The 114,380-nt window shown below is 32.5% G+C and overlaps 2 protein-coding genes across 6 annotated transcripts; one reads left to right on the top strand and one right to left on the bottom strand.

Annotated features, from left to right (window-relative positions):
• Window positions 1-554: 554 nt before the first annotated feature.
• LOC134708046 (uncharacterized) lies at window positions 555-67,824 on the bottom strand. The gene is made up of 22 exons (XM_063568306.1): window positions 67,582-67,824; window positions 61,678-61,708; window positions 55,046-55,264; window positions 51,351-51,438; window positions 50,477-50,643; window positions 47,982-48,218; window positions 44,168-44,314; window positions 43,639-43,932; window positions 32,870-33,086; window positions 29,903-30,090; window positions 28,817-28,921; window positions 26,184-26,326; window positions 19,689-19,835; window positions 17,095-17,189; window positions 14,531-14,790; window positions 13,314-13,498; window positions 10,166-10,315; window positions 9,651-9,769; window positions 5,036-5,298; window positions 4,351-4,420; window positions 2,938-3,134; window positions 555-872 (listed from the first exon to the last, which is right to left on the bottom strand). Exons 2-22 carry the CDS (start codon window positions 61,706-61,708, stop codon window positions 574-576), a joined length of 3,621 nt encoding a protein of 1,206 aa, XP_063424376.1. The 5' UTR covers window positions 67,582-67,824; the 3' UTR covers window positions 555-573.
• Window positions 67,825-68,749: 925 nt separating this feature from the next.
• On the top strand, window positions 68,750-94,743 carry LOC134708047 (cytochrome P450 10-like). 5 transcript variants are annotated; one of them, XM_063568310.1, is made up of 12 exons: window positions 68,750-68,961; window positions 75,890-76,005; window positions 78,202-78,289; window positions 78,916-79,015; window positions 80,855-80,942; window positions 81,616-81,725; window positions 82,765-82,901; window positions 83,480-83,646; window positions 85,418-85,496; window positions 86,393-86,549; window positions 88,808-88,851; window positions 93,894-94,743. In XM_063568310.1, exons 3-12 carry the CDS (start codon window positions 78,248-78,250, stop codon window positions 94,011-94,013), a joined length of 1,044 nt encoding a protein of 347 aa, XP_063424380.1. In that variant the 5' UTR covers window positions 68,750-68,961; window positions 75,890-76,005; window positions 78,202-78,247; the 3' UTR covers window positions 94,014-94,743. The 5 variants fall into 5 exon arrangements, 4 of the variants coding, with proteins under 4 accessions (XP_063424380.1, XP_063424379.1, XP_063424378.1 ...); XM_063568309.1 differs by having other exon boundaries at window positions 75,858-76,005; XM_063568308.1 differs by lacking the exons at window positions 68,750-68,961; window positions 93,894-94,743 and adding an exon at window positions 89,914-90,332 and having other exon boundaries at window positions 75,195-76,005.
• The last annotated feature ends 19,637 nt before the right edge of the window (window positions 94,744-114,380 follow it).

Below are 114,380 nucleotides of genomic sequence, written 5' to 3'. Positions count from 1 at the left end.
CTGACAACGTAATTTTGTACTGTTATTGATAAACTGACAAAACTGAAACAATAAAACTTATGAGGTCTTTTTTTTTTAATGAAACCGGCCAGACAGATATGTACACCTTCCAATCATTATCAAACCATACGGCTTAGCTATATATTTAAAAAAAAAAACACCGTAATAATCAAAGTTCATTTACAAATCTAACTAAAAAACAAAAAGCATGTTTGGTTCATTAAAAATTTCTTTAAAATAAGATATTATACTATTTGGCCAATTGAAAGACAACAATATAGAAAAGGAATGTGTTTTAAAATATATACATTTGTATGCACAGAACAGGCATACATATATCCAATATCGAAACAAAAAACTTCTAAACGTTCAGTATAATAAAATATAAAAAAATACAAATTATGTAATTATATAGTACATTACGTTTTATAGCTTCATTCAAACTATAAACCAAAAAAGTAATTGTCTTTGGATTATGTGGTAGTTTTTTCTCAACGAAAATAAAAATCATGACATTCTGTTGTGTCTCAGATTAAATTATTTTCTTTTGCAAATGCCAGTTCGTTTATACTATTAAATACAACTACTAGTATTTTGATCTTCCCCACTAGACTTTGTATCGTCATTTGTACTGCTTGTTAAGATTCGATCTTTGCTTCTATTGCCGTCAGTATTAGTGTCGCTCTGCAAATATTTTTCTTTTGTTGTTCGTTTACAACAAAGTTTCTGCCAATTTTGACGAACTCTCTTTTCTCTTGCAGTGAAAAGAATGAAAATAATAAATCCTTGAAAGACATTCAAAATAGTAAAAATGTACTGGAAGACTATGCTTGCTTTCTCTATTGTAAAAAATCCAAAAATCCATGTTAATCCTGAAAAATAAGAAATATACATTTTACATACTACGCAATAGACCACTTTCGAGTTCATCCGTCACCGGCAAAAACTCGTCAATTATGCACGCCTTTATGACGTCATTTACCAGATAGAGGGGCTCGCCTGTATCCCTGCACTATTTACGTTCATCAAGCGTCTAAGTGATCGTTTTTGTGCAGGATAAACTGGAAATAATGGTTGCTCTGTAGGTACTTACTGACAATTCCCTAATGACAGCAGTGTTGATTGTCTATTTTCAGAATTCAATTTGCCGAATAATTCGTACAATATAGAATTATAATTTTCCAACCACTCGCTCAACCTTGTAAGGAAGTGACGACGCCCCTAAACGCACAGATGACTGCGATAAAGGCGCGTATAATTGACGAGTTTTTTCCGGAGTTTTCTACTAATTATTTATATTTTATTTTTCATGACACTAGGCAAAACATGGTAAACAATCATCGAATAATGGCGATAACTCCTTTATCTTTGTGCGAGGATTTGTTGGCTTATTTGTAGATCGTGTCTTGTTGATCATCTTATTTTCTCAATCTGTTAAAGTTTCGTTAAGATAAAAGGCAAAAACACCAAACAAATTAGTTAACATCATTTTAGGGCGATTTGAATCGAACAATTTCGGCAATATCGACTAACTATTAGATCTAATTTTGCCTATCACTTTTGTTATTCAAATTTTCAATATATCAGTTTGCAAGATAATTGTCAAACACACAGACAAGTAGAAAAATGTCGTCATTTAAAGGACATATAAAACACCTGTAAAAAAGTCAAATGATAATTCCGGCAATATTATCTTATTTTCTTATTTGTTGATTATGTCTTGCTGAACATTTTTGCTTTTATAGTTTTTATCTGTCTATCATAGTTTCAAGTACATACAAAAAAAAACTTTGAAAAACATCATCAATAGAGTGGACTGTCGATTTCGGCTGTCCTATTTATTAATATTGTCTTGCTGATAATGTTTGCTTTTTAAAGTCTGTATCTTATCTCTGATTGTATTCAAGATAAAAGCCAAACATGTAACAGGGTAAATTTCATCATCTCAGGACAACAACTCTTATTAGAAGTCGTCTGAGATGTTGATATGACTAGACAGGTGGTAGTTCTCAACAATCTGAAGTTTCGTCCATGTAGATTTTTTTCTGCATGTAGCTGTTTTCATGCGGATAAGAGAAAAATCTTTCATTTTACGGACGACGATGGACGAAGGGCATCAAGTGATAAGAAAAGCCCAAATACCAATATGAAAGAAATAAGTAAATCGGAAATTCGTTTGCAATTTTTCAAAAACAAACTCGGAAAATCATATAAACAATATATTTCGATAATTTCTATTGGACAATCTGTATCAAATTTAAGTAAGAATTGAATGCTTCTTTTATTAACTGAATTAGGGTGTAAAAGCGTTGACCGAAGTACATTTTGTATGAAGCGCAGAAATCTTCATTCTAAAATTGTGCGCACCTGTGCACTTTATTATGTGACCTCGTGTCATCATGAATGATGAATTTTCTTGTGTATTGAAGTTGCTTAAGGAATAACGCGAGATTGCAGAGTAGCCAATCAGAATCACGTATTATAATGAAACATACATCTGTATGCAGATTTCTACTTGTAAACACATCTGATAGATTTAGGGTTTCTGCACGCTAAATAAACAAAGACAAATGGTGTGACTGTATTTTCGTTGCCACTGCATGATAATACTATGATTACGAATCAATCAAATTGAGAGAATATTTACACATACAAATATATTAGAGTGAATGTGAGAATGACACGAAAGGATTGAAAGGATTGCAACCAGACAAATTACATTGATAGTTTTCAAATATGAGTTCCAAAAAGTAATCACAACACAATAAGTCGATATATAATCGACATCTGGATGTTTATCTAATGTAATTTTAGAGTTAAAAATCTGCGGACGATTTAAGAGATAAGATGTTTTGACTTTTTCTATTCCTCTTGATTTTACTGTTTTGTTTCTCCCTTCTGAAATTGCATAATAGAATAAATTACATTTGTTCTTACCTATAAGAACTAGTACTGTCAATGAGGCACGAAGATTCATCATTGCTCTCTTTTTCTCTGACTGGTTTGACTGAAGTCCTTTTGGTCGACCCCATAGGTTTTTCAGAATCATAATGAAGATAATAATATTGGCCAAAATTATAATTCCAACTGGTATTACAAATGCATAATAGAATGCAGAAAGTGACATCCAACACCTACAAAAATAAAATAAAAATAAGAAAAACTAATAGCATCCTACACAAATTGTCGCATAAAATAACTGAATATTTTCACATTAGTCTAACTACTTTTAAGTGTCAAAACATGTGCATAAACTGGATTTATATCTCATTGATAATTAACTTCTATGAAATATATTCTATATCTTGGTTTGATCATGTTCTTATCATTTAAAAAAAATATGTTTTGTGTGATTTTTAGGAAGACATTTAACTGTTCTTGAGTATGGTTCTGTATATGATCAACGGTCATGTCTTTACCGTTCAAAACAAATAATTTGCATAATGAAAAATAACCGAATATTTATATTTTTTGTTCAAAATTAATTTGAAAATTATAAAGTAATTTTCACCTGATGATGATGATTTGATGCTTAACACCCAGTGAAAAATAAATATACTATATTAGGTCAATGTCAGGGAAATGTCAAATGAGGCTGGGAAACTGGAGAAGAGCCAGCTTCTACCGAGCCATTCCCAAGATTTGCGCCGAATACACAAAAATATTTTTCTGACATTGACCTAATATTGTTTGTATACTGCAACTTAGATAAATAAATTCATGGCTATTTAAATTGTAACACAAATTTAAAACTTATTTTCATCCCTTAATGAACCACTGACTGTGGAAAAAATGTTCCATGATGAAATTGACATTGCACAAAATATAGCTGTGTTACTATATTTAGGAAATAAACACAACTAGTTGCAGTATAAAACATAAATATCTGGATCAGAACATGTTAATGTGCTATTGATATGAATTCTGTTTCTTTATCAGGCTGACACAGTTAGCTAGTTTTTAAACAGGAAAGATACAAGGGAACAGGCAACAAGTCATCATACCCGGTTGAAATATTCTGAATTCGAGCCGACCAGTGTTTATTTGTTCTTATTCCTAAAAAACATGTGTTTATTCTACGACTCCAGGGACTTACGGGATATAATAGAAGGGCTGATATCCATGACTTAACAGAAGCAACCATGACATTGACAATACAACGGATGCAGCAAGTAATGACTTATTCATTATTAGGTCTGTTTTCTATTTTCTGTGGTTTATTGATAATGATTCATGTACCGTGATGTATGTGACCTTTTTAGAACTCCTCTTTTTGTTTCTGCCCATTTATAATTGAGGATCATAAGCTTATACATGTCAACAGCAGACAATTATAAGATTTGTACTTACGCCTTGTTTCCACCAATATATAATTCATGATCATAAGCTAAAACTATGATCACAGGTATCAAAGGAATCCCTAAAAAAGATATAACATACGCTTAATTATCAAAATTTAAAAACAAAACAACAAAAATCCTTTATTTTTATTTTAAAGGGTAATGATTTTACGAAAAATTGTAACTGGAAATATGAAGATAAACAAATAAGCAGCCTTAACATTCAGGGTTATATATCAGTAGTTAGAAAGTCTGTACGTGGCATTAAACAGATCATCTTCAGAACACATCAATGTAAATTTCGTTTGCTATACACTTTGTTATTTATTCTGTCTTTTTAACTTTTTTTTCTTCGAGTGTATTAAATGAGTATTTTGTAAATGAAAATAGTGTCTGGCGTCTGGGGAACGCAATTCTAATCCTGATATCTTTGATTAGTTAAATTGAGCAGGTTAATAACCCACTCATTTATTTTGTTGTTTACAATTGAACATTAGCGGATTGAAAAGCGTTTTGTAAAGCTTCGCCATTGGTAATCAATAACACGTTTGCACTCATACTAGAGGAACCGTCCAGAAAATGCATCTGCTGTTCTACGATACGAAGAAAAAGATAGTTTTATTTGCATTTATATAACTAAATATAATGCAAATAAAACTAAGCACTACATTATCTATCATTCATTTTATACATACCCCATGCAGGAACAGCTGTTTTAAGAATAAAGTTTGGAATATAGGTTCCAAGAACCTTAACAAATCTCAAATATTGGAGGATCCCTTCCATCAACATCCACATAAATGCAACAAGAATGAAATAATGAAGCAACACAGCAACTGCTATACACCCTTTTAAGTCTTGCGTTTGTCCAATTCCAACTATAAATATTATCAAAAAACTGAGCAATGATAAAGCAAGGTTGAAAAGAGTTTGTTGTGCTCTGCCTTTACGAAGGTGTCTGAAAAAAGTAATAAAAAGCGTATAAGTAACAACTTGATGAATAATAAATTTCACAATGGGTCTCATTTAGTAAGTTAAAATGACAATATACTTATTTCAATGGGATAATGAAATACAATTGTCAATTTCTTGATTTTATAGTTGATGTGTTTCCATCAGTTTTCCAATGTAACCTAGATAAGTTTTCACTCAATCAATTTTCAACATTTGAACAGTGGTAAACTACTTTTGCCCACATTTATAAGGAGAATGTGTTAAACATTAAAAAAAAAAAAAAAAATGGGCTAAAGCTTGACACCTATTTGAGAAAAAAAATTGAAACGGAAAAGAAATAGTTCACCACTGTATACAATATAAAATGGACACGATATGAATTAAAAGTCTGCGAAAACATCTTGTCAAATTGTTGTATGTTTGGTATTGTAAATTTGTAAATGCAAAAACCCCCAAAGCAAATCTGTTTAAAAGTTTAAACTTTTGTTTAAAAAAAGTAATATAAGGTTTGATTAAAGTCAAATGCTTTTAAGGATCAGATTTTAATGGAAGTTAATTCTTTTAATGGACATTTGTTAATTTTCTATAATAATTGATTCCCAATCTAACAAATATTATTTTGGCTACTTGATTCTCCGTGGAACTAAATCCAAATGCGTTACATCTGAACACGTTTATTGGTCATTTTTATAAATTTCCTGTTTACAAAACTTTAGATTTTTCGAAAACTAAGGATTTTCTTATCCCAGGCATATATAACCTTAGCCGTATTTGGCACAACTTTTTGGGATTTTTGATCCTCAATGCTCTTAAACTTTATACTTATTTGGCTTTATAAATATTTTGATATGAGCGTCACTGATGAGTCTTATGTAGACGAAACGCGCGTCTAGCGTACTAAATTATAATCCTGGTACCTTTGATAACTATTTTTGCGGAGTCGGCTCCAATTCACAAACACATTTAACGAGAAAAATAAATAACAGATTTCATAACAAGGCAATTACTATATCCCAGTTTGTTGGAAACTAGATGGAGAAACAATGAACGAATTAAACACGAGTCCTTTAGATATCTCTTTGTTTACAGTCATTTCTGATCGGTACAAGTCAGAGAAGTGGACTACTAGTATAAAAGGGATGCCGGGTCGTGAAAAACAATGACGGATTCATTAGTAATAGTTTAATACTGTTTAAGCAGGAACAAATAGGCGACACCACAGTGAAGGCCAATACAAAGACGTGTACTTTAAAATATTAAAATATTTAAAAAAAATATCTTCAATATGCTAAAAGGCAAGATTAAAGTGAAAACACGACTTGTTAAAAATATGCAGCACTACATATATGTGAGAAAAAAAATCAATTCATTTGAAACTCATTGTCCGTACTATATATGGATATGTTGGAATTCCAATTTCTTTTACAAAAAACAACATGATATTAAGAAAAGAAAACTTGTGGATTTACCAACTCATCCCAATTAAAACCTGATAAAATCAAACGTGGTATTGTCCTCAACATTGTCGTATTTTAAACTAACGCAGCAAAACAAAAGTCACTACAAAATAGTATCACCTAAAAATCAATGGGAAGTTCGAAAATCTGTTTAGTCTACACTAAGCAACGTTGTGGTTTGAAAGCAAATATAACGTAGAAGGAAATCTGTTTAACCGTTTTAAACCCTTCACCACATTGCTAATATTCTAAATATGTCAGTACCAAATAGTCGGTTACAATTACATCGTTAGGCAACTAATAATTCTTGTTGTGCAATAGTATTTATCTTGTTACTGCAATATATTTACACGGAAATTGTTGTTAGTGGCTGTTTAAACAGAACTATTTTTATTTTATCATACTGTTTTAGGTTATTATATGCTTTTAATTATTCTAACTCAATACACTTATATTTTTTTCAGTTAACAATGAAATGATATTACTTTTATAACGTTTTCGTATTTCAAAAGTATGCCATGTGTTTGTTAAAACATCATTGTTAGTTCCTAAATGACCAGAAACACCGGAAGTTGTCTTCTCCTTCTATTTAAGTCATTGTTTAATATTATAATGATGTAGCAAATACGTTAGTGTTTTCGTTGATGGTATGCATAACTTGTTACAGCAATATCATAGGAAAAAAATGACAAGAATCATGATCATCGTTAAAAAGAACTGTTATACAATACACAGAACAAGACTTCGCAAATACGGAGTGTGATCATGAATATTTAAGAGCAATAGGTAGCACTCCACAGTTTGAAAATAAAATAAAAAATGAGCCACAAAATGTTTTATCATGTCCTATTCCTGAATTTCTAATACATTAACCTAACTGTTTGTGTTGTACATGTGCATATGTATGTAATCAGTATCTGCCATAGATTTGATTTTCAAGAGTTAAAAGGGTGAAAATTAATTCCTTTTATGTGCATCCATGGCAACATTCTGCATTTATTTACCATAAAATATTGCAAAAAGGGGGGTGACCATGTCACATATCCCCCCAAAGTTTCTCTTGGTTCGTTCTGTTTGTGTTACATTTCAGTGTTGTGTCGTTGTTCTCCTCTTATATTCAATGCGTTTCCCAGGTTTTAGTTTGTTACCCCGATTTTGTTTTTTATCCATGGATTAATGAGTTTTGAACAGCGGTATACTACTGTTGCATTCATTGGATCAAACTAGAATTTCAATGCCTTTGAGTGATACCTTTTTAGAAACTGTTTTCATAAACTTCCTAATGATCAAATGAAAAAAAGGTGTCTTTTGCCTTATTTTTCTCGTAAAATCCAATCACAAAGTTCGTGTGATAAAAAGTTTGAAAAAAAAATTACAATAATTACCGGACCATTGCATGGTAGGGACATGCAAATACGGACTGTCATACAGAAAACAGACTATATAACATACATAAAATAACCTTAATGTTAATATAGACCCAATACAAAGGCTATTTTAATACTCAGCTATCCAAAAATGAATTTTATGGCACACTAGCTCTCATATTTAAAAAATCCACAGGGGCCAAAATGCGAAACTACACACCTAACTGTGGAGTGTAACCTTAACTTATTTTCGTCTATCCACGAAAGATACCTTCCTGATTTTCGGATGGGACCAATGTTTTTGTTTAATTGGTAGTTAGTGTAGATTGGTGACGAATACAATTATATATTTGAATGCAATTTTCCCATCAAAAACAATGACTGCATATTTAACAAAAAATTTAAATACAGTTAAATTCTCTGAACTTATGTCAAGTACAAGAAAAACATTTTTGAAGAAGCTTTTTTGTTTTTGTTTTATTGTAACTAATGTAACCGATCTCAATTGTTTGTACATATTTTAAATATCAAATATCTGTATTTGTTGTCTCTGTACCGATGTAATGCATTAGCTTTATGGGAATAAAGATAAACTATTAACTGCAAAAACGTATGAGATTAAAAAAATCAAAAACAAAAAATCCTACACACACACACACACATCTTTGTATCTATTGATCTACCACAACAGGACAGAAAACTAAAACCACTTCAGTAAACTGATATGAGCAACTAAAAATTTAGTACTACAGTAAAAGTGGTGATCACTTATCGCTCCGTAACTACGTTCTTGGCCTTTATTATACCCCCACTTTAAAAAGGGGGTTTACTGTTTTACCTCTGCCTGTCCTTCCGTCAGTCCGTCCGTCCCATGAATATTTTTCGTCGAATTTTTCTCAGGAACTACAATACAAGGATTTTTGAAATTTGGTTTCAGTGTTTATCTAAGTCAGCTATACCGTGTGATGCGTTTTCAGATTGATCACTTGACAACGTCCTGTTTACCGAACACTTGTATGATTTTACACATGATAGCCAAGTTGAAAATTTTCGTCACATTTTTCTCAGAAACTACAATACAAGAATTTCTGAAATTTGGTTTCAGGATTTATATAAGTCATCTATACCGTGTGATGCGTTTTCAGATTCATCACTTGACAACTTCCTGTTTACCGCACACCTGCATATTTTTACACTATTGATATTACCCACTTGCGGCGGGGGTATCATCAGTGAGCAGTAGCTCGCAGTTTTCCTTGTTATAACTATTCCATAAATTTTACATTATAGTTTTAAATTCATAATATTATGAACGGATGAGGCTGATGTTAGCTGGTATTTTTGATGTTTTTTTTAAGACGAAAATCATAAATCGATTACTTAGGCATTATTGAAAATTGATATCATTGAATACAAATTACTTGCTAACATTCATTCAGCTATGAAAAAAGATTGAAAAACTCATTCATTCAGCTATGAAAAAAGATTGAAAAACTCTAATTACCGAAAATTTAAGATTGAAAAATTCTTACTTAAAAACAATGAATGAAACTATAGTAAGCGATAATCCAATTATGGAAAGTATCAGGCCAATCCAAGATATAATGTCCATGGCTAGAGATTCCACTAAATTATCTTGGCCACCAATATTCTGAAAATATAAAAGAACAGAGACATTATTTGTGACACTTCAAAATTATCATGAGTCAAATGACTTCAATATCATATATTCAGACAACTATATGGTCATACTGATTTAAAATACGTTTTTTTTTCTAATTCAGTTCTGTGAAATTCGTTTTTTAAAACAAACAATTTATCAATCACGCTAACTTATTATAAACGTGTAAAATTATCGATACTTCTTTTTTTGTCGAATAGGGAAGTTTTGAAGAAAAAAATGAAAACCTTATGAGGATATAAGTCAAAAGGAATGTAAAAGTTCTTTTAAGTACGAAACGCATTACATTAGTCGCTTAAATGTAAATAAGGGCAGAATATAAAGTACAATGATCGAAAACATATTTTATAATTCATCTTATATTACCACAATCACTGCAAAATTTGTCAAATGATCACAAACACAAACATATCGTCCATATTCTGTTTTATTCAACTGACAACCGTCGGTGGCCCATCCACCAGATGTATCATAGAGGTCGTAGTTCCAATATCCACATATGGAAGATTCGACGTCCTGCAAGCGAAGATTAATCATCATTTTTCAATCAATAAATAAAGCTAACGTTCTGGCCAAACGAGAACACACAACAGTCGTATACAATTTGTGATCACAGTTATTTAATTTTGTTTACATAACTATTGCTATAAAAGAATATGCAGCATACGGATTGTCATCATATATATGCATGCTTATGAAGAACAACAATTAAATGCAGAAGTATCACAAATGCGACCATTTTATTGTATTGTCACTATATGTTTCATCAGATAGTTTATTTTAAAACTTTTCCTAAATATAGATTTTATCATACATTTTTGAAAAATATATCAAAAAAATATTGGTGAGCGTCCCTTTTTTTTTAATGCTTCCAGATATGTCAAATTATTCAACAAGCGAGTTTAGAATTTCGAAAGAAATAAATTCTTTAGAAGCTTTATCTTGGTAAGGAAAATCACTTCTCGCAATCCATAAAAGGTTACAAATTTATTAAGGAAAAAGAGCTGTTTATATAATAGCAGTAAAAAAGATTATTTTTCAGAAAAGTACTGGAAATGAAAGAAATGAGTTCTTAATAGTTTGCTGCAGACACAATATAAATCATAAAATAGTTACATTAAAATTCTATGAAGGTTGGTCAAAATAATTTATGTGCAACAAACTTTAATCCAAGACTGTATTCAAATCTTTTCTCTGGATAGTATATATTTGGGATATTAACAAGCTTCTGTCCAAATTAAATAAAAATAATCCGTAAAGGTAAGGATAACTGAAAAACTTTAAATTGAGCCTAAATGTTAACTGTAAAACAAAACAAGTTCAATTATCAGTAAATTACGGAAAACTGAAAATATTTTTTTTCAATTTTTTACTTAAGAGACTGTCTTCAGTTTATTCTATGCGACTGCCATACAAGTGGAAGTTTTAGTTTGCTAAAAAAACCAAGTTTAATCCACAAAATTATGGACTTCTTATTGCGACGTCCTACCTAACACAATCACCGATCACCCCTAGTTTTTGGTGGGGTTCGTGTTGTTTATTCTTTAGTTTTCTATTGTGTACTATTTTTTTCTGTTTGTCTTTTTCATTTTTAGCCATGGCGTTGTCAGTTTGTTTTAGATTTATGAGTTTGACTGTCCTTTTGGTATCTTTCGTCCCTCTTTTACACAACATATGTGTCAAATTACAACACGCCCTATTTAGTTAGCTAAAAAAAACAAGTTTAATCCACAAAATTATGGACCTCCCATTGCGACGTCATACCTTGCACAACATATGTGTCAATTCACCACACGCCCTATTTAACAAAAAATGAAAACATTTTCACTGGGCTACTCATTGTCATTTTATTTTTCTATTAATTTAACGATGATGACGATATACTTTACAACTAACATTTTCAATTTTATAAAAACTTTCTTTGTGCGAGAACTCAAATGAACTTTATGAAATTTAGAATATTAAAGATAAACGTTTTAATCAATATTTATCCTTCTAATTACCCGAACCACACTTGTAAGGTCGGACCATATGAGTATAAACGATTATGAACATATGCGTATCATCCATATAGCTGTATTTTCCGAAACATTCATTCTTTTCTTTAAGCAGTATTGTTGCAAAATATAGGACTTACTAGCCTTTCGACACATGGCGGCCATTTTGGATTTTGGCAGCCAGTGTGAATTTTTGAAGATGACTCCATATCCAAAAATGGTTATCATCATCATAACTCACAATCTGCAAAGTTTCATACTTTTACCAGAAAGTGATCAATTTTGCCAAAATATTGGACTTAGCCCCTGAACAAGTGCAGATCGTAGACTTTTGTATATGGCCCGAGAACACAGTTATTTCGTAGTGCATTTCTTTTAGACAATAAATTCAAATTAAAAAAATCGCACCTGCTCTTTCTCAATAAGATTTTTACAGTGTAGTGTACTACCAGTGAGACAAATAATATCAAAATTATAGAAACTACCACCAGCTCTCACTCAAAATATTGACAATTCTGTGTTAAGGGGGTGTTAAATTCAGTTTGACAGCTTCAGACGTGATAAAACTTGACCTTTTTGAACTGGACCAAATCACTACTTAACATAAAGATTCAGCACCCAAATTTTTTAAACAAGTAATTACACCCCCTCCTTAATATTTCATGCATTTAATATCAAGAAATAAATTGGGAAAGTGTATCAAATAAAACATGCAAGTTATACACTGTTTACACTAGGGACTATATTCGTAGACAACGAAAACCAAAGGACGGTAACTGTGTCCTTGGACCATATATATTTTTTATGTGTTATGTTGTCATTTTCAGACAATCAGAGACCTAATAGATTTGAAGGATTGCTATTTTTAATATTCATAGTTTTTACATCAGTAAAGGTATTGCTTTCTTATATATAGTCGATTGAAAATTTTCAAGCCGGCATAATATTGTTTGTATAGCATTACTCATGCTATATAAAGACATGCATATGGTGTTGGTATGCAGTGTTTTTACTTATAAATAATAAATGGTCACAAACTTGTCAAACATTCGCACAACGTTTTGTTTAATATACAAGTGTTATCAAAGGTACCATAATTATAACCTGATACACCAGACGCGCGTTTCGTCTACATAAGACTTATCAATGACGCTCAGATCAAAGTAGCTTAAAAAGTCAAACAAGTATAAATTTGAAGACCTTTGAGGAACCAAATTCCCAAGCGTTGTGCCAAATACGGCGAAGGTAATCTATGCTTTGGATAAAACATCATTAGTTTTTCGAATTTACCCTACTTTTGCAAACAGTTAATTTATAAAAATGACCATATAATAATATTCATGTCAACACCGAAGTGCTGACTACTAGACTGGTGATATCCTCGGAGACGAAACGTTATATTAGAATTGAAAATAAATGAAAGCAGCATCAATTGAAATTAAATGGACTAAAATGAACAAATATTATCGACAAATCAGTGTCATTCTATAGTAACAGAACATGAAATTCTTACTTACCGCAGTCGGATAAAACAGAGTCTGAACTTCGTATTCACCGAGAGAACGAACAGGAAGTCCATCTATAAAAATACTTGATGCAATAACTCTGCTGTTTGGTAGGTACTGTCGGACATCTGATCGTACAGAAAACAAATTCCAATTTCTGTATACATTGAAAGATATTCTTGTGGCATTTGGAAATTCTGTAATTTAAGAAGAATATAATACGTTACACAATACATGTATAGATAAAGACGATGGATGATGCGCAATTTGCGTTTTTACCAAAAACAAACAAAAAAATAGGACTGCATGTCACAGTCCCAGTTTTTAGAGACAAATACTTCAAGACAAAAAAAGAAAACAAAGATTCATTTAATTAATCAAAAGAGCACAAAGAACAATAATGTCTTTAATTTTATTATATCAAATCAAGTATCAGTACCGAAATATTTCAAGGAGATAATGGTCAATAATCCAGGTTTGGTGCATCAAAAGCCAATTTTAACGACATGACATGACGTGATGCATATAGTTCAAAACAAATCTGCCAAGCAAGAACGAGAAGCAATTTGATTTGCTATAATCGGTATTTTCGAATGGATATCATTTTAAATTCAGTTTTTGCTCTTAGCTAGCAAAAGATGCATTAGAATACACATTTTTGACTTATAGTGACGCCCAGCTTGATAAATGATAAAGACACTTCAATTATTGGAAAACGTATGTCTACCGTTTAAATTGCCTCTATAATAATGGAGAAAAGATTTTTCAAAACAGATTCATTCAAATTCTTACTATGACTATACACAAAAGAAAAAAAACTTTTTTACGCAGTAAATCAAACTTTTGCCAAACTACTAAGTATAATTATAAGAAGACCAATGAAAGAAATCTACCAAGTTTGTCTACCTTATTATATAGTTTAAGGCCAACACATACACATCAAAGCATGTGACAATTGTAAAAGCCGTGGAAAAAACCGGATTGTGTGAAAGAGGGACAAAGAAAGGTACCAGAAGGACATTTATTCTTGAAAAACAGTATCGTGACGATTATAAAATATATATTGCAACATTTTTATAGAACAATTCCAGCTCAATCAATGTATGCGTAAATGTCTAATGCATTATTTCTTTCTCTACAAAATACAACGTTTATACCTTTACTGCTAATTGTTTGAATCTATTTCGGAAAATATTTTTGGAAAATTGTATTTCGATAAATAAACTCACTATTGATTAATTCAACTGGGAGAATAATAGCAGCGTCAACTGTTTCTAAGTTGATATTTGATCCGTTTATCAAGTTCTGTATGGTACTGTTGGTCAATGGTACTTTCGAACCTCCTCCCTCGATTTGTATACCAACGACTGTAGAAGATAGTGCAGATATATCGTACACCTCCATCATAATATTGTCCCTCACCCATCTAATTCCAGGCTGTCCTTGTAAATCAAGAAAACGGGGAATGGTGTCGATAACTTCTAATATTCTATTCAGATAAAAAAGAAATAAAGCAAATAATGATTATTTCACGATTCAAATTTATTTGCACCAGATGTGTATTTCGACAACAAAATTTGGGATTTTCCGTTTTGAATTTTCTCGGAGTTCAGCATTTTTGTGATTTTTGTGAAGAAAAGGACAAATATTGTTGTTCGTGGATGTCCATATAAAATGTATTCGGAGTCAGTGCCATGTGGTAAATTACTAAAGTATATTATTGTATTCTTGATTATTTCAGCAAAATTATCATCAACGTAATGACAATTGTTATGAATATCTTTGTAGCACAACGCAAAAGCAACAAAATTTTACGAATCCAATGAGACAACTTCAAATTATTTGAAAATTTTTATACAGTTCCAAAATATCCAAACGTACAACCAAAGTTTGAAAATAAATAATTAAATATGGTTATAAATATTTTATTGCAGTTATTATATGGCATGTGTATTGTGTTGATAAATCGAAACGATCTTTTCTTAAAATTGTACATAAAAGGGAAAAAAATTAATTAACAACCTACTCTGTAAAATTATTTATCTTTATTGATTTAACCTACACAATTTAAAATCGTTTGGATATGCATGAAATATTTGTCACTGGACGTTAAGCAACCAACCAACAATCAATCAATCAATCAATCAAATCGTTTGACATAATATTTCTTCTTTAAAAGACCATTCATAGCAGACAGGTTTGCTCGAAGACAAAGATGGGAAAAATATGTATATGTAGGTGTTGTTACATGATAAAGGCTATACGCAACACTCTGATAATTGGTCACATGAAAATATCTTCATATTTGTATTTGTTTAGGCAAAATTGACCTTACATGAAATTGAATTTCAAGGTTCATTTTGGTGATATAGCTAGCTCTTCGACTGTTTCGGTTCTTATACATCACAGGCTTTCAAGTACTGTATATAGTACTATTTGTATAACAAAAATGTAACCTTTTAAACAGTTTTCGATGATCATTGAAAACAGTTGATCTAAGCATTGTAAATCAATGATTATTTGATCAAGTCAGATTAAGTTATACTGACAAAATGTATACGTTCATGATATAGGCGAACGAGTAAACACTGACATTTTTTTAATGACACATCTTAAAATTGAATTTACAAACAAATAGGATGTCGTATTAATTAGTGTTGTAATTTATGGGGTACCTGTAGCTCAAGAAGAAGCGATATCCTTGATAATATATAAATGAAATCTTCAAGAATAAGAGAAGAAGCTCCTACATTTTACTCTTTCATATTTTGCAATGGTTAAATTTAGAGACGAACATAATTCAAAATATTATAATACTGAATTTTAAATCATTAAAGTTTTTTTTTGGAACTGAATGTTTTCTACTCAATGCTGTTCAACTTCGTAATTTATTTAATTTTTTTTTTTTTTTTTTTTTTTTTAAACTTTTTTGAATTCGATCGTTACTGATAAGTCTTTTGTAGACAAAACGCGAGTCTGGAGTAAATACAATATTTAATCCTGGTATCTATGATGAGTTTATTTACAGGGAAAACGGTAGTATTTAATTTTCCCAGCATTAGGTTGGCCTTTTGTGTACCCAAGACAGGTGAAGGAAGTCAAATTAGGAGCGCTGTGATTGGATGAAAGGGTACAATATTTTTTTTTTATCTTTGAATAACTAGTGTGTAAATTTATAATATAAATTTTAAAACCTATTGAAATGTTTTGTAGAGAATTATTCGAAAAGGCTTTCAAAATTTCATAAATTTGGTGCAAAATGACGGTGGGCATCGATAACATAAACAAGCTCCGTTGGAAATTGGTCATGATACTATTTGGCTTCAATTTTTAGAATACAATAATAATGTTCTAACACCACACATAACTGTTTTATCCAGGTTTTTATTATAAAAACTGGTAAATTTAGAAAATGTTAGTATTGTCGCCTATGGCAGAATAAATAGTATCGTTTTCCCTACAGGTGAAAACTGAAAAAATAATAATCTAGTCCAAAACAGGATGAAATTAAATAATCTGTCCCTCAAACTGCATTATGAAAATAAGTACAAGTTTGTTCATAACGGTCGAGTAATATTTCGAGTAATATTTTAAATAATATATCTCTAAGATAAACAGTTATGGTTAATGTGCATCACAGATAGTATGAACTTAAATTCTTGCTTTTGATAAAACTTGGATGCAATGTTTTTAAAATAAAATAATTGAATTATTAAATGCGATTACCCTAGATCGAAAGTCATACTAAAAGTTCTAAAACATAATTAATGTATTTTTTTTTTATAGATAATACCTGTTTGTTGCACTGCCATCTTCTTGCGCAAGTTTAATTGTTTCTGGTTCGACACTTAAAACACTATTGATTATATCAATGATGTCTGTCAAAGCCTAGAAAAAAGATAGCTCATCAATATCTATTTACTTTGGTACAAAAGTTCATTTAAAACCACAGAGAAATAATTTAATACTCAGTTATTTACTGCAAGTTTTCAACAAGAAAACTGCTTGAATTATGTACTGTTTTTAAGTTTTATCTATTAAAAATTCCTTTGACGATATCACAGCGCAATGTACATTTAATACGTTTGCATAGGCATGAGAATACTGATATTGTGTGTTAAAATTCGCTGTTACATAATGTTGGACACTATTATAAATTAAGGAATATATCTCCCTCCTAAAATACTCTGATTCCTTGCTAGGTTTAAGCTATACTAATTCTCCTTTTTGGTTTAATAACTCTTCAAGTTTTGGATTTTATCACATTCTGGCCTCATGCAAAAGTAAACAGACATTTATTATTGAAATGCACATCTGGTGCAGACAAATTGGCACTGTTGGTATCGGAATTCGGATGTTCAATCTAATAAGAATAAGGAAACTCTAATGCTGTTAATCCAAGAAACTTTACAGTTAAATACGAATCATATGGTTTCATTTTTAAATTACAGTTGTCGATAAGTGATGTACATGTATACCATATTTCTTTCTTTAAATATCTGTAAATTTGTGCGATGGGAAAGGTTTTTTTTAAATGAAGGACAATGAAAAAAGAGCGGTTCATTTGATTTTTTAATGGTGCTTGTAGGGAACTTGTCTATTAAAAAATATTTTTAACTAAATATTTATCCTGAATACCGTTTATATTTCACAGGTAAATTGATATCATTTTCACTATTTTTTTTTATAAATTATATCCTCTTTAAAAATAGACCGTTCTAAACTGTGTTAATAATAAATACTGAAATGATCCATTTTTGTAGCAATTGTAAATATTAGATTGCTTTGTTAAAATAATAATGCATCATCATTTTAGAGAACTAAATAGTGTGATGGCCACATGAAGAACTAATTGGTTTAATTTGTATATTGCAGTTTTGGAATTAAAACCAAACAGTAACTTTATATCTGTTTAAAAGACCTTTAAAATTATTTTTAAAACTATCTATAAATGACCTACTGTTTTTATATTTTTCTTTGTTTCCACCTTTAGCCCTGGGTTTTACATTTTTCTTCAACAGGTTTTGTGAAATTAGTCAAACTACGTTTACGTAAGATAATGATAATTTTAAAATATCAAATTAACAAATGATCTCTAGCTACTAAAGCCAAAGTCATAATGAATGTTATGTCTGTTTTTGCCTCCTACTTAAGAATAAAGAGACTGAGCAAATAATTTGTCACTCCTTTAACTGATTGAAAATCCCTAATTTTGTAATTTTTGTGGACTTCTGGACTTCCCCCTTTTGAATTTTCATTGTTTTTTTTATTATATTTTCTTAAAATGATAAAAAGTCAAGCATTATATGGAATAACTAACAATTAATTAAAATTCCGCAAATTGTAAACTGAAAACCTAGAATGGTCACATCATTCTATTACCAGATCTTGAGTTATCTTCGAAAAATCATAATCGACTTTTTTATTGAATTATACGGTTTTTGTTGACCCTCTTTATTTAGGTAATAATTGGGAGAAATTTATAAATTGGTTTCCAACAGAACTTCCATTTAATCGAAAACTGTACAAATAACCTAAACATAATTTAATTGCTTAAATCTTTGTGATTTGGTCTCTGGTGGATATTTTCTAATGTTCAAGCATACCACATCTTCTTTTTATATGAAATATTCCATATAAAAAAAAGATTCTCGAATGAATGGGCTAAATACTCAGCTATGGTATTTGTTTCATCTTTAATATAGCATCTTTAAAATTTGAAAAAATGCCTCATACAAAAAATTATCCAGGCACCAGGATTATAATTTAATACGCCAGACGCGCATTCCGTCTACATAAGACTCATCAGTGACGCTCAGATCACAATAGTTATAAAGCCAAACAAGTTCTAAGTTGAAGAGCATTGAGGACCCAAAATTCAGAAAAGTAAAATTTGTACACGTTTATCTTTTACTCTTCAAGAGCATTTATTTTGACCGCTTAAAGCTGGTTTAACTTTAGAAAATAATGACTCTTGATGTGTAACATTGGCATCATGTTTATTATCAGATGGGATAAATGTATGAACATTGTCTTAATAAAAAGCATATTTCCAAAAATATTAGTGAACTTTCTATCGAAACGACTAATTTGTATCATTCATATCTGTCATGTTTTTCTGGAAATTTTCAAATCAAAATCAATCAATGGCGTCAAACGTGGAAGCTAAACGGATAATAAAGGAGGAAGCAAGTGAAATATCATGTATATGGAACGGTTACAGAGTTTGTTTCCATGTTAATATTGATACGGAATAATAAGAAAAAAATACATAGACCACATTTATTGATCATATAAAAATATATGTGCACTGCAATATATCTAGAATAGAATGATCAATTATAATAAACGACAACAACACTCATTGTTAATTTAATCATACTTTACCTTTTCATTCAAATTTGAAACATTAGATGCCTTCACTAATATCTCAGCAGTGTTTATGATATCAATACTTGTAAGTGGAGTTGGGTCAGATGTCAAATTCTTTACAGTTTCTAGAACTTTGTTTACGGTGTTTTCATCAATATTACCCTGCGAAGAAAAAAAATAAATGGATTCAAAAACTAAAAGATCATAAATAAGAAGCACAAGTAGCCCATACACGTCGAAGAAATTCCTTTTAGCATTAATATGGGTCAAATGAAAACAGAATAAACTTGAAATTATGTATTTTTGTTTCACTCAAACATCGGTGTCAATATAATGGAATTATATGCGACTGTCAGTCATGTGAGATGTTGAGCTAGATATAAAACTATGTTAATCCACCAAATAAAAAACATAAGCAAACACCTGTATCCAGTCAGAAATAAGACTTCTTGGTGTGTTTGAGCTTTTCATTTTACCTCGTGTCAAAGGACTTTCCGTTTGAATATTTCTTGGAGTTCGGTATTTTTTGTTATTTTACCTTTTACTGTCGAATGAAGAAAGATCTAAAATACAAAAACAAAAAACACCGATATATACCAATTATAATAGTTGATTTTTTCTTAGAGCATACGAGATAAGGTCATAATCATGAAAACAAAACGTTAACCAATAAACCATGAAAATGAGTTCAATATCTGTGGAATCCTGCTGGAAGAAAATCAAATATTTCCATACTCTTGTAACACTGTAACAAACATAAACTTTTAGCTACCGCTTTACAAGCAAAACCAAATACAATGAAAGTCCCAACTGTGTATTGGCTTCCGAAGCTACACAAAACACCTTACACATATAGATTTATTTCGTCTTCAAGCCATTACCATTCCACTACTAAATTGTCTATTCTTCTTACCAGAACACTTGGTACAATTAAAAACCTAAGAAATAATAGGTTCAAATAAGGCCTTCGAAAATAGTGGAATTAATTACTTTTGGAGTGTCAAGAACTCGTTGGAAGTACTTGATTGCTTGCTTATATTGGTGATTTTGAATCTGTTTAAAGTTTTGATTTTTCTACCCTGTATACCACATTGCCTCACATTCTCATTAAGGAAAAATTCACACACCTAATTAAATGTGGCTATATATGTTCAAACTCTTTTTAGTAGCAATGAACAAAAAAACTATGTCAATTGAACATGCTTTGATACTATATATGCGCTTGAATTTTTACTATATAACATTTTTGTGCGCTTTGGAGATTCCGTATATCGTCAGGTTATCGTAATTCCAATGGGGACTAACTGTGCACCATTTGTTGCGGACCTGTTTTAGTATTGCTATGAGTTACAATTTATGACAAAAATCAGCACAGACCCATCGAAACAACATCTGATAAACAAATTTAATAATAATTTTAGATATTTGGATGATATTGTGGCTCTCAATAATGACGACTTCAGTATGTATACTAAAGAAATTTATCCTGTTGAACTTACTTTAAATAAAGCTAATACTAACAAGGACCGTTGCCCTTTCCTCGATCTTGATATCTATATTACTAACGGAAAGCTTAAGGTGGTACCTAACACTTTATCTAAAATTAATTTGGCTCGTTTAATTTTCTTAAAATTTTGACAAAGTATTAACTTTGACCCTTTGACAAAAATATAAAAATTTCAAAAAATTTGAACCAACCGTTTAATCGGAAAAATTACACTGGTTATATAGCAGTTCAACAAACACTTATTTTGATCATTGAGAAGTTTAATATTCCCTTATGAACACAACGTCATTAAAACGTTCTTCTGATTTTACAGAGTTATCTCCCTGTAGTGTTAGGTACCATCTTAATTCTAAAATTTCTGATAAAAGAGATGATCTTTCATTTCCTATCGTTAATCATCCATTTTCAGATGGTGACGTTCCCTTGTCACCATCTTACGGTGTTTATATATCTCAACTTGTACGATTCGCTCGTGTATGAAATAATGTTTGAGATTTTAACGAGAGAAATTTATGTATTACTGAAAAATTATTACACCAGGGTTTTCGATATCACAAACAAGTCAAAACATTTACTAAATTTTATCATCGGTATACGGACATCATTCGTAAATATAGCTCAACATGCAGACTCCTTATACGTTCATGTATTTCACGTTCAATTTTTTATGGAAATATTCTTTATAAAGCACAAAAATTTCAGTATTCACCACAGAAACTAACAAAACCTTTAAAAAAACTTATTAAGAAGGGATTTAGTTACGATACTGTTGTCAGGTCATTAAAGACTGCATATTTTGGTGTTAATATTGATTCACTTATAGGGTCTTTGCATCGGAACTAAACACATTTATTCAAAAACCAGTTGGCATGACACGGGTTATGCTCTTCTCATATATGTAATGATGGCATGATACTAAACCCCTAACGGGAAGGATTGTGCCTGATATTCGTATGATGAAATCATAATCTTTCAATCAGTTTAATTGAAGTCTGGAGCTGGCATGTCAGTTAACTGCTAGTAGTCTATTGTTATTTGTGTATTATTGTCATTTTGTTTTGTTACATCTTCTGACATCAGACTCGGACTTCTTTTGAACTGCATTTTAAATGTGCTTATTGTTATGCGTTTATTTTTCTACATTGGCTAGAGGTATAGGGGGTGGTTGAGATCTCATAAACATGTTTAACCCCGCTGCATTTTTTGCGCCTGTCCCAAGTCAGGAGCCTCTGGTCTTTAGTCTGATATTATTTTTATTTTAGTTTCTTGTGTACAATTTGGAAATTAGTATGGCGTTCACTATCACTGAACTAGTATATATTTGTTAAGGGGCCAGCTGAAGGACGCCTCCGGGTGCGGGAATTTCTCGCTACATTGAAGACCGGTGTTGTGACCTTCTGGTGGGTTTTTTTCTATGGTCGGGTTGTTGTCCCTTTGACACATTCCCCATTTCCATTCTCAATTTTTATCTTGACATAGATGACCTATTTCTAATAGTATATGGAATATTGACATGTTAAAGAAAACTTAATCTTGATCACGGGTTCCTTTAAATGACTATTCCTACCTAATATAAAGTAAAACTTAAAAAAAAAAAAATTGGCATATCAAATTACAAACATTTTGGCTTTTATTAGGTTTTTTCTTCTGACCAGCTGCTTAGTACTAAAAATGCGACAAACTAAATTGCAATCAACATGTGCTAACTTTTGATAACTATATTCAAACAATACAGGCTCATTTCAAAAGTTCTTGAAAAATTGCTAACTATCATCTACTGAATCTGCATGTGCAAGTAGTTAAAATTACTTTCCATCCCGCACCTTCAAACGGATGCCAAACTTCTACAGGGGTTTTACTGCCGGAAAGTGTTTTCCCCATTCACCCCTAGGGTGAAAATCATTCGTCTCTATATTTCAGCAGTCCCACAAAAGAAAGGACACCAAATGCATTGTTCTGTGAATGCTCAAATTATCGTTGATTGATTGATATATTTTTTTCTAGCAGAAACCTTACATGGTTTTTTTAACGTAAAGATGTAAATCTATGTTTTCATAATTTCGACATTTTATTTAGGGTCAGGTGGAGCCTGGGATCTAATGCGAGATTTTCTCGCTGCGTTGAACAACAATTTGTGGCTATCGTCTGTGTTCTGCTCTTTGGTCGGGTTGTTGTCTCTTTGACACATTCCCTATTTCCATTCTCAATTATAAATTCTAAATAAAACACCTGCGAATTTAACTATTATATCTGCCATCCACTTAATGAACTTCTACGAGGAAGCGGGAAGTCAGAGTAAAATTGTTTTTTCTCCAGACATTTGTTGGGTGAACAAAACGCTAAATGTTACTTTTACGTCGCCTATGATGGTCACGGCATTGCATTGTTTTCTTCTCTAAATATCTAATTACTTATTTTTATTCAGAAATTATATCAACCATCCCAACACTGTTAAGTAATTGTTAACAAAACTTGCAATAAAAAAACTGTAAGTGTTCCGCGGAACCCAGTGTCTCGTCTACTTTTGCTGTAAATTGCAGACTCAACAAAAATGAGGGAAAAAATCAATAAAAATATTTCGCTTTATACTATCTTTTGATTGTAAGAAGCTTCTGTCCAAGTTTTGAAAAAATCCAGGATAGCTTATGAATCTAATAAATGTTTTAAAAACTTTAAATAACTAAATGGATGTAATGTTAACCGGAAAAATAACTAAGTCCATTTATAAGTTAAATACAGATACACAGGTACAAAATATTCACAAAATTTCCTTCTAGATACTAGCTTTTGATCATAAACAAGCTTCTGTCCAAATTTGGTACATATTCAAAATAGTATAAGAAAGTTATCAAAAATTTTAAAAATTGAATGTGTTGTTTCCTGGCAGAAAATCTAAGTCCATTTAAAGTAAAATATGGAAAAATGGATTTACCGTTTTCCAAAATTTACTGCTGGATAATATCTAATGATCATAAACAAGCTTCTGTCCAAGTTTGGTACAAACCAAGGATTGTTTTAAGAAAGTTGTTAAAATTTTAAAAACTTTATCCCCAGAGTGAATGTTATGTTTTCCCACAGAAAAACTAAGCCCATTTATAAGTAAAATACGGAAAAACTGGAATTTTATTTTATAAAATTTACTTCTGGATATTATCTTATGATCATAAACAAGCCTCTGTCCAAGTTTGGTAGAAATCCAGGATAGTTTAAGAAAGTTATTAATTAAAAATACATTGGAATTGAAAAGGATTAAACATAGGTTATCTCATTTATAAAAGGTGCAACGGTTACTTTAAATTACTTTTGCAAGTGAGAAGGTAACTAGCTTTAAAACCAGGTCCCATCCACCATTTCCTACATCAACAAAAACCCTGTACAAATTCAGGAATATGACAGTTTTTACCCATTCGTTTAACGTGTGTTTTATGTTTTGATTTTGCCATTTGATAAGGGACTTTCCGATTTGAATTTTCCTCGGAGTTTGATATTTTTGTTATTTTTACTTTCGGCCAGGCATAAACATTTAGGTTTCTAAAACTATAATACCTTTGTTATATTTTCTCAATGTAATCACTTTATGCATATTTTAACTGGCTTCCAACTGTTTTGATTCGACCTCTAATGATCAGTCATTTGTAGTCGACAAGCATCTAATAAATGTTTTAAAAACTTTAAATAACTAAATGGATGTAAAGTTAACCGGAAAAATAACTAAGTCCATTTATAAGTTAAATACAGATACACAAGTACAAAATATTCACAAAGATTTCTTCTAGATACTAGCTTTTGATCATAAACAAACTTCTGTCCAAGTTTGGTACAAATTAAAAATAGTATAAGAAAGTTATCAAATTTTTTAAAAATTGAATGTGTTGTTTCCTGGCTGAAAATCTAAGTCCATTTAAAGTAAAATACGGAAAAATGGATTTACCGTTTTCCAAAATTTACTGCTGGATACTATCTAATGATCATAAACAAACTTCTGTCCAAGTTTGGTACAAACCAAGGATTGTTTTAAGAAAGTTACTAAAATTTTAAAAACTTTATCCCCAGAGTGAATGTAATGTTTTCCCACAGAAAAACTAAGCCCATTTATAACTAAGCTCACAAGGAAGCTATTAAACCAAGAGTTCCAAATGGTGAAGTTGAAATCATCCCTTCGTAAATTTTACGGACGCCATCACGAGTTGGTTGACCGTTATGGAATAACCGTTTCACAAATGATATCGGATATGTTCCTTACGTCGTAACTACTATCCCTTCCCTTTCATGAATTTGACCTACCGAATTAGACTATTTACCGGATTTGTAATCACATAAGCAACACGACGGGTGCCGCATGTGGAGCAGGATCTGATTACCCTTCCGGAGCACCTGAGATCACCCCTAGTTTTTGGTGGGGTTCGTGTTGTTTATTTTTTAGTTTTCTATGTTGTGTCATGTGTACTATTGTTTTTCTGTTTGTCTTTTTCATTTTTAGCCATGGCGTTGTCAGTTTGTTTTAGATTTATGAGTTTGACTGTCCCTTTGGTATCTTTCGTCCCTCTTTTATAAGTAAAATACGGAAAAAATGGAATTTTATTTTACAAAATTTACTTCTGGATACTATCTTATGATCATAAACAAGCCTCTGTCCAAGTTTGGTACAAATCCAGGATAGTTTAAGAAAGTTATTGATATTTTAAAAACTTGAACCACAGAGTGAATGTAATGTTTTCCCGCAGAGTCCATTTATAAGTAAAATACGGAAAAAAAGGGAATTTTATTTTTACAAAATTTACTTCTGGGTACTATCTTATGATCATAAACAAGCTTCTGTCCATGTTTGGTAGAAATCAAGTATAGTTTAAGAAAGTTATTAAAAATTTCAAAAACTTTAACCACAGAGTGAATATTTGTGGACACCGCCGCCGACACCGACGACGACGGAATGTAGGATCGCTTAGTCTTGCTTTTTCGACTAAAGTCGAAGGCTCGACAAAAACTATAACTAGTATAAATACCTCAGTCAAATTCCTGAGAGTATCTGTAACTGCAGACGTGGAAAGATCTCCAAATAAACATTTTTGGTTGACTTGTATATCAACAAATTTTGTAGTAATTCCAATACCACCAACACATCTGTATGTAGCAAGGGGTTGCTTATCTAAAACGATATATCAACATTGCCTATGTCATAAGTTCGAAAGCCATCTACCGTCTACGTCAGTTTTTGGAATGCAGCACGTTAAAACTTAAAACGAATGATTGAAAAGAATACCAAAATCTAAAGAATCTATGCTACTAAAGGAAGATACCGATATCATTGAACAGCATGTCCTCTGAATCCATACAAAGTCGGAAATATTTGTGGTATAATATGAGGTATAAATGTAGCGTTTTTTACTGTCTAAATTTGTCTTGGAAACAATCATTTTTCTACAGAAACCGCCAATTATTTGAAGATAACCTAATTCGAAGACCGTTATCAATTCGTGTCTTATACGCTTCCACAAATGCTTAGTTGACGTATTGGCCGCGAAATTTAAAAAACTATTTTTTTTAACACTTGCCCAATTGTACCGCGATTTCGAGCTCCTCTTCGAGTATGACATAAAATTAAGGAGATATAGTATGATAAACAAGGTGAGAAATATCCGTCAGAGACAAACAGATGAGGATATAACCAACATACAATGACATCAAAACCAGATTTTAACAAATAACTAAATAATTACGCTTTTACCAGTTGTAAAGGTCGATTGATGATTGTAACTTGCTTAACGCCAAGAAGCAAACATATCATATTTTTTCTCTGACTGTTTATTTACACTTAATTGGATGTTGGATATGTAGTGATTGATAATTAAATTTTAGTCTTAGATGCATGATTTATTTTATTAGATTTTATTGGCTTTGAACTAGCTGTCAGTAACTGCGAATACTCTCAGATCTGTACTTGGTGTCTTTTTATTGATGGGATGTACACAGTCAAGTCCACTCTATGATTTTGTAAGATGTTTTTCTATTTTTTACATCTTATTAGTTAGTTTTTGCGTTTGAATTGCTTTACATTGGTGATTTCGGGCCTAAGTGGTATGTGTTTTGCTTATTGTTGCACACGGTGAACTTTAGCTAGTAATTTTTGAGTTATTTGGTCTCTTGTGGAGAGGTGCCTGATTGGCAATCATAACAAATCTTCGTTTTTATATAGCATGCATACTCATCACAAGAACAATTTAACAATACAATAGGTACGTCCTGCCAGGTAGAGATCGACAACACGAAGAGCGGGTAATTTGATCTATCACTGGAATACTAGTTTCATTTATAGAAACAGATATTTTACCTTGCAACAAGTCTTGATTCAAGGGTTCGGTCGAGTGGCACTCTTTTTACACCAGGTATCGAAAGTAACGCCCCAATTCCGACCAGACTTAGCATTGTATTATACATCCCGCACAACTAAACAAAAGCCCAACTTTAGTAAGAGTTTTACTTTAGAACACCAGAAGACCAAGTGATGGTTAGTATGCTGTTCCGTAGGTAATCGGGGGTTTGGAATAAGGAGATACACATTTTTAATTCTCAAGTTTGAATGTTTTTATTTCTTTTTATGTTTTACTTAATTTCTTAGATTCATTCTTCAACTTCTAGCGTTATTGATCATTCTTGGAAAACTCGGAAACGTAAAAATCTAACACATCGAAAAGCACTCATTTCAGTAGATATAGATAATTCATCAAAGTTTCATTAAAAAATCTAAAAGCTTTTTTGGGTTAGTGTCTGAAAACTGGAATATTCCCGTTTTTTTTTAATTAACGGACTGACAACAGTTTACCGTAAACAGGAGTATAAAAATTAACAAAGTTTGAAATTTTAGAAACACTAAGAATTTTCTATTTCAGGAAAAGGTTTATTTTCTTTGGTTACATCTTCTGACATCAGACTCGGACTTCTTGAACTGCATTTTAAATGTACTTATTGTTATGCATTTACTTTTTTACATTGGCTAGAGGTATAGGGGGAGTGTTGAGATCTTATAAACATGTTTAACCCGCCGCATTTTTGCGCCTGTCCCAAGTCAGGAGCCTCTGGCCTTTGTTAGATTTGTATTATTTTAATTTTAGTTCCTTGTGTACAATTTGGAAATAAGTATGGCGTTCATTATCACTGAACTAGTATATATTTGTTTAGGGGTCAGCTGAAGGACGCCTCCGGGTGCGGTAATTTCTCGCTACAATGAAGACATGTTGGTGACCTTCAGCTGTTGTTTTTTCTATGGTCGGGTTGTTGTCTCTTTGACACATTTCCCATTTCCATTCTTAATTTTACCGTAGCTTTTGTAAAAAAAATCTTTCGGAATTTGGGACCTTGTTTGCATTTTGCTTGTTAAATTTTTTTTTAGGTCATTAATCAGACTTTTATAGACGATCGCTTGTCTGGATTACACATTTTTTATCCTGGTTTCTATGATGAGTCAACTAAGATTCAGGCTAACTTATATACCTTTGATAACTTTTTTTTTTATATGTTATGAATATTCATGTTGTCAATAAGTTTCTTCATATGCATTATAATGGTGTTTTATCGATAAAATTGACTAACATATTGTGGACACTAATCAGCATCATTCATTACTATAAAATATTCAAACCTGTTATGCAAATTTCTGAAGATATAGCTATTAATCCAAACTTAACTGGTAGAAATTCTACTGTAGTGCCCAAATCAGGTATAAATACCTTTCCACCGCAAATTTCTGTAATGAATAACAAAACAAAATAGTGAAATGTAGTCCAAAAAATACATTGGAATTGAAAAGGATTAAACATAGTTTATCTCATTTATAAAAGGTGCAACGGTTACTTTAAATTACTTTTGCAAGTGAGAAGGTTACCTAGCTTTAAAACCAGGTCCCATCCACCATTTCCTACATCAACAAAAACCCTGTACAAATTCAGGAATATGACAGTTGTTACCCATTCGTTTAACGTGTGTTTGATGTTTTGATTTGGCCATTTGATAAGGGACTTTCCGTTTTCAATTTTCCTCGGAGTTTGATATTTTTGTTATTTTTACTTTCGGCCAGGCATAAACATTTAGGTATCTAAAACTATAATACCTTTGTTATATTTTCTCTATGTAATCACTTTATGCATATTTTAACTGGCTTCCAACTGTTTTGATTCGACCTCTAATGATCAGTCATTTGTAGTCGACAAGCACGAATGGCATACCAAATTATATGTCTGGTATGTTTAGTGTTAAAGAAAAGTTTTTAAAATACTCTTCCAAAAATGGTCCAAAACACCTTTTTAGAAATATCTTTTAACAAACAATAACAAAGTAATGGTGGTCAAAAAAATGGAAAAGGCAAAAGAAGGACATTTTCAAAGATAGTGCGTAATGTCGATTCATCAAGTTATCAGTGAAAAAGAGATTCACATATAAAGGAGAATGTTTCAAAATCGAGTTTTCTGTGATAAATTTAAATAACCTGAATTTAACTTAGAAAGCAAGGTTTAACGAAACAAAATTGTCAAGAAAAGCATGCAATATATGATAATGCAAGGTTTATATTTTCTGTCTTGAATAAGGTTTTCATATGTCAGTCTAAATACATTATGGATAAATACCTCTACTTTTATTTGTTGCAGCGTTAAGTTAATTTTATAATCACTACCAAAGTTAAGCTACGATAGAATTGTCTCTCGGACAATATTTCAATTTACAGACTTACGTGTGCTCTGAATAATCAAAGAAGATGGAACAAAACCAAAATTTGAGACTTCTCTACGACGTCTTGTTAGCTGGAAATATTGCACGATTCTCTCTTTTAGATCGAAAATAATAACTTGTTCCAAAGCCATCGAATACGGTTTTAAAAGTCGAAGCATGATCTCAAAATTCATCGAATTTCCACTGTCACTACAAATATAAAGACTCTTTTTGAGGTTATACGTTTTATTCTTAACAGTACTCATATCATGAATACTAACTTAAGGTTGAAAGACACTAAAAATCATAAGATTGCTGTCGTGTCTCGCTCGATTTACTGATCACGATTGAATCGATATTGAATGTCTTTAACAAAAATATATTCAAGTATCATATAAAATTATATCGTATATACTTCAGGTTAACCCTCTTGTACGCCTACCATTCATTTCATACCATCATCAAAGAACCTCTGTGAGCACGCTCACATACCTCACGTCCCCACATTGTCAACAAACAAAATCTCACCAGATTCCTAACCTAAAGACTCATAACTTTACAAAAAAAACTGATACAAATTTTCTTGTGGATGCAGGACAATTGATTCACCCCTTGACAAGTAAAGATATTTCTGTTATGTCTACCAAATCCCTAAATCAGGTAACTCATAGTGGAGCTTTCAAAATTCAATTATTCAAATCATTCAAAGCTGTCGAACATTTACATGCAACATGTTTAGGTGATATGGTGTTTACTTTGCCCTATGGAACGGAAGCTTTGTCTTTAAGTGGCAAAAAAAAATTAGCTTACATACCCCTTTGGTGAAAGGGATAGAAAAACTTTCATATCAGGGACAGATAGCTTCAAAGATTGGAATTATGTCTGCATCGTATGTGCAACAAGCTTTAGGTACTCTATGAAAATCATTATCTCAGGACAATTGATTCACCACTTGAGAAGTGAGGAATTTTCTTGCTATGTCTACCAAATCCTTTAATCAGGTTACTCATAGTAAAGCTTTCAATATTAATCAAAGCTGTAATGGCAGACACTCGTTTAGAACCAATAAAAGAATAAAGTACTCTACTTACTTATTTACCATTATCTGGTGCGGATATGTTCGGTCAAAACCTTGAACAGACCTCGAAACAGAGCAAAACAATGAAAGATTGATACTTGAATTGTCTGTACTGCCCAGAAGAAACAAACTAACAAAAGATTTTTTCAGTCGTTAATCACAGTTCTAATAATACCTGAACTAAGAGAAATGAGAACCAGCTAGAGAACCGCTGAGTGGTTTTGAAATTACAAAAACAAATGGTGGTTACAAGAGCCTTATATTTACAAGGTCCGAATAAAACAAGACAAAATAACAAACTCATTTTCTCATACAAATCAAATGAGATTGCTCAAAGGTAAGCAACAGTCAGTTTTCAACAGAACAGACCAAGATAACAAACGATCAATGGGTTATAAACTTGATCAAGGAAGATTATAGTCTAGAATTTTAATCCAGACCTCATAAAACAGGGATATGAAAAAATATGCTCCTACAAAACTTTGGAATTTAAAACACACAAGTAAAAGAAATAATTCAAAAAGGCACTATAGAGGTTGTACCAAATGAAAGTATAATGAACGGTTATAACAGCACGCATATTCGTGTATCCAAAAAAACGGGGCAGTGATAAACATAAAACCCCTAAACAGGTATCTCCGCAAACAAAATTTCGATAAGGAAACACTCAAAACGGTGATTAGTTTAATAAAACAAGGAGATTGTGCAATTTCCCTTGATCTTAAAGATGTGGAGGTGCATATCTCAATTAAAAATCAGCACCGGAGTGTTTACAAAGTTGGTGTCTTTAGTAACATAATACCTCAGATTAATGAGCATTTGAATATTTGCATACTTTATAGACGATTGGTTTATTGTGCTAGTTTTAGATCGAGGGACAGTGAATAATCTTCTCATCAAACTAGAAAAAGAAGATGTGGTATGATTGCCAATGAGACAACTATCCACAAAAGACCAAAATGACACAAACATTAACAACTATAGGTCACCGTTCAACAATGAGCAAAACACAAACCGCATAGTCAGCTATAAAAGGCCCCGATAAGACAATGTAAAACAGTTCAAACGAGAAAACTAACGGCCTTATTTATGAAAAAAAAATAACGAAAAACACATATGTTACACATAAACAAACGACAACCACTGAATTACAGGCGCCTGACTTGGGACAGGCACATACATAAAAAGTGTAGGTTTGTCTTTTTATTTTTAGCCATGGCGTTGTCAGTTTTATTTCTTGATTAAGATATAGTAATGCCAACAGAATAGAGGAATAAAAAAATTAAAAAACAATGCACAAGTTACCGCTTCAGATTTTCTGATTTTTTTCCGAATACCCGTCTTTATATGAGGACAATTAAGTTACATTTGCTAAACGTTTGGACTCCTGTAACTCAGTCAATGAATGCAGTTATTCCCTTTACAATAGACTTAAAACATTTAGATTAAGAATAGGATTATGTACAACATAACAAAGGGCAGCTGTAGTCAATACTTAGGAAAGCCAGAAAAAACATAATAACAGACACTTCGTCACTCGTGTTTTTTCTGGGGAGAGGGTCATCTGGAATCCAAAATTGCTCAAGAGACTTGAACAAATGATGAACAACAATCACTCAGCAACTGCCTAGAAATACAGGCAGTTATACCAATTTGACAAAAGGAATGGTCTCTGAACTCAGTGAGCACATTCAATAATTTCATTATACATCTGAATTCATCGATGTTTGAATTAACTAGCATTTGCTACAGCCCGATTCCATACGTATATGCATATAACCGAAATGACCGAGTGGTCTATGCGGTGGGACAAACTGCAGGTGGTATTGCCCCGATGTTTAATCATTGGTTCAAAAAACATTCAGACCTTGTTTTGCTAAATTTCATACTGACTCATTAATGTATATATACCTGAACCCAACAACCCTTGTACTATAGTACCCTGTTGAGCTTTCTCCCAAAGACAGTACTATATTGATCCACTCTTGATTTAAATAGTCAGTAGGTGAGGTTAATTCCTTTTGTTGTCGAAGCTCAGGTTCTGTTGCTAAATTATACTTAACAATTTCAGTTGGTGGCATGGATGGTGAATAGTCTATTGATCCCATAAACCAAATTGACTTTGTCACTACAAAATAAAGATGCAAATTTCGAAGATTGATATCTTGCATATGCCTATTCTTTGTCGTTAAGGAATCAGACTATTTCTGATATTTACACTATTCTGGCAAACATACAAAATTAATACTAATAGAAAAAAAATAAATGGTCTATATTTGAGTAAAATCAACTTTAATAATTGCCACTTTTTTAAGAGGTAATAAATGTCAGACATAATTGTGTAAAGGGGCAGAATACAAATTCGTGCTCATTGGATTTTTTTTGCGAAGAATGCATTGATCACATGTCTAAGAATATATATCAAACATCAACAAACTTGTCCTTTGTATATTCAGACACTAAAACTATCACACTTATCCCAAGTTGCTGTTTCACTGATAGGTATACATGTATATCTATTTCTAGTATCTTAACTCTTATATATTTCAAGGAATATGATTGGTTAAAAGCAACCGCATGGAGACCGTATATATTCCATGTAAGGTTAGTAGGTGGGGCTTATTTCAATACACGATTAGCAGTGGTGTAACGTCCCTTTATAAAAACAACACAGTGTTGATGAATCATCTAAAAGGTTTCAATAGACGATTTAGTTGAGGATGAACGATTGAAATAAATTCCTAAGACACATTTAAAACTAACAATTTATTATAGTTGGCATTAGTTTCTGTCTAAACAAATTAAAGTAGGTTATTGATACTAACGGTATTGAGGACTTGATCACTTTTATACATGATACCTAATTTTTAGATCATCGGAAAGATAAATTAGTTACAGCTTCGTTCTCATCCCAAAATCTATATCAACCTTATGATGAACCTAATTCAAAGTCCTGTCATATCTTATTCAGTGTTGTAAATAAATTCGTGGAATGGAAAATTTCTGTGTAGTAATGCCAGTGGTACCCAGATATAAATGAAACATAAAAGATCACGAATGTAATAAACCTTTAATTTATATATATTCATGACTAATTTTGCCATTGTAAATCAGCTAAAATATTATATCTTTTGCTCCGTGCCTAAACCAAGAGCCTAGCAATGTGTGTACTAAAAAGAAGCATAGTAAAGGTTCCTGGCTTGACACCACATTAATCAAATTGGATCGAAAGATCCAAATAAATGTGGGAGACAATCATGTCATGAGGCTATCGTGTCCATGGGGCTATGAAGAAGGCTATAAAAAGGCGATAAGGACACCTATCAGTGTTGATGTTGAATTGATGTTGGAATGAGTTTGTATAAATTTAATAATTCATTCCCAGAATTTCTTTTTGGATGAGTGAAATCTTTAAAACAACTTTTAAACAGTCAGTGGTCTGTTGTAAACTGTGCTGATAATAAATCCCTTGTCATGGCAATATTTATGGTGCAATGTAGGGGTTGGTGGATGTCAAGTTTTAACTAATACACTAGTAGTATGTTGTTATTTATTTATTATTGTCATTTTGTTTACATTTTATTTTCTTTGGTTACATCTTCTGACATCAGACTCGGACTTCTCTTGAACTGAATTTTAATGTGCGTATTGTTATGCGTTTACTTTTCTACATTGGCTACAGGTATAGAGGGAGGGTTGAGATCTCATCAACATGTTTAACCCCGCAGCATGTTTGCGCCTGTCCCAAGGCAGGAGCCTCTGACCTTTGTTAGTCTTGTATTATTTTGAATTTTGGTTTCTTGTGTACAATTTGGAATTTATTATGGCGTTCATTATCACTGAACTAGTATATATATTTGTTTAGGGGCCAACTGAAGGACGCCTCCGGGTGTGGGAATTTCTCGCTGCATTGACGACCTGTTGGATTTGGAAAAAAATAAGGAATTTACCGCAACACTAAGTCTGCGGTAAACAATAATGCGTTTTTAATTCAAAATATACGTTAACTAACGTTAACCCAAATAATGAACTGGAGGTTACATATTTTAAAATGGCTGCTTAATTTGATGCCCTGTGGCAGTTACCATTATAAATTAAGGAATGTATCTCCCTCATGCAAAGCTCTTATTCCTTTCACGAATTTGGCTATACTTTTTGGACCTTTTGGATTATAGCTCTTCATCTTTTATATATGCTTTGGATTTCAAATATTTTGGCCACGAGCATCACTGAAGAGACATGTATTGTCGAAATGCGCATCTGGTGCAACAAAATTGGTACCGTTGATTTTATTACCAGGTGAAACAAGTTTTGTGTCAAATGCCGTATCATCTTAATTAAAATGCAAAAAGATCGAACACAATGGCAACTATGGTTTATCATCGGTATAAGGAAATCATTCGTAAATATAATTCAACATGCAGACATCTTAAACATTCAGGTATTTCACAACCAATCTTTTATGATAATATTCTTTACAAAGCACAAACATGTCAGTATTCACCTCAAAGCTAATAAAACCTTTAAACAGACGATAGATCATACAGAAGATTGCATATTTTGAATTTAATATTGATTCACTTATTGGGTCTTTGCATCGGAATTAAACACATTTATTTTAAAACCAGTTGTTGACATGACACGGGTTATGTTCTTCTCATATATCTCATGATGATATTGTGACAAATCTGGATTGTTAATTGTTATTATTTAACGTTTGATTTATTGAATATTACATATATTTATTTGAATATTGCCGGGTGGTCAACTTCTCAGGAGTGCACAAAAACGGATAAATGCATTGACTTTCATACTCATGATTTAAACTATTTGTACTTTGCAAACGATGAGGGCCAGTTTTATATGTATATCTTGATAATGTTTACCTATGAAATACTTTGATTATCCCGTCATACGGTGATTTATCTTGACAAATATCGTCGTGAGATTCAACTTGTTTACATCTGCCATGACACCGTTTTGTACTTTCACTTTGCGATCTCATATTATTATTTGTTTAAGTTAACACTTTATCAATGCAGATAAATTGCGTATTTATTATGTTTTTGCCTCCCATTTCATTAACATTGTTTTTATTTATGATAGAACAGGGATTTCATTGATTATATCTAATGCGTAAGGTTATGTAAATTACACCCAAGTTCATAAGCGGTATCGATAAAGGAATTTACTGTCCGTTTAAAAAAAGTAGTACGTAGAAACATGGGCGTCAAGGTTACCTATTCCCTATTCCCTATTCGTTACCTATTCCCTATTCGTTACCTATTCGTTACCTATTCCCTATTCCCTATTCGTTGCCTATTCGTTACCTATTCCCTATTCCCTATTCGTTACCTATTCGTTACTTATTTGATTTGTAATATCCTTCCCCCTTTTTAATTATGGCATGGAATAGTTTAATATGGCTGCCGTTACCATGGAAACGGCACAATTGTGAAAAAAAATCAGTTTTTGGTTTTTGGTGAACTGTTTGGATATGCTTCAACTCAGAATCATCATATTTTAAAACAATGTAGGTGCCCACTATGTACAGGTGTTGGATGATTTTGGCGATCATTGGAACTACTATGTTGCTATGGAAACTACACCAAAATTTTTAAAATTCTTCAAATGCTCAAAACTTCATGAAACTTCACAGTAATGATGAGCAACATTGGTAGATGTGGCATTTAGAGATGGAATTTCCAAAATTAGGCTTGTTACCATGGAAACAATGCAAAAAGGTCAAAAATTTCAAAAATAAGAATTTTCAGCAAACTGGATAAAACTTTACAGGAATGGTAACTGGCATAGGCAGAGTTGGATTTTGAAGTTGGAATTTTTAAAATGGCCGCCGTAACCATGGAAACAGGAAAAATATCAAAAAATTAAAAATTTTCGATTGTGTCCGTGTCTCTGGTGGTAAAAATGTGTTCTTAGAAATGAAAATACCCTATTAGAGCGCATGTACCCGTTCCAGCGCTCGGTTAATACCCTGTTACCCATTCGTTACCTATTCGTTACGTATTCACTTAAATAAAACGTTTGTTGTAAGTTGCACCTTTTAGAAAGGATTTCAATTTCGTCCGTGTCTCTGGTGGTAAAAATGTGTTCTTAGAGATGAAAATACCCTATTAGCACGCATGTACCCGTTCCAGCGCTCGGTTAATACCCTGTTACCTATTCGTTACCTATTCGTTACCTATTCACTTATGATACGTTTGTTGTACGTTGCACCTTTTAGAAAAGGATTTTCAATTAAATTCATATCTCTAGTGGTAATAATGTGTTCTTATAGATGAAATACCCCTATTATGGCGTATGTACCCATTCCAGCGCTCAGTAAATACCCTGTTACCTATTCGTTACCTATTCGTTACCTATTTACTTATAATACGTTTGTTGTACGTTGCACCTTTTAGAAAAGGTTTTTCAATTGTGTCCGTGTCTCTGGTGGTAAAAATGCGTTCTTAGAGATGAAATTCCTTATTGGCACGCATGTACCCGTCCCAGCGCTCGGTTAATACCCTGTTACCTATTCGTTACCTATTCGTTACTTATTCACTTATAGTACGTTTGTTGTACGTTGCACCTTTTAGAAAAGGATTTTTTAATTGTGTCCGTGTCTCTTGTGGTAAGTATGTGTTCTTAGAGATGAAATGACCATATAAGCGCGCATGTACCCGTTCCAGCGCTTGGTAAATAACCTGTTACCTATTCGTTACCTATTCGTTACTTATTCACTTTTTATATGTTTGTTGTACGTTGCACCTTTTAGAAAAGGATTTTCAATTGTACCAGTAAGTCTGGTGGTAACAATGTGTTCTTAGAGATGAAATGACCCTATTAGCGCGCATGTAACCGTTCAAGCGCACGGTAAATAACCTGTCACCTATTCGTTACCTATTCACTTATAATACGTTTGTTGTACGTTGCACCTTTAAGAAAAGGATTTTTAATTAAGTTCATATCTCTGGTGGTAATAATGTGTTCTTATAGATGAAATATCCCTATGAGGGCTTATGTACACGTTCTAGCGCTCGGATAATACCCTGTTACTTATTCGTTCCTTATTCGGTTTTAATGCGCAGGGGTATACGCTGCACCTTTAAATAAATCATTTTTAACTGTGTTCATGTCTCTGGTGGTAACAATGTGTTCTTAGAGATGAAATGACCCTATTAGCGCGCATGTACCCGTTCCTCGCTCGGTTAATACCCTGTTACCTATTCGTTACATATTCACTTATAATACGTTTGTTGTACGTTGCACCTTTAAGAAAAGGATTTTTAACTAAGTTCATATCTCTGGTGGTAATAATGTGTTCTTTAAGATGAAATACCCCTATTAGCGCGTATGTACTTGTTCCGGCGCTCGAATAATATCCTGCTACTTATTCATTCCCTATTCGCTTTTAATGCGCAGGTTACATGCTGCACTTGACATAAATCGTTTTTCAATTGTTCCCATGTCTCTGGTGGTAACCATGTGTTCTTAGAGATGAAATGACCCTATTAGCGCGCATGTAACCGTTCAAGCGCACGGTAAATAACCTGTCACCTATTCGTTACATATTCACTTATAATACGTTTGTTGTACGTTGCACCTTTAAGAAAAGGATTTTTAATTAAGTTCATATCTCTGGTGGTATAATAATGTGTTCTTATAGATGAAATATCCCTATGAGGGCTTATGTACACGTTCTAGCGCTCGGATAATACCCTGTTACTTAGTCGTTTTATAAGCGGATAAGTAACGAATAGGCAACAAGGTATTATCCGAGCGCTGGAACAGTTAGATGCGCTCTAATAGGGTCATTTCATCTCTTTACCACCAGAGACATGGGCACAATCGAAAATCCTTTTTAAAAGGTGCAACGTACAACAAACGTTTTATAAGTGAATAGGTAACAAATAGGTAACGAATAGGTAACAGGATATTAACCGAGCGCTGAAACGGATACATGCGCGCTAATATGGTCATTTCATCTCTGAGAACACATTGTTACCACCAGAGAAACATGAACACAATTAAAAAACGATTTATTTCAAGGTGCAACGTATATCCCGCGCATTAAAATCGAATAAGTAACGAATAGGTAACAGGTTATTTACCGAGCGCTGGAACGGGTGCATGCTCGCTATTAGGGTCATTTCATCTCTAAGAACACATTGTTACCACCAGAGTCATGGACACAATTGAAAATCCTTTTCTAAAAGGTACAACGCACAACAAACGTATTATAAGTGAATAGGTAACGAATAGGTAACAGGGTATTAACCGAGCGCTGGAACGGGTACATGCACGCTAATAGGGGTATTTCATCTGTAAGAACACATTGTTACCACCAGAGACATGAACACATTTGAAATTCCTTTTTTAACAGGTGCAACGAATAAAAAAATGTATTAAAAGCGAATAGGTAACGAAAAGGTAACGAAAAGGTAACAGGATATTAACCGAGCGCTCGAACAGGTACATGCGCGCTAATAGGGTCATATCATCTCTAAGAACACATTGTTACCACCAGAGACGTGGACACAATTGAAAATCCTTTTCTAAAAGGTGCAATGTACAATAAACGCAAAATAAGTGAATAGGTAACGAATAGGTAACAGGGTATTAACCGAGCGCTGGAACAGGTACATGCGCGCAAATAGGGTCATTTCATCTCTAGGAACACATTCTTACCACCAGAGACTTGAACACAATTAAAAAACGATTTATTCCAAGGTGCACCGTATACCCCGCGCATTAAAAGCGAATAAGTAACGAATAGGTAACAGGTTATTTACCGAGCGCTGGAACGGGTACATGCGTGCTAATAGGGTATTTTCATCTCTAAGAACACATTTTTACCACCAGAGATATGAGTTTTATTCAAAATCCTTTTCTAAAAGGTGCAACGTGCGACAAACGTACTATAAGTGAATAGTTAACGAATAGGTAACGAATAGGTAACAGGGTATTAACCGAGTGCTGGAAAGGGTACATGCGCGCTAATAGGGTCATTTCATCTCTAAGAACACATAATTACCACCAGAGACAAGGACACAATTGAAAATCCTTTTCTAAAAGGTGCAACGTACAACAAACGTACTATAAGTGAATAGTTAACGAATAGGTAACGAATAGGTAACAGGGTATTTACCGAGCGCTGGAATGGGTACATGCGCGCTAATAGGATCATTTCATCTATAAGAACACATTATTACCACCAGAGATATGAATTTAATTTTAAAACCTTTTCTTAAAGGTGCAACGTACAACAAACGTACTATAATTGAATAGGTAACGAATAGGTAACGAATAGGTAACAGGGTATTTACCGATAATAGGTAACGAATAGGTAACAGGGTATTAACCGAGCGCTTGAATGGGAACATGAGCTCTAATAGGGGTATAACATCTATAAGAAGACGTCATTACCACCAGAGATATGAATTTAATTTAAAATCCTTTTCTCAAAGGTGCAACGTACAACAAACGTACTATAAGTGAATAGGTAACGAATAGGTAACGAATAGGTAACGAATAGGTAACAGGGTATTAACCGAACGCTGGAACGGGAACATGCGCGCTAATAGGGGTATTTCATTTATAAGAACACATTATTACCACCAGAGATATGAATTTAATTTTAAAACCTTTTCTTAAAGGTGCAACGTACAACAAACGTACTATAATTGAATAGGTAACGAATAGGTAACGAATAGGTAACAGGGTATTTACCGATAATAGGTAACGAATATTAACCGAGCGCTGGAACGGGTACATGCGTGCTAATAGGGTATTTTCATCTCTAAGAACACATTTTTACCACCAGAGACACGGACGAAATTGAAAATTCCTTTCTAAAAGTTGCAACGTACAACAAACGTTTTATTTAAGTGAAAACGTAACGAATAGGTAACGAATAGGTAACAGGGTATTAACCGAGCGCTCGAACGGGTACATGCACGCTAATAAGGTATTTTCATCTCTAAGAACACATTTTTACCACCAGAGACACGGACACAATTGAAAATTATTTTGTTTTGATATTTTCCTGTTTCCATGGTTACGGCGGCCATTTTAAAAATTCCAACTTCAAAATCCAACTCTGCCTATGCCAGTTACCATTCCTGTAAAGTTTCATCCAGTTTGCTGAAAATTCTTTTTTTTTAATTTTTTGACCTTTTGCATTGTTTCCATGGTAACAAGACCTATTTTGGAAATTCCAACTCTAAATGCCACATCTACCAATGTTGCTCATCATTACTGTGAAGTTTCATGAAGTTTTGAGCATTTGGAGAATTTTGAAAATTTTGGTGTAGTTTCCATAGCAACATAGTAGTTCCAATGATCGTCAAATATCCAACACCTGTACATAGTGGGCACCTACATTGTTTTATAATATGATGATTCTGAGTTGAAGCATATCCAAACAGTTCACCAAAAACCAAAAACTGATTTTTTTCACAATTGTGCCGTTTCCATGGTAACGGCAGCCATATTAAACTATTCCATGCCATGATTAAAAAGGGGGAAGGATATTAAAAATCAAATAAGTAACGAATAGGTAACGAATAGGTAACGAATAGGGAATAGGGAATAGGTAACGAATAGGCAACGAATAGGGAATAGGGAATAGGGAACGAATAGGCAACGAATAGGGAATAGGGAATAGGTTACGAATAGGGAATAGGGAATAGGCAACGAATAGGGAATAGGGAATAGGTAACGAATAGGTAACGAATAGGGAATAGGGAATAGGTAACGAATAGGCAACGAATAGGGAATAGGTAAGGAATAGGGAATAGGGAATAGGTAACTAACTTGACGCCCATCATTTGTAGAAATGTCCTTTTAGTTTTATACGCTTTTAAACATAATTCGGACAAAAAGAACAAAGTTAGGACAACTTAATAATGTTTCTTTACTTAAGAATAATGAAATATGATTGTCTTCCTAAACGTTACTAGCCAAAAGACGTAAGAAACGTTGATTTTGATTGGACGATTAGTTGTTTACTCTAACGTCATAGTAAGTGTAAAAAGACATAAATAGGAGCCTGTAGACAAACATGACGTTCTGAATCAAGCCTTTGAGCTGTCAACTACCTTGTATATTGACCACCCGATTTATTGTTTATATGTTAAATGATGACTGTGTATTTGATGTTTATATTATATTGAAAGAAGAAGTCAAAATACGACTGAAATAAACACTATTGTTATGTATTACAAATCTGTTTCTCTGCAATGTGGTTGATTCCACTCCTCCAGAATAATGGCAATAAACGGCCTTATCCCAACCCTAGGTTTGTTACAATATAATACTAAACCCCTAACAGAAGGGATTGTGCCTGATATTCATATAATGAAAACATAATCTTTCAATGAGTTTAATTGAGGTCTGGAGCTGGCATGTCAGTAACTGCTAGTGGTCTGTTGTTATTTATGTATTTTTGTCATTTTCTTTATTTTCTTTTGTTTCATATTCTGACATCGGTCTCGGACTTCTCTTCAACTGAGTTTTACTGTGCGTATTGTTATGATTTTTTTTCTACATTGGCTAGAGGTATAGGGGGAGGTTTAAGAACTAAACATAACATGTTTTATCCCGCCGCAATTTTGCGCCTGTCCCAAGTCAGGAGCCTCTGGCTTTTGTTTGTCTTGAGTCGGAGTTTAGTAGTATGACGTCCATTATCACTGAGCTAGTATACATATTTCTTTAGGAGTCAGCTGAATGACGCCTCCGGGTGTGGGAGTTTCTCGCTGCATTGGTGAACTTCGGCTGTTGTCTGCTCTATGGAAGGTTTATTGTTTTTTAACACATTCCCCATTTCCATTCTCAATTTTATGGTGAATACATCACATGGTCATATAATATGGTGTCTTCGTACGGCGGAAGTATAACAGAGATGACCAACTTGATAAACTCCAAGTACCCCATTTGAAGATACAAAGATGTAGTTTCGAATAAAATCATCATAGATATCAAGTTGTGTACGCCAGACGCGCGTTTTGTCTACTCATCAGTGAGTAATGCTCGAATAAAAAAAACTTTAAAAGGCCAAATACTGTTAGAAGTTGAATTTCGGCTGTACCAAAACACTCATTACAAACGGAATATCGCATTCTAAATATAAAGCAGATACGAACTGTTTAATCCGCTCGATCATTTTAGTAAACTTTTTCCTAAAGGTTACCAATTTGATATTAAAAAGAACATGTGGTATGAGTGCCAATGAGAAAACTCTCCATCCAAGTTAGAATGTAAAAAACGTTAACAATTATAAGTGAAAGAACGGCCTCAAGACTATATGACCTTTTAATATTGTTTTTTTTTATTATGTTATCAATAAATAAAAAAAGATATATCATTTATATTGTAAAGATGGACAATAAAACCAATGACAAATATACTGTAGGAAAAAATAATAAAAATAAAATAATAATAATTAAAATTTTGACTGCAGAGCATAGAAAATATTCACATCACTTGGGGAGATGGACATTTGGGCACTGTCTGAAATAAAACTGAAACTAAAGTGCAAACACAAATTGTTGGCATTTTCCTCACGGTAATATTTTAATGTAGCATTTTTTGTCTTAGTGTGCAAAAAGAGAATAAGAGCAAAAATTGGGGAAAAAAATGGATATAAGAAACCTATTTTGGTTTTGGATTTAACATACCTGGTTCCTGATACAAAAATTCTGCCGACCATTTTTGTTTGTTATGCAATCCTGTGACTTCACATAGATGAATTCCATTTCGAACCACGGATTGGTAAAAAGAGGAGAGGTCGCCTAAATATTGTAATCCTGTATCGTCCAGCGCAATTATGCGATCTCTAGAAATGGGTATATAATTAATGGAAATATATATATTCTCTCCTGGTAATAATGGTCTTGAAAGATTACATAACGTGTGCATGATTCTGTCAGAACTCCAGGGTATCACACTTATACCTATGAACATCTGCTTGTCTAAAATTGTAAAAATAAAACGAACTTTTAAAAAAAATCATAATACACATATATAATCATAAAATATGATTTCAACTAAAAAAAACAACCTTTTCTTAGAGTCAAACAACAAATAAGTCTTGGGGTGATGCCATGTTCACATACACGAATTTTTCTATTGAGTCCGAATGTTTTACCTTAAAATTGAACTCTATTTCTTGTAATTCTATTTGGGTTTGACAAAAGTCATATTTACCTGTTTCAACATTTCCTTTCATTTCACACATGTACGGCAATTTCGTATTGCAGTCTTCAGTTGAGCTAAATGTGCCTCCGTCAGTATAAGCGATTTTATCACAAGTGTTTGAGTCTGCCAACGGATCTTTATACCAAAAGTTCATCCCTGTAATATATGTTATAGTATAGATATAGCTATTCATCGAAATGTTTTAATTACTGATGGCATTAAAATTCGAGAACGAACGCTGTAGTACATTTGAAAAACTAAGTACTCTATACCTTTAAACTGAAAACACTTCACCACTTAAAATTATATCTTGAGTTTATCACCCAATAACCAAGGAATAGAAGTTTTAAGATTTAACTTTGACTTTCCAATCAGTAACATAAACTATTAACTGTGTTGTGTCATGTGAACTAGTGTTTGTCTGTTTGTCTTTTTTCATTTTTAGCCATGGCGTTGTCAGATTATAAAAAAAAGTAAAATCACAAAAATACTGAACTCAGAGGAAAATCAATTAGAAAAGTCCATAATCACATGGCAAAATCAAATAACAAAACGCATCAAAAACGAATGGACAAGAACTGTCATATTTTTTATTAATGAGTTTGACTGTCCCTCTGCTATCTTTCGTCCGTCTTTTAAGCCTCATTTTCGAAAAATATTCATGAAAATGAAACCAGTAAGAGGTTTTGTTTTATTAAATTTTAATGAAATATATAAGGTCAGAAGGATGCACATTTTTTTATATGAATTTTTATAAAGTACAGTTTACGGTTCAAAGGGGTAGACATAAATTGTTAATCTATTATGTCTGCAGTATTTTACTGTTTAAATTCTAGAATTCTGCCTTGTGCTATTGGTATATCTCATTAAAAAAAATTAGCCCATATCTTCTTGTAATCTTTTTGTTTGTCAAAAGAAATCTCTAATTAAATAATTTGACGTTTGCGTATAAGAACGTGTGAATGAAGTCTGTGATGCTATTTGTACATGAACATAATTATGAAGCCATATTCTTTTTATCAAAATAATGTAATTTCAGAGACACTCACATGTAATTCTCTTGCTGGTTTTGACAATTTTCTTAGTTTGACACAGTGAAGATGGGCGTCATTGCGTTGTAGCAATGTAAATCTATAATACTAAAATAACGAGGTCCAATTTGTCAGCCGTCATGGGGTAAAAACGACAAATCAAAGAATTCAACTGTATATATAGCTAATATAGGACAATGGTGTTGATTAAAAATTACACCACTCCAGACCCTTTTGTTTCCCAATAAATAATATTGCCAATAATTAACAAGTTCCGGGTCGAATCCGATACCGATACCAATAGTATATTCACGTGTTACCTATACCTTATATATGTACGTTCCGTATCTGACAGGCGCACCACCAAATGGTGTATTTAGAATTTGCTATATATTTATATATATACACGGGTCATAATCACAGGGATGACATTACTAAATTCTATCATTGTCACATTGTTTCCTATTGTAGAACGTATGACTTTATAAGATGACATTACGAATACTAAAAATCTAGACTTTAGTTATTAGTATTGGTTGTTTGTCTGTGAGAGAGCTTTCACAGGTTTAAGCATCTGTCCTAAGTCAATAATCTGATGTACAGTAGTTGTCGTTTGTTTATGTAATTTATACGTGTTTCTCGTTTCTCGTTTTTTTTAATATAGATTAGACCGTTGGTTTTTCCGTTTGAATGGTTTTAAATGGACCCGGCCACGTCTACTTGTATTTTTTGTCTATCTGATGAGTTGAGCCTTTTTCAACTGATTTTTATAGTTCGTTCTTATGTTGTACTGTTATACCACTGTCCCAGGTTAGGGGAGGGTTGGGATCCCGCTAACATGTTTAACCCCGCCACATTATTTATGTATTTGCCTGTCCCAAGTCAGGAGCCTGTAATTTATTGGTTGTCGTTTGTTTAAGTGTTACATATTTGTTTTTCGTTCATTTTTTTACATAAATGAGGCCGTTAGTTTTCTCGTTTGAATTGTTTTACATTGTCTTATCGGGGCCTTTTATAGTTGACTATGCGGTATGTGTTTTGCTCATTGTTGAAGGCCGTACGGTGACCTATAGTTGTTAATGTTTGTGTCATTTTTGTCTTTTGTGGAAAGTTGACTCATTGGCATTCACACCACATCTTCCTATATCTATTAAAATAAGGCGTATAGGTACAGTTTTCAATTTTTTAACCGGTATGACGCAAAACAGAGAAACAAAGAATTCAACTTTATTTTTAACTAATATTGGACAATGTTGTAGATAAAGAATTACTCCATTCCATGTCCTATTGTTTTTTAAAATAATTAATATTACCAATAATTGATAAGTTACAGGTCGACGGTTTCAAACAGAAAGATTTTGAAAGAACAGAAAACTGTGCATCTTATAATATGCATGACTTTATCAGATGCAGTGATCAGAAGACAATATCAATACTAAATATTCTGGCTGAAATAAGACTTACACATAGTTATATACTTTAATTCAGTCATGGACCAGCGTATTCACGGGTGTGTTCTAGTGAATTACTAAAATTGTGTTTTTTCACCATTTCATACGTTGTTTCAGTAATATTTTTTTGTCTCGAACACCTTCACCAAAAGACGGAGATTTTTTTTTCAACGCACATTACGTAGGTATTTGTCAAGGTCAAAGTATGAATACACAGTGAAAAGGACATTGAAAAATCATGATTATTACATTTGAAACCGGTCTTATAACTTTCATTTTTTTACTTGCAACAAATCTGACAAAAGAAGAATCGACATAAACAAAAGAAATTATGACGAAAACTAATTAAATTGCTGTGCACTACAAAATCTGGAGCACATGTAATTAGTGGCAAAATCTGGGTAGGTTCACTTGAATGAATTTAGCTCTATCATCTCTTTAAATATACAGAAAATTTTAACGTAATCTTAATCAACACATCATGGGCTACAAAAGGGTGTCTCAAATTGTCTCTATGGTATTCCATTCTCTCATAAATTTATAATTAGTGTAAACATCCTAACCACATAAAAGAAGATAATGTTTAATTAGGTGTAAAATTTGTTCTAAACATTCTATCTGAAATCTGAGACACCCTTTATGTAGATAATGGCCATAGGAACAACATATAATAAAATAAACTCTCTAGGGATACCTATGCAGAAGCTAATTTCATTTGAAAGTGGAAATTTTGTGAAAAATATTTCAGACACAGTTAACATGATTATATATATTTAAATTAAAAAAACGTTTGATTATTTGAATTGTCTTGACAAACTTACAGTTATAAGTCAATAAATAAGCTTATAAAGTCAAACAAGAAGATGTTTTAAAACAAAGCTGAACTTAATAACATTGGAAATCATTGTAACTCAAATTGTACAATAATTTAATAATGTATATGGTTTTTCACACCAAATGTTATGTCAAAATTAATGGTGCTCTAACTAATAATTTGTTATATAAACATTCATGCATGAAAGTCAACGTATACAGTAGCGTTCATATTTGTTGATTTACACCAAACTGAAACAGCATCTTCCAGAGTAAATTCGGAATCATTATAGCTCTTATGGTCTTGATTATATTTTTGACAATTTACAAACTATATGGTCTGCAAATGGTCAGAAACAATATCACAAGAACCATACGTGCTGAGGATCCGCACCTCGTCCATGGATCGCAGTTTTCATTTTTAAGGAAGTTCAAAAAGTGTACATTTACAATCTTCCTTTCATAATAATTTATTGATAGATTTGACTAAGGAAAACATGTATCATGAGTTATTATTTCAGTACTTACAATTAATTTCGGTATTACTAAAAAAGATATTGTAATAGTACTCTTCTGCAGCTACTAGGAAATGGTAATCTGATGAAGTCTTGTTTATTAGAATGCTCTCAGGTACATTCACTAGTGTTGCTCCTCTTGACTCGCAATTCGCCTTTGCCTTGAAGAAGGTTGAAGGTTCGTTCATAAATTTGTAACACGACTCCCAATATAAATTTCCAATGAAGCCATCAGGACAGAATCTTGATACTAAAATAAGCGTCAAATGAATAGATGTTTAACACACAATTTAAACATGTTAAAGACGCACAAAGCCAGTAAATCAAATTCTTTTAAGGAACGTTATAACGTATAATTTATATATACTTATTTATTACATTGTTTTTTTCATATGTCTGATAAGTTGAGGTTACACACTTGTGTATATTTAGTGAATCGATGTTATAGTATATCTTACTAAAAGGCTAAACATTGCCGTAATATATCGAGAGTTATTAACGACCTTGATTGACTATACAGCCCCTTGCACCGTCCGCATTGCCGCAATACTTTTTCAAGTAATGCAATGTAAGCTGAGACATATTTCAGGTAATGTTTATTTAAACTGAAAAAAATCCAGAGCGTCTCTCGTTGGTTGTTCATTTATTTTGGTTGATGTCATGTGAGTCTGAAAATTTGTCAGTGTCAAAATTTATAACTCATTATTATAAGTACATGTATTTGTTTTGAAATAAGAGAAAATTGCATTCCAAAAACTAAATTTACATGCAGTAGTGATGAAGTTTATTTTAAATTTAAATTTTTATGTATTAGGGAGACAAAATATTCTGTTCTTTTTATTTTCAAACACCATCTAGTATGGAGTATAGTCATTTAATTATTTATATAAAATGTAATTATTTCTTAACATATTTGTATATGCTCGTAAACGAGCCTTTTCGTTGGATGCAATGAATTTTCTTATTCTCATTCTTATATATTCTTATTCTTAATAAAATGGAGGAAATGGTTATTCTGGGCAAGAACTCTATTTAGCAAAATCCGTTGGAAAATTCTATTTTTGTGAAGCTAGTTCAATACCAAATTGTATTTATCCTTTTGTTTTATATTAGAGTAACGCGTACAAACATTCTACGAAATGGAAATCTTTTGAATATGGAGTTTTATTTTATATATTCACATATTTGTGATTTGTTTGAATACGATAAATGTATTATTAAATCTATCTCTTGATTATACGTGTATATAATATAGACGCTTTTATGTAGTATCGTCCGCGTGAAGCAAGCCAAGGATCATTCGGAAATTAAAGTGAATTGTAACATTTATGGTTCAGCTTCCTTTGATCTCAGGGCAAGATAAATTTTAGAGGAGTGTATTAAAGGGATATTAGCTGCAAAATATAACCACAATCATAAATGAATGTGAAATAGTGAAATAAAATTCGCTTTTATCAGCCAGTTTGGTCCAATTTAAGCTAAAAAAAAAACATTGTTAATTAATTATTCACTTGCAAGTGATAATAAATCGACCTCATTGAATCCCTATGCATGTGACCGGCAATCTAACCTAAAGTTGGATTACATGTGAATTATGAGTGTTCATTTATTAAAAGGAAAAGATTGTCAACATTGGAAGTGATATAAGGTTAATTGTTTTATTCGATCCACAAAAAAAAAAATCTTATACAGGTAAAAAGATGATATAAATAATATATTTTAAATCTATAATATAAAATCAAACTGATGATTCAATTGCACGATCTCAATATCGATTTAATTCTATGCAAAAGTTTTTATCGGGTTATATGACCGTCAGCAGTCTTTGGAGGTCACATCGATGGTTAATTAGATGGTGTCTAAGACTTAAATACACACGAAATGCTGACACAAATTATCAAGCCCATGTATTGCAGACTGTTTATTTTAGAGTTTTTTATAATTTGGATATACGTACGATATAAATTAACTGTTGGTTTTTTTTTATTTACATCATTGTACCATTCAATTCCGCTGTTGATCATTCCGGCGTCATTGGAAATCAAAGAATCGGAGATGAAAGGGATAACTCATCAAAGAATCAAAATATTTCAAAATATAAAAACGAGTAACTAAACACGGATATATCAAGAATGCGGACAAAATAATCCAATGAGTACCCGAACTACACTGACCCACGCCTTCGTCAACTATAAAGTATAAATGACACTCGATCAAGCACGAGAAAGGTCTGGTAAAAATTTGCATTCGAAGATAAATCATGAAAGTGAGAAAGCTTTGTTTTTTTATATACTGCAACATTCTGTAAATGAAATCCTAACAAGAAAAGAATGCTCCGAGAAATATAATCTAATGCAAGATATGTAATTCATAATGTATGTGTTGCTGGAATATTGCTTCATAGAGGTAGAATGTCTGCGACATTTGTCAGAGGCGGAAAAATAAAACTCATAATAAGCAGTTTTCAGTTTTAAGATCAAGCAGATAGGTTTTTTGAATTCAACATACTTTGACTAACTGTTGGCTTGACTTGGTATCTTTGACAGTACATGAACTTTTGCTCACTACAGGAACTAAAGCGTGCAGTTTTGTTCGAATTGATACTGACACATTCTCCCGAGTTCAAAGTTGGTTGGTCAGCATCCCACTGTATGTCTACTGACTGTGAGTTAGGACTGTGAAATAAATAAAATAGTACCAATATAAAGGATCATAATGTGAATAGAAGGTGAACTAAATGATCGAATTTTTCAATCGTAAATGAGAATATAGATTTTATAAAAGGCTTTCTGAATATCAAATATAATGGGGTCACTGTACGTCTTTTCCTGCTACAACACAAAATAGAACAAAAATCCAAAAGTTTTTTTTAATCGTAATATTTCTGACTTTACCCTCCTTAATACAAATGTTTGAAAAAAATTGAAATCACTTCTGTAAAACTATGCGATAAAACTCAGAAATTCTAAATCTATTGTGTTCTTCTATTTTGAAATCCAAGATGGTGAAAAACACTCATACCACCTTAAACTTACCTAATGTCACTAAAGTACACAAATCGTTGACGACGCCGCCGGAAACCGCTAAGTTTCGGCTCCACTGCTTAGTATAGACAATACAAAAACTCAAAAGCTTATTATAAACTACCAAACATGGAATATTACAAAGTTCAGTGGATATTGCAGGTTATACGGAGCAACTCAGTACAATTACCATAGTAGTAACGGTTAAACTGAATGTGTGAATGCCCTTTTCGGGTAGATATTATCACTGTCGGTTATTTATTTTCATTTTATTATGTTGTGTCACATACCATAAATATGTAGTTTTATGGCAATAAAGATTTGAATTGAATTGAATTAAAGTTATCAAATAACCTTACGTGTTAAAAGGGGACAGTCCAATGGATGTCATAGGTGCTCCACTATGAAATAACTTCATGTTTTTCAGTACCAATGAACTCCAAATCTCTGAAAATATGAATGATTTAAAAGTGTAAAAAATAAGCAATCCAATGAATCAACTAGATAACTTGCAGCTTCTTGCCGGCCTACCCGCGTTCAAATAGTAATTACCTTTAAAACAAGATTTTTAACACCAAAATGTATTTTAAAAATGAAACTTGGTAATAGTATGCGACTTCCAATTATTTGAGTTTATTTAATAAAATGAAGAAATACAAGTTATCGGGTGCATATAACAACATCTTTAAAATATAAATAACAATCTTATGACGAACAGACACTAGAGGTTCTAAAGAGCAAATAAACGCTCACATCTGTCTTTGTGTATCTTAAACATTATTTTTTGTTGATCTTAAAATAAAATTTAGAATGGAAATGGGGAATGTGTCAAAGAGACAACAACCCAACTATAGAACAGACATCAGCAGAAGGTCTCCAACAGGTCCTCAATACAGCGAGAAATTTCCGCACCCGGATGCGTCCTCCACCTGGCCACCTAACAAATAATATATATACCAGTTCAGAAATAATGAACGCCATAATTATACACAAGAAACTTAAATTGAAAATAAAACTGACTTACAAAGGCCAGAGCCTGACTTGGGACAGGCACAAAAGGGCGCCGGGGTTAAACATGTTTATGAGATCTCAACCCTCCCCCTATACCTCTAGCCAATGTAGAAAAGTAAACGCATAACAATACGCACATTAAAATTCAGTTCAAGAGAAGTCCGAGTCGATGTAACAAAAGGACAATAATTTATTGTATTATTGTCCTTTGTTTAAATTTTCTTTTGTTACATCTTCCGACATCAGCCTCGGACTTCTCTTGAACTGAATTTTAATGTGCGTATTGTTATGCGTTTACTTTTCTTATTCATAAATAACAACAGACTACTAGCAGTTAACTAACATCGCAGGATAACAATGCAGCGAGAAATTCCCGCACCCGGAGGCGTCCTCCAGCTGGCCATCAAACAAATAATATATATACCAGTTCAGTAATAATGAACGCCATAATTTTACACAAGAAACTAATCATTGTTATGTTAACTGCTGCATTGTTATAACATGCCAGCTCCAGACCTCAATTAAACAAATTGAAAAATTATGTCTTCATCATATGAATATCAGGCACAATCCCTCCCGTTCGGGGTTTAGTATCATACCATCATAACATATATGAGAAGAACATAACCCGTGTCATGCCAATAACTGGTTTTTCAATAAATGTGTTTAGTTCCGATGCAAAGACCCTATAAGTGAATCCATATTAAAGCCGTAATATGCAATCTTTAATGACCTGACAACAGTATTGTAACTATATCCCTTCTTAATAAGTCTATTAAAAGGTTTTGTTACAGCCCGTAACAGAGTAGTGATCGAATTCGCGTTTCTTTACCGTCAGAATAAGTTACGTTATCGACAAACTTATTGACATAATTTAAATTTCTTCATCGACAAAATATTTCATGTCCAACGTTAGAGTTAGAGAAGGTAAATTATACGACATTTTTTTATGACTACGTGAACTTGTGCCGTTTATTTTTGGAGGTCTTTAGGAAGACAATTTACAATTGTGCAGTGAACAGACTTTTCTCTAACTCTATGGAAATTTATCCCTTTCCGAACCCATTGTATAAAAAAATTTAATCAACGTGTGGTTGCTGGTGATCTCAAAAGATCATTGGATGATTTTGAGGGTCATGACCTTTTTAGCTAACTGAATGAATCAAAATACGATAACAGGTGTTAATGAAATTGACAACTTCGTGCAATGTGAAAGGCACTCGAAGGGGATTTTCGGTTAACAAAAAAAGAAAATGTCTTTTTAATCATTAGAGAAACAGATTCTTACATAGTTACTCGTGGATTATCGGATTTATCCAATCTCGATAGTTAAATTATAAATTTTAAAGTCCTCGCCGAGGCGGCTCGGACTTTAAAATTGATAATTTAACTATCTCGATTGGATAAATCCGATAATCCACTGGTATCAATGTAAGAATCTATATTTATCGAACAAAAAATCAGAAATACGGAATATTATATGTGAATGGTTAGGAAATCCGTTTCCCCTACATGTTTAAAAAGTCAAAGAAAAATGTTTTCCCTGATACAAACGTTTTAAGAACCAGCTTTGTGTAACCTATAGACAAATTCGACTGTATATAAGGAAGTTAATATGTTTACTCTGATTTGAAATTATCTTTTGGAACTTTTTTTTAGTAATTTAGAACCTATGTTGGTTATGGGTAATAGGTGAAATGTTGCATGATCCCTCAAAATGACAGCAAGCGCAGTTTTCCGGACGATTTTCATTTGTACACTGCTAAAAACTGTCAGGTCCTGGCCATGGTATATTTGGAGAATTTTTTTTTTACTGATTTTTACTAAAGTAAAATATTCTCTGTGTGTGCCATTGCAAGAAATAGTATTGCTCGTTATTTTGCCATATCAAAAAAAAAATCTCAACAAATTTTTCCCGTTTAAACAGTACTAGAAAAAAGTTTGGCATTTGAAACGGACGTAGACATATTCTAACAGAAGTCAAATACCAGTCCTCCCTTTTGTGTATACATATGAGAAAACATTTCAAATTTATTGATTGAATTTAAATCCATCACACATACGGTACACATTGTAGTCCGAAAAAATAAAGGACTTCATTCCTATCAAACACCTTTTTTAATTGTTTACCAGTATATTTCTTTTAGTTTTGGGTAAAATTGTAAAGGAAATAGTACTATCAAGACGTCCTTCCAAAAATCTTTTTTTTCTGTTCTGACTTTGAAGAAATGACTACTTTTCGCCCAATCGAAATGGTGCATGGACATATTTAATTTCATATTATTAGAATTACTTTCAATATTATAGGTATTAAACTTGATTATCGGTAAAGAAACACCAATTCGATCACTTCTCTGTTACGGGCTGTAGCTTCTGAGGTGAATACTGACATTTTTGTGCTTTATAAAGAATATTTCCATAAAAGATTGGATGTGAAATACCTGTACGTATAAGAAGTCTGCATGATGAGCTATATTTACGAATGATGTCCTTGTAGCGATGAAAAAATTTAGTCAATGTTTTGACTAGTTTGTGATATCGAAAACCCTGGTGTAATAATTTTTAGTAATACATACGTTTGTTTCGTTAAAATATTAAACGTTTTGAAATTGTATTGCTTAGCATTTCTCGACATTTAAGGACAATCAATCCTATAAAAATTCTGTCAACTATTTTGGAAATTTAAATTCTTTGTAGATTCATTAGGTCTTATATCAAAAATAGCCTTCGTAGTGACAAAGCATTGGTGACTTCCCTTCACTCAGTCGACACTATATGGTTGAGGGTATATTACATCTAATATTTTGAGAATATTTCATTCTCCCCAAAAATCTATGTTACTTCATCCTTTATTTAGCAAATTAAAACAAATGTTGAATAGACGTAGGGGAAAATATCTCTCATTCTATTTAAAGAAATATCTTTTTCCGCCTGAAAATTAAACCATTCCATAACCATTCAAAATAAAACCTGCATTTTCGTGCATGTGTTGGTTTTTATTTCCTCATTTTTGTTCCTTTATATAAGCAGTTTTAGCACAAACCTTTCTCTGTAAATGTAAATGTTCCCTGGGATTGTGGTTCATATAATAAACTTTCATTCCATGCCAAGGGTGTACCAATCACATCTTTACACATTTGTTCTCCTTCCTGCCAAGTGACGACTCTCGGTAGACGTTTTACACATATTCCAAACCGACTATATGATCTGTAGACTTTATCCCACGAACTTGGGCAATATTGAGCTTCAACTGCTACTAACACTGGCAATATGAATAGATTATTAGATAAACGAAACACTAATGCTCTTTCACGATAAGAATACGACTATTTGATTAGGGGAGTCAGATTTTTTTTCTCCAGATTTATCATTTTTTTTTCATATATTGCTGCGCGTGTTAATTTTCATTCCGTGAGTTAATCTATTTTTACTTATATATCATTTTTGTAATGAAAATTGTGTTACATTATCGTACTGTCAAAGTTATTTATTTTCACTTCTTAACAGGCTAAGTTTTTCATTTTCAGGGGTATTGGTTTGTGGATGCGTTATTTCCAAACAATGAAATTATTTTAAACCGCTCAGCTACCTTGAGGAAATACAATTTTCGTCGCACAATTATCAAACATGTATTTTTTAAAACTTTCATTATTTCAAGTTAGGATGTTTTATTCACATCATGAATTAACTGACAAGAATAAGAGTTCCATCATATCTTTTTGTCTATCGTGTAAGCTAAAAGTTAGTAAAACTAAAAGTTAGTAATACACATTTTTATTTAAGGGCCAGCTGAGGTATGGAATTTTGTCGCTGCGTTGAAACCCATTGGTTGCCTTCGACTGTTATTTGCTATTTGGTCGGGTTGTTGTCTGTTTGTCATATTCTCCATGTCAATGCCCAATTTTATTAAATTTATCGAATGTCAAAATTTTTAGTTTAAAAAAAAATGATATTGCGACTTAATGAAAAGTCGAAATTTTGATTTTCATAAAACTCGAAATTTTGACTTGTTAAACTCAAAATTTAGACTTCACTCAATATTTCTACGTTATGAGTTATATCAGCAAGCAGAAAACCATAAACTTAAGAATGGAAATGGATATGTGAATTATTTCAAAGAGAAAACTCGACCAAAGAGAGGATAACAGCCGAAGGCTACCAATGGGTCTTCAACGCGGCGAGATATTATGACAGTGTCGTGGAAACTTAAACATGTAATCAACATGCACTTGTTCTTTTCGACTGAAACTCTTTAATAGTTCATGCTAGTTAATATATATATATCATAAATATTGCCGAACTATGTGAATGATGCTTTATTAATTTGTGTCCATGTCTCCTCTCCTTCTATATAAAATTGTAATTACTATGTTTGAATACCACCGTTGTGGCACCGTTAAAGTCCACAATTACTCTAAAGTCCACAACAATTTTACGCTAAAGTCCACAAAATTTCTACTAAAGTCCACAAAATGACCTCCGCTAAAGTCCACAAAAAAACACCGTTAAAGTCCACAAAAACAAATTCCGCTAAAGTCAAGAAAAAGCACCGTTATAGTCCAAACATTTTTTTTTTATTATCAAAAGATCAAATTTCTGTTATTTACACCTGACATTATAGATTTCGCCAATGTATTGTATTGATTGTCACATGTATTAATCTGTATTATCTCCCTTACTCCATGTGTCATGATTATACATGTAAGATTGATGGGTTATTTCCCTTTACTGTTTACCGCCTCATGATCATTATTAAATGTGCCTTTCTAACGATCACATGTGTTATGTTTTCTCTGCTTACTGGCGATCCCACCGCTGCCACCACGCCAGTAAGCAGAGAAAACATAACACATGTGATCGTTAGAAAGGCACATTTAATAATGATCATGAGGCGGTAAACAGTAAAGGGAAATAACCCATCAATCTTACATGTATAATCATGGAGTAAGGGAGATAATACAGATTAATACATGTGACAATCAATACATTGGCGTTTAAAGTCATAAGAAACGAGTGACTGGTAAAAAATAATGTTCTTCCAATTCTTGAACCAACGCATACAAACATCATAAACTTAGTCTTTTGTACTCGAATTTATCATTTTTTTCGTGTAAATTTCGTATAATCGTCAATTTTTTTTTCAATCGGTCAGTGTTGTTGTGAAAATATGGCAGGTAATTAAAGTTCGTGTTTTGAAGCCGAAGTTTAACGATTGTCACCTGTTTGTCAACAATTGACGAAAAATAAACAAAAAAGCATGGAAATTGAGCACGTGTTTAACATGTAAATACAGATAATAGTTTATTTTAAGGACATCCATGCGTATTGTGGTCACCGGATTTTTACGAGATGGGTCAAACTGAGGTCACCTTGCATACGGAAAATATGTCGGGGGAATTGCTTGCTGGAAGGAAGCAATTCAAATAAAGTAAACTTCTTCTAAATATGATTAAATTAAAGAATTTTCTTCAGAAAAAAGTATATGTACATAAGTTTTATAATGAAAACTATCCATTGAGTTATAAAAAAACATATGCATTATTTTTTTTGGACTTGAGGTTTCTTATGACTTTAATTAAAAGCATGGACTTTTGTTCTTAGAAAGTAAATCTTGTCAGCATAAATTATATTTTTGATGAATGAAAAGATTATAGTATTTGCTTTATCACCATAAATTTGATCTTTGTGTTGCGATTTGCTATCAATCAAACAGACAACATTTCGGAAAAGTTATCTAGCTATTATACTCTTTTATTCTTAATTGAACAATTGTTCATCCACAAGAAACCCCACCATAGCGTTGTCTTTATGCATATGCTGGAGAAATAATTTGAAGCCTATATTTGACATTTAAATTTCCTTTGCAAATATCTATAAAACATAAGTAAGATTTCCATCTAGTGTCTGTTAGGCTCCACAGAAGCCAAAAACGGTGAAAACGAAAAACGAAAATTACGGTCCGTAAATCTCAAAAATAGACTTTGAACTATCATGTTCTTGTTTGAAATCAAAATAATGATAAAGAATACCACACATTCATGCATTTTGTGGTTCTCGGCAGATTTCCATCACTCATTGGTTTGCATGTTTGTTTTGATTTTAAAAAGAAAAATGAATTTGTTTTAGAATGAAAGATAAATTGAATAAATTATACGCGGATGTGGTTCTGTATTGTGTATTATCCATGTTTAGTACAAGTATAAAAAAAAATATTTCAACAATGTTACATGTACATGCATATATGTTCCAGACAATATGAGTATTTGAACCGTACGCGTACGGGACCATATAAGTGTATCTGAACGTATGATCGTACGAGCTCGACCATACGTCATGTACATTTGTCAAATTTATCAAGAGTCAGAAAATGAATTAAAAACTTTAACCAAATACAAAAGTGACGATACATTTTTTAGTATGAAATTGAGTTCAAATGCTCAAATTGCAATTGGCGGTATTGGGAGTACATACATGTATATTTTGGAAGATTAGTTTTTAGAACATTTAGGAACGTTATTTCAAAAAGCGTCAATCCAGTAAAATATAAGGGTCAGAAGTTTTTGTCACCTACAATTCGTTGTTATATATATCATGAAAATCTACGGTTTTTTTTTTCATAACAAATATTTAGGGAATATTTCATGTAAGATTTTTTTAATCAAAATTAGTACCAATAGAAGCAGAACTCTCATAGGTTTATTTGATTATTTGGTAATATATCTATTTTGAAGCGTTAATTATCAATTTCTGATAATATAACACAAAGTTTATATTTTATCAAAAAAATTGATTTGCACCAGGAGAAAAAAAAACCGAAGAAAAGTATGACCAAATAACCCATATATATTTAGACAATTCTGCGCCTTTAAACAAATGGTTTGTGAAAATGTTTATACATATTAATCTTGTGAGTAATTTAACATGTGATTAAAAAACTTTACCAAGATAAACAACTAGTGTATGTATATTTTTTAAGCCCTATTTATGGGCATTGGTTTTCCCGTTTGAATGGGGACCTTTATAGCTTGCTGTTCGGTGTGAGCCAAGGTTCCGTATTGGAGGCCGTACCATGACCTATAATGGTTTACTTTTATAAGTTTTAACTTGGATGGAGAGTTGTCTCATTGGCACTCATACCACTCTTCCTATATTGATCAAATCAGGTTTTATTGTGACATTTTAGTAGAAAACAATTCAACGCATCGATAATCGATACTAATCGATAAAAATATAATTTAAAGCATAGAATATTTTCTGTTTTATTTAGAATTTATCATACTGGCTTCATTTTTCCGTTCTGAAAATCATAACACATTATTTTTCGTTGTTTTCTATAACGAACACTGACATTAATAACGTTAGTAGTTTGTTGTTTAATGATATAATCAAGATTGTTACCTAAATGAATGCCGTTCAAATGTTATATATTAGGAGGCACCTTAAAGTTTGCTTTGTACATTAATTATATCAAAAAGTGATTATATGCAAAGAGTAAGAAAAAAAGTACTTGTAGAATGCAGTAATAATAACTAACGAATTTACAAACTTTTTAGAAATTATTGGCCATCATCATCATAATACAAAGATCAACCTTAATGTAACAAAATCATATACAGATACTGTACTTCTTACATACATGTATCAAACTGATAAAAAATACTACCGAGAGGAAAGGCCCATGCTTTGTATTGCACTATCGGAATAAAAATAACGAATAATATGTTTTTCACAATAAAAAAAAAATGGTGTGGACTTTAACGGTGCTTTTTTGTGGACTTTAGCGGAACTTGCTATTGTGGGCTTAAAGGCGTTTTCTTGTGGAGTTTAGCGGAGGTCATTTTGTGCACTTTAGCGGAAAGTTTGTGGACTTTAGCGGCGTTGTGGACTTTTAGTGGAAATTTGTTGTGGACTTTTAGAGGAATTATGGACGTCAACGGTGCCACATACCATCAAAATTAGGTACTTAGAAAAACTCGAAATTTTCTAAGTATCTATGTTTTAATGTCGAAATTTCGAGTTAAAAAAAGTCAAAATTTTGAGTTAAACAAAAATCGATATTTGAGTTTCGAGTTTAAAAAAGACTTTTAAAAGATGACATTTTAAGAATTCTTTTTCTTGTATTACAAGGTGTAAGGCAGGGAGGAGTATTGTCTGGGTTATTATATTTAATATTTATAAACGAAATGTTGGTTGAACTTGAAAATGTAACCAGAAAACAGGTGTATATCATATAGCCAGTTGCTCTCCTGCTCTCGCTGACGACATTTCGTGTATTGGCAACACCCCGGTAGGTTTACAGCGAATGTTAGACACGTGTACTAACTATGCTAATAGATGGCGATTTTGCTTCAATGCGAAGAAATCTTGTGTAATGCAATTCTCCCTAAATCCACGAGAAGTTCGGTTACAACACGATTTGCATAGTGTCTCCCGTTAGCAGAGGATTATACTCACTTGGGTATTGAACTAAGCTATAATTTAGATCGGCAGAAAGGACCTCTAACGCATGTAGAAGAGACAAAAACTCATTTTTCGCTCTTAACGGTGTAAGTCTCAAGTCAGCAAATCCATGCGTTCTACTTAAACTGTATGAATCTATTGTGTTACCTACTGTAAATGTGGACTAATTTAAAGTCAAACGATACAGCACCGTTGAATTGTTTTCAGCACTTTATAGTCAAGCGTATTTTAGACTTCCAATATGTCGTATATGTGCCAAGTATACTTGGATTGCATCCCATTACTTCAACTATAGAGATAAAGAAGTTATATTTCTTACAAAAACTTTGTAGCCTTGATGGTAAATTCCTTACGAAAAAACTATTTCTTGTGCGCCTGTACTCTTATTTTATTGACACCGAACGTAAACATTATGAGTTCATTCAAGAAATTATGGATATCTTATATAAATATTATCTTCATAATATGTGGTTATCTTTATGCGAGATGGAGTTTTCCCTACAAAACAATCTTGGAAAATTATGGTAAATATTACGGTAGACAAAGTACAAACTGATGAAAGGACTCGTCGAATACAGAGTGACAATAACTTTTCTCGTTTTAGACTTATTCACCTCTCGGTCAAAGTCCCTGATTTCTGGAAATGCGCTAGATCATCAAGAGAAATCATAAACGCATACTTCATAACAAAATTACTAATTGACATCCCTAACAACACGGGAAGCACTTGCGAGCTATGCGACAGACCATTTCTAGATGTGTACGTACATGCGTGTTGTAGTTGTGGTACTCAATCAATCAGAGATGCATGGTGGGATTTCATTATTGAAAGGTTTCCATTGCAATTATTTGTCGAACTGTATTCATATGATGATTTTGGGCAAGCACAGAACAGCAAATATCGACACTGACAGTTTTCTTAGTTTGTGCCACGTACACGTTGCACTCTGTGTTGCTGAGTATAGCAGAGTAACGAGTAGGATGATACAGTAGCGTGCTAAGTATATGAACTGTCGTTAGTGAGAGCAATTGTCTTAAAATGGTCTTTTGGTAATTTGCTTTAGTTATGGTAAATAGTGTAATATTGTAATATTGTATTGTGTTGCCTGTTATGTAAACTTTTGTAATTTAATTTGTTAACATATATGTTGTTCATTGAATCTCTTGATGGAGGAAATAAAGAAATGAATGAATGAATGATTTAAAAATACTTACATAATACCAAACTGATAAAAAGCATTTCCATCTGCAAGAAAATATATATCCCTTTTAGTGAGGGTAATCATCATAGCTAAATGGTTTAATTAGAGCCAAAAATTTATTCTTAATCCTTTTGACATTCATAAACCTGAATAACATGAATAAGGACTATATAAAAAAAAGCACCGCCTTTATGTATTAGAATAGTTTTAAATAAAATGCAACGACTATTATGGAAAACAATATTCAAAGTATATAGTCACGAATAAAACGCAGAATACCTATACGTGAATCATCTATAGATCAGTCCTTGCCTGGTACTTGTGAGAAATGTTTTCCTTAATTTGACTTAGAGATAATAAACTACATCTTGTTAGTGGACTTTCAAACTTGTATATGGGGGACAATTGGTTATATAGTACAGCATTAAAAAAAAATATTATGAAGTTTATTTGTTCAAATTGATTTCATCAATATTAAGTTTACCTTTTTTTATAAAAAGTATCAATATTAAGTTTACATTTTTTTATAAAAAGTATCAATATTAAGTTTACATTTTCTTCTTTTTTTTTTAAATAATGGATTTTTTATTTTTTATTTTAGGTATAGAATAGAATAGAATATCTTTATTTCCATAAGAGGTACCCTCAAGGGGCATAGTTCATATACATTCATGACATTATATAGTTACAAACGTATAAATCCGCGCAAATGTAGTTACTTTTCAACAGGTAAATTTCGCGCAAACGTAATGCGTTTTGTCGTGCAAACGTGGATATTGTTCGCGCAAATGTAGGACCAATCCGCGCAAACGTAACGCGCCGATCTTTTCTATTAAGCATACGCAATTTATTAATTCTTGTAGTACTAGTCGGATCAAAGACCAGAATATCTAGCGCCCATTTTTATGAAATAAACAATTTAAAAATGTGTGTATGGTCTCTCTGTTATATTTGTGGATGGACGAAAAGACGAACGAAAGGACGCTCAAGGATGTGAATATAAAACGAGCCCGTTACCTTCTTTCCAAAAAAAAATGATTTCTTTTTCACAGCCGTTATGTTTATAAGTATTAATTGAAAAGTCCTTTGTAATGATCAATGCCATAATACATGTTTCTGGTTGTAAACCATCCTTCATTTCGTTATAAACAAATACTTCAATATTTGTTCCCATCGAAAAAATATAACAGAAATATTCTTCCACTGGCCACTAATTTTATAATGGAAATTCTCTTTCATGGCATGAGTTTTCGCAAAAATTGGCATCGAAAACAAAGGTGAACGGATTAATCCGGCGCTAACAAGGGCTATAATGTCTGCGCTAAAATTTCCCCTTGTAGATTTAACATTATCCCATCAATAGAACTTTTTTTTACAGTGAAACATGATACACGGATATTCATCCATCTTTCCATGAAGCTTCAAATAGAGGAGATACAATCAATAAAAGAAAAGGTAGACGCTCTTAATTTCATTGACATGTCCCCCGGAAAAAGTATTAACAATAACCTTGACAAGTAGCCTTGTGAACATAATGTTTGAGAACAAACGGACCATAGCTAAGTTCATAGATTGATTATTTGTTATTTTATTAAAGTCCATGCAGTGGCAAATAGTTTATGAATTTTCAGGACGAACACAAATTACAGGTATGACAAAAAATAGAGATCGACTGTAAAGGGAGGAAAGTTTGGAGTCTTGAAACTGATGATTAGAAAGAGAAAGAAATTTTACCTTACATTTAATGGGCGCAGGACATTTTAGCGAAAAAAATAAAACTACTAGGGGACATTTGAGCGCCAACATTAGAAACCATTTAAGCGCCGGATTAATTCGCTCACCTGTATTTTCGATAGCCCATTTTAGCGAAAATTTACCTGGTTGAATATATTTTCATCATGGAAATACAAGTTGTTGAAACGAACAAAGGAAAAACATTATTTTGTATATTTTCATCATTAATGCTTTTTATTATCATTCTGAGTCGTCATAGGATTTTAATACTTCTATAGTAAACTTTCCAAAAGTTACTTGTATTTTATTATCCTTTCATTCAAAATTAATCGTCAAAGATTTATATCCGTCTTTATGATAAAAGATTGTGTAACAAAGAATATAGATAAATTGACACTAAGTGGTTAACTGGCCACCCGCTGATTGATACTTCGACACAAATCTTAAAAGTGAACTTTGAATAAACCATTTTTGGTTCATAATAACAAGACTTGAGCACTTCCAATGAAAAGATAAACAGAAAGGAATGATATAATAAAAAGTTGGTTGGTGATAAAGAAGCATTATTTGTGGAACTGCAGATTTGTGTGCGTCAACATATATTTATATATATGCGGGAGTGAATGGAACGGACGAACACGCCTTTTTTACTTTTCTTTCCTTTCCTTTTCTTTTCCTTTTCTAGTCGTTTTTAATTATTTACAGTGTATGTAAAGTGCGGATCCTAAAATATCATTTTCACTGTATATGCCATAAATTTCTGATGTAGAATTATAAATAAACAGACAATTTTTTTTTTATTTTTGAAGAAAATGAAGAAAATGAGTTAAAATGTTTATGTTAAGAAATAAATAATATATAAGACAATGTATGTCATCGGGGTTTTATCGCGCCTAACGCCACCCAGCTGTGAAATATATACCGAAATAGGAGAATATTTAGGTTATTTCATTAACAGATCGTGCAGGTGATAAAATACTAGCAGGTAAGATGTTGTTGTAGAAAAATATTCATTTCAACACAATTATTAAAGTTGTATAACGTAGAATAGGTTTTGTCATTCAGTTTCTTCATATTGAACTTAATTCTTTATGATGCTTTCTTTATGCGAGTCAGGTTAACTGTCGAATAATGATACTATACTTTCATTTTCACTGTAGAGCGATTCATTAGTATTTGTATATGCGGTGCATTTTCACTATCTGATTTTTTTTTAACTATTGAAGCCTTAATTTAGCCGACTTGCTCAAACAATTCAGATAAAGTAAGAGAAGGATTTGATAAAGTTTAACTTGCGGAGGAAAGTTTGATTTAACACTGTAATAAATTCAATAGAAATAACATTTATTTAAATGTATTCTATTAAATTTCTCATAAATTGTAGGGATCTTTATCCTTGGTTTTATTTATCCATTTCCATGACACTTCATCACTAATTACGTACATCTTGATTAAACCGTTGGTTTTCCCGTTTGAAAGGTTTTACACTGGGGCCCTTTATAACTTGCTGTTCGGTGTGAGCCAAGACTCGATCCATGTTGAAGACCGTATTTTGACCTATAATGGTTCTACTTTTTTAAATTGTGACTCGGATGGAGAGTTGTCTCATTGTCACATATGACATCTTCTTATATCTCGGTATCTGTGGCTTAAACCGAAACGAAAAAGGAAAGAAAAAAACTACTTTTCTAATATATTCATAATGGGCTTAATATGAGTGTTTTCAAATCGTACAATTTTGACTAACCGGTTAGTCGGATGGTCGTTCGACCGATTAACCGGTTAACCGATAGTTTTAGACCCCGTTTACACTGACAAAAAAGATCGTTCTATACAGTAACATCAATAAGATTGATCTTTGGTCCAGTGTAAACGGGTAAGATCGATCTTCAATCGGACTTAAAAAGTATAATTCTAGAGGTGCCTTTAAAAAGATCGATCTTATTTGAATCGATCTTTTATTTGGTGTAAATGCTTTGATCGATCTTTTCCGGGTGTTTGTTATATCTAGATAGGAAAATAAAGGTCAGATTATTTTAATGTTGTAGTGTAAACGCATTGAATTAAATAAGATCGATCTCGATCGGTCTTGCTTGTGCAATGTAAACGCGAACTGGTCTTTTTAAGATCGATTCAAATAATGATCGATTCAATTGCTTTGCCAGTGTAAACGGGGTCTTAGTTCATGTTTGACTGAGAGCCTTACCTATAGTCCATTACAAATATTCGTTGAATTTAAAAAAAATTGAGAATGGGGATGAGGAATATGTTAAAGAGACAACATCCCAACCAAAGAGCAGATAACAGCCACCCATGGGTCTTCAATGACGTTTGTCCGTTACACATTATACATGTTATAAAGATTGTCTGTGAGGAATACTGGCTAAGTTTGACTTTTAAAATAATCCAATACCACCGTATATACTATGGCGTTGATAATATCTTCATATTGAAAAAAATAAAATAACCTTCTTGATCTCGTCGAATTAAAATGATTCTTTCTCTTTCTCTTGATGTCTCAGAAAATAATGTGGGGTGTTTCAATTTGCAATTACCAGCTATATTCATAATCAAGAACATTATTTGTCACACTTTGTTTGTGAAATGGGCGCATCGGGGACTAAACAAAACCTGTTACTGTCATTACGTTTTTTAGTTTCGCTAGATGCTATTTTTGCTGTCGCCAACATTTTCATAAACTTTAAAACAAAATGTGAATTCATTTGAAGGTGATCGAAATTGCCATCGTGTAAAACACTTCAAGAACAAAATACGGGGTATATGCACTTGCTGGTCAAATTTCACATTATTGTTTTGTAACCGGTTTCCTTTTCCAAAAGTAGGATATTTAGAGGCCATTATCTTTGTTTTCAGCTCTGGTTTCGTGATTTGAAATATGATTTAAAAGGGGGGAATTATGCCATTATTTTGAATATTTGCGCAATGACTATACTATAATGATGCAATACAAAATTTGATTGTTTGATTACTGTAAATTGGTACACGATTTTCGGTAATAAAAGCCAAAAAATGGGGACAGTGCCCTTTTACGAGGAACTTCCCCAAACTGATAAACATTTATTCAAAGTATAAACATAGCGAAACGGACTTGTTTATATATAATATTTCTCATGCGTATCTTGTTTATAACAGGACGGCGACTGTGAATACCGCTATACCCCGTACGGTTCGATGAATACAATTAAATGACATATTAAACATTATTTTTGACTAACAAATTCAGTAATCACTACTGTAATGAGCTTTATTTGCTAGGCCAACTAATTATATTGTATTCGAAATTTTACTTAAAACTTTTCTAAAGGATTCATTAGGACACCAATGGAACTGTTTAAAAGGTTTATCATATCATTTAACCTTTTTATGTCCGTATTTACAACACATCATTTACTCTGGAGTACGGACAAACCAGTATATTTGAAAGGCACGAAAACCACGAAAATTGGAATCCAACGAATAATAATGAATCCACAGTAGCAAATTTACAAGAGAATACTAAATTATCCTGAGATTTAAGAATATGAACACATTGTGACGAATCATATTTCGTAGAGAAAATAAAAGTGAAAAACTTAGCATTTTTAACTTAAACGAGGAAAAGTACATTATAATTAGAAAAAAATTTCTAAAGGAGGGAACCACTTTTTTTTATAAAAGCCTAGAAAAAAGTCGGTGAATAATACAAAATTCTTGAACATGTATTGACCATATATTACCACATAGATGTATATAGTTCTATGGGGAAAGTTTCTTCAAATAATATAAATATGTGCCCTTTTGTACTAAGAAGTGTTTTTTTTCTTTCAAAAATATATTTGTTTATCACTTGAAATGTACCATAAAAGGCATTACATTGAGAGGTGAGGGGTTGTTCCCAACCTGTTGAATCACACTTTTAAACAGGTTTTCATGACGTTTTATTATTTAGAAACATCTTCCTTTCTCTCTTAACTTTTAAGAATATTTTGTGTACTTTGAACGAGTAACATATCCTTGTATAAGTCAACACATACTTTTCATCAATTATTATATTTAAACGGTTCACGATAATTCGTACATTTATATAATTAGTCGTTAAAAGATCTTAAAAACGTAAAGCTAGAAATGTGAATAGAAACGTTTCTATATATTTACATATTCTTAAAGCGTATAGTCCACTTACCAATTATATTGGAACTGAATAAATTCCTGCATCGATTGTCCCACACTTAATTTACATGGGGACCCATGTGTGTCAATAATACATTTCCTAATTTTCAGAGCATGAAATTGTCATAACCAACGATGTGTGTCAATTAGATTTAGGATATAAAACCCCTGAGGTAAAGTACGATGTTTTGTTTGTAAAGATTTTTTAAACGGGATTGGCCGTTTAATTTTACCCCAGGCATTGTTCTTTTCATTAAAATAATTCAATTATGGCTCCTGTCTTTTAATGTTCATCATGTAACGATAAGATAAATTATAGTGACGTCGCGTTTGTAAAACATAGAACAGATTCTGAAGCTCACAAGACAATGAATTACAGTTAAGGTTTGTGACCTCTTCTGTAGTCATTTTTGTAGGAATTTTTCAAACTTCAATTGTATAAAAACTACAGATGTAATGAATAATAGAGAAAGGCCATTTGGTACATATACCAAGCGGAAACTTGATGCAATGCATTATTATTTATCGTTCCATTGCATTTAATAGAAAAAGAGGACTTTGTGGCAAATAAACCAACATTTTTATTGAAAATCCATAGCCTTTAATACAGAGATTTTTGTTATAAAATTTGAAACATAGATCACTCACTTGCTTTTCTATGATGTGCTAGTGGGTTTTTTTTACAAAAAGTTCTAAGCAACATGTAAATTCCAAAATAGCTCGTGCTGAGTCACTAAAGTCGAGCGCACCATAAAAGGTGTCCTTTATTTGGTCCATATTCTAATTTGTTTTAACCAAGAGCTACATTAATAATCTCGTTTTAAGGAAATCAATGCTAGCACTGCATGCAATAATCTTATATCTATTAGTCATGATATTGCCAAATATGAGGGTACAAGGATAAACGCTGTGGATTTTCTATAAAATTTCCATATCTTTAGCATTGAATCAACACAAGGGTACATAACCCTTAAGGTTCATGTGGACCCTATGACTAAATTGGCTGTATTTTCATCTCAAAATTTTCTCTGAGTATAGACAAACCTGTGCATTTGGAAAAGGTTTAAGGCATAGCATGCCCTAGATAAATAAAATTCAAATGCATTGTATGATTTAGAAAATTCATAACTTAACTGGATTTTGCCGTACACTTTTTTTCGTCTCTGCAAAAGATGAAATTAACAAACAGTTGAGTTTACCTTGATATGGTCCACTCAGGTACACAGTTTAAATAACCAATTATTGTCAGGTATCTATTGTCCATCTAATGTCCATGTCAATTAAAAATGCTCACTTTAAATTTTACCTGTGGGGAAGTTCTCAAACCTGTTTCCCAACTTAATTTATTTTTGCACCTTCTGGAGGAATAAAAAAAGTGCACGGCAAAATCCTGGTAAGTTTTTATTTTTCTAAAACATAAAACATACTAAAAATTCATTTATCTAGGGCCTGCTATGCCTGAATATTTTTACAGATGCGCAGGTTTGTCTGTACTCAGAGTAAATTTTGAGGCGAAAATGAAGCGAGAAATTCCCGCACCCGGAGGCGTCCTTCAGCTGGCCCCTAAACAAATATATACTTAGTCTAGTTCAGTGGTAATGAACGCCATACTAATTTCCAAATTTTTCTCAAGAAACTAAAAATTAAAATTATACAAGACTATCAAAGGCCAGAGGCTCCTGACTTGGGACAGGCGCAAAAATGCGGCGGGGTCAAACATGTGTTAGCTTTTTTTGACAAAATTGAACCATAAGTAGCTAATTATTATTTCACTATTTGTATTTCATTATTGATTTAGCAAATAAAAAAAGACATTAGATTTTTTAAACATCTCGTAGCTCGTGCCCCTTTAAAAAAAATCCCCCAAAAAAATCATCGCATTAAAGATGTACGGGTACAGGTATTAAAATTTAAATCAGCTTTCTAATATAAAATTTATTAAAATTTGTTTCTTTTTTTAAATTTTCTATCAGTGAGTTCCATGATTGGGGTGCAGCATATCAGACAGAACTTTTTTCCACCTTAAGTACTTGATTTAATTTACACCGGCATTTCCACTTTTTCTTATATAAACTATATATGTAATTCACTTGCTGTTTGATTTCTTAGGTGGCAAAATTCTTTAGACTATGAGATGCAAGGCCATTAAAGACTTTTAAATATCTTAGCCCATACATATAACATTAGACTACATTCATTGCTTTAACTACGAGAACATACAAAACTGTGCATGTTGGAATCTTTAGATATGTATACAATGTATTTATATAATAGTTCTTGAAAAACTGGTCATTATCGTGATGTACGGACTGCCCACAGGACAGTGGTATTGGCTTAGATAGGTGATAATGACTGAGCCGAAGTCGAGGTCATTATCGCTGTCGCAGTCAATACCACTGTCCTACGGGCAGTCCATGTATCAAGATAATGACCAGTTTTTCAAGAACTATTATGTTTATTTCAGTGAGAAACCACTTTTTGGAAAATTCTCATAAATTCAAAATGCCTACAGCGAACTCGAGTAGTTGTACGATTTCTATGGCAAAGAGTGAATACCAGTCGTAGTAATACTGCCATTCAGTTTAGTGTAATTTTTCAGTATATAAATACTTAATCAAGTTATCTTTAATTTTATAATTAACGAAAACATATAATAAACCATTCAATAACTTAAATATAATATTAAAAACAGGACCATGTTTTATAAAAGGTAAATCTCTCTAAACAGAGAAACCACGCCCCATCGGTAATTAACAGAGAAATTGTGAGCCAAAATTTGTTCCTGTGAAAAAAGTTCCAGTGGAACTAATTTCTCATGAAATATGTTCTGGGAGAACTTTTTTCACAGACAATTTCCATATAATTTGTTCCATCTCTATGAAATAAGTTCCACTCTTTACCTGGTGAACTAAGTTCTGGGTTGGTGAAATTTGTTCCTTACCTAGTGAAATAAGTTCTATGTTTGTGTAATTTGTTCCTGACCTGGTGAAATAAGTTCTGGACTTGTGAGTTTTGTTCCTCACCTGGTGAAATAAGTTCCTTGTCTATGAAATATGTTCCACTGGTTAAACAAGATATCTTATATATTGAGGACTTGTCATCAGTGAGTTTAAAGTCATTATAGAAAACATGTATTATATTGATATTTTAAGTGTAAACATTCAATTTGGATCCTGTTTAGTAAATCAAAAGTCTAACAACATTCTCAATTAATAAGACTAAAAATGACACTTATGAACTAGGAAAGAGTAAAAAAAGAAATAATAATAATAAAAGTAATTTCGAAAAAAGTATTATAGGTAAGGTTGAACATTTGTACTAATTTGAAAAGGACAAAGAAATAAAAGACACACTCTTTTAAGACTGCGCAATGACCATAGATAGGTACATGTATGATTATAACACCCATGAAAAATCAACAGGAAACAAGGAGGTTGAATACTACATATATGATAAAACATACATTGTAGATACAAATAATGATACATTATCATCGCTTTCATTTCTTTTCTTCATCCTACAGTCATGCCTTAATTGCAAATGTACCCCATGCAAGCATAGTACAGCATCCAGCTTGCATTATAATTTTTTAGGTGTAACAAGAAAATATTTTGCTGTGCATTAGGTTAAAGGTACTTATTTTCTGTGAAATAGGTCCGAGCAGAACAATTCATTGATTCCTGAAAAATAATTTCGTTCAAAACTAATATCACAAGAACCTATTTCACTTTCAAATTTTCATATTTGAACAAAATATGGAGCTGTGATTTTTGTTCTGGAACTTATTTTACATTTATTTAAAAAAATAGTTCCGGAACAAATTTTATAGTGCTGGAACAAATTTTCTGTGGTATAAGTTCCGATGGAACATATTTCCTATGACATTTGTTCCGACGGAACAAATGTCACGCCGGAACAAATTTTTTGTTACAATCTTATTCTCAACCGATATGAAATAAACATTGATATATAAAGTAACACATTTACCTTTCAATGTATCAAGTTTTCAACAGGGACATAATTATTAGGCAGCAACCATTTGATTTTCTAGGGGGTCTATGGATTTTTTTGGAGAAAAAAAGTTTGTTTCCAGTTGTTGGAGAAAAAAAATATTTGTTTTTGATACTGAGAAAAAAAATTGCTTTATTTCACCCTCAGCTGCCACTATGTAATTCTAAAATTGAAAGAAAAAAAAATGTTTTCGACTTGTCGCGAAAAAAAATAGATTGTTGCTGCCTTATACAATATGTCTTAATTTTGAAGTATCATTTTTTTCTTTAAGATAGTTTACACTATAACAATAATATAACCTCCTTGACTATAACAAGAGAAAGACAAATGAATGCAATACACATTACGATGACTAGCAGAGCAGCGATGAACGAATAAATTGTATTCAAACAATTACTTAACAAAATTACAAATGTTACGACTTAAGTTGCATCTGGGACTATTTTACTCAGTGAATATACTGGATCATGTATGAACGTAGGGGTAAAAAATCCGTCAAAACAGATGCAATTTTGGTACCCTTGCGTTAGAAATTGTGCTGTAATCTGATCTGGAATACTATATCAACTGTAATGGTCATGTGTGGAAAAAGAGGACTAAAACCGATTACATTTATATGCATGAGAATATTATATCGTCATTATTATGATAAAGATAATTTTTAATGTAAATTGACATGACGCATTTGTCATACACAAATTAGTATATATACCACGCTGCATGTAGTTACACAACTGAATTTGATTTCAGTTGAGGTTTCATGTAGTATTCAGGGTTGTATTTTAACGTTCGGAGACTGCTCATATTTGTATTTGAAAGAAACAATAGATATTGTAATTCCCTTTCGATTTGGTGTTGCTAAAAGACGGAAACGGAATATGGAACGGAACACAAATAATTCAAATCGTTTCTTTTGGGTTATTGTTGTTCATCTTCATGTTGTATATAGTATATCACATGTTAACAGGAAAATAAAACAACAGAGGAATAGATAAATTCAAGAAAAAAATTGAAAGCTTATAAAGTATTGAAATAATTAGCAAGAGATGATGAGCCTAGTTATTTGATAAGGGCTTAGATATTATACCTAATTTAATTGGTAAAATTGTAGCAATTGTTTCATTAGTTTTTAAAGGAAACATAAAAATGCAATAACGGAGTTTACTTACGTTAATATGCGTATAAGGTAGCTTTCTGAGGATAGATCATTTTTATCTAAAAAAAGAAGTAATACAGATCTCTAGATGAATTTTGAATACCACTATGCCACTTCTGCACATATTGATCATATATTCTGTCTTACATATTTGTTGACAATTCCATATGTAACTATTACTTATATTATCAGAGTACACCTGATGCGATCCAACTACTTATTAATACTGAGAATTACACAGTCCATCCTTATGCATGCTCAGTAGTAGTTGATACATGCGACCCAATAACTTCGTGGTAGTCAAAGCTCTGCGTTTTTGTTAATGTATTTCTATTTGTATGCATGCAACTGATATTCATACTTTCGTTTTTCTGTTGTACTGTTACACCACTATCCCAGGTTGGGGAGGGTTGAGATCTCGCTAACAATAAATTCTCCATGCACTCTCCAAATAGTTACAGAGCTTAATTGTTAGAGATCTAGAATTTGCTTTCAACAAACAAGATAGTTTAAACACATTAGGCCATGAAAAGCGTGACAAAAGAATTATTCTAATTGCTCTATATGCAGGACATACCAGTACAAAATGGAATTCATTCTCAACACATTGCATATTACAACATACGCAAATCCGCATTTCTCTTGGTAAACAGAGAAGCGACCAATTTCAACATTAAATTTCAATGTACCACTTCGTAACTATAGAATTTAGTTGGGAGTTTCCTTTATTTAATTGTTTAGTACTCGTGAATATTTTTTTTTATAAATCTACCCTAAGCGATTCTTTATGCACTGAAAAACTTAATGAAATAAATTTAATGTCATTAATCTGCCGCCGCCAGCATGCAATATTAATTTCACGGTACACCATCATCTTCATTGCAAATATGTCAATTTACAAATGCAATTGTAGAACAACAAACATCTAGAGTTGCTTATTATTGAACCCATTGATTTTTAATTCTGTTTACGATTCTAAGGACAGTGCGAAAACAAGTGGGTCATTTTCAAAAAATGTCGATTTAGAAATTGCAAAACTGATTTTAAGTTTCTTTTTCAAACAATCCTCATCACTAGCAAATAAAAACAAACAATTCTTATAGAACAACATATAAAAAGATTCAATCTTGATTATATGTCATACAAGAATATTTTGAAACATTTTTTTGATAGGGCGTAAAAACTTCTATATAATTTTATATTCATTCTGTGAAATAATAGATTGTCTGCCATTTGCCCATGTTGTACAGAAAAATGCCTCTAAAAATTGGTTTTCAAATTATATAAAAATAGCAACCAGTAATGCAAGTCTAAGATAGCAATATATAATGTTCCGCATTTTATCTTTCTTTCAAATAAACCCAACATCATGTAAAACACTCGCATTTTGGTTTAAGACTTTATAATCTTGAGATGAGTTCAAACAACGAATTATTTCATTATGTGTGCAACTAGATGTTATTATAAACTTTTTAAAGACGTTTCTGTCTGCTATTGTCTATCCTGTTACTGTAACCATATCAACCATAGTAAGTCCTAGTAACAGGATGGACATAAAGGATAGACAATTTTTTTAATTTTTAAATGCTGTAATGAAATAACTACTCCCTTTGATGAAGTGATAATGATTTTCTGTTGTGATTTTGGTAATACAAAAGCAGAGTCATATAGTCTCTGACAACACGTTATTGCACTTTTTACAAGTATTACATTGGTGTTATAAATCAATATGTTGTTTTAAAACAGCATAGACATGAAAAAAAAGTTCCCCCATTTTTGTTCACCTAATGTCTTAATATTTCTTTTATCTTCCCTGTTATGCAAGCGACGTGCTGTGTTCAATGTTTAGTTTACTTTGCACTTTTGAAATCATTACTGACTAGTTCAATATTCACAGGGAGAACAATTTAACGGCTGATTTAAGTAGCGGTAATAGCATTGCATCTATTAGAAAAACTGTTACATATAATAATAGCGAAGCTACGAGTTTTCATTAGAGTTGTTATTAACGTTCTAAGAAAATACCTTATGCCGATACCAAGGCGATCAGAAATTGGCAAAAAATCATTTAAAATGTTTTATTCTGACACTGTTCGCATATGAATTACTCAAACATCGGACTTAAATCTATTTCAATCTTATCAAAATAGATCTAAATCGTGTTTATTATTAATGTCCTGACTCGTAAATGCTACACGCTTTCATTTAAACCCTTACAGCTCAATTTACATGATAAAAAAAATTAGCATTGGTGTACTTAAAGCTCGACATTTTTTTGAAAATGAGTATAAGTACAGTATTATAAACAAAAGAAATCAAACTGACAAAGCCCCCAATATTGTAATGCACAAATCAGGATCAAACATTAAAAAGCAGAGAGTGTAGATAATGAATCGATCTGATAAACATGTTGTGTTTTTTAATTCTAGTTCATTTATATTTTTTGCAGTTAATGTGACTTCCATTTTCAATGAACTAGTACACAGTTTTTAGTGCTATCTTAATCCCGCCTACAGGTGCGGGATCTTTTCGCCATGTTGATGACATATTGGTGGCCTTCGAATTGTAGGATTTGATTAAACCCGCATAAATGTGAAAAATATTAAAATATAAGTTTTAGTTAGATGCAACATATTTCACATGTATACATGGTTTGTAAAGTTCAATAATGATTAACTTCGATATAATTCGAGGAAGTATTGCAATAATACTATTTGTACTTGTTTTGAAGTCTGGACTCAATTTTTTTCATCAAAAGATATTCGAATTGATGAGTAATACTTTTTTGAAAGTTGTGAACAACTTATTTTCTTTTCTTATAATTAAAACATACGAATCAAATCCTTACCGCAATATAAGGGAATATAGGACTGCCATCTCTTCATTGGTCCAGCTAGAAACACATCAAAAAAGAAATGGAATGAAATCTTCATCAAAAAGTAATACAAGATTTCAAGCAAATTCACCTCCATGCAAAAGACAGAGAAAGGAATCATTAACGACCAAGCTTTTAAGAAATACAACTGGTGATGTTTGTGAGTTTATCAGTATATTTGGTTCAAATGCCCATGAAATGCTGATGAAAAAATATAAAGCATTTGGTCCAGTTTACACATTTTCAGCTTTTGGAAAGAAAATGGTATTTTTATTTGAGGCGGATGATGTTGAGAAATTGAAAGCTGCTGAAGGTAGATACCCACAACATGTTGACTTCAAACATTTAAGGCGACACAGAGAGGACCAAGGATACCCAAAGGGACTCTTAATAAGGTAAGTTGTGAACATTTCATTTATCTAGCTACTCAGTTATTAGGTATAATCTGAAAAGCTAACCGAATACTGGCATGCGAACTAAAAATGTATTAAATCTAAGATTGGTAACATACTAAACGCTTCCAAAATCTCACCATTGTTAGATTATGAAACTCTAATGTTAAAAAACATCTTCCTTTTAAATTATAAAATTACGAGGATTAAAGAACAACCAAATCAACAGCATTTGATTTGTTCGAAGAACTATCAAAAATTTTCCACCTTTGAGTTCAAAATTATTAATTTGTACGCTTAAATGGGCTGAAACTATAAAAAACAATCAGTTGATTTTATTAATTGCGAAACAGAAAGTTTTGTTGTTATACAAGTAAAAAGTCATGATCTAAATTGTGAGGCTTGCTCATGATCTCAACTGTAAGTCTTCTGGTACTATATAGAAGAAAATTGAAATTGGTTACTCCCAGTTTATGCAGAGTTTCTTTCTGTCATTGGACTGTCACTTGACAACAATTCAAAAATGAACTTTGATTAATGAAATATTGGGTAATAAACTATTTCCTGTTAACAAAATATTAATTCAACTTTCTTTATCTTGATGACAAATATATATATGGTTGTTTAGTATTGAATGGTATAACATCGAAAAGGATTTATTACCTGATTTGTATTATACTTGCCATGATATGATGGTTGCGACCAGCGTAAAACAATGTTTAGCCTTCTGTAGTATCAGAAAAAAAGGTGTTTTCGTGTTGCACATTCTTTTGTATTCTGTGTAGCGTTTTCTTGTAGGTTGTTTCTTATCTCTTTTTTGTTTTGTTATGCTGATATAAAACAAGGAGATGTGGTTTGATTTCTTTGTCGCACCATTCCTGCCAAGCCTGTGTATGAATATTCATATCTTCTAGTTTAGAATATTCCCTATCGTGATTTCATTGATAGAGAATTGTGTTTTAGAAGGAATCTTTTTTTAACCAAGAGTTCCAATTGTGACTTTAAGTCATCCTTTCGAAAATTTTACGGACGCCATTGGAAGTTTGGTTAACCATTATGGAATATGTCGACTGATATATTCCAATTGATGCAACCACAATTGTGTCCTCTTTTCATCGATGATTACATCGTCGAATATTTCCGAAGTTTAGCTTACACGAACAGCATGACGGGTGACACATGTGGAGCAGAACTAATTACCCTTCCGAAGCAGCTGAGATAAACCCTTGTTGTTTTTGTTGGGGTTTACGTTACTCAATATAAAGTTTTCTAAAGTGCTTTGTCATTGTGCAGTCAGTTTGCCATTGAGTTGGAGTATCCCTTTAGTAACTTCAAGTTTCCTTAATATCTCTTTATTTTTTACATTAACTATTTTAACGCAAAAGACCAAATGGATTCATTAGTTACAAAATGTTCCAAAATAAATTTTCCTTGGCGTTCGGTATTTTTGTTATTCTACTTAATGTATTATTTCAAACATTTCATACGTTTCAGAGACAATTATCACAACAAATGATGTAAGGATAACATCGTCAAATGTTCAACATCTGCGAATGAATCAGCTTTATTTGTTTTGGATTTATTCAGATTAATTGCACATTAATGACGTTTTTACCTATCTAATCAGTCAGGGTATATTAAAGGGTGCTGTGTTGGCCAAAATATGGGTTATCTTTATTTTCAAACACTTTTGATGAAATTGTATCATAATTTTTCAGTTCTTACTTGAGAACAGTTAAAGACCTAAAGTAATATTCAAACTTGTTTGTCTATGACAAACTGAGACCGCAAAAAAAAAGAAAGAAAGGGAAAAAAACAGTGTACAATCACAATACTAGTATTGTAAACTTGAGACTGAGCAGCACAAACCTCACAAAAACTGACCTGTAAGCCCTCCGAAAGGATAAAAAGATCCTTCTCCACATGTGATACCAGACGTGTTGCTCATGTAAATTAAAACTTGGTATCAAGTCAAATTCATGGAAAAAAGAATAAGATTGTGAGTATTATAATTGGAACATATGCGTTGTCATCGGTGAAACTAATATTCTTTTACGGTCAACCAACGCGTGATTGCGTCCGTAAATTTTTTCAACGGGGTGACTTCAACTTCAACACTTGAAACCTTTGGTTGAATATATACATCCTTATAACAAGCCATTGCTATTTATCTTAAATCTCATTGGTATTTCATTTTAGTAATGACAATGAATGGTTATGTCAAAGGAAGATTTTAAGTAACCCAATGATGCTGAAGATTGGTCATCAAATTAAGCATTTAGAAGAAGTATGTCATCTGTTGTAAAATCGTGAGATAATAGTTAATGGTGAACTTGTTTCACTTTAGATATTTAAGTTTATGGGTCAAAATTTCTGACGAGAAACTAATTCGCATGTAAAGGACATTTCAGATTAACGTTCCGAGAATATTATAACCTTTAATTAAATGCACGATATTTGTTCGTCAAAAGAGCGCCGGACATGATGAAAGAACATCATACAAAAAAAAACCAGACTGGACGTCTGTTTGCCCTCGTCCATAACAACAACAAAAAAAAAGACTCTACGTACAGATCTAAGGGCACTCTCAGTTACTGACATCATTGACAAGTCCAGAGCCAAAAACAAATAATAAGAAAAACAATCATGTATCTAAGACTAAAATATCAATCAGTACACATCCAACATCCTATGGATTTAGTGGAAATACATCAATCAGAGAAAAATTAACAAAGGAATGATTTCATCTTAACCTCTTGTAATTCTTGGTTAAATGCTTCCTTGTGAGTAGCAACCCTTTATCAAGAAAATCATGATAGAAAATACAAGCCCTGGAATATCATTTCATCTGGGAGATAAGTACTTAAATTTGATTGTTGCGTTATACATTTTCAAAATTCTGTAATATTTCAGCTTACATTAAAAACATTGGCAAATGCAGTTGAAGATTATACCATAAATGGATTTGGAACATTTGAAGTCGAACCAATCACAAGAGATTTCGCAATAAATGGTAAATTAAATCAAAAAATTTTTTTTTTCATCAACTATTTCCATTAAGATCGATAAAAAATAAAACTCAATAGTTTTCAAAGATACCAGACTTATAATTTGATACTATAACAACGCACAGTGAATGTCGGCTACTAAATAAAATATCTCAATTTATATTATATTAATACATTTGTATATACAGACAAGAGCAAAAACAACTGTTGCGTACAAATTGTAATATTGCGAACATGATATTTTAGATAGATTCAGTTGTTTACAATAGTTATCAAAAGTACCAGGCTTGTAATTTGATTCGCCAAATGCGCGTTTCTTCTACATAAAGACCCATCAGTGACGCCAAGACAAGTATTTTACGTACTTTTAATTTTGTGAACCTCATAACATCACTTTTCGTTTATAATCGACAAAAACACCTTAAAGGGTCACTGTAGTTACGAGATACATGTATATAAAAAATCTAAAGTATGCTTTTTTATCAATCATAAATGAAAGTCAATTAGTGAAATAATATATCACTTTTATCAGCATGAATTGTTAAATTTTGCCAAAATAAGCCAAGAAATATTGATGATGAATTATTCACTTGCAAGTGAATAATTCGACCTCGTTGAATCCGTATTCATGTGAATTTCAGTTTAACCCCTTACATAGAGATGGATAGTGCATGCAGTGTACGTGTTTGGTTATTTAAAGGAAAAGAATACCAACATTGAAAGTGAATCAGGTTAATCATTAATTTGATTTACTGATTCGATTCACAACATATCATTCTAAAAGGTAAAAACGATGATTAACATACATTTTAATCTATAACATGAAATAAACAGACATAGAAAAATCCAAATGCACGAGTCTGATATTTATCAATGTATATTTATATTTATGTTTATATCGCCTATATGGCAATCGGAGGACAGTCAATTACTCGTAGATGGCGTCTAGACTAAAATACACAGGAAATAACGCTACATTTCATCGAGCTCATGCGCGGTGTTTTGCTTATTTAAGACTTTTTATAATTTGAATAAATGTTTTACATTGTTGTAAATCGAATATGAGTCAAATCGGTGAACATGAATTTGACAACTGATGCCCATTTAAGAGCAATTTATGACCAATGCGCACATGGCAAATATATACAACCGATGCATGCTATGTGCATCGACAATACACTTTAAAGAAGGTACTAAATTATAATCCTGGTACCTTTGATAACTATTTAACATGTTGTTATAGATATGTATGTCCTTTTATTGATAGTAAGGATCTGTGTAACAGGATAGTCATGCAGTTATAGTATACTGCTATGTAAAAACTAAGAATATCCCTGTTACTATTCGCTGTGCAATTTTCATAATTTTGGTTAAGCTATTTTGAGTACGACTTTTCATTTGTTGTTTGTTTTATTGCATGGTTTTAATGTGGAAGGCTTTTTCTTGGCCATGAGTATGAATCGACATCTGGTGTTAGACAAGTGGATTTCCGTTCGATGACGACTCTATCAAAATGAACTTAATATGGATCTAACTGCTAATATACGAAGATACTTATTATATTATTCATATTTTTGTTTTAATGTTTTAATTTTGCACATCATCATTCTTTATGCAGTTACTTCGGAAACATAATTTAAATATGGGTCAAATAATTTCCCGTATCAGTTATTAACGAGTTTGACTGTCCCTTTGGTATCTTTGGTCCCTCTTTTATAGATATGCTTGAACAATTGGCTGGTCTTCCGGGCTTTAGTATTGTCTTTTCTAAAAAAAAATTATGCATTAGCTTTGCTCAATTCTGTCATTTTTCAACTGTTACATATTTTTTCTCCTGATTTTAGCATTCGGAAGTGTTTTGTATGGAAATTCTTTTGAATCAACATTTACACAGAATGGGAAGACAATGCAGGAATTTGCAGAAAAGGCAAAGTATGGTATTTTTACTTATTTTTAGTTTGGTAACCTATTGAAAAAAGCGGAATTCTGCAGGCATATCAGTTAAATAAACTCATCATAGATAACAGTACTTAAATTTTACACTCACGCCAGACACGCGTTTCATCTAAAAAAGACTCATCAGTGACGCTCGACGCCAAATAAAGAAGGAAGTTGAAAAGCATTGAGGACCAAAAACAATGTGTTCCTCCAACACTTATATGTTTGATGATTGTTGTTTTTGCATCTGGTGTAAGTGAATGTTTTTCATACCAAATTTGATTATACTTTCATTTTTTTTAATTCTTGGATAATAATTTAAAAGAACATTTCGTGCATACTGACTGAAATGTTTATACCTAGTAACATTAACCTTCAGGAATTCAAACATAATCCACACAAATTTCACACATTACGTCTTAAATATATTTATGTTGGCTTATATATATACAGCACCTCTGTTTTCTCCAGATTAATTTTGCTACCAGACTTTTTTTGCAATCAGAGAAGAGATAAAATAGAAATTTGGGCAAACTATCAATAATTATTAGTGTGTCATTTTTATATTTGAAAATTAAATATTATGTATCATCTTTCATCATTTTAATTCCTTTTGATATTATATAATTTTGGGGAACAAACTATTCTTGTTTGTCTATTCTATTAGAAATAACTTTGACGATGCTAAGAAGTTATTAATTACACCAGAATGTATAATGAAGATGCACCCAGCGTGGAAACGTCACAACAATAGATGGAATTTTCTGCTGAAAACCAGTTGGTATCAATCTTATATTACTCCACTCTAACAATGCACCATTGATCAAGAAGCTGCTTTAAAACTGTCAGAAATTTAAACATGAAATAATGTAATCATTAAAAATCAATATATTCAATGTTTCATATTATGTCTTTCCAAATACGGACGATCAACAGAACACAATTGGTACGACAATAATTCATTCTTACATGTGTATTAGTAAAAACATTAATGATACAGTTTTACTGCACTCAACGCATATTTCGACAAATAATGTATCGTCATTGATGACGGAGGCAAAAATATTTAAGAATTTCATAATTTATCACAGAATTGAAGAGCTGACAAAACAAAACAAGGACAAATAGTATAACTGAATCATTTATTGAAAAAAAACACCAGTTATGCAAAAAAGTTTTGATTAATTGTTAAAACAAAGTTGCTTTCATTGAATTTTCCATTCTAATGAGGTTAGTATAGTTGAACGTGTATTTATTTATAATATAGAAAGTGCTCTCGACCAATCAAACTGTGTGATCTAATGTATCTTGTTTGTGAGAACCAATGTAAAATCATTGTTCCTATTGTTTATGCCAACCATGGAAATCTTATAGTGGTATCTTTCGGGTCTGTTTCACATGACATAATGTGATTCGAGGGGAAAACGTTTGAAGTAGGGTTTCTCTCACAGTAACTAAAATTAAAAAAAAACCGAAAGATTTAAAGAATAAACTAATTAATAACTTTTTATTATATTTCAACTAAACAAGAAGATTCTTCATAATTTCATCTTAATAATCTTCATTAGTTCTCCTTCAATGTAACACTACAGGACAAACTAAAATGTAATATACTTAGTTTAATGGTAAGTTTAACCGGCTGCATTAAGACGACAATGTTGAAGGCTCTGTTCACCACAAGCAAATAACACTAGCTTAATATGCGGGCAAATACTGTATTAATTTTTTTTTTTAGCAAACTTCGTTTTTTTAAATTATCTAATTGGCGACCCAGAGATGATTAATGGTTAAGGCAAATAATAACTTTTCATTACAGCTATGGATATGATCGAAAGGCATTCAAACGACACATCTGATTGTAGTATTCTGTCACATTTGTTGCAGAACAGAAAACTTAACGATAAAGAAATCTACATTAATTTGACAGATTTACTGGTTGCCAGCATAGACACAGTAAGTTTAAAATAATGGAATCATCCAACCAATGTTTTTCTAAACTTCTTTACCCGGCCACGCCCACAATGTGTTTTTGTTAGATGTATTTCTATGTGTACCCATCTGATGAGGTTTTTTAAAACTGATGTGTCTAGTTCGTTCTTATGTTATACTGTTACACAATTGTCCAAGGTTATAGAGAGGATTGGGATACCGCTAACATGTTTAACACCACCACATTATGTGTGTATGTACCTGTCCAAAGTCAAGAGCCTGTAATTCAGTGGTTAGTGTGTTAGTTTGTTACATATTTGTTTTTCGTTCATTTTTTTTGTATATAAATTTTGCCGTTAGTTTTCACGTTAGAATTGTTTTACATTTGTCATTTCGGGGCCTTTTATAACTGAATATGCGATAAGAGCTTTGCTTATTGTTAAAGGCCATACGGTGACCTATATTTGTCAATAACTGTTTCAGTCTTTGAAAGATTTGTCTAATTTGCAAACACATCATATCTTCTTTTTTATATTCAGACATTAAGGGTCTTGTAAATGTAAGTGGCATAAGGCCTCTATTTTTCTTGTTTTATGTTTCAGACAAATACAACCTTACAATGGTGTCTCTATGAACTTGCATGTCATCCCGATGTACAGGATAACATTATTTCTGAAGCTGAAAGAATATTGGAAGGAAGATCAAGTTTGGAGAAGACAGACTTGGATAAATTAGAATTCCTCAGTGCTGTTCTTTGGGAAACGTTAAGGTTGAAACTCAAACTTGATTCATTTTGAATTTAGACAAATATAAAACAAAAACCAGATTTTTTATGCTTCATATAGTATCGATTCTTTATTAAGGTCATACTTTTCAAGCCGATATCTAAAGTATACAATTGAAATTTACAGTATAAAATGCGAGACAGTTCTATTGATTGGAGCGAGTATGACAGCTCTATGTGTACTATAATGCCATCTGTAAGGAATTTGTTTTCTCTTACGTCATAGCTGTAAACGTATCAAACATGAAAGCGTGGTATTACCTTTTCATTAAACTCCGCATAACAAGAAAATAATAGAAAAGAAATTTGTTGATTTTTTTAAAACTTTTAAACTGGACATTAATAGCAGTAATGTTTTCCGATTTCATCCATTTGATTAAAAAACAAGTACTTCCAATTTATTCTTTTAGTCTAAAAGCTGATAACATTACAAAAGGGGTCATGTTTGGTCACCCTTTCCTTTATTGTTTACTATTAAACATCCAAAATGCTATTGGGGTAAATTGCGAAATATTTATTGATATAGCTAGTAAATTCAAAGTTATTTAAATTTCCGAAATCGATCCGATTTGATGGCATGTTCGAGATGTAAACAATTATCATCTTAGCCAAATGGTAAGATTTCTGTTTCTTTATAACACATCATAAGTGTAATAAAAATACCGAACTCCAATGGAAAGTTTCTTAATTATTTGCAAAATTAAAAGTCCAAACACATCATACGAATATGAAACAACATTCATATTCTTGACTTTGTAAAGGGTTTTCCTTACGTAGAAATAGTGGATTAAACCTGTTTTGTAGTCACCTAAACATCTCGCTTGTATTAGTCTTGTATGTTCTGCTGAAATATTGATGACATTGAAAGGGCGGTATGTGACAATTGTTAACTATTCGTTGAATGTGTTAGAGCTTTTGAATTTGCCAATTTGCTTAGGGACTTTCCGTTTAAAATTTTCCTCGGAGCTCGTTTTTTTTGTTATTTCACCTTTTGTTGGAACTATCATCATCTTTACTATATAGATATAGGAAGATGTGGTGTGAGTGCCAATGAGATTACTTTCCACCTGATATGGTTCGGACCTGGTCGTTACCAGTTTGTTTAAATTCTTCTGTGTCGTCATTTTGATGATAGATAACTCGTTTATGAATCAAAATTCATAAAATTTATACCCCGGTGAATAATAGGATAATTCATCGCTGTGTGAGAACTTTTATGGGTGTTCGTGCTTCCATGTATTCAAATCAAAATTTACTTACAGCAAAATGCATTGATTCTGAAGATAAAGGTAAAACCATGTATACCTTGCTAGTTAGCTGAACCGTCAAGTCATTATTATGTTAACTTTACTACCGTCCTTTCGGAGTTGTCTAGTCCTACAAACATACAGTTTGGCTATCTGTCGGGCTAGTCTACTTTTTTAAGATGGTAGTATATCAAACCTTATAATGACTTCATATATTAGCTAGCAAGCAAGCTAACCAAAGATATTACATTTACCTACACACTCAATGCATTTTGCTGTAATTATTCTACGTCAAGTGAGAATGTGTTACCCATTTAGCATTGTTAGGATCTATGAAAGATATAATACTGTTTAAAATTTTCATTCAATGTGATTTTCTTGTTTTCGTAACAATAACCTTAATAACGTTACCTTTCTAGACAAAACACTATGTTTTTAGAATATTTTCGAACTTTTAATTTCTTTAAACAGTACAATACCATCTAAACCGAACCTATGTTTGCTCTTAGATTGCATCCAGTTGGATTCTTTACAAGTCGCATAATAAAAGACTGCATGGAAGTGAAAGGTATTATGATACCACCTCAGGTAAGTATATTGTTGTTCTACTGAACTATATTTTAAAGCTTATATAATACTACCGGTGGGGTGAAGATCTATTAAATACACCATTGTAATCCTGACAACCCATCCGTGATGAATTTTATTCCTTTTTTTTACTTTAAGGAATCTTCTAACGTTAAATGTATTTACAATTTAACTAATTGTTATATGTCTACACATTCCATATGTATACTTAGATTGCATGGGGAAGAAATTTTTCTAAGCCTCTTTAGTTAAAACAACAAATTGTGCTCTGGTTTCCTGATTCAAAAACAGTTTAGTAATGCGGTGTGTAGAGCTAAATTTGTGTCTGTTTTATTCACAAGTGCCTACTATCGTCCTTCAAATCGATTGTTTGTTCCTTCGTTTATCGTCAGCGCTAGACATACGCAACCAATAGAAAAAAATCAATCATCAGTTATAAATACTTTAACATTGAGCTTTTGTTTATTTAATTGTATTGTAGATAAATTTAGAAATTATTAGAGTTTTTGGATTCCATCCCTTTATGTGTAGATGGCCTAATATAGATTGTGGCTATTCATTTTATATCACTTTTTGTAATATAGCATGCATTAATGCATTTATACATCCTTGGCTTTAAATATTCCGACAGAACCTGAAAAGTGCTTTGGACGCAGCAAATTAATAATATGAAATAAGCAGATGTGGTATGATTCAAATTGAAAAAAATAACCATATCCAAACGACGTGCATTTAAGAAATAATATGTCACCGTGCAGCACTCAACAATGGACAAATGCCATTTGGTAATAGATAAAAAGTACGGTATTTGTTTACACGAATCTAATCGTCATATGATATTATTCATATTTGTACATGTGATACAATAATTGTGCAAACCACGTGCTTCATTTCAGACCAATGTTGCTATTTCAATGTACGTGATGGCAAGAAATTTGGTTCTTTTCCCAAACCCAGACAAATTTGTACCAGAGAGATGGATGACTGATAATGCCAAAATAAAAAAGCTTAATCGTGATGTTTTCTTTGGTTTTGGACCAAGAATGTGCTTAGGTATATATTATATATGTTTAATATCAAATCACAAACTGTAAAATTCAAATCACCATTACCGAATATATAGTTACGAAAATATCCTTTTCATACGTCATGCAATCATGTACTGTGGATTCATTATTATTCGTTGGATACCAATTTTCGTGCATTTCGTAGATATCCAAGAACCACAAATTTAAATGTTCAACGAATTACAAATTTTATTAAGGAATGTATGCAGACTTTACAAAAACCACGAATTTAAATATCCACGAATATGCAAGTTTTCCTCAAAGCACGAAAATTGGTACCCAAGAAAAAAAATGAATCCACAGTATTCGTTTCATGTCTTGATTGGGAATGTTCTTCAACTTTTATAATAGCAATACAGGATTGATATGTGGTTTTGAAAGTGACGTATAGAGGACGGAACTAAATACATTATTTACCTACAGTTTTCAAGTATAATACGTTATTTCCCCATCATAACTCCTGAAATTCAGTCAATTATGCTGTAAAGAGTAAAATCACAAAAATACTGAACTTAGAAGAAAATCTAATCGGAAAGTCCATAATCTCATGACAAAATTAAACTTATGTACATTTATGGATTATTGAACTGCAAAGAAGTATGACAAGAGAGTTCTAAGAGAGAACTAACTCTTAAGTTTTGTCATAGATCACTTATGAACCAAGATTTACAATATAAGCAAATTATGCAAAGCTAGATACACAAATTTTGCTCTCTTAGACTCTTTTACCTTGCAATAGTATTAAAACATTTGACTTTTCTACACTTTACATAAGTATTCCCCATTCCAAAATAAAAGACAAATTGAAAGAGTTGGTATAGATTTGTTTCATAAAAAAATGGCAAACGAAGATACAAGTACTTTGTCTTAGATAGACATTTAAACGAACAATTCTTAAACTGACATTATCAGATGCTTGATTTCTTGATTGACAACATATTTGTTACCTTTGGATGACGTGTTTTTCAACAGACTATCGTCATTCTCATGGGAATCAATTGTGTCTTTCTTTTTTCCGACATGTTCCTTGATTATTATGATGAGGCTGACATCATACATGAACTTCTTATGAAGAAGAATAAGAAGTTAGCAATATCCTTTAACTTTACTTTCGCTATATAGATGATGTTCCCTCATTAAATAATTCAAAATTAGGTGACTGTGTTGAACGCATCTAACCCAACTAGAGAGAAAAGAAACAACAGATATAGTTTAGTCTGCCTCATATCTTGACTTACATCTAGAAATTTTTATTGAGAGTCGGTTGAAAACAAAACTTTTCGACAAAAGAGATGATTTCAGTTTCCCAATTGTGAACTTTCCATCTCTGTGTATTAACACCCAGTAGCGCCTGCATACGGAATATATATATCCCAATTAAAACAATATTCCTGAGCTTGTATTTCTCATCATGATTTCCTTGATAGAAGGTTGTGCTCAAAAGAAAATTATTAAACCAAGAGTTCCAAATTGTTAAGTTGAAATTACCGGGTTTGTAATAACATAAGCAACACGACGGGTGCCAAATGTGGAGCAGGATCTGCTTACCCTTCCTGAGCACATGAGATCACCCACAGTTTCTGGTGGGGCTCGTGTTCCTTAGTCTTTAGTTTTCTATGTTGTGTCTTATGCACCATTATTTGCCTGTTTGTCTTTTTCTTTGTTAGCCATGGTGTTGTCGGTTAATTTTCAATCTATGAGTTTGACCCCTGGTACATTTCTCCCCTCTTTGAAAGGTTTATTACCATATAATTTAATTTTGGATGTAACGCGTCTTCTGATTGGCTGACGTTATTTTGTTATCAGACCATAGACATAATTTAGTCATGTGACCGTGACATCATCAACGTTTTTTTCGTGGTTTTCTACGGTTTGAAATGGAATTTAGAATTAAATTTTAAGAAATGACTGTAATATTTTTTCTGTCTATTCGAAATAACATAAAAAAAAATGTGGTGCACACTGTTAAATAACCCGCTACGCGCATTATTCAGTGTGCACCACATTTTTTATGTTATCTCTGCATAGACATAAAAAATATTACAGTCATTCCTTAAATTGAAATCACAGCCCATCGACATCATTTAAGTCTTAAAAGAAAGGTATATTTTTCTTGATACACATTCAAAAACATCTTGTCTAATAGTGTATGCAAACAATTATGTTTGATGCAACCCCATCCCAATGTTACCAACCAATATACACGGAATTTTGTATTCCATTATTTATGATTATTCTTTTCAGGTAAAAAAATGGCTGAAATGGAAATGAAGCTCTTTATCCTCAAAGTAAGACATTTAAAGTTTAATGATAGTTATGTTGTATATACGACTAAAAATTAATGCACAACAACAACATACTAGTTATTATATTTATGGGAAAATATTATTTCAGTTGCTTATGGACTTTCCGTTTAGAACTTTCCTCGGCGTTCAGTATTTTTATTATTTTTTGTCATCTTCAGAAAGGACTTGTTAAGACTGACACGTTGGTATTGGTAACGTTGTTGAAGATTTTTTGTTCATCGTTATGTCATTTTTTACATTTACTTTGGTTCAGCGTTTAGCGTCGGGGTTTTTCCTTTATCAATCAAGTATCTAGATTTACAAATAAGCTTATAATTTATCATAAACTGTTTACACATAAAAATATGTCTCGCTTGTCGTCAGAAAATTCAGAAAAAAAGACAAGTTGATATATATGTCCTTGATTTATAACAAGTAGTTCTATCGAGCTGACTTAGACAGAGAACATTACATTAGAAATTGCTCATTAATTGAACGTTACTGGACCATGAACAAGGGAATATGGCCTTGGAATAGTCATCAAACTGATAGTAATGCAACTGTATAGAAAATATCATTGATCAATCACAAGTAGTTCCTAATAAACTGATTAGGCAGAAAACGTAACATTTATAGATGTAAATTAATCTTAAGTCACTGGTTCATGTCCTACATGACCTATAAACAGTCGTCAAACTGATGGTAATAAAATCTATAGAAAATTTCATCGATCTATCACAAGAAGTTCCCATTAAACTGACTCAAACAGAAAACTAAATAGTTGTTCACCTCGCCAGAAGAGCAAAACATGTGTCTCGCTTTCCGTGACTCTCGTTCAATGCGCTCAGGAGCAAATAATATAGCCACCAATGACCTATATGGCAAACATTTGATATACAATTTACAATCAGTTTGACTCGTAAGGCTTTTCGGCTAACAGTATCGATTTGATATAATTTGTGTTCAGTTATTTTTAAGACACGGTCAACCCGATTCATCAAATAGGAGGTAGGGTGTTAGTAGAGTTTATGAATTGACTGATGCTGCAAGTATGTTATTTTCAAGGAAATATACTCTCTGGATATGTGTAATTCAACCACCTGGCCCTAAACGGTGTAAGCTCTCATAACAAGGTGATACACAGAGGCAACAGCAGATTTCCACTTTCCGGACACAATCTATCAGACTTAAAGACTTCAGGGTTATGTGTTTCAGAGGATATTTTTTTCTAAAAGGCTTGTTTTGAAACAGTTATATTCAAGTATGAATTTGGTAAAAAAAAAAAAAAGAAGAGTTTGGTAAAAGTAGCACAAGAGAAGAAGGTAAAACTGATCTCAGTTTTCTACACGTGCGTAACTGTAAAGAGTTATATTTAATGTTAGAAACTCTTCTATCTTAATCGACCCTCTTCATTTTATATTCATTACAGTATCTGTGATGAGTTTATGCATTAGTCAATATAAAAGAACAATGAACAATTGGCACACTAGTTTGGCCCACCCTTTCCTTTAAGAAAATGTTTGTACTAAGGCAGAAATATGACAGTTGTTTTCCATGTGTTCCCTTGGTTGATAATGTTTGATTTTGACAAATTTTATAGACTATTTTTCTCAAAATTTCTTGGGAGTTCGGTATTACTGTTTTACTTTTTAAGATGGAATAGTTATAAAGCCAATTTGAACTGGACTTTATTTGTTTGAAATCTGATTTTGTTGGGAGCTGACTCAAATTGTCACAAAAAAGGGCTTTCTAGTTTATAACATACATTTTCACGTACATTTCGTGTGTCACCGTGGGTATTTTATTCTGTCCCAGTTTGCACAGATTTCACAATGATATCATTAACGCCTATTGACCTTATGTTAACGGGTGTAACTATTAAAAAAAAACGAAAATTTGTCTCATTCCTACGTTACATACAAACTGAACACTCTAACACAACGTATGACAAATCGGAGGACATTTTAGGTAAAAAGGAGCATTGAGAAGTCTGTTAAATTGAAAAAGGAAATGTGGAATATGTCAAAAAGATAACAACCCGAACAAAGAGCAGATAACAGCCGTATGTCACCAATGGGTCTTCACCGCAGCGAGAAAATCCCGCACCCGGAGGTGGTCATCAGCTGGCAGCCAAATAAAATTGTGTACTTAGTTTAGTGAAAATGGGCGTTACTCAAAACATAAAAATAAACTAAAAGTAAAAAAACATACAAGACTAACAAAGGCAAGAGTCTGCTGACTTAGGACAGGCAAAAAACCCTGGAGGGTTAAACATGTCTTGTGAGATCTCAATCTCCCCCTATTATACAAGAAGTGCGAGGCCGATATAAGAAGAGGTAGCAAAAGAAACTAAAATGCCAGCTTCAGACCTCAATTAAACTGATTAAAAGATTATGTATTCATCATATGAAAATCAAGTACTGTGGATTCGTTTATTTTTGTGGATTCAGTGAACAATGCATTTTCATGGATTTTTAATTGTGTGGTTTGGCCAAAGCCTGCAAACAAGCCTATAGAGCCTTTGTGTTTCGTTGAACATTTGAATTCGTGTTCCGCCTATACCAAACTTTAGGGGCTTCGTAGCATACCCTCTTAATAGTTATCAAAGGTACCAGGATTATAATTTAATATGCCAGACGCGCGTTTCGTCTGCATAAGACTCATCAGTGACGCCCGGATCAAAATAGTTATAAACACAAACAAGTACAAAGTTGAAAAGCATTTAGAACCCAAAATTCCCAAAAGGTGTGCCAAATACGGCTAAGGTAATCTATACCTGGGATAAAAAAAATCCTTAGTTTTTCGAAAAATTCAAAGTTTTGAAACAGGAAATTTATAAAAAAAATGACCATATAATTGATAATCATGTCAACATATAAGTGCTGACTACTTGGCTGGTGATACCCTCGGGACAACAGCAGTGTCATGGACCCAGTGGTGTAAATAATTATCAAAGGAACAAGGATTATGATGTAATACGCCAGACGCGCGTTTCGTCTACATAAGACTCATCAGTGACGCTCAGATCAAAATAATTATAAAGACAAACAAGTACAAAGTTGAAAAGCGTTGAGAACCCAAAATTTCCAAATGTTGTGCCAAATACGGCTAAGGTTATCTATACCTGGGATAAGAAATTCCTTAGTTTTTCGAAAAATTCAAAGTTTTGAAACAGGAAATTTATAAAAATGACCATATAATTGATATTCATGTCAACACATAAGTGCTGACTACTTGGCTGGTGATACCCTCGGGGCACCAGCAGTGGCATCGACCTAGTGGTGTAAATAGTTATCAAATGTACCAGGATTATAATTTAATACGCCAGACGCGCGCTTCGTCTGCATAAGACGCACCAGTGTCGCTCAGATCAAAATAGTTATAAAGCCAAACAAGTACAAAGTTGCAGAGCATTCAGGACCCAAAATTCCATAAAATATATGAGAAGAGGTTTTTGTAGCCTTTCACGTTAGGGATTCTAATTCACAACTTTAGTGTTGACTTATCTGATCTAATGATCTATTTTAGAAAAGGGAAAATAAATAGAAAATGAGAAGTTCCGTCGACAAAATACATCATTTCCTTTTAAAAAAAACACAAAAGTTTTCCTTATGTTATGTTCAAGAAATAATTCATGGGGGCTTGAATATATCGTGATTTTACCACGGGTTGGCCCTTTATGACAAATACTACCCTGAGAGATAACGAGGGGTAAAATATCGGCATAAGGGACAACCCGTGGTAAAATCACGATATATTCAAGCCCCCATGAACTATTTCGATTCTAATAGGACAAATACGGCTATTATTTGGATCGAAGTGCTCTAGGTGGAGGCAAATAGTTGCCGTTCCCATAAATAAACGCACTATCAAATTGGCGTAAAAGAACGGAGCAAACTGAATTGGTGACATGCTTAAAGTTTTTACAATAACGTATTTAGATAGTTTGGGGAGGATTTAAATTATAATTTACTTATAATGTCTTATATGATTTTTTAAAAATCGGCTTATACCACATTTTGAATCGTTTGTTTACGTTTCCTTGTTGTGATGATTTTTGTTTTGGCAAGCGTGTATTTTCCCGTAAAATGCTCATATTCTTACGTCATCGTTCTATGACGTCGGGTATCTCATTTATAAAAAAATATATGACGTGGGAGTACGATTGGAACAGCCCTGACAATATATTCATATTTTACCACGGGTGTGTACTCAAAGCTTATATATAAGTTAAGCAAATATTGCAAGGGTCACAAAGAACAACAGCCGTGGTGTAGTGGTTAGTGCATCGGACTTCTAACACAAAGGTTCCTGGTTCGATTCCCGTTTGGGATGAAAATTTCAGGAACTCAATTTTCGGCTCTCCCTTGACACCATTTGCGAGTATGGTCTTGAGGAAACGATGATAGTCCGTCGGACGGGGACGATAAATGGCTGACCCGTGTTAAGAGAGAGCCATATCTCTTGCACGTTAAAGACACCCTTGTAGATTTCGAAAAAGAGTAGGCTAATGCCGCTACAAGGCAGCACTCGCAAACGCAAAGTGGAAAGGGATTAATATAAGTTGCAAAACTTGTTTCCCAATCCACTATAAATAAATATGTTTAAACTAAAGAACAACAAAAAAACAACAACGTAGAACATTCCAATTTCATATTACCAAATTTGATCCAAATAATTTCATCCATTGTACATAAACGTAATTATACTGATTGAAATTGTAACACGGTATTGACTGATGTACTCATATTTTGACAATTTTACCTATTATGTCTGTTTTGTTCACGCATCGTTGTAAATGTAATAGAATCTGATGCGACTGTCGTACAAGTGAAAGGTTAAGCGCTATAAAACCAGGTTCAATCCACCATTTTCTACATTTGAAAATGCCTGTAACAAGTCAGGAATATGACAGTTGTTGTCCGTTCGTTTGATGTGTTTTATCATTTGATTTTGCCATTTAATAATTGACATTCCGTTGTGAATTTTCCTTGAAGTTCAGTACTTTTGTGATTTTACTTTTGAATAATACTTTGATATTTTAGTTTTGCCAACAGTTTGAGTTTTCTACGGATGATACTGAAATGGAACAAGTAGTGAAGTTACTACTGTCACCAAGCAGGCCAGTCAAAATCAACACGGTATTGCGACAACTTACGGACTGATTTAACATTGATATTGTTGTTACATTATATTCTACTGCTTTAGATGAACAATTTCGTCAATTTCTTTTGTGTTTAATCTTATGATACATTTTTAATGTTATTGTGTGTTTTCATGTACAAAAACTCAAGGTAAATAAATGTGTAAGCCAGACGTGCATTCCGTCTACAAAAGACCAGTGACGCTAGAATAAAAAATGTCTACGACAGTCCTAAAATCTTGATAGCTATGATTGTTTTAGGACATCTTTCAAATTGGTTTACAGAGTGATTATGGTCCCTATGTCTGTGATACGATGTATCTTAGGTTGTGTCCATGCAGAGCAAAGTCATTTATTACAATGATTTGGATAATTGAAACAATACTTTTGATTATCATATAGAGATAGGAATATAACCATCTCAAATCTAAGATCTGCAACTACAGTCAGACAAGAGTTTTACAAATGTTGGTGAAAAAGCATAACATATACCAAAAAATTGCGAAAGCAAATTTACAGATCTAACATTGTTGGGTTGAGCCTCGCTTTTCATCATGTTTCTAAAGCTGGTACAAATAAATTTTATATTTTCCGACAATGTACATATATTGTTTTTATCCTGCAATTTACACCCTGTACTTGAGGTCAGCTGTTCAAATCGAAATCATTGCTTTTGATTTTTCAAAGAAATCGACATAGTTGAAACGCGGACCGCGAAAAGGACCAAAAAATGAACTGTGACCCAGAAAGAAATATCTGACTTACCGCTTGCTCAACGTCATAGCGGGTAACAGCAAACTTTATTTGTACATGTACAAATAAAGCAAAAATTTATTTGTACACCTGTTATTTGTACAATGTACAAAGTGTTCCTGGAGGTTTTAGTTGCTCCATTTTACAAGTTTTACATCTGACACCATGTGGTGTACGTCAAGAATACAACAATGGCTGACTAACAATGCTTTAATAACTAAAGGGGAGTAACTCTGATACATGACGTTTAGTACATAAGTATGGAACACAATATATGACAATACCCATGTCTACTTGTACAACAAATAAAAGAATTCCGTAAATAAAATAAAACTTTGCAAATCGATTAAGTATATACAAACATATATCTGTCGAAAAATACTATTTAAAACAGTTTAATTTCTTGGCAATTTCTATCAAACATCGATTTAAAAAAGTGATTTTTTTTCGGGATTTTTCAAAATGGCGGATGATGTGGTAAACAGGAAAAAAATCACGGGAAAAAATTCATAATATCCCTAGGAAAAAGGGCACAAGAAAAAAAGTCACAGGAAAAAAAAAGATGTATATGGAAATGTTGCACAAGATAAAAAGTTACAGGGAAAAAGTCGCAATTTATTTTGGATTATAGCTCTTCGTCTTTTATATAAGCTTTGGATTTCAAATATTTTGGCCACGAGCATCACTGAAGAGACATGTATTGTCGAAATGCGCATCTGGTGCAAGAAAATTGGTACCGTTAATTTTATTACTACCACTGGGTCGATGCCTCTGCTGGTGGAGTATTAGTCCCCGAGGGTATCACCAGCCCAGTAGCCAGTACTTCGGTACTGGCATGAAAATACGGATTTTTTGTGTTATTAAAATTTGCTGTTACAAAATATTAGAAATTATTATAAATTAAGGAATGTATCTCCCTCATGCAAAGCTCTAATTCCTTTCACGAATTCGGCTATACTTTTTGGACCTTTTGGATTATAGCTCTTCATCTTTTATATAAGCTTTGGATTTCAAATATTTTGTCCACGAGCATCACTGAAGAGACATGTATTGTCGAAATGCGCATCTGGTGCAAGAAAATTGGTACCGTTTATTTTATTACTACCACTGGGTCGATGCCTCTGCTGGTGGACTATTAGTCCCCGAGGGTATCACCAGCCAAGTAGCCAGTACTTCGGTACTGGCATGAAAATACGGATTTTTTGTGTTATTAAAATTTGCTGTTACAAAATATTAGAAATTATTATAAATTAAGGAATGTATCTCCCTCATGCAAAGCTCTAATTCCTTTCACGAATTCGGCTATACTTTTTGGACCTTTTGGATTATAGCTCTTCAACTTTTATATAAGCTTTGGATTTCAAATATTTTGTCCACGAGCATCACTGAAGAGACATGTATTGTCGAAATGCGCATCTGGTGCAAGAAAATTGGTACCGTTAATTTTATTACTACCACTGGGTCGATGCCTCTGCTGGTGGAGTATTAGTCCCCGAGGGTATCACCAGCCCAGTAGCCAGTACTTCGGTACTGGCATGAAAATACGGATTTTTTGTGTTATTAAAATTTGCTGTTACAAAATATTAGAAATTATTATAAATTAAGGAATGTATCTCCCTCATGCAAAGCTCTAATTCCTTTCACGAATTCGGCTATACTTTTTGGACCTTTTGGATTATAGCTCTTCATCTTTTATATAAGCTTTGGATTTCAAATATTTTGTCCACGAGCATCACTGAAGAGACATGTATTGTCGAAATGCGCATCTGGTGCAAGAAAATTGGTACCGTTTATTTTATTACTACCACTGGGTCGATGCCTCTGCTGGTGGACTATTAGTCCCCGAGGGTATCACCAGCCAAGTAGCCAGTACTTCGGTACTGGCATGAAAATACGGATTTTTTGTGTTATTAAAATTTGCTGTTACAAAATATTAGAAATTATTATAAATTAAGGAATGTATCTCCCTCATGCAAAGCTCTAATTCCTTTCACGAATTCGGCTATACTTTTTGGACCTTTTGGATTATAGCTCTTCATCTTTTATATAAGCTTTGGATTTCAAATATTTTGGCCACGAGCATCACTGAAGAGACATGTATTGTCGAAATGCGCATCTGGTGCAAGAAAATTGGTACCGTTAATTTTATTACTACCACTGGGTCGATGCCTCTGCTGGTGGAGTATTAGTCCCCGAAGTATCACCAGCCCAGTAGCCAGTACTTCGGTACTGGCATGAAAATACGGATTTTTTTGTGTTATTAAAATTTGCTGTTACAAAATATTAGAAATTTTTATAAATTAAGGAATGTATCTCCCTCATGCAAAGCTCTAATTCCTTTCACGAATTCGGCTATACTTTTTGGACCTTTTGGATTATAGCTCTTCAACTTTTATATAAGCTTTGGATTTCAAATATTTTGGCCACGAGCATCACTGAAGAGACATGTATTGTCGAAATGAGCATCTGGTGCAAGAAAATTGGTACCGTTAATTTTATTACTACCACTGGGTCGATGCCTCTGCTGGTGGACTATTAGTCCCCGAGGGTATCACCAGCCAAGTAGCCAGTACTTCGGTACTGGCATGAAAATACGGATTTTTTGTGTTATTAAAATTTGCTGTTACAAAATATTAGAAATTATTATAAATTAAGGAATGTATCTCCCTCATGCAAAGCTCTAATTCCTTTCACGAATTCGGCTATACTTTTTGGACCTTTTGGATTATAGCTCTTCATCTTTTATATAAGCTTTGGATTTCAAATATTTTGGCCACGAGCATCACTGAAGAGACATGTATTGTCGAAATGCGCATCTGGTGCAAGAAAATTGGTACCGTTAATTTTATTACTACCACTGGGTCGATGCCTCTGCTGGTGGACTATTAGTCCCCGAGGGTATCACCAGCCCAGTAGCCAGTACTTCGGTACTGGCATGAAAATACGGATTTTTTGTGTTATTAAAATTTGCTGTTACAAAATATTAGAAATTATTATAAATTAAGGAATGTATCTCCCTCATGCAAAGCTCTAATTCCTTTCACGAATTCGGCTATACTTTTTTGACCTTTTGGATTATAGCTCTTCAACTTTTATATAAGCTTTGGATTTCAAATATTTTGTCCACGAGCATCACTGAAGAGACATGTATTGTCGAAATGCGCATCTGGTGCAAGAAAATTGGTACCGTTAATTTTATTACTACCACTGGGTCGATGCCTCTGCTGGTGGACTATTAGTCTCCGAGGGTATCACCAGCCCAGTAGCCAGTACTTCGGTACTGGCATGAAAATACGGATTTTTTGTGTTATTAAAATTTGCTGTTACAAAATATTAGAAATTATTATAAATTAAGGAATGTATCTCCCTCATGCAAAGCTCTAATTCCTTTCACGAATTCGGCTATACTTTTTGGACCTTTTGGATTATAGCTCTTCATCTTTTATATAAGCTTTGGATTTCAAATATTTTGGCCACGAGCATCACCGAAGAGACATGTATTGTCGAAATGCGCATCTGGTGCAAGAAAATTGGTACCGTTAATTTTATTACTACCACTGGGTCGATGCCTCTGCTGGTGGACTATTAGTCTCCGAGGGTATCACCAGCCCAGTAGCCAGTACTTCGGTACTGGCATGAAAATACGGATTTTTTGTGTTATTAAAATTTGCTGTTACAAAATATTAGAAATTATTATAAATTAAGGAATGTATCTCCCTCATGCAAAGCTCTAATTCCTTTCACGAATTCGGCTATACTTTTTGGACCTTTTGAATTATAGCTCTTCATCTTTTATATAAGCTTTGGATTTCAAATATTTTGGCCACGAGCATCACCGAAGAGACATGTATTGTCGAAATGCGCATCTGGTGCAAGAAAATTGGTACCGTTAATTTTATTACTACCACTGGGTCGATGCCTCTGCTGGTGGACTATTAGTCCCCGAGGGTATCACCAGCCCAGTAGCCAGTACTTCGGTACTGGCATGAAAATACGGATTTTTTGTGTTATTAAAATTTGCTGTTACAAAATATTAGAAATTATTATAAATTAAGGAATGTATCTCCCTCATGCAAAGCTCTAATTCCTTTCACGAATTCGGCTATACTTTTTGGACCTTTTGGATTATAGCTCTTCAACTTTTATATAAGCTTTGGATTTCAAATATTTTGTCCACGAGCATCACTGAAGAGACATGTATTGTCGAAATGCGCATCTGGTGCAAGAAAATTGGTACCGTTAATTTTATTACTACCACTGGGTCGATGCCTCTGCTGGTGGACTATTAGTCCCCGAGGGTATCACCAGCCCAGTAGCCAGTACTTCGGTACTGGCATGAAAATACGGATTTTTTGTGTTATTAAAATTTGCTGTTACAAAATATTAGAAATTATTATAAATTACGGAATGTATCTCCCTCATGCAAAGCTCTAATTCCTTTCACGAATTCGGCTATACTTTTTGGACCTTTTGGATTATAGCTCTTCATCTTTTATATAAGCTTTGGATTTCAAATATTTTGGCCACGAGCATCACTGAAGAGACATGTATTGTCGAAATGCGCATCTGGTGCAAGAAAATTGGTACCGTTAATTTTATTACTACCACTGGGTCGATGCCTCTGCTGGTGGACTATTAGTCCCCGAGGGTATCACCAGCCCAGTAGCCAGTACTTCGGTACTGGCATGAAAATACGGATTTTTTGTGTTATTAAAATTTGCTGTTACAAAATATTAGAAATTATTATAAATTAAGGAATGTATCTCCCTCATGCAAAGCTCTAATTCCTTTCACGAATTCGGCTATACTTTTTGGACCTTTTGGATTATAGCTCTTCATCTTTTATATAAGCCTTGGATTTCAAATATTTTGGCCACGAGCATCACTGAAGAGACATGTATTGTCGAAATGCGCATCTGGTGCAAGAAAATTGGTACCGTTAATTTAATTATATCTGCTTCAGTAGAACTATTTATCAGAAGTATGTTTGAGTGCACATGTAAAAGTCACTTTGTACATGTATGCAATAAAAATCTAAACTGGATTTTTTTAATGCATAGAAAAAAGTCATACTATACTTGTATCAGGTAAATTATCTTAAGACGTAAATTTTAACCAGAAAGGGACAATTTAACTCATTACATGTGACATACTATATAAACTTATAAAAGTGTAATAGAATCTGAATATGTTCTTTTTTCAAAGCTCACTTTTTTACAAACAGGGAAATCTTATTGTTTCCTTTTAATTAAAATTGAGCTTAAGTTGTATTTCATTGGTATGGCTTCCTACCAAGACAAGAAGTGAAAGGGGATATGCCACAAGAAGCCACTAATTAATATTAACAGTTCCTAAAATAACTTAACTATTATTAATGGCAATGAGTTGTTTGTTAAACACTAAATTGAAGGATTCGTATCTTCAAAATTCAAAATAACGTGGTAATGACATCAACCGAATTTTTTGTTTTAATTCAAATTGAAAGAAATTGTTGCCTAGTTTTACTTGCATCTCCTTCTTAAGAGATATAAAACGAAAATTATTATAACATATTTATATATATATATGTACATTCTCATAAATATGTTTGATCCGTTCATCCTATATTGACTCTTAAAATTCAAGAGTTTATCCTAAAATGAGGGTACTGTTTATATGGCCTTCCAAATACCGTTTCGATCCCTAACATCACTGAAGAGACATTTATTGTCGAAATCCGGATCTGGTGTACTAAAAAAATATTGACACCGTATGTTTGTGGCATAAGTTATTAACATCGTGGCCACAAGTTAAAAAAAATCTGTTTAGTATTAAATTTATATTAAGATCCATTTTGTTACATCTTGTGATCAATTTTATTTGGTAATCGCCAATGGCAGTCAGTAGGGTGAAAGAACATCAGTTGTTCGACCTGTTAGTCAAAGAATGTAGGAAAAAAAGTCACAGGAAAAAAAGTCACGGAAAAAAAGGGGAGCGTCTAAACACCACCTAGGCCGCCTTGGTGCACTAAGCTCATGAAACTGAACTAAGCCCATGATGGGATGGTGCTATAAATGAAAAAAACATACCATCGGACGTAGTTTTTAATGAAGATAATGTATCTGAATTTTTTAGTCATTACAAATTGTAGTTAAGTCGTAATTTGATTTTTTCTGTCATCAAAGGTTTTGTCCGACGGCACGTGCCAGTAATTAACCAGGTAATAAAATCACTGATCCATGAAGAAATAAAGAAACAACAATTACGTGGCTAATATATAATTACACCTTTTTGTTTGTCGTGATTTTTCGTGTATTTTGTTTCTGTAGGATTTAAAACAAAAATTTGTATTTCATCATTTTTTTGGTGTATTTTTAAATACGTTATTTTGACTTTATGATACTTTTATTTGTTTTTAATCAATACCTCGTTGTAATTTGAAAGTGCACAATAAACGACTATTATCATAAATTCATTTATTAATATTTCATTTTGATAACTATCAACAGAGATGAAACATATAGTTTATAAACATATGTAAGTAAGTAAGTAAGTAAGGATGACATTATCAATAAATAAATAATAAATAAATATAACAAAGAGTCACAAGCAAATATAAGTTATGATTTGTCTATATACACATCAAAGATTTAATATCTTGGTTTTGTACGACACAGCCTTGGTCTTTTGTTCTGATTTGGTTTTTTTGCTAGTCTTTGCGGTAGTGGGGTTTCAAAATTAGTATTCACTGCTCGAACGACTCGGGCACTGTTGGCTGTTTTGCAGTCATTCACAAGTTTTAGAAAAAGTCGATCTTTCTGTTCTGGTGTTTTAGACAACCAACACTGCAGTGATACTTTATGACTTGTGTAATTACCGAAAAGTTCATAGTTACCGGTCCCATATAACGCTCTTTTCAGATCAGCAAAATGGACTCTTGTGATGTCATGAAGGTTAGTGACTAGGTCTTGTAGACTTTGTGGCTTCCAATTTATTGACTTTTTGAAAACATGATTGATGGACTCACAATTATTATTTGTCCATAAGCGGTCCTGGTTTTTAAGCTGTTTCATTGGGACACTGACATGATCAAAGAGTCTATCTTTCAGATGAGCTTTAAAATAAGTGGCAAACTGTGGATATTTTTCAGCGATTTCATTTGATTTGAGGTCAAATTCTACTGAATCATCTGTTGTAACAAGTCCAGTAGACCCAAAAATATTGTCAATAATTTCTAAGCGATCTTTGTCATTGCAACCAACTTTATTCTTTAAATGATCAGAGACATTGTCTTTCATGTGTTTAGTACAGAGCATTCGAGTTGTTCCAGGATATGGGAAGACGTCATCTAAAGCTTTGGTGAGACCACTTTCATCGTCACTTCCAATTCTTAGATCAATTATTTTAATTGACTCTTGAATGCGTGCTTTAACATGCGAAAAGAAGGTATGGTAATTTAAGTAAGAGCCTTCCCAGTGCAGAAATATTGGACCAATGAATATTGGATGTTCCCCAGTTTCTTTTCTAATAACTTTTGTGTTCTTGTAAACAAAGTTTGTAACAAAGACAGCACCAAGGTTAAAAGTCCTGTCAACGCCAAGTATACGGTCATTATCAGACTTTAAAAACTGTGTCATGTCCTTCATCATGTCTTTTGTATAGCAGATTATTGATGGTGGCTTGTTGTTACCTTCTGTGTATACTACTTCTTTTACAAAGTCTGAGTTGTTTACAAGAGAAAAGATATGAACAATCTCGTCTGCTATATTGCCAAGAGGTGCAGATTTATGTTGTTTTTTCTGGTTGTAAGCAAGATTGCGGATTTGATGATGATCACGTGGAGCTGACTCGGGATTATCTAAAACCATATTTTTATAGATCTCGGAACAAGACTGTTTGTGAGAAAGACCCTCCTTAACCTTGTCTATTACATTTGGATCAGTTCTGACATACTCTTGTGATGAATGTTGGGCATTGCCATGTGGTACACCTTGTCGTGGAGCTACATCCGAGTATTCTGCAACTGCTGTGTTACTAAGATCTGAGAGGGTGTCTGGTAGATTAGTAAACCAACTTACACGTTTCTTGTATGACTTATCACGTTTCAATGATGTGTAGTATCTGTTAAGTGTGACAACATTATCTGGTTGTGGATTATAAGGTATTAAAGTTTTTTTCCCTTTATTCTTTTTTTCGTAACAGAAAACACCGTCTTTCTTGGTTGTCCACTTTAAAATATTGCCAGACTGAATGATAAAATCGGTTTTGTTAGTACGGCCGCTGTGTGTGTCCCAGGCACCGCAGTCATCTGTGAAATTGCTGTATTTGGAACTCTGTCGTCGAGACATATTACTTGTATTGTCCAGAACACAGTAAACATTGTCTTTGAAACCAGTTGGTATGGAGTCGACTACTACAAGTTGTTGATCTAACATAATAGACAGCAGTTGTGTTGCATTTAAGTTCTGATTATTTGGTAACTGATAAGTAGATGGGGCCATAGTACTCTCGGTGTCATGTTCACTAGAAAAGCTACTATTTAGAGTGTTAACTTCACTGGTGGAGGTAGATGCTACTTCTTTTGTTTCGTCAGTGTTGTTACATTGTTCTGTATCGGACATTAACTCATTGGTTTGGTCATGGCTCTTTGGAGAGTGGACTGTTGAAATATTAGTACTGACATTGATGTTAGGAGCCTTGTGAACAATAAGTGGAACGAAATGGTTAGGTGTCCATATCTGTTTTGGATTGTGGCAAGAGGCGCGTGTCCACATAACTGTTACATATACACTTTCATCTAGGCAATTGCGAGGGATTGCTGTTAAGTTTAGTGTCTTGAACGAAAGGTCATTCTCTCCATTTAATGGTGGGTAAACAGATTTGATGGGTATACATATAACTTGAGCAAGTGCTAGCAATGTCCACATAGATGACCAACCATGTTTTGAAGCACATTCAAATGTTGAGGTAATGTAATTAGGTGAAACCCAAATAATGTTCTTGGCAATTGGAAGAGACGTGTAAAAGTCTTTTCTAGACACCATTTCAATACATGTGCGGTATCTGAGTTCGGTGGACAAATCTTCTGACCCGCAAAGTGCAAAGGATACTGCATTAAAAAGACAGCTACCGTTGCCAGTTACTTCATAGGGTTCTCCAAGATGAGAAAGATTACATTGACGTAGATGACTTTGGGAAATGATGTCTATAACGCTTGTTGGTTTATTGCTGACTGTATATGAATGATTAAACGGTTGCAAACTTTTCTTCTGCTCGTTCACTACATCAGAGAAATGTTGAAACCCATACTGTGATGACTGAAAATAGGGAAAAAAAAAATTATTTATTTATTTATTTACAAGTTTGATCGTTTATATCAATATACAATGTTATTTCCATTGTTTTATGCAATGAAGGTCTACATATAATAGTAATGCTGCAGCTGATTTAATAAGTTTATGTAAATAAATCGAAAAAAAATTCGGTTTCTTTATAGTACAATCTGAATAAAATTTGGATCTATTATAATTTTCATTCGTATAGTTCTGGACATAATATTCAATTTCATGATGCTTGATGTATAGGGAAAACGGAAGTATTACATTTTCCCAGCATTAGGTTGGCCTTTTGTGTACCCAAGACAGGGCGAAGGAAGTCAACTTAAGAACGCTGTGATTGGATGTATTAAAGTGTACAAGTTATTTTTTTATTTATCTATTAGTAACTGCAGTGTGTATATTTACAATATAAATTTTAGAATCTATTGAAATATTTTCTAGTGAATTATTCGAAAATGTTGCATAATTAGTAAAGGTTGAATCAAGTGCATTTGGTTACTATGCAATTATTCTAAAAATAGTAAAATCACGTGAAGGCCGCGTGGAGTCTGCATGAAATTCTCTTGACTTTTTATTACTTTAACATATTCCCAATCATTTATTTATTTAGTATATTGATATATAATAAAGCCTGACGAAAGTTCATTCTGTTGTTTCGGGATTGTTCTTAAATACTCGGATACATCGGGATTTTTCAATCTCTAAATTCTGAAAATCAAGTGAAGGCTGCTTGGAGTTTGCATGCAGCAAAAAAAGTGAAACCTTTGGGGGAACAACGTAAAAGTAGCATGTTCTGACAGAATATTAGACTTAAGTGAAATGTTTTTGACATCTCTTTTGAAAAGGTCAAAAGGGCTGCCGTTGATATGGACACAGCAAAATTTGAAAAGTGAACCATTTACGGCCTTCAACAATGAGAAAATCAAATGCATTATATTTAGTTAGAATTAGTTGAAAAAATATGAAAAGTGAAGCATTTACGGGCTTCAACAATGAGCGAAACCAAATGCATTATATTTAGAAGTTGCTTTAAAAAATATGTAAAATGAAGCATTTTCGACCTTCACCAATGAGCTAATAGCAACTGTTGCCTAAAGAGTGTTTCAATGGAAGTCGCGAATTTCTGTAATTCTTCCCATTATGATGTCATTGGTCTGTATTCTTTATTTTTGTTTAATTATTTTATTAAAATTTCTTTATACTTTACCACCATATTAGCCTTTATTTTTTATATTGGGGTATAAAAGCGTATAGTATGCATTTACAGTTTAAGATGCCATAAATAAATTAATTAGATTCTGTTAATAAGATATTTATTTAGGCGCTCCATATAAATAACATGATAATAATCAACCAAGTTCATATGGACAGGTTACTCGGACATTTTTCTATAAATAGAGAATCAGGTGAAAGCTGCATGGGTTCTTATTATAGGACATTAATCACGACCAGGTCAAAAATGTTGCATAATTAGTAAAGGTTGAATCAAGTGCATTTGGTTACTATGCAATTATTCTAAAAATAGTAAAATCACGTGAAGGCCGCGTGGAGTCTGCATGCACAAAGCGTGATAGATATTGTTCGGAACCAAATTGCGTTCTGAAATTCTCTTGACTTTTTATTACTTTAACATATTCCCAATCATTTATTTATTTAGTATATTGATATATAATAAAGCCTGACGAAAGTTCATTCTGTTGTTTCGGGATTGTTCTTAAATACTCGGATACATCGGGATTTTTCAATATCTAAATTCTGAAAATCAAGTGAAGGCTGCTTGGAGTTTGCATGCAGCAAAAAAAGTGAAACCTTTGGGGGAACAACGTAAAAGTAGCATGTTCTGACAGAATATTAGACTTAAGTGAAATGTTTTTGACATCTCTTTTGAAAAGGTCAAAAGGGCTGCCGTTGATATGGACACAGCAAAATTTGAAAAGTGAACCATTTACGGCCTTCAACAATGAGAAAATCAAATGCATTATATTTAGTTAGAATTAGTTGAAAAAATATGAAAAGTGAAGCATTTACGGGCTTCAACAATGAGCGAAACCAAATGCATTATATTTAGAAGTTGCTTTAAAAAATATGTAAAATGAAGCATTTTCGACCTTCACCAATGAGCTAATAGCAACTGTTGCCTAAAGAGTGTTTCAATGGAAGTCGCGAATTTCTGTAATTCTTCCCATTATGATGTCATTGGTCTGTATTCTTTATTTTTGTTTAATTATTTTATTAAAATTTCTTTATACTTTACCACCATATTAGCCTTTATTTTTTATATTGGGGTATAAAAGCGTATAGTATGCATTTACAGTTTAAGATGCCATAAATAAATTAATTAGATTCTGTTAATAAGATATTTATTTAGGCGCTCCATATAAATAACATGATAATAATCAACCAAGTTCATATGGACAGGTTACTCGGACATTTTTCTATAAATAGAGAATCAGGTGAAAGCTGCATGGGTTCTTATTATAGGACATTAATCACGACCAGGTCAAAAATGTTGCATAATTAGTAAAGGTTGAATCAAGTGCATTTGGTTACTATGCAATTATTCTAAAAATAGTAAAATCACGTGAAGGCCGCGTGGAGTCTGCATGCACAAAGCGTGATAGATATTGTTCGGAACCAAATTGCGTTCTGAAATTCTCTTGACTTTTTATTACTTTAACATATTCCCAATCATTTATTTATTTAGTATATTGATATATAATAAAGCCTGACGAAAGTTCATTCTGTTGTTTCGGGATTGTTCTTAAATACTCGGATACATCGGGATTTTTCAGTCTCTAAATTCTGAAAATCAAGTGAAGGCTGCTTGGAGTTTGCATGCAGCAAAAAAAGTGAAACCTTTGGGGGAACAACGTAAAAGTAGCATGTTCTGACAGAATATTAGACTTAAGTGAAATGTTTTTGACATCTCTTTTGAAAAGGTCAAAAGGGCTGCCGTTGATATGGACACAGCAAAATTTGAAAAGTGAACCATTTACGGCCTTCAACAATGAGAAAATCAAATGCATTATATTTAGTTAGAATTAGTTGAAAAAATATGAAAAGTGAAGCATTTACGGGCTTCAACAATGAGCGAAACCAAATGCATTATATTTAGAAGTTGCTTTAAAAAATATGTAAAATGAAGCATTTTCGACCTTCACCAATGAGCTAATAGCAACTGTTGCCTAAAGAGTGTTTCAATGGAAGTCGCGAATTTCTGTAATTCTTCCCATTATGATGTCATTGGTCTGTATTCTTTATTTTTGTTTAATTATTTTATTAAAATTTCTTTATACTTTACCACCATATTAGCCTTTATTTTTTATATTGGGGTATAAAAGCGTATAGTATGCATTTACAGTTTAAGATGCCATAAATAAATTAATTAGATTCTGTTAATAAGATATTTATTTAGGCGCTCCATATAAATAACATGATAATAATCAACCAAGTTCATATGGACAGGTTACTCGGACATTTTTCTATAAATAGAGAATCAGGTGAAAGCTGCATGGGTTCTTATTATAGGACATTAATCACGACCAGGTCAAAAATGTTGCATAATTAGTAAAGGTTGAATCAAGTGCATTTGGTTACTATGCAATTATTCTAAAAATAGTAAAATCACGTGAAGGCCGCGTGGAGTCTGCATGCACAAAGCGTGATAGATATTGTTCGGAACCAAATTGCGTTCTGAAATTCTCTTGACTTTTTATTACTTTAACATATTCCCAATCATTTATTTATTTAGTATATTGATATATAATTTATTTACAAGATTGATCGTTTATATAAATATACAGCGTTAATTTCCATTGTTTAACGGGAGCATACATTTTAAATGAATAAAATGAATGAAAACTACGGTTCCTAGTTTGTGCATTGTGATAAAAAGTTCGTATGTATAATTACTTTCATTTGTTTCTTACTCTGTTTTGTATTGGTCTCGTCGTACTATTGCAAATATTCAATTTCATGACTGCATCAAGTGTTTCTATCAGTTTACCATAGTGATATCACATGGTAAGGTTAGGAATTAATGGTCAACCCTAGTTTTAAGATCCGATTTTTAATTAACAGTGGTAAGGTAATCGTTGCAAAAAATCCTGCTCAAACTTTTGTGAAAGACGTTTTAACTTTGAATTGTTGCGAGAGTTTATGTTCTATGTTGAAGGCACTTGCATATAGTGACCTGAAATACAAGTACTGTTCCATTGAGTTTAGATACATGTCTTCTGTTTCTGTCCCTGACCCATGTTTGCTGTATTCGGCATGTGTAGTGCATCATGCAATGAGACATTGGTACGTGATGAAATTTCGTGCAGGACTGCTTTTTTTTTTTTTTTTGGCATGGAACTCCTGACCAGACTTTGACTTTTTGACTCTTGACCTATGCAGTGTGCGTGTGTCATCATGATACAGTGTGTTCCTTCGTATATTACCCTGACCTAGAAGTATAATTCTAAATTGACCTTGCTTCCGAATATGTAGCATGAAGATGTATTGTCATAAGATGGTGAGTCTTGTGGCACGAGAAACTTTATATGATCTTGACCTTTGCCCTCATTGTACAACTTGTATATTTTGTTTGAAGTATATGGAGAATCGTCTGATTGCACTCATATCCCATATTTTTATATCTATATTAAATATTAAGATATATTTGTATATTTGTAATTGTAAGATCGATTTTATGTATTGGAGTTTGAACTAGTACACATTTTGTTAAGGAGCCATCTGAAGTCCCCCGCCGGGCGAGGGATTTTTTTCACTTTGTTAAAAACCCATTGGTGACCTATGACTGCTTTTTGCTTTTTTTGTCATGTTTCTGTCTCTTAAACACATTTCACATTTCCATTCTCAATTTTTGATATGAAGAATGTTTTGATCAAATGAAAACTAAATCTTTTTATTGCTGTGAAAATTAAAAAGGATATTTACTGCTCTAGTAGCACCATGTACTGCAAGTTGTGATAGATTGATAATTCAAAATGGTTCAATCATTTTACCTTGGATTTCATTTGATGGACATGTTGATATGGATAGTCTGTTTAAGCATCTTAAAAATCACATGAAGGTATACGCATATCAATAAACTGAACTCAGTGCAAAGAACCTTTAAAGTACACTTAGACAAAGAGCTCAATCTAGTGAAACACTTTTTTATGCTGGTCACTGTCTGTTATCAAACTGCACCGCAATCCTAAAACAAATATGCAAGTTAATTCTAATAGAAGTAGAATCCAAAGGAAGTAAATAAACCGTTTACTGAAATAAATGTACAATATGTCTATGGGCCACAGATGCCCCTGCTTGTGAAAAGAAAACACAAGTTAACTCCACATATAGAAACAGGATTCACGTAATTTTGACTGTTTAGTGACCATAAGCATTGTGTATAAGTTTCAAAACATTTGGTTGAGGCAAACTAAAGTTAAAGAACAGAAACAACAGATTAAGCATGATCTTTCCTATCTTTAGTTTACGTGTTGATATTTGTATCATTAGTACTAGTACCAACTTCTAATATCTAATAACTCTTGAACAGAAACACCACCCAATATCGAACTTGATAGAGCTGTGTTATGGGGTAATACGCATTACGTATAAGGTTTATAAAATTTGATTGAGTCAAACTTATTTAAAAGAAAGAAAACGCAAATTCAGCAGTTTCTATGTTTTTAAAGGAACATGATAACTCTTGAACGGTAAAAGTGACGCTACCAAATTTCAAATTCATTTTTTTGTTTGTGGAAATAACCATTGTCCCAGGTTAGGGAGATGGTGAAGACCCCGCTAACATGTTCAACCCCGCCCTATTTAGTATGCATGTGCCAGTCGCAAGTCAGTGGCCTAAACATTTGTCCATTTCTTTCCTCGTTTGAATTTCGTTTTATCGTGGGTTTTTTTTCTATGTTGTGATGTTATAATATTGTTTCATCCGGCTGCAAATGTTTGCATCTGTCCTAAGTCAGGAATCTGATGTATACAGTACTTATCGTTTGTTTGTGTAATTTATACTTTTTTCTCGTTTCTTGTTTTTTTATTTAGATTAGACCGTTGGTTTTCTCCATTGAATTGTTTTACACTAGTAGTTTTTGGGCCTTTACAGCTTGTGGTTCGGTGAGAGCCAAGGCTCCGTATGAAGGCCGTACATTGACCTATAATGGTTTACTTTTATAAATTGTTATTTGGATATAGAGATTTGTCTCATTGGCACTCATACAACATCTTCTATACCTATTTGCTCATTGTTGAAAGCCGTACGGTGACATATAGTTGTTAATTTCTCTTTTACCTAGTCTCTTGTGGAGAGTTCTTCTTTGGCGCTCATGCCACATGAGGTGTAGGGTGTGGATCCTGCTAGCATGTTTAATCCGCCGCATTCTGTTTGTATGTAATTGTCCCAAGTCAGGAGACTCTAATTCATGAATTGTCGTTTGTTTATGTGTTACATATTTGTTTTTGTTCATTTTTTGTACATAATTTGTCCGTTTCTTTTCTCGGTGCTTTTTATAACTGACTATGCGGTACGGACTTTGCTCATTGTCAAAGGCCGTAGGATGACTTATAGCTGTTAATTTCTGTATCATTTAGTCTTTTGTGGAGTGTTCTTATTGGCACCCATGACACATCTTCTTTTTATTTTGTGTATAAGTTTTGTAGTATTTGGTTGAGGCCACTAAAGTTAAAACAACGGAACCCTTTTTTTTATGTTCGGGACGAACGGACTAGAGTCACTCCGCAGTTTATGTCCCTTTTCTATGGTACCAACACAGAAGTTATGACTAGTGTGCTGGTGCTACGCATTCCACCAGCACTGTCGTTAACACACACACACACACACACATACAATTTTATTATAAAAATATTCAATCTTCATTTTGATTTGATTATTTTTAGCCTATAATGATTAAATGCATGTCTTAATTTCACAAGTAGTATCAAATTTGACAAATTTATTGTACATAGAATCATATTCAAAACAGTGTGGTCCTGGCCATTGATTGACGACCTAAATTATCCCATTGACTGGGACAGATTAGGTGAACGTTTTGTCGGTAACAATCACTGCTCACTATGTACTTGTTAAAGACACTGAATCTGTGGGGTAACCAAAGGTTCTCAACACCTAAATAAAGCAATTCGAAAAACGAATCCGGAATAAAACGATGTGTTGATTTATATCAATAATATAAATCAAAACATAAAGGTTATTCCTGAAATTTTTTTCGAATTTTTTTATTATCAAAGGCGTTAAGAACCTTTGGTGACCCCACAGTTTAAATTCTATAATAAGTAAGAAGTGAGCAATGGTTGTTACAGACAAATGTTCACCTAATCTGTCCCAGTCAATGGGATAAATTAGGTCGTCAATCAATGGCCAGGACCACACTGTTTTGAACATGATTCTATACATTTTTGTTATATTTCATAACTTATTTTTCAATTAAACTTAAATTGATCATCACTTTCTTTTTATATGTCTTTTAAGATTCCGTTTTGAACAAAACGATTTGTTACATATATATACTTCACACGTATTTCTATTAAATCTGATATTATTACAAAGCAGCTATTAAATAAAATGCATTCGAAATTTAAATGTGCATTTAAATATATATGCAAGTCGTCAACTGGTGAAGTGGCTAGATGCATATATCGTTGGCCAATTGAACGACAGGTCTCCAATTTTGTTGTTTTAAAACGTCTAGAAATATTAACGGAAATAAATAAAAAATAGAACGACTGAATTAAATAAAATAATGTTCGATATAATGAACCATTTCGATTTATTTTTAAAATCTAAACGATGCTTTATTTTTATCTAGTTTCCTAATCATTAGAATGAGAAAATAAATACCTTACAGCTTCTTTAACCGTCGATCCTGATATGTTATAATGTTATAAAACAATTTAAGCGTCTTTGACCTAATTTACCTTTTTATTCGGATACTTGTGGTTACCTTCTTCAAGTTCAACGGGAACATTAGAATAATCTAGAAAAGAACCCAGATGGAACCAGGAATTCGGGTTGCTATAACCAAACAACCCGGATGTTGAACCAGTTACCATGGTTTCGAACCAAAGAACCAAGGTTCAGAACCAAACCACCCAGATGGAACCAGGGTTTAGAACCAGAGTGCCCGGATAGAACCTTATTACATTCGGAATTCTCATGACTTTTTATACCTTCAACGTATTTTCCAAATCATTTATTTATTTAGTATACAAGTTTGATCGTTTATATCAATATACAATGTTATTTCCATTGTTTTATGCAATGAAGGTCTACATATAATAGTAATGCTGCAGCTGATTTAATAAGTTTATGTAAATAAATCGAAAAAAAAACTTCGGTTTCTTTATAGTACAATCTGAATAAAATTTGGATCTATTATAATTTTCATTCGTATAGTTCTGGACATAATATTCAATTTCATGATGCTTGGTGTATAGGGAAATCGGAAGTATTACATTTTCCCAGCATTAGGTTGGCCTTTTGTGTACCCAAGACAGGGCGAAGGAAGTCAACTTAAGAACGCTGTGATTGGATGTATTAAAGGGTACAAGTTATTTTTTTATTTATCTATTAACAACTGCAGTGTGTATATTTACAATATAAATTTTAGAATCTATTGAAATATTTTCTAGTGAATTATTCGAAAATGTTGCATAATTAGTAAAGGTTGAATCAAGTGCATTTGGTTACTATGCAATTATTCTAAAAATAGTAAAATCACGTGAAGGCCGCGTGGAGTCTGCATGCACAAAGCGTGATAGATATTGTTCGGAACCAAATTGCGTTCTGAAATTCTCTTGACTTTTTATTACTTTAACATATTCCCAATCATTTATTTATTTAGTATATTGATATATAATTTATTTATTTATTTATTTATTTATTTATTTATTTATTTATTTATTTATTTATTTATTTATTTATTTATTTATTTATTTATTTATTTATTTATTTATTTATTTATTTATTTATTTAACAGACCCATGCATACAACTCTGTTTGTAAAACCTATATAAAACTGGGTGAGACTTGAGACTGAGAACGAAGAAGAGTTAAAAAAATGTTGTTCGTGCAAATTTAATGAATACCAATAACATTAATAGAAAACCCTAAGACTGTTAAACATTAACAAAATTGTGAAAATGGCACTTGTGATGATTTTTGTAAAACGGTTATTTTAGGTGGTATTAACTTCAAACATACTAGGGCTTTTAGATTTTTTCTCAGCGTAGGAAAATATGCACCAAATGCCACCAAATGCTGCAGTTACTGGAGATTTGGGTAGAACTAGATATAGGATGATGTGGTGTGAATGCCAATGAGACAACACCTCATCCAAATAACAATTTAAAAAAGTAAACCAATAGTGGAAAAGTATTATTCGTTTGTGGCAGAAAATTTTGAACCAGAGGAATTTTGTAAAATAACATTTTAAAAAAGTGAACCAATATAGGTCAATGTACTGTCTTCAACACCACGGAGCCTTGGCTCACATCGAACAACAAGCTATAAAGGGCATATATGGACACTTACATTTTTATGTCAAAATTACACGAAAAACGATTAATGGCATGCTGTTTTACATTCATATAAATCTATATTGGGTAGAGGTGGCAATAAGCTATAAACGTACATATTGTTTAAAGAAAATTTTGAATTGGAGAAATACTGCAAGAATTGAAACAGGGAGATATGAAAAAATATTGTTTTAGAAAAAAGAGTGTGCCATACACGTTTTTATTGAAGATGAAGCGCATGTTTTATTAAGATGTCCTCTTTATGACGATTTTAGTAACCATTTATATTATGTTGCTGAAACTTTTAATGATAATTTTAATACTATAGATGATAACCAAAATTTTGTGTTTTTATTCTCGGATTGTGGTAATTTTTAAATAAGTATTGTGCACTAGCCAAATAAGAAGTACCGAATAAGGGAAATCGTGTGACATCACATCTGTCCAGTTTTAAGCTGTCTTTTATTATACGACAGAACGAGACGGTGGTGTCAAACAATTTCAAATAAGATCTATATTTTCTGATTGTTATATGAGCCAAAAAATTATCAATGTAAACGTATTAGAACATAAACCAAAAGTGGTGAACCTTTAAAGGAGATTCTGTTCTTTCTATTAAAACCAAAAGTTGAGTATGATTTGGAATACATTGATAACTAAAGTTTACCGAAAGATAGAAAAGCTAGAGGCGAGTTCAGGATAATTGTCCTGAAGCAATAAAACCTTTCCATACTTGGGAATACCCCATTCTTGTAATACTACTGTATGAGCGTTAAGAT

The sequence above is a fragment of the Mytilus trossulus genome, chromosome 2 (assembly GCF_036588685.1).
Source record: "Mytilus trossulus isolate FHL-02 chromosome 2, PNRI_Mtr1.1.1.hap1, whole genome shotgun sequence".
Taxonomy (NCBI): Eukaryota; Metazoa; Mollusca; class Bivalvia; order Mytilida; family Mytilidae; genus Mytilus; species Mytilus trossulus.
Note: the sequence above shows the minus strand (reverse complement) of the source record. Positions and strands in the feature narration are given on the sequence as shown.

Excerpts from the sequence above, each read along its gene's own strand:
- LOC134708046 (XM_063568306.1), bottom strand. The coding sequence starts at position 61,708 with ATGGAAATGCTTTTTATCAGTTTGGTATTAT. Across the intron at positions 30,091-32,869 it reads ACAAGGGTTGTTGGGTTCAG|TGACAGTGGAAATTCGATGA; the intron begins GTATATATACAT and ends TTATATTTGTAG. Across the intron at positions 26,327-28,816 it reads TTCAGAAATTTGCATAACAG|ATAAGCAACCCCTTGCTACA; the intron begins GTTTGAATATTT and ends ATATCGTTTTAG.
- LOC134708047 (XM_063568307.1), top strand. The coding sequence starts at position 75,404 with ATGATTAACTTCGATATAATTCGAGGAAGTATTGCAATAATACTATTT. Across the intron at positions 78,290-78,915 it reads AAATTAAGCATTTAGAAGAA|CTTACATTAAAAACATTGGC; the intron begins GTATGTCATCTG and ends GTAATATTTCAG. Across the intron at positions 83,647-85,417 it reads GTTCTTTGGGAAACGTTAAG|ATTGCATCCAGTTGGATTCT; the intron begins GTTGAAACTCAA and ends GTTTGCTCTTAG.